The sequence below is a fragment of the Hippocampus zosterae genome, chromosome 8, assembly GCF_025434085.1.
Source record: "Hippocampus zosterae strain Florida chromosome 8, ASM2543408v3, whole genome shotgun sequence".
Lineage (NCBI taxonomy): Eukaryota > Metazoa > Chordata > Actinopteri > Syngnathiformes > Syngnathidae > Hippocampus > Hippocampus zosterae.
The window spans coordinates 11143600-11287778 of record NC_067458.1 but is presented as its reverse complement, the minus strand read 5'-3'; the positions used below and the strand labels follow the sequence as shown (position 1 = coordinate 11287778).

Genomic DNA, 144179 nt, shown 5'->3' with positions numbered 1-144179 from the left:
CAAAATGTAGCACAATTAAATAATAGCCAACATGAGATGAGATGTGGCTCGAATTGAATGTGGGTCTTGTTCTCACATGTAACGTGAGCTCACAGGGCGGCCCCGAAAAATTTCTTCATTTCCTCTTTCCTTGTTTACACACTTTGAAGTCCATCATGCTGACACATCCTTTCTATCTTCAATGGGGTGTGTTTTTATTGGTTTTCACCTTTAAAAAAAAAAATCTCACCCATATATTTGCCCTAAATACTACTTGAACAAAAGGGGAATAATAATGTTTGAAAGTGGTCTATAGGAAAAATGTTTCGTTCACGCCTATATAAAATATTCAAGTAAAGATAATCAAGATAAAACAGTCTCAGTATTACTGCAACAATGTTGAGTTGGAATATTATGAATCAAAATTCCAATTTTATTGCTGTAGCTTTTTTTTTTACAAATTAGATTTAGGGCAAGCAGAGGTGCTCCTTTGTGAGGAGAGAAAATGAACTTTCAAACTACATGAACAAGTGAAAAAAATATTATACAAGGAATAATATGATGACAAATCATTATCAAAACAGAGACTGAGTGTTGTTCATAGTCTTACTATTCACGCCAATACGAGCTGAAGCTAATTTACAGAGTATCCTATTGAATATAATCGTTGGAGCTCACGTTTTGCTAAAGTGAGACAACAAAATAGATGCGTTTTTATAACCTATATTATATTTTAGTCATTGATGAATGATCATACCCATATAGAGGGGAATAAAAATTAGGAATTAGATTAGCATATTGTGTATGTGTAACAAGAGGGGAAAGCACACGGGACAGGTTTTGTTCCAACATCAACCTCGGCTACTGGTTAAACTAATTAGCACATCTGGGCCAGTCAGAGCCAATAGTAGGGGTGTTCACATGGCAACATTTGCTCGTTTGCGGGGCAGCACAGATGTAAAATGGTACATGTGAACGCTACAGGGTTAAATATTTGCTTTGGAGCAAATGCTCGTTTACGGGGGGAGTAGCCTCGCATGAAAAGAGTTGATTACATACGGCTAGAATGCGTTGCTTTCGTGCTCTGTTGTACTACTGTACCCTCATCTTTCCTTTTTTAGGAGACTGGACTGTCTCGGAGTTGTTTGTGTAGTTTGTTCCTCTGTTGTGTGTTCACACCCCCCCCCCCCCCCTAGAATTTATTTTGTGATTTCAGTTCAAGACATTGAAGTAGACTCAGAGATACAAAAGCAAAGCCGCTGGAAAGAAAATTGCATTTTAGTAGGAAATTAAACTCTTGCTTTTTACTTAGGTTTATCTGATCTTAAGTACAGTATGTGTGTGATGGGAATTGTTCTGGTGTGACAAAAACTGACAGAGGCACCCAGACACACCTCAAGGCTAGCCCGTATTGCACTGTGTCACCCTGGGCACCTCACTGACAAATTTCTGGCGATGCTCTTGGAAGGCACCTTACATTTTCAGGACTGGACCAATCCTGGTCACACTCATTTCCAACTTTTACACTCTGGCAGACGACTCAGGACAGGCAAAGTCAGAAGCACAAAGCAAATAAACAGTTTTCATGTGAAAGCTGAAATTGCACTCGACCCTGCCAAAATATAATAACCGCGTGTACGTTTACAAGGAATTTCACATTCCTCTCCCACTTTTCATACCACACCTTAACGCACTCTGTGACGCTTGATGTAAAACAAGCATTCTCTTTTGTTGCTTAATGTGTAAATTGTTATGATTATTATGCGACATGATATGACTCACGTTTTTATGTGCCACCTAAGGAAATGCAAGTTTGTTTTCAAGTTGGTTGTATCTATTCGACTGACAACATTATGGGTCATAATATGCAAGCATGACATTTATATTCATGTGTGCAGCAAAATATAAATGAAAAGGACTAAATCTGAAGGCATCAGCAAGTTTCTCACTCACAGCGAAACAGAATAATTAATAACAGAGATAATTTAATTTAATTATTGAGATGGCATGATGAAAAGACTTTACACGGCCGGCGGTATTCAATGCATTATTTGCATTGAACTCAGTGAATGAATGAATATATATCAGTATGTTGTGTTGCCCAGGTGCTATGTCGACCATTTCCTCCGTCCCTGCGTAGCCAAAAATCTTGAATGAAATTTGTCTTGCAGAAATATTGTAATTCTTTCAAACTTGTTTTGGTGAGTGGGAATCTGCAGGATATAGTCAAATTGATGAACATGTTGCATAACTGCCCCGAGCTTCTTTTTCTGACACACCTGTCTAATATGCGATATGATATTGGAAGAGACATGAAGGTTACATCAACAAATTGTATCCTTTTATGCAAACTTGCTCTTTTTCACCAATCGTTGTATATGCAGGACAAATGATCTGATGATATGAGAGGTATCTCTGCCAACCCATGCAAAACCATCGGTGTGTACAGTAGGATCTATTACGCACCACCCCAGATCCCTGATGCACAACTACAGAAACAGAAATTTGATCTGCCACCTTTCCCCACTCCGCAGATTTATGCACATAAATCATTTCCTACGCTGTGTTTGGGGGGATTTATAGCAATAATAGGCCATCTTTGCCATTCCCATCCTGTTCCCTCAGTGCAGTCCTTGGGAAAAACCTCGCAGGTCTTAACATTTGGTCACATCTGGGTTTCAGTTGCACTGTTACCTTTTCTTAACCTCGGCAATGCTAAACCTAATCATGTGTTTCCATGGAGTTACCTGCCCAATCTAATCTTGTAGAGCTTTGAAACAGCGTCAGGCTGATGCGTAACAATGTTTTGGAACATGTCTCTCCTCTGTTTGATCATGTTTCTGTTACAGGGTGGGTTCACTGGTAAAACATCAAGAGTGCTTGTCCAATAATATTACCGCTGTCGCATTTAGTAGATATCAGGAGTCGCTGTGTGTCATATTATGTGCATCGGTAAATGCAAATTGGTAAAATGCTTCTAGGCTTTCCTCTCAGCCCTGTAAAACTTCAACCGAAGCCCCTCTCACTTTGTCTTTCAGCAAAATTGGTGCAATTGAGACAACACTTAACAGCCAGTGGCTTTCAGACAAAACTCACTCATTCACATTCATCTCATTAACTCCTGGTCATTTGTGTCCATCGCTTCATCCATTTTCAACTCTTGCCCTCCTTAGGTATCTATGTTGAAAAAGAACAACATCTTAGACATCGTACATCAAGCAATGTCGTTTTAATAATAGCAACACGCATTTTGAGAGAAGCAAATAATGTTTATTGAAGCCGAGTGTAAAATTGGCGCTCCTCTGTGGAAGCCTGTTGATGGCAGCAGTAGCATAGAGAAGGCATCATCATCATCATCATCATGTCAGGTCGTGCCGCCACTTCCTACTTGCAGATCCTGCATTGTGCAAAGGGTACAATTCACCATGGGGATGTGGGAGGGTGGGGGGAGCGGGCGGCACATTTTGCGCAAGAGGATGTAAAGCCAGCATTTATATTTTGCCGTGTATGACTTATTGCCACCCAACCATCCATTTTCCGAACCGCTTGATCCTCAATAGGGTCGCGGGGCGTGCTGGAGCCTATCCCAGCTGTCTTCGGACAGTAGGCGGGGGACACCCTGAATCGGTTGCCAGCCAATCGCAGGGCACACAGAGACGAACAACCATCCACGATCACACTCACACCAAGGGACAATTTAGAGTGTTCAATCAGCCTGCCATGCATGTTTTTTGGAATGTGGGAGGAAACCGGAGTACCCGGAGAAAACCCGTGCAGACCCCGGGAGAACATGCAAACTCCACACAGGGAGGCCGGAGCTAGAATTGAACCCGGTACCTCTGCACTGTGAAGTCGACGTGCCAACCACTGGACTACCGGGCCGCCATGACTTATTGCAACCGGGGGAAATCAGGTGCAAACTGCACTCAGCTGTCAAACTCTGTGTGTGTGTGCAAGTATAACATTGGCACAATATCCATTGTGAATATGATGTGTTTTTGTCACTGTGCATTAAATTATCTTGAATTATGCTGCATTGTCATTGTGTTTTAACTCATGGCTGTGCACTTATTATGAATACATTTTCCCAAGGTAAAAATGCTCGAGAGAAGAGATATGACAAAGGATTTATTTTTTAAATTTTGTAATCACAGTATAGATGAAACATGGACACAAAAGGAATACTTTTGGCCATGAAATAGACATTGTGGGCAAGCAAAATAGTAATTTACGGGCAACGTCTTATGAACAACTTTCACAGCTGGGTTAACAAATGGCTTGCAGCTTTACTGGAAAGTGGTGTCCTTCAAGGCAAGTGTCTTTCAATATTCTGTGCTCACCACTTGTCTACAATGTACTTTGAGAATGCCTTTGTAGTTCGATCTCAGCCTAAAAGAAAATGTTGTCTCACTACAGTGCCCCCCTCCATCATCTAAGTGCCGGCCTCTGCACCTCTACTGTTTGCCGTTTCCATAAAAGGAGCTCCATCCATTCAGAATCAGAATCAGAATTAGAATCATCTTTATTGGCCAAGTATGTAGAACACACAAGGAATTTGTCTCCGGTATAACACGCTGCACTAGTATCATCGTAAACAACAAAATCATTGAACCATTTTAGAATATACCAGAAGTTTTGTAGCACCATTTTGTGGTGCAAGAAGAGTGACTACGTCAGTGACTGTTTAAGGAGTTAATGGCTAGAGGGAAGAAGCTGTTTAAGTGTCTACTGGATTTGGTGCGCATGGATCTGTAGCGTCTGTCTGAGGGGAGTGGCTGAAAAAGGTGGTGGGCAGGGTGCGGGGGATCCAGGAGGATTTTCCGTGCCCTTGTCTTGATTCTTGCAGTGTGCAAGTCCTCATTATTTGAGGACTTGAGCAATTCATTATTTGAACTGCTTATCCTCACAAGAAGATCACCCTGAGCTGGTCACCAGCCAATTGCAGGGCACACTAGACCAACAACCATTCACACTCACAATCACACGTTGGGACAATTTCGAGTGTTCAACTAACCTACCATATATGTTTTTTTTATAATTTAAATGATGTAGGAAACCGCAGTATCTGGAGAAAAACCCCGACCTCTGCACTGTGAGGCAGATGTGCGAACCAATCATTGACCATGCCACCCAAGCAGACTAATGTTCCATTATATTCACCAACAGTGGAGTTTCTTCTTTTTCTCTCCGTGAGAGCAACTTCCTGCTGTGTCTTAAGTGTCGAATTGTGTTAAAGCTGCAAGAATGAGGCAAAACAGAAGAGTTGTGCCAGACAGAGAATCAATAGACCCAATTCTGCTATTCGGATCAAGTGCACCTGCTGAGTTGGAAAGTACTTTGCTGCAGGTTCACCACCGCAGCATGCGTAATCCTTAACATTGCATATTTTAAAAATGAATAATAGTTCAGTAAAACGTTCACAACCTTACAGGTAAGATACAAAACGAGTCTCAGCAATGTCTTCATGGCAGCCAATTTTGTATTTTTATGCCCTGCGGAGAAATCACATTTCTATTTCAGCCTACAACTTTCAGACTAAATTCTTGGCCTCTGACTATCGTCTCTCTGTGACTTAGTCAGCCATGTTGTATATTCCCACTGGTCTGAGATGTCAAACTTAGATTTTGTTCTTCAACACAAATGTTGCCTGAACAGTAAACTCCATCTGTGTGACCTGTATACACTAGATGTGCTCATCATTCCTACTCTGCGGACATGCAAAGATTGAGAATAAGCAGTGGCTGGTTTATTACGAGGTTTAAGAGGAGCAGCAGCAACTGGGATTACAATTTACCATACAAGAAAAAAAACCCAATGGGAGTATTTAGACAACAACAATACTAATTTTATTTTATAGTCTCGCAAGGACAGACCAAACAAATTGCATAGGCAGCGCAAATTACACCACAGCTTGTTCAAAATAAACCGAACCTATGTGGACGCAGTCTAAAAAGCAAAAACAGCATAATGAAGGATACAAGACCTTAAATTTGTCACGTTCCGTGCCTGCCTGCAGGGGGCGGGCTTTCTCCCCGCCGACTGCACACCTGTTGTTCATTTCGGGATGATTATGCTTCCTTTATTAGGTGACTCCGGCAGTTTACTCACTGCCGGAGAATTCCACGCCGTGCCATATTGCTCTCGCGCTCGATTTCGCTATTTGTCATTTGACCAGTTGCCTTTTTGCCTTACGGCCGATACTCTTGTTAGTCGCGTTTAGCTTCTAGATTTTGTATTATTCGTATTTCCGCCAATTCAGGCCCTCCTCGCGTCGTTTTGTTTTCAGCGAGCGTTTTCAGTTGTAGTTTCCTTCTTTGTTATTCCTGGTCCTTATGCGACCAGCGTTTTGTGTTACCGTTTTTTCCCTGTCGGGCTCTTTCTGTTTTTGTCATTAAAGACACTCTTTTTTTCGTTGTCTGTTCTCCGGGGATCCAACCCTTTATTTCCTTGTTCTGCACGGAGCGATCGTTATCGCTTCGGGCAGAACGTGACAAAATTCATTCATTTGCTTTAATTTCACAGGAGTTTCTTTTCATTCTCGAACTCTGTTTGACCTGCTCACATTCGTGCTTTCAGCTTCAGCCACATTGTGGAGAAGTCCACGAGTGTTCAAGCTCAGAGTCTGAGACTCTTCTTCGATGTGGTCATTGATGAACTCATTGACATCACGAAAGAGCAAACGTGAAGCCCTCATGCAGTGAAGCTCATCAGTATTCCTTCCTCTTTATGGCCATCGTAAAAGGCTAGGGAGTGCTCATCTCAATTGAAGCACGAGCAGCGACTTTCATTCGAGAACAGGTTTGCTGAGCACACGTACGTGTTTTCAACACTTCAACTATGGTGCACTGCCAGAAACTAAAATCAGGGCTATTCAGCTTTATGCAAAATAGGTGGATAATGCAGTGTGTCGCATTTCGTATCAGTGTACCATACAGTACGTATAAGTAGTCAATCATTTACTCTCTCTGTACCGCTTATCCTCAACTGCGTCACGGGTACGCTGGAGCCTATCCCAGCTGATCTTGGGCGAGAGGCAGGGTAGAATCTACTCTGGTCATCAGCCAATCACAGGGCACATAGACAAACAACCATTCAAACCTGCGGACAATTCAGAGTCTTCGGTTAACCTACCGTGCATGTTTTTGGAATGTTGGAGGAAACTGGAGTGCCAAGAGAAAAACCACACAGGTACGTGCAAACTCTGCACAGGAGCCTGGATTTAAACCCACACCCTCTGAACGGCGGGGCAAATGTACTAACTAGTCAACCTATATGCCAATGTTCTTGGAATCCCTTTTTGTGTTTTTGTCTTACTACAGTAATGTCATATCTTTCCAGCTCCTGCTCCACGTTGAATCAAATTAGACATTGCTGCGTCCTTCTGAAGTGAGAAACCATCACCAAAGTAGTCCGAGAGACGTTTTGGTGACATCATCAAGGAGGGCACCCTCATTAGCAAAAGGGAGGTAGAGCAATTAGCTGGTGCAATTAACCTTTGAAAGGCTGCTCATCTGGAATGAGCACGGATGAATAATAGTCAAGCCCTCCCGTATAAATCCAAGGCATTGCTGTCCAGAGATCCTCCCCAGAGACAACTGATGTAAATGACTGCAAGGGCAGTGGGTGTTGAAGAGTGTGGTGAGTCAGAAATATGAGAGCTTGCTAACTCACACTTTGGCACTGAAGGAAAACACGACAGGCTTGCAAAGAATATTTGGAGCTTGTTGGGCAGGGAGATCCCAAATGATGTGAGGTAAAATTTACTGCCGGGTTAGACGGTCAGTTGTCTGTAAAATGAACCAATACATTAACAGCATAGTGGAGAAAACTTTCCACAGGGTAAGGAGATTCTGGGCCAAATCTTGCCTTTAGCACTCCCCTCTCAGTGTGCTTGCACGGGTTCAATCCGAGTAGTACGGTTTCCTTTCATAGTCTCAAGACATTCATGTCAGGCTAATTGAATACTCTAACTTGCCTTTAGCTGTGAATATGAATGAGTATGTTACTATACTTGCCAGTGTGATTGGCAAGCAGTCCCGCGTATATCCTGCATTTCATAGTCAACTGGGATAGGCACCAGCTCCCCTATGGCCCAGAATTCAAGTCAAGTTTATTTTTACAGCCCTTAATTACAACAGAGTCTCAGGGTGTTTCACAGGTCCGCAGTATACAAATATTAATGACATCTCGTTGCCCAAACACCGGGTGACCACAGATGGAGATGGCGGGGGAGCTTTTGTATTCCCCTTCAAAGATAACCAGACTGCAACAAATGCAGAATGGGCAACATTTAACATATAATATGATGTCATAAAATGTTAACTACAAAAGCATTCAGTCCAGGGATTGCTTTTGATGAAGCGCTGCAGGAAGAACCCTTCTGAGAAATGCATGTTCCTCCTCAAAACATGGCGGATGCAAGAATCTCCATATGGACGCCTACGGTCGGCTGGTGCCGAACCTGATACAGGTTCGGCACCAGCCGACCGTAGGATTTGGTCATCATCACCTAGCCCCCCCCCCCTCCCCGCCCCTCTCCAAACACGGAGGAGATGAAGCAGTTGTAAAACAGGCCTGCGTGTAGTGTAACTCAATGCATGAGTATAAAAATATGACTCTGGGTCACCAAAGGACCAGCATGTATGAATTAAATAATCTGTTCCAGGTTTCTTATTCCTGATTGGATAAGACAAAAGTCGCAACAAGTAGTGACTATTAACTTATGGTGAAACAATTCCAAAAACATGTATGACAGGTTAATGGAACACTCTAAATTGTCCCTCGGTGTGAGTGTGAGCGCAGATGGTTGTTTGTCTGTGTGTGCCCTGCGATTGACTGACAACCGATTCAGGGTAACCCCCGCCTACTTCCCGAAGACAGCTGGGATAGGCTCCAGCACCCACCATGACGCTTGTGAGGATAAAGCTGATCAGAAAATGGATGGATGGATGGATTCCTTGTTCTGAAAGTTATATCCAAAACACATTTACTCCTAAGAGTTGTTTCAACAATTAAAAATGATAAAAACAGTATGGATACCTGCACAATCAAAACCTATTTTGAGTATTTGACTCCTGCAGTGCATATCTAGACAACTACAAACTACACCCTCAATGATAAAAGCATTGTTAAAAAAAAGTAAAAATCACACAATAAACTTTGTGTTGTAATTGTGAATTGCTTTTTTTTAAACATTACTGTGGGAGAAAATCCAAAGCTTTGCACACTTTGGATGGTCCGACTGAAGCATAAGAAAAGATATTTCCCCCTGAGATCATACATCATGCCCACAATGCCATTCAATGACATCTAGGACAGTGGGATGCCGTCACAGTGACGTCTGTGGCTGCTGCTGCTGCTGCTACTGCTGCGAGAACGGTGCTTGTGTGTGTTTTTGTATGATAAGGGTCAGTGTGCAATTCAGGTCATTGTTATTTGCATTAACCTCACACACACACAATCAGCTCCGACCACCCACGTGCTTCATTTCCAAGGAAAAGAATAGAAACATTTAAATTTGAGGCAATGAGTAATTTTTTTTCACTTTTGAACAAAACCCAGTAAAATGCAAAAAATGTTGATAAACATTTTGTAGGAAAACCAACGGAATGCTGCAGCAGAAACATAATTAAAGTATAAGAAACTAAGAAAATGACAGGAAAAATTCATATGAGAAAGTCAATAGCTTGTTTCTCCTCCTGCACAATGGTGAGTATTGTATGCAATGTGCAAAGTTATCATGTACAGAAGGGAAGACTTTATTGAGCTGTGTGCATGTCCCATGTTCATTTTTTTTTCTCATCCGCTTATCCTCACAAGGGTCGCAATCATGCTGGAGCCTACTGCAGCTGTCTTCCTGCAATTGGCGGGGTACACGCTGAACTGGTTGCTAGCCAAACATCTGTTGTTAAATGTATCATAAATGACAATACCATGGATGAGCAATAACCAAAACGCATCCCTGCTAGATGCCTCACACCTCCATCCAATGACAGGCTGCCTCAGTTCATCCCCAGCAGACGCAAGGAGAGCCCTGCCAATGATTAAAACCCACAAAAATTGCAGGCCCAGACATTATCGCAGGGTGTGCACTGAGGGACAGTGCTCACCAGCTGACTGAGGTGCTAACAGACATTTTCAACACCTCGCTCCAATTAGCACCTATCTCAAACTGCCGGAAGACTGCCCAAGACCCGAGATCAGCCATTATCCCTCACTTTGATGTTCATGAAGTGCTTTTGAGGAGCTGATCATGGTGCAGGTCAAAAACTCCATCAACATCACTTTCAATACTCACCAGTTTGCCTTTTGGGGGAACCGCTCCTCTGATGATACCGTCTCATCAGTGGTTCACACAGAGCCCTAAAGGCCCACCTGATCTTACTGGATTTCTCCTACACCTTAAACACCATCAGCCCACTGAATCTGTTGCAAAAGCTGAATATTCATGGCCCCAGTCCATCACTACGGAATCGGGTTCTGGACTTCCTGACCAAAAGACCACAGGCTGTCAGGATCAACAACACTGTCTCCTCAATTACCCTCTGCTTTCGCTCCCCCCAAGGGCTGTGTGCCGAGCAGTGTTGCCACAGTTACCTTGAAAAAGCAACTCTGTTTCTTTATTGATTACATGACTTTAAAAGTAACTTTTTTTTACCACGTTACTTTTTGAAACATCACAGCTATAGTGGTTACATTCAACAGATGTCGACAATCCGCAAAACATGAAATTGACATCACTAATCCAGACCGGAATGCTCAAACGTGAAATCTCAGAATGCGTCACTTCAACTTGGAAACACTTAAGTTCCTCTTTGTTATGTATTCTACAATGTGCAGTTATATTTGCTGTTTGTCTTGAGCCCGGATGAAAATGGTGTTGTTTTTTCTTTTTTTTCAGGAGGGGCATCCGCTGACGGAACTGTGCCAAACAAATCACGCGAGTCTCGCTTTACAGTATAGCAACCCCTGATGGGTCAAGCCGAAGTCACTTTCTGTGGTATTATTATTATTAATATTATTTTTTTAAATTGTTATTATTACTCTTATTATTAGCCTGGTGGTCTAGTGGTCAGCGCATTGATCTCACAGTGCAGAGGTACCAGGTTCAATTCCAGCTCTGGCCTTCCTGTGTGGAGTTCGCATGTTTTCCCCGTGCCTGTGTGGGTTTTGTCCGGGTACTCCGGTTTCCTCCCACATTCCAAAAACATGCATGGCAGGCTGATTGAACACTCTAAATTGACCCTGCGAATGGTGGTTTTCCTACTTGTGCCCTATGATTGGCTGGCAACCGGTTCAGGGTGTCCCCCGCCTACTGCCCGAGGACAGCTGGGAAAAGCATATTAGAAAAAGGATGTATGGATGGATTATTATTTTTGGAAAAGATTCCACTGCTTTAAAAAGAAGTGAAAAAAGTGAGAGTATTGTAGTGTTTATAGTATAGCCCAAGCATTTTTCATTTAATATTGTCACTGTGCATATTGGTGTTGTGCTACGTGTGTTTATGTCCGCACTCCTCATCCAACATGTTTTTAGAAACACCAACTCAGCGAGACGAGATGCGGGATAAGGCACGTACCCTAATCTTATCAAGCAGAACATTAAACTTACAGTTGCAGTGTTATAGAAATAATTACAGACATTATCTTTACCGCCAGTGAGTATGAAATCATGATCGAGGAGAATGTGACCCCACTGAATTGGCCACATTGACTACAGTTTGCCAGTTTCTGTCAAGCCTGTGGTCATTATTGAATAAATGCTCAATAGATAGATACTATATTCCTTCACTGGCTGTATAACTTAAGCTGCTGACATTAGCAGATGATTTTTGCCAGTTTTGAAGTCTGGGCTCAACAGATGTGAGCCATTACTGCACTCATTAGCCTTTCGTCTCACACACAGACACACACACGTAGACACACACGCATTGGAGATACATTGGAGATAAGTTATGGGGACAACCTAGTGTACTTTGCAGGAAAACTAAAGTGTTTATTTAGTTGTGCAGTTAATAGTGTTTTGTAGGAGTAAGCAGTAAGCATAGGTGACTATTATTTCACTCTGAGGAAAAAATGAATTGCCTTCCATGGAATAAATCTATTCATTGTGGTGCTTTAATCACGTTTCTCTGAATTATTTGACCGCCTAATATGTGATATTTCTTGAACTCCCCGTGAGGTCATGTGCCATTTATTATATTGTGGCTTGTACCAGAAAGCCCATTGATGTCAAGTTTTGGTCACATTATTATTTGGAAGAATTTGCCACAGCCATTGTAAATGGTTAAAAAAAATCTCTGTATGTGCATTGATCTCTAGATAAAAAAAAAACAAATGTCAGAGATTGCAACGTTCTGATGCAAAAGGATTTGGGGCCCTTTGGTCAACAGGTGGCCATGTGCTCGGCGTATGAACGTGTGCAACTTCATTTTCGTGCCACGGCAAGTGTAGTCCGGCGTGTTTGGAACAGTGAGATCCCATTCCACGGATGCACCTGACAATTTGGTGACAAAAAGTAGATTCTCCCTGTGTAAAAACAGATGCATACTCATTTTCATGCTGAAAGCAAGTCAATTGTAGGTTTTTTGTGAATTTGATAGGTTGAGACAACAATTTAGACTACCTAAAAGCAGGTCTAAGTGGGGGCACAGGAGGCATAACACGGTTTTGGTGGATTTGATCGAGGTGCAGGAAAACAGATTCTGGGCTCCGCGCGCATGCGTGGTGGATGTCATTGTATTTCATCCTCAAACCTACCTCCAAATTATTATTATTTTTTGCATCTGTCATTGTCAGCATGGTACCAAGTGCCCCAGGCTGTGGACCATTTTTTGGGGACCAGTGCTCATGAGTGTTGAATTGCCTGCAAACCCTTTTAAAATATTTTTTTTGGTTTGTTTTAAGTTGAACTCACAATTGGAAAATTGAGTGCCAGTATCATGAACGTCAGTAAACGATACTGCCGATTTCTTCCTTGTGTGCTGTTTCACACTAGAATAAGTCGGCTTGTGTCCTCACTGACTTTGGGGTGACTGAGGGTGAAAACGGTATTTTGCAATTGTGGCGAGAGATGAAGCAAATAAAAGAGGTGCGCACGGATGGAGCTAGCAAGAGTACACCAGTGACCCTTGGCTGAGCTCTCCCACCCACAACTTTACACCGGGCGGAAATGGGGGAGGCTGTAGGAGCACTCAACAAAGACAGAGGGAACACTGATGAGAACAGTGCAAGACATAGGGGCATGGGGGAGTTCAGGCGAGGGGATGGTCGGAAAATGACAAGACAAGACAGATGGCACAAGAACAATTAGTGTTTCTGGGTTTACCAAAAAATGACACAAGCAATTAACGGAGTACACTCCCTCACAAGGGTATTAAGAAGAGGGCTGGAGAGTGCTTCCTGAAGGCACACTCACATGTAGCTACTATAAATCATTTTTAAATCACTGCATCCGATTGGCTTATTTCATATTTCAGGTGCCACAACTGACTTGATAAAAATGGTCCAATGTTTGGGAGCAGGGCTGTGAGGGAGGAACTTTGGAAAGTATGAGATCATCATCCAAAAGTATATCCCGAAATGTTCCTTTTCCTTAGTCATTTACTCTCCATGACCTGCAGTGAGAGAAACTGAGATTGAGTCAAATTTTATCTTGACTTCCTGAAGATCTTTGGCTTTTTTGCTCTTCCAGCAAGGGTTACGTGTTTTATTTTTATTTGGTATGTTCACCGCATGCATCACATACGTACACATATCTGCACACTGCTTGTCAAGTGCATGAAGTGCAAAAACACAATGAACGGCAAAAGTGAGAATCAGCACTTTAACTTTTAATCAACACATCTCTTCATTCCCTCACTGTCTGCAAAAATTTTAAACATCACAGTCATCAAATTAATGTTTTTAAGTTCTTGGAATGGAAGCCAGGTTGGCAAGCATCAGCACTGGCATCACAAATATCTGACCTTTGTCAAGCAGACCGTGGGTGGTTGAGTTTGGGATGGTACTTTCAAATTGCCTTGGAAAAGGTTTTCGCTCATCAATGGGCGTGCACTTTTGTAAAGTTATTCTGACATCATGCAATCTAAAGGCAGCCGCCATCTCGCCAATCACCTTCAAAGAGCTACTCACACAATTTCTTTTGTCACTGTATTCACATGCACATGCAATTTATTGAAATTGAAATGGAATCACTCATAGGTACTGTATGGTTTCTTTTCGGCGATGCTCATTATTCGTTGTCAGTTTAAACAATATTTCTACCAGATGCTTCATTGGTGATGTGTGAGATGAGGAACTGGGATTTCCTAGTCCTTGTCACCTTCTTCCATACCTTACAGTTTCCTTCTTCAGTAAGTTGTAAAATTAAATTGAACAAATCTCTGTTCCTGTTAGTCATTTAATTAATCGACAATGGTTTGTTATAGGACCCTTAGTTAGCAATGAAACTTAATGCTCCATCTTCTGAAGATATTTTGGATAGTTGTGATTCCAACTTGGTCGGGTCATTGTTGCTTTTTGCTGCTGTCATGTTTGTTTGTTTGCTGTTGGCTTTTGTCATGTTTCAGTCATGTTTAGTTCATTGTTATGTTTTAGCTTCAGTCATGTTTTTGTTATTGAGAGTTTTTAGTTTCCGCCATGGTGTTTGTTTGTTACTTTGGATTAATTTTGTTTTCATGACTTTGTTTTGGATTTAGTTTTCTGTGTTTTATCAATACACTTCTTCCAAGTTCATCCTGCTCCTTCGTCCTGCCTGCTTTTTTGGGGTTGTCCACCACCTCGCAAACGTGACAATATCAATCGCTGTTTGATTAGCTTCCCAAGTGTGCCTAATCAAAGCAAAACTTGCGAGCCATCGCTTGGTCTTTTGCTAGCCCAACATGGAGTTATTGCACGGTCACCGGCACAGCAGCTCCTATACAGGCAACAACGTCCGACAAAGGAAGGATTCTTCCTGGTGCACGCTGCAAGTTTGGCCAGTATTGAGTACAAACTCAAGAAGGAAGTCAGAGAGGGAATCGCAGTGAGGGAAGAGGCGGCGGCGGCGGAGGCACGGCACGGCACGCTCGACCACCGAGGCAGCGCGAGCAAGCGACAGCCGGCCGGCGTGGTTGGGCGAGAGGACGCTTCGGGACTCCGGTGGCGGCGGCGCCGGCAGCCAGAGCTACCACCACTTGAGACCAGCCTGCTGAACGGCTAATCCGGCAGCAGCGGCGGAAAACTTCGAACACTGCGGCGCTGCCGTCAGGGGAGGCCACAGGCTCACTGCCACGTCACCAACTTCCGGGTTGGCAGAAAGATCACAGCACACCTCATCAACTAGCTGACAGCCGACCAGCAACAAAACCCGAAAAATGCCGTCCAAACGAGGACAAGATATTAAACAAGACGAAGAATTCATGACCCTTACGCAAGTCAACGAACTACTCACGCAACAAAAAAACTGTTCACAGCACTTATTCAGCAACAACAGGATCACTTCAAAGGATTTGTAAAGATGATACTGGATTCAACAAACACACGACTCGACAATTTTTCCAGGGAAGTTCAAGAACTGAAAACAAGTCTTAATTTTACCCAAAAGGAGGTTGATGACATTAAAAAACAACAAACGAATGGAACTGACCATTGCAAAGCCATGCAAACTGAAATATATAAAGTATGTGACAGTATGCTGGTTTTAACTGACAAGATGGACTACTTAGAGGGACAATCTAAAAGAAATAACTTGATAATCGATGGAATTGAAGAAAGGCAAGGAGAAACGTGGACCGAAACGGAGGAAAAAGTGCAGAAAATCTTCAAGGACCAACTGCAATTAAAGGAGACAATCGAGGTGGAAAGAGTCCACCACAAGACCAGTCGTGGTGAAGTTTGAAAAATATAAGGACAAAACAATGATACTACAGAGAGCAAAATACTTAAAAGGCACCAAAATTTACATTAATGAAGATTATACAGATACTGTACGTCAAAAAAGAAAAGAATCGCTTCCAAAACTAAAAGCGGCATGTGAAAGAGGGGAAATTGCCTACTTGAGGCACAACAAACTCATCGTCCACCCCGCACCAGTACTCCAATTCAAAGGGCTCCACTTCAACATGCTGAGAGTTGATTACCACCAAACGAAACTTAATGACTAAATACATATAGGAAACAAACAACACAAACATGAACTTTAAAATCTTTGATTACGCTGAACATAAGACATTCGATCCAGAGAACAACTTGGATCCAGACAATAATTTCTTCAATCATAATCACAGCATCACAAACTCAAAGTATTATACTGATGAACAATTCAACTCAAATGTAGAACTGAAAAATACATTTTCAGTGATGCATATAAATAGTAGAAGTCTATACAAAAATTTCACCAAAATCGAAGAATATTTAACCACATGTAATAAATTTACAATTATTGCCATATCAGAAACTTGGCTTGATGATGAAAAAACAAGTGAAATGAAAATTGATGGATATGAAATGTATGCAACTCATAGGGAAGACAAAAAAGGAGGGGGAGTTGCAATATATGTAGATAAAACACTGAAATGCTGCAAAATTGAGAGCTTGACAAACACAACTGAGAATCTAATGGAATGTCTAACTTTGGAAATACACATGAAAAATGCATCAAATGTTATTTTAAGTTGCGTTTATAGGACACCAGGATCTTGTCTAGACACATTTAATAAAAAACTGACAGATATGCTCAGTTGTTCTAATGACAAGAAAACACGAATAATATGTGGCGATTTTAACATCAACTTATTAAACCCAAATGGACACAAAAAAACAACAGATTTCATAAATACAATGTATAGCAACGGTCTATTCCCAGTCATTCTGAGACCCAGCAGAATAACAGTGACATATCAATATCAAAACATTCCATTGCAGCTTTCAAGCTCGACCTAGACAAGCAAATTTGGTCTGAGGTCTACACAAATGATGATCCAAACACTGCGTTTGAAGCATTTCAGTCAACCATAACTTCCTTATACGATAAACATTTCCCAGTAATTAAAGTCACCAGAAAGTTCAATGGACAAAGTAAGCCATGGATAACAAAAGGCATAGAAAATGCATGTAAAAAGAAAAACAATCTATACAAATCGTTTCTAAAATCCAGAACTAATGAAGCTGAAACAAAATATAAGACTTATAAAAACAAATTAGTAAATATTATAAGAGCTAGTAAGAGAGACCATTTTCATGCATTATTAGAGCAAAATAAAAGCAACACTCAAGAAATCTGGAAAATCTTAAATCATGTAATTAGAAATAACTCTAATAAAGTAGATTATCCGGAGTACTTTATGAAAGACAAAAATACCATTATTGAGGAAACGGCAGAAATAGCAAATGAATTTAATGAATATTTTGTTAATATCGGCAGTAACTTAGCAAAACAAATTCCCGATCCAACAAACTCTTTAGAAATAGATAAACACATAGAAAAAAATCCTTCCACAATGTTTCTTACTGCTGTGAATCAAAATGAAATATTAAATATTGTAAAAACATATCAAAGTAAAAAGTCAACCGACTGTTTTGATATTGATATGTCAATAGTAAAACATATTATAGAACTTGTAGTGCGACCCTTTACATATATATGCAACCTGTCATTTAAAGTCGGTATTTTTCCATCAAAAATGAAAACAGCTAAAGTTATTCCAATTTTTAAAAATGGTGAAAGACAATTCATAACAAATTATAGACCTATATCACTGTTACCACAAATTTCAAAAATATTAGAAAAATTATTTTCTCGCAGACTCGATAACTTCATTGATAAACACATGCTATTAAGTGAAAATCAATATGGCTTCAGAGAAAAACGGACCACCTTATTGGCAGCAATGGAGTGGAAGCAATAGCCACTAATATAGATAATAAAGAATACACGGTCGGGATTTTTCTAGATCTAAAAAAAGCTTTTGATACTATAGACCATGCTATATTATTGAAAAAATTAGAGAGATATGGTATCAGAGGCACAGCACATAAATGGATTGAAAGTTATTTAGAAAACAGATATCAGTATGTGCAGTTCAAAAACAAAAAATCCAACCTACTGAAGATTATCCATGGAGTGCCTCAGGGGTCAGTGATTGGACCAAAACTGTTCATTTTATATATTAATGATATCTGTAGTGTGTCAAAACAATTCAAATGCGTCCTTTTCGCTGATGATACAACCTTTTACTGCTCTGGAAAAAATATGAAACAACTCCTGAAAATTGTAGAAAACGAATTGACAAAATTAAAAAACTGGTTCGACAAAAACAAATTATCTTTAAATTTAACAAAAACTAAGCTAGTTGTTTTTGGCACAAGACCAATTAAAGACCAAATTAAAATAAAGATAAATTCAATTGAAATAGAACGAGTCTATGAATATAAGTTTTTTGGACTAGTAATAGATACCAAACTATCCTGGAAGCCACACATAGATAACTTAAAAAGAAAAGTATCCAAAACTATCGGGATACTCCCCAAAACGAAGGATGTGTTGAATAAGAGCTCCTTGTATACATTATATTACTCATTATTACTCCCATATCTGACCTACTGCGTAGAAATATGGGGAAAAGCCTGTAAAACGAACACACTCCCTGTTTTAAAATCACAAAAAAAAGCAATCAGAATAATCAACAGGTCGAAATATATAGAACCCACAAATCCAATATTCATCAAATTAAACACAATGAAATTCTACGACCTGGTTTACTACAAAATTACTCAATTAATGTATAAAGCACATAACAACCTCCTTTGCCAAAATATCCAGCAGCTTTTTGAAATTGGAGAGAGCTGGTATCATCTAAGGGGCACTAAGGGGCACCTCCGGGCGGCTCATCAGCTAGTTCCTGCGGAAGGCTGGTAAGGTGGTGGTTCGCCGCCCTCCGGGCGGCTCATCAGCTAGTTCCTGCGGAAGGCTGGTAAGGTGGGCCTTCGGCCCACAAAAGTGTTGTTGCTTGGTTCAACTTTTTGTTCGTCTTCATTGCTTATCGCGAAAATAAAGAGATGTTTAGCTCTACTAAATAACTAACAATTTCATTGCAATGCTTGTGGGTAGACAACATTTTTTCACTAAGATGCCCGCGCGATCGTAGTGAGCCACTGCCTGAGCGGCGCAGTGGCGGCGCGGTGAAGTAGGTACGTTTTAAAAAGGGACAGACGGAAGGACAGACCGCGTGCGGGACGACGCGCAATATATATATATATATATATATATATATATATATATATATATATATATATATATTATATATATGTAGATATCAGAAAATTGAAATACAAAAGAAGAAAGAATAACTATATATATACAAATCAAAAGGTGTAGAAATAGAATAGCATCGTATACACAAGGGTAAAAATATTTAATGAGATGTAGTTTTTCATTTCTTTGTTTTGAAAAATGAACAATTCAGTTACATAATAAGGGGTAGGACTAGATAATTTTATTTACTTCTTCCTACTCCTTTGAGCATATAACTGTGATGTGTGTTTTTTTTTCTCTTTTAACTATTTCTAATTTTCCTTTTATAATTTTGTTTGACCTTTGTCAACCTGTTATTGTGTGTACTATATATGCTCAATAAAACAAACAAACAAACAAACTTTCATGTTTTTTTTTATTTTTTTTTTTAGGGAAGAGTCCCTTTCAATACCACATTAATACTTGGAGTAGTGTTATCATTAAATATGTGCAGTACTTTGGGCAATGTTTACTGTATTTTAAATCCATCCATTATCTAAACAGCTTATCCTCGTTGACTTTAGAGGTGGTTGTAAATGAAACAACTGAAGCCCCTTTTTTCATGAACAGTGCAAGTCTAGCACAAAGTGCAGTCCAATTGCGTGTCTGGGTTAAGTTTTCTTTGTTTTGGTATATTCATAGACGGGCGCAGCTAGTTTGCACCATAGTGGGGGTCAACACGCCGTGCTTCTTTCCCAGCCGATGCAAGTGACTCCCCTCATTTTAAATTCAGTGCGGGAGAGTCGCACAGTTGGAAGGACTCGCAGGAGTCCATGCCGGAGATATTCACAGGTCCGTGTGTGTGGGTGGATGGAGGGGGGGGGGGCACTCCCCCCAACCCATAGTTGTGCTGCGGTCCGAATGGTGCTTTTAAAAATATTAACAAATTTGACCTCCACTTTGTAATATTTCATTCCAGGTTCACACTTTTCCCTGAATAACTGAATAAAAACTGTGAGTATAAAAAAGAAATTGTGTTTGGAAATTGTGATGTAATGTTAAATATAAGATAGTTGAGGGAGTTTTATACACAGGTGCTAAACTGTCTTGAGTTATCATGCACACTATAGTAAAAATTATTAAATGGTCACAAGCAGTGTATTAAACATTGAAATGTGATTATGTCATTGAGCCACTCTTGGTTGTATTCTATGTTTTGATTTCTTTTTTTTCCTGGGAGAAGTGAAGGGGTTTTCTAACAGCTTCACTATAAACAAAAGGCTCCCGCGAGTGAGAAGCGAGAGTGCAAGACAAGAGGAGGGAAAAGGGGCCTTTGAATCTGTGATCGATGAGGTGGCTTTATTTGACTTCAAAGTCCTCTGGAGCTGTTCAGGCCAAGTTTTGGCCTTCCAATGGCTCTTTCAGGGGTTTAAGTGAAGCACATGATATGTCTTAGACCTTGCTGGAAGCCTCCCCTTGCTGTTGCTAACAAAAAAGATCCAAACAATGATACTTTCTCTAAGACCGGCGCAATATGTCAATGGCTATTTCCCCCCATTTGTTGCATTTTCCCTCTTTTCCTTCTTTTTTGGCATTCATTTTTAATGGCCCACCCACCACCCCAGTGGTCCCCGGCAAATCCAGAAAGCTGCAATCCCCCCCTGCCGCCCTTTTTTTTTGTGATAGGATGCGTGCTAGGAATTTATATCGCTACTCATATCAGACTTTGTAAGAGTAGTTGTCTTTTGCGTCATTTGAACGATGTGAAACATTTTGACTTAATCATGCAGAAACTAATGAAAACAAGGAGCCAGATTGTGGTTGTGTTCCCAAGAGGTAACACAGTAGTGGAGTGAGGAAAAAGTAGCAGATCGAGATATGCCTTCAACACACCTTATGTATCATACTGCCGTCAACCTTTTGACTTCTTTTGAAAGCTGTTGCAACACTTCACGAACAGAGAGGTGTCAGCAAAGCACATGGCTGACAACGCCCTATTGAATCCTGCTTCGGTATTTTCAAGCATGCCACCAATTGCCAAATGCCGACCTCACTTGCACACCTTCTCAGCACCCTTACAAGCTGATGATGACTGATGGCTAAAGTAGTTTGCTATTTGAACAATTTGGAATCAAATCACATCATTCTCAGAAAGTCCTTTCCTCGATGACCTGCCTTTTCAAGAGTGAAGATACTTAATATGAATTATAGTGCACTGTTAATTGACAACTTGGGCTTGTGTTTGTGCAAATAGCAACCAAAACAGACTTCAGTAAACTGATGTTGTTCCAACGTTTACTGTAAGTCAGTCTCGCAGACAGGTGTTACCATAAAGGCTTGTCTGCACATGTGGTAAGGAACACTAACACCTTGATCTCTCACTTCCTCTTATTTGTTTAAATCGGTTTAGTCACTTAAGGGGATCTGTGTCTCTGTTTGCAGTTGGATGATTCACCCACTTTAACAAGCACCATTCAGCTCTCACCAAGTCTCCAATAAGGGCGACCAATATAACAAGGTAATTATTTACAGTGACTAGTGTCTTGAGTGATGCATTGCCATTGTAAAACCCTTCTTCTTGTGTTTTCAAATTGTTAAGGACACACGCACATCAATCTTTTCAGCCTTTAACTGAGATAAAAGTCACATGTACTTACTTAGAGCGTGTTTACGTGTGTGTGTATATGTGTGTGTGCGTATACATGAGAATGTCTGTGCACGTGTGCACGCATGTGTGCCCTCTTCAGATGACATCATCTCGGGTGCTTTCGGGGGCATATTTCACACCAAACGAATTTACAGGGAGAATGCTAATTTCCTTGGCAATCTGAGCCACCGGGAAGTGGCGCTGCCATCTCATAAGCTACTGACTCAAAGAACGTACTGTTGCTGGCCTCCAAAATAGAAATGATCTGTGATTATATGATTTTACTGTGACTGCACCAAAAACATGTAAACAAAAAAAAAACAAAATGGAAATATTTCACTCCAGTTTGAACATGCTATCAGTAACTAATAAGAAATTAATACTATAATTAATACTATGCAGGTATGTATTATTTATTAATATAGGAATATTTTGACCTTTTCAATTTTCTTACATAAATCAAGGCTGTGGTTTAATGGGAAAAAAGGAACTCGTTCTGAATGTGGCTTGTATTTTATTTTATTGATCTAATTTGAAGGTAAACAATCCAAATGTGTGATGACAAGTGGAATACAGTCAAACCTTGGTTTTCAAACGTCTCTGCTCTCATCCAAATCGGTTTTCGACCATAAAATTCGAGTTTTTTTTATCCCTCGGATTACGACCGAAAATTGGTTCTCGACCAAACTGAGTGCACTTTAATGCACCACTTGACTCCTCTCGCCTTTCTTACACGATGAAGTGACGCTTCCTCATGTAACGTTCCATTGTGAGCAGACGTGTTCAAGAAAGATTTTTTTAAAATAAAGAGTGTGGCTTCGGTTTTAGAACAAATCGGTTTTCGAACAGCCTTCTGGAACGGATTATGGTCGAAAACCGAGGTATGACTGTCAATGTAGTCTGCTTTTTTCAATGCGATAGTTTCACTGGTCTACCATGGACACAGTGAAAACATATTTGATATATTAGTCAATTTCAATGTTACGTTTACATTTTACAAAGTGGGAAACCATGACAACACTCTCCATTCCCATTGCAATAAACAGCAGTGGTAGAATAATGTGTCTGTGTGAACTTGGCATTGCCAAGGAAGGTGTGATCACAACTGTCCGAGGCATCGTCCATCTGTAAACTGATCTCCGCTAATCAATTTCTTACAACTACTGCTGATGTTTACGAGCCACTTCATCTCACTCCTTTTGAAGCAGCCCGACTTGGAGTCCTTCCAGATGAGTAGCTCCTCCACTCTGAGAAACTCTAAAATTGAAGTCAAACTCCAAACCCAGACGGCACAATTGACTTTTCTTATTCTAATTTTCATCCCAGCAACTTCACATGCAACTGAAGCCTGCCCCAGCAACACTGAAAGTTGCTAAATGTTGAAGCCATCAGGACCACATTGTCTACTTATAAGGTAGACGACATATTCGGGCCACCAAATTCAATAAATAAATAAATAACCCCTCCTAACCCCCAAACGATAGAAACCATTGTCATACGTTCAGCTTCTTGTTGACTTTGAAACTTAGCTTGTAGCCGACGTGTGCACATTTTGAGCATGACGTCTCTGATCCACTGGTTAAAGGACACTTTGATTCTCTCCTCTTTCATCTCAAACCGCTTCAAACAACAAAGCGTGTGACGGAAAAGTGGTTAGGACTGCACGACTGTCCGTATTTTATGTTATGTGTTGTGTTTATTATTTTACTTTATGTTAACTGTTTTGTAAAGCGCTTTGTTACAGCTGCCGCTGTTGTGAAAGCGCTATATAAATCAGCATGTATTGTAAGAAAGGATTGTACGATCAAATCATCAATATCTCTGATGCGTTGTGCTGTTAACGATAACAGGGAGAACCTCAGGAAAGTTGTGCTCTATGAAGGGGCTTCCCATTATTTGGGAAGTATAAAAGATGACATGTCATCTCTCATTTCTGGTTGGCATCCGTCTCAAACAGGTCAATGAAGCCTCAGTCAACAACCCAAAGTCCATTTTAAAATGCATAGTTCACCTTAGTTCACCTTACTTCTTTTTTTCTGTTTTTTGGTCAGATCATTATTTGCTTGGTCATAAATTTACTTTGCTTTATTGGAGTTCCTGGACCAAACGGGCCTGTAATAAATCATCAGACCCGGGCACCGTGGTCCTGTACAGACATATTGAAGAGTCATTTGTCTTCTCATTCTTAACCCATATTGGGATTTATATTCAAACATGGGTGAGATGTTAATTTGAGAGTGCTAAAGGTAGGATAGCATTTTGACATAGTCAATAGTTTCTTGGTAACCGCAGGGAGAATTCAGTATTATAAGTGGTCAATGAATCTGTGCGAGGGTGATCCTGTATAACTGCACCCAACGTGAGCTATGGTATGATGTCACTGATTACACAGAGGGATTTCGCAAGGGCATCTGTGTCATTTCCGTAGCAAAATGGAAATCCTGTTAATCTTGGTAGTCCAAGGCTATACAGTTAACAATGCAGATTTTAAGTAAGGGACCCCAAGTTTGATCCCATCGAAATTGAGGCAGGACGCTCTCCTGTCAGTGTGATGTGTTAATTGCAAATTTAATCATCATTTTACTTCACTGTGTCATGATTTTCCAGACATATGACATCATCCAATGTGGAGGTAGCTGGGTTGTTGGTCCAAATAAAACAATATTGCTTGACAACCCAAAAGGAATGGACATGCCATCTAAGTGCATAACCTTCTGCTCAGGAACATGTTCAATTAGCTTGTGAAACATAGCCAGACATACAGTTTGACTTTTGTAATGGTACGGACTTGTAATTTTGGACCGTTGCCCGGATTTAGGAACTCGATACGCAACATTTAAAATTTAAGTGCTCCTTCTCTGAAATAAAGACGAGACAAATGTGCATTTGTTTTTCCAGGTATACAATGTAATTTTTGCCAAGATACAAATATTGACAACTAAATTTCTGATTTAAAATGAAACGTAAAAGTACATACAGTAGCTTTCCAGTAGATACAAGTCAGAGCAAATAGTCTTCTCATGTTGTCATGTGGACAGCGAGGGAGCTGTTCTTCAGCACCCGTGTCTTATGCAATAGATTTAATTTCTCATATTTATTAGTGTTTCTGTTATTTTTCAATAAAATCGATCTGTCATCCAAGAAGGCAGAGTGGCCACTTATTAGGATCAGTGAAAATGTATTCATTTCCTCTTTTATGTTTTCCTTTAATTCGTAAGTCGATATAAGTATACAAATAAACTCATGTTGTATTTTAAACACATCCCTTGACCATATCAACCCTTAAATTCTGATGTCCATCTAGCTACAATATGAATTAGTGAGTCACAATTTACTAAAATAAGGCTTAGTTGTCTTTGTTTTGAAAGGGCAGCTCCCAAATAACATCAAAGTCCGTCTGGGTGGGATTCAGACGTTAAGAGGAATTTCCTCTTTCTTCACTCTGAGTCAATAATGGGTGTGTCGGAAAGATTTGAGGATCATATTTACCTATGGATGAGAAGACGTACGGTAAATGACTGCTGCTTTATGTATTTTGCCTCCTAATGTCGGCGGCTCCTGCAGTAAGGTACCAGTACACGTCCAAGCAAAGTGATCGCTGGAAATAAAGCTTGGTGACTAAGATCTTCTTTATCTGACTTTATCTCACCTCCGTTGCTCTGCTCTTTGAATTCTCTCATTGAACATGAACATTTTTACCCTAGTGGACAGTCAGAAACATTTGTCGGTTTGTCAGTAAAGAAACCAACTCATGCTGGCTTTCAATTTGACTCAGCATGAAGAAACAATTCCCTCACTCAAATGCTTTGAAATCTACTTCAATGTCTCAAACGGGTGTTCCCACACTAAAACGTTTAATCTTTTGTTTTGAATAGCCAACTTGAAAGTCTTTTCATGTATAACTTGGCGCTGGCTCCTTCAGATAAAACTGTTGCCGTAGTCAAAATAGTGACATCATCAATCTAAGATAGTTGAAATTGATTTTTGGGAGATGGGAATAAGGAAAAAGCTCAAGGGTGACTGCTTTCGTTTCCAATTACTGCTTTTAATGCCTCAAAAGATGAAGCGACATTACACATGTATTTAGATTGACGCTCGCCCCAAAACAGAATTCACTTATGGTGTTGCTGTTTTGGGAGGGCGGTTATCATTCATCCTGTGACCTTGAACGTACAATGCGTCATAGAAATGGAGTTATCAATCAGTGCGCTTCAGATGGCAAAAAGCAGACCCCCCCCCAAAAAAGGACCACGAGCTGATTGTGTCAAAATTCGATCCTACACATGATAAAGGATGGCGACACGGTACTCGACTGGTTAGCGTGTCTGCTTCACAATGCAGAGGTGCAGGGTTCGATTCCGGCATTCCTGTGCGGAGTTGGCATGTTCTCCCCGTGCCTGGGTGGCTTTTCTCTGGGTGCTCCGGTTTCCTTCCACGTTCCCAAAACATGCTTGGCAGGCTAGTAATACTCTACATTGTCCCTCGGTGTGATTGTAAGCGCAAATGCTTGTTTGTTTATGATTGTTGTGTGCCCTGCGACTGGTTGGCAACCAGCTCAGGGTGTCCCCCACCGAATGCCCAAAGTATAGGCACCAGCACACCCTTGTAAGGATAAGCGGATCAGAAAATAGACGAATGGATGGATGGATGGAAACCATCCCATAGCTGCCACATATCTCCTCAGAGGACAGTTATTATTTTTTTTTCTGACCAGCCACAATTTTAATCATATAAGATGGATTTGTTCTATGTTCCGTATTGTCGTGAATGCAGACTGAGTGGTAAGCACCTTCTCATCAGTTTATGAAGTTAGAAGTTCAAATGCACGCTCAGGCCATCCTATGTTGAGTTTGCATGTTCTTCCCTTGCTTTGCGTTTTTTTTCTGCAAGTACTTTGGCTTCCTTCCACTTTCCAAAAACATGTATGTAAGTGAAGATTCTAAATTGTCGGTAGGTGTAAAGGTGATTGCCAACAACTACTATATAACTGCTGACCAGCCCAGTGTACAGTATTTCCCACCTTTCAGCGAGGTTAGGCTTCAGCTCACCCCTGACCTTCGTGAGGATAAGGTGTCGACAAAAAGTATGGAAGGACATAAATGCAGCTTGGTTAAAATCATAAAATACTGAGTTCATGTACAGAATCAAATCAGAAACATCGAGAAGATAAGTCTTTTTTTTCAAAAGAAAGCAAAGCACCACTGAACTTGCAGTATGTAACAGTCCAAATAAATTACAATTGCAAAGTTGGCAAGAATCACTTTCCCAGGGTGAGAAAAGCAGCTTGCATTTGGAGTAAGGGCATAACTCTAATCTCCCACTGATATCATCACTCTCAACCTGCACATGGAACCGCATGACCCAGGCCGCCACCAATCTCCAGCCCAGATCAATCAGAGCTCTTCAACACCAGCCCATTCAGCACTGAGACCACCTTGGCTTGCTATGATGCTTTATGTACCCACCGCACAGACATAACCCTAAGAGAAACAGTGGGCTACCCTTAAAAAAAATACAATCAGAAAAAGCAATAAATCATAGCCAGCAGATAGTACTGTACCACGATCAATAGGACTCAAATGAAGGAAAATACATTTCCCAACAATCTCCAACACCTTTGCAGCTGTTGAATGCACGAGGTTGGAATAATCTTCAAAGTCAGTCCTTGCAGAAAAGCAGTGTTCTCCAATCTCTTAAATGAAAGTATTCATCATTAAAGATTGCCCTTTTTTACTTAATTACATTTCTCCATCTGTAACTTCGATATCCTGATGGGTTTGGAGATTGTTACATTTGACTCTCTTTTTTCCCCAAAGTAATATGTTGTTCTTGTTTATGAGCAAAAATTGGATGTCTTCCTCAATACCAAGCTTTGACACTTATACTGCCATCATGCACGACGGTCAGTAAGCTGACAACAGGCATGCTGGAGCCTACCCCGACTGTCTTCGGGCAGTAGGTGGGGTACAACCCAAACCGGTTGCCACGCTCACACTCACACCTAGGGACAATTTTGAGTGTTCCATTAGCCTGTCATTCGTATATTTGGAATGTAGGAGGAAACTGGAGTACCCACAGTTAACCCACGCAGGCACGGGGTGAACATGAAAACTCCATACAGGAAGTCCGGAGCCGGAATCGAACCCTGCAACTCTGCACTGTGAGGCGAACATGCCAACCAGTTGACACGGTGCCACCCCAACAAGGACAACTGCAGGCATAAGAACAAAAGAAAAGCGGTTGCAGAAGAAAGATTCTACACTAGGTCAAGGCTCACTTAACACAATGTAACCTGTTGATTAAGTTGAGCAAGACTTGATTGTTTTTATGTTTGGCAACTGTAAAAGAGTATGCGTTTTGTAATAGCTGATTTAGCCTACTTTGAATTTTGAAAAAAAAAATATTCAAATGAAGGCCTATGAGTTAGCATAGTTGTGTTGTGCTTTTGTGCAGTTCAAATGTCAATTGTTTTTACTTTCCGTGGGTTTCGAACCTGGAATTTGAGGTTCATGCAGAGAAATAATCCTTCTATCACCTTCATCTTGCCATCAGTCTCATTCGCACCATCAGCCCTCGTCCCACGTTTGCACTCCTTCTTTTATTCTTTGGCAGTGTTTCATGCTCTCCTTTTCTCACTCTTCCTCACCTTTCACCATATGCTGCAGGCGTGGTTTTAGCTATAGCCAAGAGGGAATGACTGAGAAAACATCTCTGGTTACCTCCGTCTCAGTGGTTATACTCCTTACCAATTTTTACAACTGCTGTTTGAAGTCATGAATGAAAAATAACAACATTCTCACTTTGACCCACAAAAACAAGTTGGAATCATTCAATGGTTTCAGAATCAAGCATCGGTGTTGGGTGATGCTTCCTTTTTCTGAAGACCAAAATGCTAGGTGATCTTACGATGTAAAATTCAGGTCTCTTTCTTTTCACATTTTTATACACAGGAGCTGTTCAGTTAGCAAAAGCTTGATGTACTGTAAATCGCAGAAAATCTAAGTCATACCCTATACAGTGGAACATCAATTTAAGGGACCCAGAACCCAAAGAACTCTGGATTTAACAGACAGAAAACATCCTTTTGGACAGTCGTTGTGTTACTTCCAGAATTGGCGGCGCAATTGGCAGACAGAGGCGGCTTTTAGTATTTGCGGGTTCTAAGACTGTCTTCACAGAATACGCAGCAGACTACGTGCTACCTATTTTATAAAAGGAGTGGTTGAAGTCCCTAAAGCTGAGGATAAAACATTTGCCTCCTTGATGAGAAACAATTGGTGCCAAACCAAACTGTTCTTTGTTGTTTTCCTTAGACAAAAAAAAAGCATAGAATTTTTTCATTAGTTGGCAGAACATTAACTGCATTGATGTACACAATTCAAAGCCAAGCTTGCGGGAGTGATTAACGAACTTATCTTAAAGTGTAAAATATTGCATTAAACACACACCTACACATTATTCCTACACCTTAATGGGCTTTGCCCCCCCCCCCTGTTCTCCATGCTTGTAAAGCCAGTTCATTAAAAAAAAAAAAATGTGTGGTCCCAAAGGAAAAGAAAATAGGATGCAGGGTAAAATGCCTTGTTTGCACGTAAACGAAAAAAAATTGAACAGTTGAATAACTGGACCATACAATCGTAAAACAGAAAAGATGGTGATGTGCTCTAAATGTGGTGTGGTCATAACTACTTTTTTACATGAGTAATGTGTTCTGACAATAGTCATACAGAAGTACTGAATATTTATGGAACTGATAATAACCAGCTTCAAACTCACATATTATTCTGGCTACAATTTCATAAAGGTAAGTAACCTATATTATTACGATGACCAAAAAAAAAAGATATGTGTGTTGAGCCCGCTCCAGAAGCTCTAAAGACTCATTATACATGTCTAATGTCTAAAATAAACACACCAAGGATGAGATTAAGTTTCGGTGATTCTGTAAAAGTGTGACTGTGACAACAACTTTAGTCAAGCTATGTGACAATACTCCTGAGATCAAATTTGTGCAGTGTGCTCATCAGATGGCCTTGAATGAGGCACTTAACTCTCCAACTGAGAGAAAAGCGTTACTAAGAAGAGGCATTGTGATCAGAGGGTTCCTAGGTTTGTATCCATCCACCAGCTGGTACACTCTTTGGGCAAAATGAGCAATATGAAGACCTTTTTCCATCAACAGAAAAAAGGGGTTTGGTATGGCTGGGGGAATAAGGGAAACAAGGCTTATGGTGATGTCAGCGAGTGAAAAATAACTTGATTCGGTTTCAACTATCTTTTGCCGCTTGATGATTTTCACAAACAAAAGGACAGAATCCTCTCATTGGTCAAAAAATGCACAACTCCTCGATAATACATAGAAGTGGAAAGAGCATCAGAGAAAATAATAGTCACGAGATGAGATCATGACACTATTTGTCCTCGAAGCCCGTCAGATGATGGAAACGTAATAAAAATATTTTAGCAGAAGTTGTAACTGTTTTTGGTGGTGCTGAAGGTACACTTTTTTTTCTTGGCGCAGTTAAGTTGTCAGAAAACTTCACCAACTGAATGCCAGCTTCTGGACTTGCTCGAGATTTTGGCTGAATGTCATAAATGAAGGCAATACGTTTTGAAGCTGCTTTGGATACATCACAACATCCGCTGTCTCTTGGATCACTGACTATACTTATCAAGCAGACTCCAATTGGAGGAGCACTGTGTCAGCTCTTGTGGGCAGTAATTTTGGAGCTCCTATCATCATCAAGATACATACTTTTACAGAGTTTTTCAATTGGCTCTAATGTGATTGTGCCTAATATTCTGACAGCCTGTTAGTTTCCAACACGTCCACAATGTTACATTTGCCACTACAGTATATAAAACATGGCAAAAAAATCTAAATAAGACAAAACTAATTTCAAAAGAAAGGTCTCCATCATGGCCAACTGATGTTTATTCCTCATCTCTGCAATAAATGAGGTCAGTAGTGGTCATACAGAATATGATCCAATAAGACCCTGTTTAAATTCCCCCGTGTGAGGCACCCAGTCAGGGTGTTTTTGTTTAATTGCGCATTATAGAAACAAGCTGCAGTCTGAAAGAGAAACTTGTAGGAACTAGGTCTGCTCAAACAAAACTCCAGCAACCCAAAAGAATATCCCTCGCCCCGTTTGGCCCCTTATTATCTTTCCTTGTGGGTTTTGGGAGTATGTTGAACACACTTCCTGTGAAGCTGTGTGGTATTTATTACACTCTTTTTTTCTATGACTTGAGACATATGGACTACAGTCTATTTATCCTAGAGCAGGGGTGTCAAACTCATTTTTGTCGTGGGCCATATTTTAGTGACCGTTTCCCTTGGAGGGCCATTACGACTGAAACCAAACAAAAAAATCTATAATAACAATGTATTATTTGTTACTTGTAATGAGGGGTTTGGTTATAAGACAATGCTTACAATATGTCTCCTATTTATTACATGTGAGAATTTCAAGATTTTAGCGAGCATCATGCACGTTGACGTGCTTGATTTGTATCCGCGGGCCACATAGAATGATGTGGCGGTCCGGATCTGGACCCCGGGCCTTGAGTTTGACACCAGCGTCCCACTGCTGCTGTGTTTCTAAGGGCCAGAATAGGAAGACTGAAATGAAATTTAAGATGTAGAACCTAAATTAGTGGCAAATGTATCGTCTCCAACAGGCACTTGTCCTGTCTTCAAGGACACCTTTGAAACAGGATTTCAGTAGTGCTTGCAGGCACACAAGTGAGCTGCCAAACATCAAAGTGTGTCCAATATTTGGATCATGCTTTTCTGGGTCTTGGAGGTTTCACATGTAAAACATCAATTATTGGGACAAGGTGTGCAATTTCAATAGGAAAGTGATCCATAAAATATAAACGTGTCTCATAATACTTCATAAAAAGTGATCATGAAGTGATCCATGAATTCTGCTTTGTGACCCTCAAGTGGCTTAGAGTGTATGATGTGGCCAGGAGAAAGAGTCCAAACAATTCTGATGGTCTGTTGCTGTACCTGAGCTGGCAATATATCTATTTTTTTATTTAATTTTGTCATGAATTCTGACTTGAGGATAGAATTGGTTCCCACTCAGTGATGATGTGGATGTGGGTGTGAATGGTCGTTTGTGCCCTCCGAGTGACTGGCGACCAGATCAGGGTATAGTCCAGCCTTTCGTCCAAACTCAGCTGGGATAGGCTCCAGCACCCTCCCCGCAACCCTGCCCAGGATAAGTGGTTTTTAAAAAGGATGGATGGATGGATGAATTTTAACTTCACTGTCCATGCAGTGTCAGGTAAAGTATCAGGTAAAGGTGTGCACCAAAAGCTAGAAATATTTGTTCCTTTGTGTATCCGTTGGATCACAATTCTAAAATGTCTTTGTCTTTTGCACCATTTTGAAAATCAGTTGAGATTTGAAAAATCTTTACATGCACAAGGCCTTACATATGTTAAGTGTCTCATGAATCTGTGACTACTACCGGTAATTCATCGAGTATTTTATATACTTATTTGTTTCAAATATTCATGACACCAACTCTGTGAAGTTGGAAACTTCATAATGGCCCAGATGGTGGGAGAACATGAAATGAAGCCAAAGTAGAAGTGCCTATGTGCAGCCACACTGAGCAAAACATATGCTGTTTGTGCAACAACAACTAGTTCCCCTCAGCCCATTGGCTTTTATTGAGCCTTTTGGGCTACACGGGAAAGCAGAGAGCAAATGTGACTCTATGGAGCCATTTGCATGAAAAAGAGATTTTCAAAGTCTCTTTGAAGAGAATTTAACTGCAGCAGTGCAGTCAGTGATTGAGTCTCCATGCAAACATCTTTGGTGCATTCATGTCAAACTGAGACCTAATGGGGTTTTTGTTTGTTTGTTTAGAGTTTTTTTTGGGCAAATGGCTGACCTCAACGACTGAATGGTGGATGCATTAACATAAGGTGCAGATTCCAATATGATTGTATGTTTTCAAGTTGCTCAGCAGCAAATTTGTGGACACCATACCCACAAGAGTCTTGATCCAATAATGCATCCGATACAAAACTGGAACCAGTACAAATATCTTTTGGTGCAAATCTTCGCACGGTAGACCTTAACTGAGACTGCACGGACATTGAACCCTCCCCCTTCTGTTACCATTATTTTTTTCTAATAGGTCATTTTAAGTGCCACATCTTTTACGATTTTTAAAAAGCCTTTGCAGGTTCTTCTGAAATTTGGTGCTAACAGTATTGGCGACAGTTTTTGGGTTCCTTGCCAAGAGATCGTCACAGTAAAGTGTTTATTCAACAGCCCTTTAAATTGATTCATGGGCAGTGAGTGTAAATGTGTTCAAACTGTCATAAACCAAAATATTATGGCTTAATGCGTATCTGTTCCTTGAACACAGTGTACATATTGGCTTGAGGTCCATGTGCACTTGATACGCACGTGCTGATCACATTACTCCCACTTGTAACATTTAATGCGATAAGCTAAGAAAACGTTTGTGTCACAATGGAGAAATTCCCAATTTACAGCAGCAAAGTTATGAAAGGAAGATGTAGAAGAACAAAAGTATACAGTGTATATACACATATACATAGATACATGTATATATAAAGTATATATACATATACACACACATATATCAAGTATATATGTATATACATACATACATATATATGTAAATACATATATATACACACACACACTGTATATAAGAATTAAAAGAAATTAAGATTGATGTTTGACACGCGTGCCACGGCCATCAAGTATTCTCAATCAGCAACATGAGCTTTAACAACAAATGGATGATTGACTTTATGCATATTATACCAAACAAGTGGGTCTTCTTTTATTGGAATGCAGTTTGAATGAAGATTTAAACGAGGTGTGCCAGCAAATGCTGTTCCAAGCGTGACCACGAGGCGGACTGCCGCACTTAATTTCCCCCCTCAAGGCTCCCTAAACACCTTATAAAAATACATGTATTGTGTAAAATACACTCTTGAGAAGAATGTTCGAGAACCCTCCTTTGAGAAAAGAGGGCGCAGTGTCATGACAGTGATACAGAAAACCCTGTTTTTATGGGTTTACTGTGTTGCACACTATAAGCGACAGAAACTATGAGCTCTCTCACATCAGCAATGTGCGACGGGTGAAAACTGCATAATTGCATGTTGCTGCCATCTACCGCCCAAATTGTTCCTATGCGCAATATATTGTATTGTTATTAAGACAATGACAGGTACTGACTTTTTTTCTTTGTAAAAAGGCTGTACAAATGATCATTTAGTGGGGATTCAGAATACGGTAGCTGATTTTAAATGAAGTGTAATTTTTGTCCATAAAATGTGAACGATATTCAGATTCAAACACGGAGACCCTTCCCATTATCAGCTCAAAAAGCAGGGATGTGTGTATATTTGGTTTTCCCACTTCAATGACTTAACACAGCAACACTGGCAATAACTATCACAAATATCCAAATGATTTTGGACATTTGAGATTAACTATTCAACTACTGGTTACACTGACAAATAAGTAAACACGTTGTTTGATTATTGAGTATTGATGTGAGGTATTGTAAAGAAACAACATCAAACGTATGATCTCGACCATCGGATAACCTTGTTTGATAGTTTGGGAAAAAAAGCTACAGTTGAAGCTAATTGAGGGGCATTGCGTCCAACTTTTCTGCAGATTCTTTTATGGCTTACACCTTTTCTAAATAACCCAAAACATTTCCACGATTAAAACTGTAAAACGGCCGCCAGTTCTTCTTGTGTAGCTCTCCCCCTTTTTCTTCCCACATTTCATTTTACCAATTCCCCTTTTGAGTTATGTCAACAAAATTTAATGGAATGGAAAAAAAAATGATACGGTAATTTAAAAAAAGGACCCCTGAACATAGTTCAGTCACTGTCTGATTCACTCGAGCTGGAGGAGGAAGAGGAGCTTTCCTGTTTCTTCTTCCGGTGTCTCTTTTTTTGCTTTCCATGATCCCGTTTGTTCTTCTTACTTTTCTTCTTGTGGCTTTTCAGTTTCTTTTTCTTCCGTCGCTCTTCATCATCAGACGTGGAAAGAGACCTGCTACGTTTCTTTTTCTTCCTGGTAGTTTCTTCGTCACTTGATGGTGAAGAATGTCTAAGAAGAAAACAAGACAATTCAATGAAACGCAGACTTTGGAAAAGTCAAAATAGTAATTCCAGTGATTTTTCCTTTATATGTCAAGTGCCTATTACGTTTTTATAACTAAGAGAAAACAAGTAGTGTACAAGAAAAGTCATTTCTTGAGTTCTTTGAGATAAAACTAAAAAAAAAACACCTAAATGTCAGTCTATTGTTGTTGTTACATATAGTTTTCACAATTTTCCAATATATTGCACTCCGGTTCTGTAAGTGGCAGTAATGCCGCCACAAAAAGTTTGACTGGAATGAAACAAAAAGAAGCCATGATCCCTGCCTTCAGTGACATTTTTTTTGTATTAAAAACAAACAAATTAAAAAGAAAACTGCAGAATAATCTTCATCTGGATGGCCCATGCCACACCGCTCCATATTTTGGGGAAACATTATCAATGAGCAATTTTGGGAAATCACCATGTAAAATGACCAATTGTTGTTCACCACTCAATTGAAATAACATACCTCTTTCTTGATTTTCTTTCTTTGTTCTTCTGCTTGTGCTTTTCTTTTCTGTGGTCATCATCTGAAGAGTTGGACATGTGTAAAGTCAGTCAGAAGCACCATTATTAATCTTGCAGGGATGCACCAATCTCTGATACCAGCATCGGTGCCAATACTGTTAAGTGTGTACTCCTGTTCTGACTTGGAAGACTACTACAACCGCGATATCACTTGACCAGCCTGACATGTACCCTCCGGGCAGATGGAGCCTTATTAGCTGTGTGAAGGTACCAGTATTTTAAGGTTAACACGGATGACAACACTTTGTTAGCCAACACGAATGACAATCCTTTATTCACCAACTGTCGACTGAGACAGCAACCCACATGCAGTGCAGCAAGCAGCGTCTTTCTCCAGCCCCAGCGCCTATTGGATACTGTTTGGCTCAGTCCGAGCTATGCCATCACGAAGCCCTGCGGGCAACGTGTGGCGGTGAATAAAAGTAGTTAGCAATGATGTCAAGTATCACTGCAGGTGTCCTGTCATAGTGGTATTCTCAAGTCGCAAGAACCAGTCTCGTATTTCTTTAGTCACTTTTTTTTAATTTAACGCACAAAGGTAACAATAATCATATTCTGACTAGTGTAACAACCAAATTTTACTTCTTTTTTCTTCTTTGTCCCTTTTCTATTACTTTTGCATACGGTACATATAACTGAAACATTTTGTGTTACAGGCTACAATTACCCGAAGTGAAATGGCAATACTACGAGAAAAGCATGCAGATGAATGTTAAAATATTTCAATTAATGATTTGCGTTTGGTGAAACGTCTGCCATTTCAGGGGCCAGAGCTGGGCTATTAATTTAAATGGAAATGTGATATGGCTGTTCATGATTAAAAAAAAAAAAAACTGTAACCGAAGAAAAACAATTAATGTGGCGAACAGTGCCGTGTTTTTAGATTCCTATGTGGTAAATGGGCACTGAATGCACCATGTTATTTGCAGCAAATGTGTGAGGTATGTTATCTTGTCTTCCTGGAATATAAAATAACACAAAAGCAACCAACCATATAACCACCCAATCATTACCATGTTTACTAGACCAGATGTTGTTTGGTGTTAGTATGTTCTTTTTAATATGACGTCTTACCTCGACGACCTTGTCCACTTCGACCCAGGACTTCTTCTTCACTCTCCTCAGTGCTGGTGCTACTTACATCCAGAACAATGTCTTTTTGGGGGTCAACTCTCACAAAGTTTCTGCACTCAAAAGTCAAATGGCCCGCTGAAACAAACAAACAAAAGACATGTGTTGATTGGACAATAATTGTAAAAAAAACAAACAAATTAAAAAAAAACAGCACGAGTATGTTATGCACAACAATTGTATGCCGAGAAAATAAAATATGGACAATTTCCGGGTTGAGACAACGGCAAAGTCATTGTTTGAACTCTTTTGACTTAAATCCCAAACAGACTGGGCTAAATACATTCTGCAATGACCGTGGAACCTTAGTTCAAGTGGACTTACGATATCCGCATTTCTTGCATCCAGCTCTGATGTTGTCCTTATTCGGACCTGTTTAATGAAAAAGGATAGGACGATCTTAGTGTGTTTCAAACAATTCTGCGCATCGAGGACGCAAAACAAATTTAAAATACAATCTCATTATAAAATAGACCCGATAAATATGAAGAATAAATGAGGAGGGTTTCAGTAGCTTCACTACATTACTTCAGTGGATGTTTCGGCTAGTAAAAGTTAGCAACTCCGCGGAAGGTAACCCACTTCCGCAGTATAATGTAACAATATGTATACTTAGAAACATAAAGTCACTACACTGATGCGTACCCGGGACCGCCATGGTCGTTGTGTCGATGAGGCCGATTTAATTGCTGAAGCGCGAAAACGACCACACGAATTGTCAGGGTTCTCACCCAAAATACGACCGACTGGAGTTGGTAGTTCCGGATTCTAATTTGTTCCTTCCCATTTCGTGTTTCCATTCTTTCCTTCCTGGGCGAGGAAAATGAATGAATGAATGAATGAATGAATGAATGTAATGATAATAAATAATATATGAACAAAATTAGTAATAAAATGTAAAAAAAAACGTCTGGATGAGCACGGAAATCATTCTTGTTGTTGCCAACTCAATTTCTGTTTTGCATATTTCATATTTATCATTATAAATTTTACAGCATGTCACATGTATTGCTGATCACGTCATGAATCGTACAAATAAAATCTTCTAGAAATACGATTGTTCCGAGAAAGCAGACGCTGGAAAGCAAAAGGCCAAGCACTATTTCTTACCACTAAGTGGCGCACTTTCAGCACTTTCTAATCAAGTTTTGCTGGAGGGTACAATTGAGTCAACTGTGGGTACAGATTTGCAAATTTGGCGATCAGATCAGCAAATATAGCGGGTGATTAAACCTGGTTCTCATAAATGAGATCTATGTCACTAACATATTAAGCAGACCCAGATGTGAGTAACAGCGTGTAATTGTGACTGTATATTGTGTCGAGCAGGGATCACCAGCGTGGTACCCGTCGGTGCCATAGCCCTTAAAGACCAAATGAGTCGCCCTTAGGCCTCTTCTAAATATAGCTCAACAGTGAACAGTGATGGGACATACAGTATGTGAAGATACCATTTGAAAATATAAACACTGCCAGTGATTTTTAAAACTCAACTCAACTCAACTCAACTCAACTCAACTCAACTCAACTCAACTGTATTTATAGAGCACTTTCAAAGTACCGGGATTGTATTGAGTATTAACCTTGACGTGCTTCCTAATGTAAAAAAAATAATTACCATGATCAGTGTCTTGCCAAAACTGAAGACCATGTACTGTAGTAACATTATTAGGTAATTTCAGCAGTTATTTCAGAAGTGTGCAAACTGGAAGCCATTTGCATTAATCCATAACCAAGACGTTTGGGGGTTTGGGGTTCAGTGGTTGAGTGGTAGAGTAGGGAGGTTAACCCAGAGGTTAGGGTAGTCAATCGCTGGCCATCGCAACCTTGTCGAAATGTCCTTGAGCACGACACTGAACGCCCCCCCCCCGCCCCCCGCGTTGCTTCTTGTGCTGTGTTATCAGTAAGTAAATGAGGAAACTGTGTAAACTGCTTTAAGTACCAAAGGTTGTAAGGTGCTTTGAGTAACAAAGGTTGAAAAGTACGATGTGAGTGACAGCACATTTACCATTTAGAAAGTAGTTCTCAGTTTGAAAAAAAAAGACACCTGATGTAGAGGTAAGTTAAAATGACTCCAGCCCAGTTGTTTATGGATTTTTAAATAAAATATTTTTTCACGGCATTGCTTTATTTTAAAGTCATAGACTACTTATAGAAATGTGTATTTTTATTAAAACCACATTTTACTCAGAGTCTCGCTGGGGGGCAACAACTTCTCTACTTATGTCTTTCTGGCCCTGGATCCAGGTGGTGGATATAAAGTACTTTTAAAATGGATTCCTTTCTACTTCAAGACAGTAGGCCACAAAGCCATCTGGATAAACGATTTTTTACGCAGGATCTGTGTGAAATGGTTGCTTTGAGAATGTGGAACTGTTGGGTCAAAATGTTTAAATAGAAAATATATGCCATAAAATGTGTTTTAGATATACACCTTACTGTTTCCAATCTTTTGGGGTTTCAAATAGGCTGCAGTGTCTCAGAGGCACATGGGTAGAATACTCTCTGACAGCGTCACCTTCTCTCCCTTATATTAGAACAAATGTTGTAAGGGCTCTGTTTTAATATTTTAGAACTCTCTATTTTGGTGTGTAGTAGTTTAGTGCATTTTCATACATGATGTTTTCAGAAATAATATTTGCCCTGTATACCTGATTGCTATTCCAGTTTAGTCTGTTGTGGTTTCCAAAGAGGTTAATTCAAGGCAACCAGGAAGAGTCACACTGACAAATGGAAAATGTCAGAACAAGCTGCCCACCACACACACACACACACACACACACACACACACACACACACACACACACGTTTTGATTGCATCATAAAGCTAAAATATAAAACCAACCGACATTAGTTATATGAGGTCCAACCACAGACTCAAAATGGAGCTTAATCCACAACAACTCTGTGTTTTTTTCCTGGACAGTCATTCAGAGCTCAGGTTTAAAAAAAGAGAACCCCCTCCTTCCATCATATCACCCCCATCCTCCGACAGCTCCACTGGCTTCCTGTCAAACTTAGAATCAACTTCAAAATACTTCTCTATACATTCAAAGCCATCCATAACCTTGCGCCCCCCTATCTGTCAGATCTTCTTCAAATCTCCATTCCCTCTCGCTCACTCAGGTCCTCATCCTCCCTCCACCTTTTTCTACCCTCTGCCCGTCTCAGTACAATGGGGTGCAGAGCCTTCAGTCGCTCTGCCCCCAAACTCTGGAACTCACTTCCTCCCAACATTCGTAATATTGACTCTCTTTCCTTATTCAAAACCCAGCTCAAAACCCACCTATTCAGACTTGCCTACCCGCCTTAAATCTTTCTTTCTTTATTTATTATTTTATCTGTGTTTTACTATTGGTCTTGGCTGTACAGTGTCCTTGAGTGTTGTGAAAGGCGCTTACAAATGTGATGTATTATTATTATTATTAAAACTAGCAACTTACTCATACTGACTGAACTAAGACATGGAATGAAGAACTTTTTCTCAACACGAACAGTTTCTTTCATGCTCATTATTTGAAATCATCCCCTCGCTAAAGTGTAGAGCCCTAAAAATGATGCGCTCATAAATATGAATTAGCAGCTGCAGACAGACTTGTTCAGAGAAGTGTTGACATCTCTGCCAATGATATGACATTCCGTTGTGTCTTACTGTCGCTTCTTTCCTTTCATGCTTGTCTCAGCTTCATTGCAATATCATCGGTTAAAATTAAGTGCAACTGACAGTTGTGTGTGCGTGTGTTTGAACGTTTGACAACTCCGGCCTACTTTGACAGATATAATTGCAATTCAACCATCCATTTTCAACACCACTTATTCTGAATATCTCTGAATCTCTGAATAATCTCGCGCCACCTTACCTCTCTGAGCTCATACGCCCCTACACCCCTGCCCGGCGCCTCAGGCCTGTGGACCAGTCTTTGCTAGACGTACCAAGAACTAAACTGAGGCTCAGAGGGGATCGAGCCTTTTCTGTTGCTGGTCCATCTCTCTGGAATGACCTCCCACTGAACATTCGGCAAGCCTCCTCGCTGCCCATCTTTAAAGCCCTCCTCAAAACTCACTTGTATTCTTTGGCGTTTGACTCAGCATGACTTAGATTTGCTCTTGATTTTACTGCTTGGTGCTTTCTACCGCCTTATTACTTATTACTTATTACTGATTCGTCTTACTGTTTATTGTATATGTTAAATCGCTCCATGTACAGCACTTTGTATGCAGCGATGGCTGTTTGAAAGTGCTCTATAAATACTGTTGACTTGACTTGACTTGACTTGAATATGGTTGCGGACGGTGCTGCAGCCTATCCTTGCTGACTTCGGGCGGACTACTCCCTGAACTGGTCGCCAGTCAGTCACAGGGCACATATAGAGATAAACATCCATTCACACCCACATCATCAATAAACTACTACACTATCCTAGGACAGGATGTACTTCGTTGAAATTGGCAACCATCTCAAACCAAACGAGGACGTGCCATGCATTCACCTTGAAACTCACTCTTGAAAACTTTCGAATAAGATAAGATATCCTTTATTTGTCCCACACTGGGGACATTTACAGCCTCCAGCAGCAAGAATGTAGGTAGAAAGAAGACATAAGAAAAAAAAACAACAAACACAGTTCAATTAAGTGCAATATAAACACAAAATGGATAAATCGCAGTGCTATTTACAATTGTCTTTCACATCATTTAATTATTATTATTATTTTTATTAAAATTCCAAACCTTAGGAGTAATATTGGACTCAGACCTGAATTTTAACATCCACGTTATATTGGCAACATCACCAACCTTTTCATTCATTCATTCATCTTCCGAGCCGCTTGATCCTCACTAGGGTCGCGGGGGGTGCTGGAGCCTATCCCAGCCGTCTCCGGGCAGTAGGCGGGGGACACCCTGAATCGGTTGCCAGCCAATCGCAGGGCACACAGAAACGAACAACCATCCGTACTCACACTCACACCTAGGGACAATTTAGAGCGTCCAATCAGCCTGGCACGCATGTTTTTGGAATGTGGGAGGAAACCGGAGCACCCGGAGAAAACCCACGCAGGCCCGGGGAGAACATGCAAACTCCACACAGGGAGGCCGGAGCTGGAATCGAACCCGGTACCTCTGCACTGTGAAGCCGACGTGCTAACCACTGGACTACCGGGCCGCCCTCACCAACCTTTTATCATCTCAAAATAGGGGCAAAATCAGAGGACTTGTTTTCAAATCTGATTGAGAGAGCCTTATCCATGTCCATGTGTTTGTCCCTCATAGGTTAGACTACTGCTGAATGAGCTCCCTAAGAAATGCTACACACAGACAGATTATTAATTTATTAATGATCTGTGACAGACCCCACACAAATTAAAGAAAATCAGGCATTTAGTAGTTTCTGTCTTATTTTGGGTGTGGTCTGCCCCAGTATTCTTGACACAGGACACCATACCTAAGAAGATTCTGTTTCACTTCCAGTGTAGAAACCAGTCCTTCAGGGCAGAGCTCTCGCATGATCACATGTGATCTCACAAAAAGATGAAAGGCTTTGAGAGAATGGAGACTAGGTGAAATTTGACAGGGCATGCCCTACTTTAAAGGTTGCTACCCAAAAAGTGTGTACATTCCATGACAGTGCTTCGGTGTCACAATTAAATCTGTGGAACCCAAAAAGTACACAGCTGTGTGCCTTTATGATCTTAAGTACATGGGAGAGAGAATATGTCGCTACGAGCACACCGTTGGAGGGGCAGGTTGTCAATGTTAAAAAAAGGGGGCATGTTTTTTTTTGTCATTATTGTGGAAACAATGTAACGTGTACTCAAAATACAAATTTGTAGTTCCTTACTGGACAGTGAGGAAATGGTAGAGTGGTAACCCTAGCGGTTAAAGGCAATGCACAGACATATAGCAGAATTTTGTTTTGGGAAGAACCTACAAAGAAATTTTCAAAGTGTTTCTTTGCAGGCTATTGCCAAGAATAGAATATTAAATGACACTTGCTTTTAAGGGCTGCTGCCATTGCAGTTTGCTGCAAAGATGCACGCCAAGTGCTTACCAAGATGTTAAACTTGTACATGGGGATTTAACCCACAAATTCCTCTTGTTCCTCTGCAAAAGCAAACACGTGATCTGTGTGCTCAAAGCAAGGCCCCTGATGATAAATCCCATTTCTATATAGATAGCACTACAGTACAATACAAAACACGGGTGGTCTCGTGTAGCTCAAAAAGTATTGTACCGTATATGTACTGCATATTTGTTCGGTTTCTGCTTTATTGACAAGCTACAAGATAGTTTGTGACCTCATGCTAACTGAAATCATCTCACAGTTCAGCACCAGGGGCACACCGTGGACATGGTGGAGGATGTTTTTGGACCTAGGCCCACCAGGCTTCAGTGAGGCTCCACCGTGTAAATAAACCTATGTCTGACCTCAAGCGCCAGAGGGTGCAGTCTCCTGACCATTTAACAAAATTTTCCTCCCACAACAAGGATTGTCAAGACTGGGTGGCCATGCAGGAAAAGGAAACTCGCTCTGGCGTGGATTCAGTAGAGTAAACACAAGTCCTGTCGAACTGACACCCGGAGTCCAAATTTACACCTGGCAAATGATTGGACATCTTGATTTATTAACATTTTTTCACTTGGCTTTCGTTTATTTGGACTTAGACTGAGATTTAAAAAAAAGTCAATTCTATTTAAAAAAAAGTCAATTTTCTAAATCGCTTCAGTCGTCATGTTCATTATTTCACAGTTTTCCTCATAGTAGGTTAAGGCATTTTTATGTTTGGCACTCTTCTTGTCATGACATGTGGTGGTGGAGGACCCCAAAAAGCAGGTAGGAAGGAGGAGCAGGGTGAACTAGAACCATGACAGTACCTCTCCCTCAAGGGACGGATACCAGACGTCCCAAAGTCACCCATAGGCTTGCCTCGCCGGGGAACAGGAACGGAGGGCGACGGCAACCCTTGCCTCACCGGGAACAGGAGGGAAGGGCGACAGCAAGCCATGCCTCACCGGGGAACTAGAACGGAGGGCGATGGTTATCCTATGGCAGGGCTCGGCCTGATGTGGATGCGGCTCGACGTGACGCGGAACATAGTACAGCCACATAACATGTGCCTCCTGAAGGGAAAAGGGTGTCGGCCGCAGATGTGCTCCACCAGGCGCAGGGTGGAACTGAAACCTGTCCTACAGACAGCCATGCCTCGCCGGGGAACAAGAACGGAGGGCAATGGCTACCCTATGGAAGGGCTTGGCCTGACGTGGGTGCGGCTCGACGTTACGGGGAACACAGGACAGCCACATAACTTGTGCCGCCTGAAGGGAAAAGGGCCGCAGACGTGCTGGCGCAGGGTGGAACTGGAACCTGTCCTTTATACCTGCAGGGTCCGTAGTTGGTCGGGTCATTCTGTCACGAAATGTGGTGGTCGAGGACGCCAAAAAGTAGGCAGGAAGGAGGGAGCAGGAAGAACTAGAACCATGACACCTCTCCAGTAGCCTGGATAGGTCATATGGACGGAGGCTGTGGAGTGTGATCCCCGTAGTTAGAACACGCTGGGTCCCCTTCTTAAAAAGGGGGGGCCACTACCATGGTCTGCGAACCCAGAGGCACAGTTCCCAATGTCTACATGATTTTGCAGACATGTGGTCAACTCAGGCAACACCCCACCCCCCTTCCCCCTTCCAGAGCCTTTAGTAACTGGAGCTGCATTTTGAAGTAGAAGTCAATTTAAAAATGTATTTCCAGTATATACAACATCTTCTATGTTGCCACCCAGGGCTAAACATATTTTTTCTGATTAATATTGCATTTGCGTGATAAAAGTTGGACAGATTAATGCTGCTAATTGCTATTGCCTGAAATTAATGTCAAAGTGCCCATCAGATGGAATTACGAATGTCACGTGATGTAAACCCTCCAAAACAGGTGAGCATAATAGAGGTCACATAAATGCTGGTAGAGTGATTTTGTCTTGTCACATTTTGTCACAAAAACCTGCCATGTGAACAATGCCGTGTAGACTTTTTTATACAGTACTGTATATAAGAAAAGTGCAGTTCCTCTACATTCCCCCAAAGAATCGCCACCTACTTGTTTCCCTCCAGGCTTCCTCATTCCTTCCAGAGTTTTTCTGTAAATGTGAAAGGTCCGTAATGAGGGGCTTTGATGTGGAGGGGATCGAGGCTAAGCATGGAGCTTAGTAGTGAGGGAAGGAGTCGAAGAATATGAGGTAGTAAAATACAACACGGATGTGCATGTTGATTAAGATTCTCCTTTATTCTGTCGCAATTCAATCCTTGATTCAAATGTGCTGTTCTTTTTTTGGGTTTATTTTGCTGCATAAACCCACTTTGCAAGCTAACATTTAACATATTAGTATGTGTTTACCTTCAAACACCCTCCTCTGTAAAGTACATGTCCTTGTTTATGTCTTCACTCCTTTTCCCTACTTTAACTACTCAGAAACCCACTATTATTTTTCCGTCCCCAAAATTAAGAGGGTTACACTCTAAGGAAGAAGAAATCAATTTGTCATTCTGAAGTGTCTTGTTGCAAGAGTGCAGAAGAATTTAAATTTTTCACGGCAAGGCAGACCTATTCCATCAAGTTCACCTGAATTTTGCAAGACACATCAAATTATGCATTGAAAATATTATTCATCAACATTACAATTGAAAAATATTGTTTTGTTTTGTTTTAAAAATCAAGGTTTTTCTTTTGGAGTTCTTTTTTGTACCTGGAAAGGAAAGGCAAAACAAACCAAGATGTGCTTTAACTGCAAACGCTCAGTTTTAATGTGAGTGTATTTCCATTCAAAATTAGATTGAACAGTTGTAGGAAATATAACAATTATATATCCCTCTCACTATTCAGGCTAAGGGGTCGGCTAACTGCATACTTGCATCACGCGTGTTCAAGTTAAGACACGTTTCTGTGATCCGTACAAATGGCAAAGCGGTCACGAACAATTTCCAGTGAGTTTTAGTCCCTCCAACACAAGATCTCTGGTGCGTAATACAGATGACTTGGAATTTTGTTTTATGTGTCACAGATCTTGCATTGGAAACTTTATATCTTTGTTGTCTGGCTCCCAAACGGGTATCCAGTGCTGGTCGCCCATATCTTCAAGGTCCTGATGGGCATAGCAAACATTCAGAGAAATAATTAGTGTATAAACATTCTAGGAAATAGTACAAAAACAGCAAAGGAAAAAAAAGCATTGGAGAGGAGTGCCGTGAACAACTGTGGCATGATTCCCACTTTACCTCTCTCGTCAATGCACTACACGTCACTACAACACACTCAGAAAAGGCTAAATGGTATCAGCTATGCTGCAAGAGTGTTCCTAAATTCTATCGTGGCACACCACGGGAGAGTGTTAATCAAGGCACTTCATCCATGCCTGCTAAATATCCGATATATGACAAATTTTATCCATCCATCCATTTTCTAATGTGTTTATACTCACAAGGGTCGTGGGTGTGCTAGTTGTCAGCCAATGGCAGGGCACGCATAGACGAACAGCTATTCACTCTCACAATCATACGTATGGACAATTTAGAGTGTTCCATTAGCCTGCCATGCATGCTTTTGGAATGGAGGAGAAAACCGAAGTACCTGGAGAAAACCTACACAGGAACGGAGAGAACATGCAAAACTCTACACTGGAACGATACACCTCTGCACTGTGAATCAGACATACTAACTAGTTACCCACCGCACCGCGCCTGAACCAACAACACCTCATATGAAATGTATTCTCAATGCAAGAGCAATGACTTAGAGTGGAACCGAATGTAGGAAGAGCAACGGGTTAACTATGTACACTGCTGGCATAGATGAACAAAAATACATTTGTTTTGAAAACATTTGGACAAATTAAGTTGAAATGGGATAATTGGCCCTGGCAGCCTTGCTGATCTCTCCCGGCACACGGGTATGCCACAGCACCCTGGCTGGCAATCACTGGCTTAACATATCTCCCTCTGAGTCAAAGACTCGAGGTTCGAAAGCTAGCTTTTAGTATGCTGTTTGCATGTTCTCCCCGTGCTTGGTTTTTCTCTGGGTGCTCCATCTGCTTCCAAAATTCAAAAAAAAAAAAATCAGCTTAACGGAACACTCTTAATAGCCTTTAGCCCCTAGGTAAAAATGAGAGTGTAAATGGTTGTTTGTCTGGGTGGATCTGTTTGAGTTCAAAACAAAGAAATCACATTATTATGTTTTGGATGCTAGAAAAGCACCACCAAAAAAAAATTCTCTGCGTTTACTGCCACACTACAAGTCCTGACAAGTCCTGCAAAAATAAGTGGTTGTATTGCACATTTGCCTGGATGGATGAGCCACAGCGGAAACAGCCCACAGCTATTTACACTGACGATTTGGACTTTCTCTCAAGGGCCAAACCATGACGAATGGACAGAGGAGCATGCCTTTACAAGTTACTGTATCATGTTGATGCATGTCGCCTGTGGTATTCCCAGTTCATACGCTGTTGGCTTTTTCAACCAGAACGCAGCTCTACAGTACAATTTAACCGCAGTTTTGATTAAGCACTTGACTAACCATAAAGCCTTGTTGGCAACGGTTGAGCGACTGGCAGAAAGGAGAGATGCTGTAATGAGGTTCACGAGGTGAGAGTCGCTCGCCTGAAATGTGATTCCTCTGGCCGTGTTGAACAAGAGTCGGCTCGAATCACCTCATTTCACACGTTAGCTCTTGTGCTTGCGCTGGAGTTAAGCATTTCCATCCTGCCGGCACTCTGCTAACTCACAGCAGAAAAATGCTCAACACGAGGGGGGGGGGGGGGGTGAAGCCAAGTTGATTTGGTGGGAGGGGAAATATTGGCCTGTTTTAAATGCAAAGCTAGAGAACGGAGGTGGAAATGGAAATGCAACCATTTTCCACTCATATGAAACAGAGCCAATCATGCACACGGCAAGAATAGCATGAGCTTTCTTTTCAAAGGGAAGGGGGTAGAGATGGAAAGAGAAATGGTTATGATTTGTCATGTGTTGGATGCCAAGAAAAATAGTGTAGCAGTTTTCCCTCCTACTCATTTTACTCCCATATTTAACCGGGCCGCATGCTGCTGGTAGACATTTACCACATCAAGGGCCCATTCAAGTTTCTATCACTCACAAGGGGGGAAAAGGGGAGGACTGCATTAAAGTGAACCCTTTAAAACAATAAAAAGCGGGCAGAGAGGGGCTGTGATGCTACATTACTCCTGTGTGGCCTCTAGTTCTCCCCCCCCCCCCCCCCCCCCACCCACACACTCCACTCTCTTTCCCCCTTTCTCTCTCTCTCTCTCTCTCTCCCTGGTTCCTCCCTCTCTCACATTCTCTCCAAGCCTATGAGCTGGTGAGGGCCCTTCTTACTACACACCCAGCGGGCCTTTAAAAAGCCAGGTCTCACTCTCCAATGCGCTTCTGCCGTTTTGGTTTTGGTGTTTTCTTCCGAAAACCGGTTGTGTCCAGCATCTTCAGCCTCCAGGTCACATCACACCAGGGATGCAGACGCCACATCGCTGGCTCCGGAATCTCCCACTCATTCTTCTGGGAACTGTGTTGCTGGCAGAAGATTGGGCTGCTGTGGAAAGCCAAGGTGAGCAGTCAACATGAATACGCGTGGTCCCTGTGGTTAGGCTATTTCTAGCACTGTGTGTGCAGATGCAGGTAAACTCAACATGTTAATGTGTGCGAGGACAAACTGTCCCTCACAGCAGAATCCACAAACTCAGGTGTGTAAGCAGAGAGAGAAGTCAGCAATCCTGCACATGGATAAAAGTGGTGTGGAGCACATTCTTCCCCTCGTCTACCAATTTATGGACAGTGGAGGGATGTCTTAATGGACAGAAAACATTGAAGCTTCATGATTGAATAGTGTGATTGTATTCAAGTTGAAGGTGGGTTGGTTAAATATAGCTCGACCAGTCGATGCGTTAAATAGTAAAATAGACTACACAGGAAAAGCAAAATCTTCTGATATTGTGTTGCTATCTATTCACATGTTTAATAAAAGCATGTATCACATTCTTGGTCATCTTCACAGTCCTGTACGAACATGAAAGAGAACCAGCCTACTGGGATGCCCAGGCCAAGTCGACACTGGATGCTGCGTTGAAACTCCGCCCTCGGGAGCACCAGGCCAAAAATATAATCTTGTTCATCGGAGATGGTATACTTTTGTCATTATTTTCCGAATGTATTCTATCAAAAAAAGCGAATGCAGTCTAGGTCAAGGATCAATTCAAAATACAGTATGACAAACTAAAAAAGTAGAGTTCACTTTTGAATGCAGGACAATGTGTTTGTGTGGGTAGTCGAGAAGTACTCCTTTCCGTTGGACTGAGTGGATTTGTATGGAATAAGAGGGCCATGTGTGTTTGTTCAACAGAAAAATTACTGCCTGGACCAACCACTTGGAACAGATTGAATGAATCTGAGTGAGGTTCATCCCAGTACCGCTGATTAATTTCAATAAATATGGCTCTGTGTGGAGTGAATGAAATGGTAATGATCAAAGCATGACAACACATGGCCAATGTACCAACCAAAAAAAAACGGTTATGGATTTCTCCTATGGTCAGATAGACTGTACGTTTCAGTTCTGTGAAAATATCACTAATATCTAAATATCTAATAACAATATCTAAAACATCAGCCAAAATGAGTATTTCTCAGGTCAGATGTCACTGATGAGCGACACAAGAGCCTGGCTCACATTCAGTGTTGTAGTAAATTCCATATGTATTTGATGGAGTTGAGGCTCAGGGCTTTCAAGTTCTTCCACATTTAACTCATCCAAGCATGTCTTTATGGACCTTGCCTTTTGCACCGGGGAACTGTCATGCTTGACCAGAAAAAGCTTTTTCCCAAAATGATATTTAATCAGGGGTTGAAGAGGTTCTCAATATTCCTTTAACCTGGAAAGTCGAGTTCACAGTCCCGTTCTTCAAATAAATATAGTTAAATATTCACCCCTATAGTAGCCCGTTATATATCTACCAGAATAACCAGCAGTTTGTTAAAAAAAAAAAAAAGGAAAAGGTTGTGGTTATGTTGAGCCTAAACGCTAAACTAAACCTTGATATCCAGGAATATTTTTATCAGGGGGGCGGGACAGTGTAAATGCATAATGACATTGTGTGACATTTTACCCATTATATAAATCAGGGATGAGGACTTCTTTGCAGCAAAGATGTAGGATGTGGAGTGACAATTCAGGTGGCAATGCCGATTTGTGCAGTGATGGTTGTCAGATTAGGTCTGCAAGATTGGGGAAAAAAGTTCCATCAAAAATGAGAAAATTTTATTTACTGTAGGATTAACCCCCCCCCCCCCCACCCCACGAACACACACACACACACTAGGACTTTATATCGCACTTTCACAACAGCTGCAGCAGAAACAAATTGCATTACAGAACATTCATTCATTCATCTTCCGTACCGCTTGATCCTCACTAGGGTCGCGGGGGGTGCTGGAGCCCATCCCAGCCGTCTCCGGGCAGTAGGCGGGGGACACCCTGAATCGGTTGCCAGCCAATCGCAGGGCACACAGAGACGAACAACCATTCGCACTCACACTCACACCTAGGGACAATTTAGAGTGTTCAATCAGCCTGCCATGCATATTTTTGGAATGTGGGAGGAAACCGGAGCACCCGGAGAAAACCCACGCAGGCCCGGGGAGAACATGCAAACTCCACACAGGGAGGCCGGAGCTGGAATCGAACCCGGTACCTCTGCACTGTGAAGCCGACGTGCTAACCACTGGACTACCGGGCCGCCACATTACAGAACATTTAGCATAAAATTAAAAAAAAATAACATTACAAAATACACAACATAAGACAAGGACAGTCATGCAGTCACAACCAATATTTCTCCCTACACGTAGCGCTTGAAGCAGTTATAGATGTAAGAGAAGAGAATCAAAGTGTCCTCCCACCAGTGGATCAGACATTCCACATGTCTGCTATGAGGCAAGATTGAAAGTAAACTAGAAGCTGTAGTGTCCATTGACGAAAAAAGAGATTGGTTCACTTCTCCCATCCCATGTAAAATCCACTTCAATTCCAAGCGCCCGACTCTCAGTTCCAAATACACATCCGCCGCCACATCTTTCGTTCCACCAGCCATCTATCCAGCTGCAACAACCACAGGCTGTACAAAAGGGCCAATAGTTGACCTAAAAGACAACTAAAACAAACACCGTTTCCGACAATTTACATATGGATCAGATACAAAACTGGGAGATGGACCTTTTTTTTCCTGACAAAAGACCAACGTTTCGGTGAGTAGGTCTTGGAAAATACTGGATGCAAACCTTTGCAACAACTGCATTGAGTCATAATATTTTTGCATTCTCCTTTTGTGTCGCTTTTCCAGACTTCCACTGTAACCTGCAACAGTTGTTTGCTTCCCTTCAGTCGTTTCTTTCTTTTTGTCTTTGTCTTGCATCATTTGCTCTTTACTTTACTTCATGAGGTCTTATACAAACTGTACATTGTGATACCTTCCTTCCTGCTTTCTGTCGGTTATTGTTGATGTCACGAACAGATGTTAGCGTCTTTCTTTTCAGCCCTCACAATGTTTCTACCATAACGTACCATAGCAACATCTGTTACTTTGTACATCAACTTTGTACTTTTTCCATCCTTCAACAGCTCTAGCTTTTTTGTTTTCTTGTTGGTTCCACCTCTATCAAGTATAAATGTTTGCTTTGTCTTTGTCCAGTCTTGTAGGCAAAACCTGAATGCAAACGTGAGCATGGACATTGTTTGAGTAATCACTGTAATTCTACTGTATACAAATGGACAAGAAACCAAACCTGTCAGTCATATGAAAATAGGTGGAGTTAAAGACTTTTTTTTAATCCTACCCAGCTGTAAATACTTGAAAATAGAAGTTAAAATGTTGATCTCTCATCTCAGATTATTTTTGTTATTATTATTATTATTATATATTTTTTTAATGTCAAACCCAAATGTCTTCAGGCTACAGCAAAATTAAAATAATTAGCTTCAGCATTCTACTACATTTGAAGGTGAATGTTTTAATAACATAAAATTTCCATATCCACGACCCAGTACAGTGAATATATGGATGGATGGAATACTGAAATTGTTTCAGAAGAAATAGCTTCAACTAGCAAACACAATCTTTACATAAAGTAACAGTTTGCTGCTAACCTATGCTGGACAGTAAGTTCTGTGATGTTGCACAGCAGTAACTTTGCAAATGTTGACACATGAATTATTCTTTCAACAGTGGTCTTAATACTTGCAAAGCACTGCTCTGTCTCTGAAAACCACTGACTTAAATGTGAAGGTCCATTTACACTTTTAGTTGATGTTAATGGCAATGACTTTGTTTACTTGGAAGATGGTCAAATCCTCTTTTTACCTCAATTTGACAGGAATAGTCCTTCTCCAAACAAACATTTTTTTTTCCTTTTCAAACAAGGACAAAAATGTCCGGTTTGGATTTTGGATGCTTGATAATTGAGAGACCTTTGGAAACTTTCAAGGGTCATGAATTGACAAGAATATACGAAAGAATAATAACCCTACCATGATTCTGTCTTTCACAAAGTCTTCAAAGTGTTTCATCAATAAATGTAAATAATACCCGTAAGGGGTATGCTCAAAATGATTATTTGATCATACAGTATTTGCTATTTTAATAACTATTTTATAATACACTGCAAAATGTTATTTTTAAACAGAGAAGATGAAGCTTGGACTTTGATTTGCCTGCTTCCTCACAAACCACATTTTCCTGTTTGTGATCTTTGATTCTTTTAGCTTGTTTGCATCATTCAAATATCCTCAGATGCATTATCTAAGTTGTTGTGCCTCTGTTTTTGTTGTTGTTGTTGTTGTTGTTGTTGTTTTCTTAATACACAGTATACACAGTGTTTTTTTATTTTTATTTTTTTAATTTACCCACATCGTTACAAGTGGACATTCAGTTAGGGAAGTTCAACAAAATTAAACTGCAAATAACCTGTCAGTCACTGTCTTCCAGGGATGGGTGTGTCCACTGTGTCAGCAGCTCGAATTCTGGAAGGTCAAATGCAGGGCAATGCAGGGGAGGAGACAGTACTGGCCATGGACACCTTTCCATATGTGGCACTTTCTAAGGTGACAACACGTTAACACTACATACTTAATAGATATTATCAGAATAATATTTTCCCCCTGTCATATACTGAATTTAATTTCATTCATACCTAGTGACACTGTAAACTAAACATTCTTTTTTTATTAAGACAGCTCTTGAATTGGATTACATGACATTTAGTTGGTGACCACTTCATTTTCTGTTTACCTGTAATCACAATGTGGGAGACGCGCGTCCAATATTCAGTATACAGTACATACACCACAGGAAGCTCAGTTGTTAGTGCAGGTGTCACCAACATTTTTGAGGGTGAGAGCAACTTCATGTGTACCGATTGTGTGAAGGGCTACCAAATTGATACACGTCTGAAATAACATATTTGTCCAAAATACCTTCAATAATATGAGGATGTGTTATTTTTAATACTTGATGATTTAAATTGTCAGACTTTGATCGTGTTTCGAAATGTCTCACAGTACTGCCAATGTTTGCATTTTTAAATCATAATTTCTACTAGCAAATCACAATGTCCAGGCACTGGCGGGCTACTCAAGTGGTCTTCACGGGCTACCTGGTGCCCGCGGGCACCATGTTGGTGACCACTGTGTTAGTGTGTCTGTGTGTAACCTTTTTAAATGGCTTAATCTCTTTACGTGATGCCTTCTCACTAAGACTTTTGGCCCTAATCCTTGGAAGTCAATGGTTTAAGTCAAAATGCTGTCATTGTGGCAAAACAAGAAAAAAAAAGGCTTAAGGTGGGATCAAAGTTGAATCCAACATCTCTTTAATTATGATAATTAGAGAGAGAAGGAAAGTTTAAAGCTGTACGCTCGACGTTAAATACAGTCTTTTTTTCATGTGCTAGGTCTAGTCTGTCTTTCTCAGAAATATTCTCTACATCTTTTGAAACGGGGAAATAACACCAAGATCATTTCAAAGCAAGAGTACATTGTATGTGCCAGCACTAATACAGCCATAGTATGCTTACTCGCAGTTCGGCACCCGCAAATTCACCTATTCGCCATTTATTTCTTTCGTTTCTATGGGGGAGTGAGGGGTGTCAATCATATTTTTTCGTGGAGAACGCTTTTTGGCGGTATGTCCCCACTTAGTCAAGTTTTTAGGAGGGTTAATTAAAATAAAAAAATATCTAATAGAATTCAATGGCTGTCAATTATTTGGGGATTTTCACTATTTTCGCACCGACCCGGTTCCTATCCCCAGTGAATAGTGGCCGTCCAATGCACTTTGATCAATATTACATTTGTGAATTAAGAATTAAACAGAATAGTTCACCAATTAAGTGCCGCACCTTGTTGGGCATGATCATTTTCATCTGCAGAATGTAGGTAAGCGCACAAAGCACCTTCCCTGCTAATATCGCGGGCTATTGAATTGTGTCGGCCGAAAGATCATTGAGACCAATGGACTTAACGCTCCTGCTGCGTTTGTTTGTCCGGAAATGCAATTGCGTTACAGTACTAGGTTCATTTGACCCATTATTTAAAGTGTATCACACAAATAATAAAAAAGTGCCTAATTATGACCTCCATTAGTCACCATTCATTAATGTTTGTAGTTCATTGAGCTTCTGCACTTATGACTGAAAAAAAATATTTTTCAGCAGGTCAGTTTGACCTGCAACCTAACAGGACAGTTAAATATTTGATCCTGTATACACCATGTCTGAGATAGAAAAAAGGTAGTAAAAGAGTAAAAGAACAGTACATCAACTTCTGATCGACAAAAAGAAATCCAGATTGGCTCACAACTCAGTACATGTGGGTGAGGATGGTTATGATCATGGTTTGTGACATAGATTTTGTATTTGTAATGAAATCAATTGTGTAGCTTAAAATGGTTGAATATTTACAAACTTTGTTCATTTTTTTAGTCATTATTAGCAACAGCGATTGGTGAACATGTCAGATTCTCCCAACCGTGCATATATATATATATATATATATATATATATATATATATATATATATATAAATATATATATATATGCATGGTTGAAACATAGAAGAAAATTTGACATCTTGGTTACTTTAGTTCACCTTAAAAAAAGGAACGCAAGATAGGGTTACTTTTAAGTTTTGTAGCAAAAAAAATAAAAATAAAAAGTTGGAAAGGTGACAGGCATCTGTCCTACCCTTATACCTTCACATAACATTCTGAGATTCTGTCTTTACAAAGTAAATCTCACCTCTCTTAGCATTCTTATCATTTGCTACATTGACAAGTGTCAGTGTTATACTGTTTATATTTATTTATTTTTTCCATTTTTAGCAAATGTTTTTCTTCTCACCAGACCTACAGTGTAGACAAGCAAGTGGCAGACAGTGCTAGCACAGCTACGGCCTACCACTGTGGAGTGAAAGCTAATGCCAAAACCGTTGGACTTAGTGGCAATGCAGTGGCCTATGAATGCAACACCACCTTCGGCAATGAGGTCTACTCCGTGCTGCGACGTGCAAAAGCCAAAGGTAAAATGGTCAGCAAATTCAAGTGGTCCTTATCTGTATAATAAGATTTATAAAACAATCATCTGATAAGCATGTTACTGGACTAACAATGGTTATAGTTCAAAGTTCAGAATGGGCCCAAAAGATCCTTTTGCATTGCTTGGCAAAGGTTTGCAGGGCTAATAAACATATGTTTTCATGATATGATGAATGATGCTGAAAGAAATTGCTTCAGATCAAACGTATTCACCATTTGTTAATTATGGTTGCATTTCTATTTAAAAGTAGAACATTTATGCACAGGATGCAGTAGGAACAATTTCAAAGATATAAATTGGTCTTCACTTCGATCAAAGAAACGAGGATATGCTTCTGTGTGAGTGTAAAACTTGACTTTGTCCTTGTGGTCCTATGCAAGACTTAAACCGGTGTTATCGGTGCTAATTTTAGCGATCAGATGTGGGAAATTCCCCATTCAACAATTTGAAAGATAAAATTGCCTTCAAATGCAATAAAGTAGAATGTTGCAGTTGTTAATAAAGATTTTTTTAAAAACGTAAAATGTGTGGCAACCTTGCAGGTCATGTTATCAGTAGTCTGATGGTAAATATTGTTTTACAATTTTTGAATGTTAATAAATCATGACTGCCTTCACTGTCCAGGTAAATCCGTTGGTATCGTGACCACCACTCGAGTTCAGCACGCATCACCAGCTGCCGCCTATGCCCACTCAGTCAGCCGTAGCTGGTATAGTGATGCAGATCTTCCCAGTAGCGCACGCCATCAAGGGTGTGTGGATATCGCCACCCAACTAGTGACCAACGTTGACATTGATGTGAGATTATTTCTGTTATTTTATTTTATTTTTTTAATACTGATGAAGATTGTACCATTTTGGGGGTTTTTTGCTTTTTTTGATAAGCCATTGTTTTGAATTTGTGGAATTGCATCGGAGGAACGTAGGCATCTGCCCCAGAGTAAAAATGATTGGCTTGTAACCATTCCAGGGTGTACCCCATCTTTTGCCCAAAGTCAGTTGAACATAATTTGCTGTGGACAATTGATAGAATGATGGAGGCACGAACATAATTACTCTTTCCCGATATACAGTATGTTGATTTTTCATCACTTTCACCTTGTAGAAAAGAGTTTGGATCAAATATTCTGCTTGGCGGCATGGGTGAATCTTTATTATTTTATGGCTGGATTTTCCCACTGTGTCATGAGTGTGTAAGGACTTTGCTATGGTTAAACGATCAAAAATACTGACAGAATAGATGTGCAGAAACATATCGCATTGTCATAATGACGTATGAACAGGTAGTTTAATGTTGAGCATAGGTTCGGGTTGTTATTAAACTCTTAGGTTGTTGGTACTCTTGACATAATAGGATTTTTGAGCAGTCTTCAGGCATCTTACATGCTCAGTTGACAGCTTTGTCTAGCAGCTGATCTAAAGCCAGTGTATAACAGCTGCTTAGTGATCTTTTTCCCCTCAAGGCATCCAGTTGGCTCAGCTGACCCCTTCAATATACTACTTTGACCAACATCATCCAGGATGCCTTAGTCAAGGGCCACCAGCGTGCCAATTCCCATGTCTTTCTTGACAAATTACAAGCCACTTTTTGGTGTTGCTTTCTTTGCCGTTGGTTTTCCAAGCATGAGCGGACAGTTGAAAAGCAAGAAGTAATGTTGCCAAATAGCAAACATACTGTTTAACGTTTCTTTTTTTGAGTTTGGCTAGGGTTGACATCCAACGGCTGTCATTCGCATCTTTTAAGCAGAGTTTGTGTAATAGTGCCATAAACATGAAGCTGACATCATTCTGCCTCATTCATTTATGCAGGTTATCCACGAACACAAGAAAAATAGCATCCCTGTATATTATTTTATGGAGCATTTTGTGATGAGGAAATAACAGCATCAGTCGTCTTAACACGTTATTTTTTAATTAAACAAACAATGGTGAAGCGCTATGACGGTGTAAAGAGGCAATATAACTATTGAACCAATGTAGCACATACCGGTAATATAATGACTCTTGGTGTCCCTTTAAGGTGATCTTGGGAGGAGGGAGGATGTACATGACACCAAAAGGCACTTCAGACCCTGAGTATCCAACCTCCAATTCTCGCAAGGGGGACCGCCAAGACCGGAGGAACCTTATAGATGTCTGGTTGAAGGCTAAACCAGTAGGGTCATTTAAAATGGCTTTTAAAAAACACAACTAGTCCTTTGTATGGCACTTAAGGACATGACACAAGGTAGATAATGTCAATGCTTTGTCTTATGTGTACACTAATGTGTCTTTCAGACCAAGAATTCACACTATGTTTGGCACAGGAAGGAGTTTGATGAAATAAACGTTGAATCTACTGATCGGCTCATGGGTGGGTAACCTTTAACTTGCAATCCAAATAAGGCAGGCAAGCAGGCAAAAAGCTTGAAAAGTTGACCTTCTACACTCCAATATTTGCATATCTGTTCCCAGGCTACCTAGTTATTGAGAGACAGAACTCCCATCTTATCTTATGTTGTGAACCTTTGCAGGGTTCAGAAACAACACGTCAACTTTCATCGTAACAGCTATATGGAATCATCAAAGTGTGACATCGTAAATTGATAGCTGTGTGTCATTAAGTCCTGACAACGGCGATAGGAACCCAGGGCACGTTTCTTGTTTTGCCAATGCACCGTGCGTCATGTTGTCGCCTTCTGTTTGGCCAAATGAACAAACGTCTTAACTACTTTGAAAGCGTTTTCACGATGACATTGATGAAAACGCTAAGTATTCATTTATTGTTTATTAAAGTGTAAAGTATTAAAGTCAGTCATTACAAAGGTCTGGAACATCATGTTTGCCATGTTGTTAGATCACCATTTCTGGTAACTCCACTCTGTACTTTGCATTTGTACATGCACTTATCCACCACTATTTATAGATGCATTGGTTGTTGGCGCTCAGTGCAGGTCGCAAGTCCTTCAGTGTTCATTTCCAGCCATTTCAGATTCTAGAACTCTATGGGGAATACCATAAGCCAAATGTTTTCTTATTTCCAGTGTGTTTTGCTACCAGTTCAGCGTGAACCCCGCCTAATGTCTGAAGTCAGCTGGGATAGGCTCCAGCACGCCTGCAACCCTCTTGAAGATTAAGCGGTTCAGATAAAATGGCTGGATGGATCTTCCTATTTCCATCATAGTGCTACACAATGCAATTAAAAGTCTCACCTTCCTTGCCTGTGAACAACTTGGCATTAGCAGCCAACACTGCCAAAGTCATCTGTGAACAATTAGGTTTACAACATGTTTTCCAAGCAGTCTCTCTAGTTTCTCAAACTTTTGTTTCACCTACCACAACTTTTTGGGTATTGAAAAAAAATGTTTATGGTATATATATATATATATATATATATATATATATATATATATATATATATATGTATATATATGTGTGTATGTGTGTGTGCGTTTTTAATCAAAGATCTGTGTATTCCATTTGGAATTCTGCTTATTTTTGTTGTATCATTCTTTTATTCTTGTATAATGTGCGCATATAAATACTACTCCAAATAGCTTCTCTAATCTCACCTTTTTGCTTCCAGGTTTGTTTGAGCCAAAGGACATGAGATTTGAAGTTTTCCGAAACACTACCCGGGATCCCTCTATTGTGGAGATGACGGAGAAAGCCATTCAAATCCTGAGCAAGAATCCAAAAGGCTATTTTCTTTTTGTCGAAGATGAGTACTTGATATGAGCAGTAGAAAAAGGAAGTGGCATGATAATAAATTTGTAACTTTTGGTACTGAAATGCCTGTATAGATAAATAGAATGCATAGTGCTACCCATAAGTCCTGAGAAATACCTAATCAACTCATGAATAGACTAAATGGAGTCTGGGCTCGAACTCTAAAGTTCCCTCTGAATCTTACTTTTTCATCTTACCAATTTTGGAGCATTCTTTGCTTCCCAATTGGGAGAAGTTTATGTTTATCACCATAGCATGGAGTCAGACAGAATCCTTGTATGTCCAAAATCCTTACTTTTCAGGAGACCCACAGAACGGGATGTACATTAACTATTGAAAAAAAAATTATATATATATATATATATATATTCATTCATTCATCTTCCGAGCCGCTTGATCCTCACTAGGGTCGCGGGGGGGTGCTGGAGCCTATCCCAGCTGTCTTCGGGCAGTAGGCGGGGGACACCCTGAATCGGTTGCCAGCCAATCGCAGGGCACACAGAAACGAACAACCATTCGCACTCACACTCATACCTAGGGACAATTTAGAGTGTTCAATCAGCCTGCCACGCATATATATATATATATATATATATATATATATATATATATATATATATATATATATATATATATATATATATATATATATATATATATATATATATATTTCTTCTCTTGTTTCTCATTACGAGGAAGAATTGATCACGGACACCACGATGGCATCGCCAAACTTGCACTGACAGAGGCTGTGATGTTTGACCGAGCAATTGATCGCGCTTCGCAGCTCACCAGAGAATCTGATACATTGACCGTCGTCACAGCTGATCACTCTCACGTCTTCACTTTTGGTGGCAATACACCCCGAGGAAATCCAATCTTTGGTATGTCATTTAAATTCATGTTCTGTTTGACAAGTATATTATTATTGTTATTCATCACATTTTTGTTTTATAATTTGCAACCCAGGTCTCGCACCAAAAAAAGCAGATGACCAAATGCCTTTCACAAGCATCCTGTACGCCAACGGCCCTGGTTATGTGCACATAAATGGAACCAGAGGGAACATCACGATGGTGGATTACTGTAAGGACATGATCATAACTTTCAGATGCCAAACGTGTCTGAGTTTGGGTGTATTGATTTAATTATAGCTTACTTTTAATCACCAGGAAGCAAAACTTCAACTCAGAGCCCTGCTTTGTTTGGTTTTAAACTCTTCTGTGTAAATGTACAGTATGTGTATCTAGAGAAAAAAACTATTTGTATTTCTTTGTGGAACACTGTACACGCACTGAGGCAGTTCTTCCTTCTTCTTTTCCGCACCATTTGACTCAGTCATTGCATTACATACTGTACTTGGTGTGCGTTACTCTTGCTTGGGATGAATTCGTTTTATAAGCCCTCAATGGAATAGTTGTTAAAACCTTCTGTCTTAACACATCTGGTACCTTAGTGAATGTGTCAAGACAATTGAGGGATTCATTCATTCATTCATTCATCTTCCGAGCCGCTTGATCCTCACTAGGGTCGCGGGGGGTGCTGGAGCCTATCCCAGCTGTCTTCGGGCAGTAGGCGGGGGACACCCTGAGTCGGTTGCCAGCCAATAGGTAGTATTTGTCTTGAGAACCCTCATATTCATGCTGTTTATTCTCATAAAAGTACGATTTTTATTACATATTATAATTTGACATGTTAGCCCTATGAAAAAACTTTTTTCCTGCTGATTGGATTGATTTTGGTTCTGCAGTCCACACATGCAAAGACAGCTGTTCATGGGTGTCAAAATATAGACCCAGTGTCCAAAAGGCCCCAAGTTAGTTTTTGCGGACTGGCATTCCGATAAGGACTTGTGTAGCGAATGAGTCAAACGAGACTCGTAATTACGGTCCAAAACTTAAACAGTTAATTATCTTATTGGCAAAAGCAAGATTGCAACCCAATGCCTGAGGATTTATGCTGTTTCTGCGTGTGCTTTGTGGTTTCATCTCCACTCATTTTGATTTGCAGATGACGAGGAGTACATGCAGCAGGCCGCTGTCCCTCTTGATGCTGAGACACATGGTGGCGAGGACGTGGCCATTTACGCTAAAGGCCCCATGGCTCACCTCTTCCATGGGGTCAAAGAACAGAACTATGTGGCTCATGTTATGGCCTACGCAGCCTGTTTGGAACCCTACACAGACTGTCCCCCTCCACCTCATTCCCACACGTCCACTGCATGTGCGAACACACCCTCAAACCTAATATTTGGACTAATTGGCCTCATCTGGTTCTCCAGATGACAGCCACACACAAACTATACACATGCGGCAATTCACACAGCTATAATAATGCAAGTATATAGCATCCTGGCAGCAGGGAATACTTAAAGTAAATGTGTTTTGAGCCATCTCATTTTGAGATATAAGCACCATTTAGACATTTTGAAAATATGCAAACAAGAACAAGTCAATCGTTGGAATATGTAAAGCCTAGTATTTTTTTTTTTAAACAATATTCTCATAATACGTGCTGGTAAAGTTTCTGTCCTATTCTCATTAAGATTATTTACACATGAATCTGAAGCGGACACACAAATAATAACTTGAAGGCAACAAGGAGGCTGAAGGATCATTGAACAGTTTTGGTGATGCACATGTTGACGCTGAATGAAGGGCTGGACTCTGAACCAGAGGCTATCTTGCTGTGCCAAGCTGTAATACCGGTAGACCTTAAGAATTTATAATGGTACTGTAGGTTTTTCCAGCTTTTAAGGATTTTTTTTAAAGCAATGGCGTCAAATATGGATTTCATGGGCACCAGTTTTTTTTCCTTTGTCTGAGTTGACGTCACCAATCTGTTTTAATTGTCCGTGAATGTATTTTACATGCAAAATGTATTTTTATACACTGTTTTTGCTGAATGTCTGATATAAGAAATAAATAACATTAATGCTACCTTAATGACAGTATTCAATTTATTCTTTGAGTTTGTATCTTCTTTTATCATTGTTCTTTCACATTTGACATTAAAGTTGTATTCAATTCAAATCAAAATTCATAATATTCAAGTACAGTATTTGAGTACCGGTATATGTTATTGAAGGAATTGACTTTCAGCTTTCCACTGCTAGTAATATAAATTTTAAGTGATGTCAGATCATGTTTTAATTGGTTGATTGTTTATAATATATGCATATAAATAAATGCATTTTGAAAAATTGTACCTGATGTAGCGGATTTGGTTGAGACTTCTTCGGACTCCAAAAATATACACATACCTTTGGTCACACCGTAAGTAATTTCTCATGGCCAATGTTCATTCTGTCTGCAGGCCACCAAGTTTAAAGTCCCTGCCAAATGACAATAAAAATGTCTTGTAAATTTCACACACCACAAAGAAGAGTGTCATCAGTAACACTGGCACATTTCAATTACTACACTTTTTTTTTTTAATCAGCAAATGCATGGAAAGTTGTGAAAAATCGTACGGCAACTGTCACCAAAAGTATTTGTCGAGGCCTGGAAATAAGACTGGCCGTCCGGGAAGCTCCCCATATTTCCCAATATTCACCACAACCATGGCTGAGTGTCTACAGGGGGAATGGTCTTCAACCACTGTCCCAAAGGCAGAAAGTGACAATCTTTGCCACTTGTCCGCAGTTGTCCAATGATCTTGGGGGGGCGGAGCATCTCTTGCTGGACAAGCAATTTTCCTGCTATCGTGGCCACGCCCTTTCCCCAAAAATCAGGACAACTGAAATGGTGAAAATGAGTGAATCCTCACAATGTTTTTCTCAGTCTATGCAACTGTTTTCAACAATGATCTTGCATCTTACATGTATCATGTATTTACTTTGTGAAAACAAATTCACTTTACAGTATCTTTAATTAAATGTAGAGCATTTTTCTTGCCCACTCCAGTAAACGGGCCATAAAATAATCTACTGGAGATTTAAAACTCTACTCACTGCTATAAACATCATGAGTATACAATATAATGATTGACAGTGTAAATAAGATAAATAAGATAATAGACTACTGGAACGCCATTAACACACCCAATGTCAAGTGTTACTGTACTCACGCAACTGATTGTATTTGCATGTGGAGGGCATAAATATCACATATCAGTAAGCATCAAAAACATCTGTTGTATTCTATTTACATTTTTCTGGGCAGGAAGCTGCAGTAATATAAAACCAATGTGAATTATAACCGATGAAAGGACAAGTACCTCACTGATTTAGTGCCCCTACAACAGGTCCTTGTGTAGGCGTTCTTTATTTGCCTGTTGTAAAAGGTATGTGCCCTTTGTTCCTTAACTGCCACTATAAATGCATAAAGGTGTGTTTTCCCCCTGTGCATTATTTTCAAACTCAGCTCAGTCAAGAGAATGGCCAGGAAGCGCATGTATGTTTTGTTTGGATTACTGATTTTCATTTCAATCCAGAGGACTGTCTCCGTTTACGGTAAACTTTTATCACATATTTTATGATAATACATGACAGGTGACTATTTCTATCTACAGGACGTTATAAAGACTTTCCAGTCAAAGAGTTGGCACAAAATTATTCTTCATTGTTTTTAATTATTGGAATCTTCCAAGTCCACATCTGGATGATACTCACTCACTGTTTCTTTCCTCTGTAAAGAGGAAGAGCTCCATGCCAGTTACTGGAACAACAAAGGGAAGCAAGCTCTTCACACTGCTCTCAACATTCATCCTAATCTCCACCAAGCCAAGAACACCATCCTCTTCCTCGGGGACGGTGAGTTGAGGGAAGACATTATCTTCCTAATTAAACAGCCTCTTTAAATTAGTAAGGTAATTATACGCCACTGGTTCATGGCAGTGAAAGTTTAATCACTGTGGTAGTAAAGCTCTCAAACGAAGTGATCAAATTCGTGAACTAAATGGCAAAAGGAAGGTATTATGGCCGAGGTTATGACTTCTGACTTGTTAGTCAAACTGCCGCGAGGGGGAAAAAATGTTCACAAATATTTTGACAGCAAAGGTGTTTTCTGTCTTAGACGGCACACATTTTGTATGAGTGTGTTCTGATGGCCTTGTACAGAACAGAAACATTGGGGTCAGTGTTATCAGTACTCCATATAAATCTGGCAGGATCTATAAAATGTATTGTCCCTATTCTATCCACTTGGGTCTCCATTAAGGGGCAATTAGAGGTTAAATGCTTATCCTACTTCTTCTTCCTATCGAATCTCAAATTGTATAAAGTATAAAGTATACGTGACTCTTACTGTTCATCCCTATCTGTATATTCGATGAGCCAAAGTCAGATTTATTGAAGAGTTCATGTGTGTTCATTTAGAACATAGCATCAGATTTACACATACATGCTGAGAGACACTATTTGCATTTTTATCAGTGGCTGTTGATAACATTGAACCATTCGATGAGAGTCGTATTCTTGAAAACAAGCATGGGAATAAATCCAACAAGTCCAACAATACTGCCCCATAGAAGGCACAAATATTTTGGAGCTTCGTGGGATTACTAAAGCGCTATGGCGATCTTGTGGTGTGGTTGTCGATGTTACTGAACCGACATTCAGGTTTCCCATCCAATTCTAGGTATGGGAGTAACAACAGTTACTGCTGCCCGCATTCTCAAAGGCCAAAATGCAGGACGGTCTGGCGAAGAGACCAGTCTGGTCATGGATACCTTCCCTCACCTGGCATTGTCTAAGGTCAGCAAATTCATTGTAACTCAAATTACAAATCACTACGCTGTTAATTTGGAGCAGATGTATTTATATTCAGGTGTAATTTTCACAAAGAGACACAAATAAACAAATTAATATTTTTTTTGCATGAAGCAGACCAACAGTCTTTGCACAAGCAAACAGAAATCAGAAGCAACAAAATAAGTCATAAAAATGAAAGACTGCATTCAAATTGAAAGAACAATATGTCACTCAATCCAGAGACAAAGAATGAATTTTAGGGAGGTAAATATAAATGTATGGAGTTTGCATGTTCTCCTCAGGCCTGTGTGGGTTTTCTCCGGGTACTGCGGCTTCCTCCCACAATCCAAAAACATGCATGGCAGGCTGGTTGAACACTCAAAATTGTCCCTAGGTGTGAGTGTGGGCGTGGACGGTTGTTCGTCTTTGTGTGCTCTGCGATTCGCTTGCAACCGGTTCGGGGTGTCCGCCAAGACAGCTGAGATACGCTCCAGCACCTCCCGTGACCCTTGTGAGGATAAGCGGATCAGAAAATTGAGATTCAGATCCAGATTTGACCTATAGCAGGCTGTGCATTTTTCATGCAAATGATGTGGTAACATTTTTCACTTAATGTAACATTGTTGAAACACTTTAGTCCTTATCTATTGCATGCCTGATACTTGTTGTTGCTCACCATCAGAAACTGATCAAGTCTCCGTGACCTGACTTTGTGATTAGACAACATTGCAATCTAATTAAGCTGACAGTTAAGAGATATTTGCGTTTGATTTGATATGTGAACGAAAACATGATTACTCTGACAGAAGAAAGCCTACAAGATGTGAATGTGTGTTTGTGTGTGTGTGTGTGCGCGTGTGTGTGTACGTAATACATAATGGTTAGTGTCGTAATTCTTAGCTGCAGCAACATTAGTGGTAAAGGTCAGGAGCAGAAGGGTTATTGAGGGAATGGTGACCCTCTTCATGGCTAGGTCGATGAGGAGGTAGTGCTGGTCTTGAAGGAGGAGGAGGAAGATGCGGTGGCCTTGGGGGGGGGGGGGGGGGTTGTATTATAAATAATGATGAGACCTAAAATCGCTCTCACCGCTCATTTATTAGTATTCCATCAGGGGAAACAAAAAAATATTCGGCCTTCGGTTGCACACACCTGCGGTCTCTCCATCTTAAATTCTTGTGCTGAATTTCGGGCTTTATTTCATTATCTACTGCAAATACTGTACTAAAGTTGAAGTACTATGGATAGATTTTTTTTAGAGATGTGAAAATATCATACAAGATACCATTTTAAACGTCAGTACCGGTTGAACTTGCTTTGCAAAAGCAACATGACGATGTGATGATTTTGTTGTTACGTTCTACCTTGCAGACATACAATGTAGACCAACAAATGCCAGATAGTGCTGGTACAGCCACTGCATACCTATGTGGAGTGAAAGCCAACTATGGCACGCTTGGAGTCACTGCTGCCACTCCAAGGTACAATTGCAGTGCCACCTATGGGAATGAAGTCAAATCTGTGCTTTATCGAGCCAAGCAAGCAGGTAACATTAATTTCTAATTCAAATGCACCAAACTGCACTAAATCCCTTCACTGCAAGTTTCATATTGGAAATTTAGAACCATGCTCCGAAACATTATGATACACAATATATTTATGACATAACACAGATGGCAGTGACGGGCTATTCATTTTGTACCTCGGCCTTCACTGGGGACTTAGCCGACTTAATCCACCCCTTAACACCACCACTGTCACGGAGCGATTGTAAAAACCATCAATATGTAAAAATGCAATCTAACAGCCCACAAGTGTCTCACATAATCATCTCATAAATGTTTATGTTAACGTGACATAAACACATAAACCACCAGATGTAAAGGTCATTAAATGTATTCAACTGTACAAATTGCAAAAGGTGTGTTTTGCTTAAAAAAAACTTGACTTACTGTGACCAACCAATCGGAGAATGGAAAAATGCTCACTTTATTGTGTTGAGGGCAAATTTTAAATCAGATTAGTTTAAATCTATTTGCCCCCGCCCCCCCCCCCCCCCCACCAAAAAAAAATCTAAAATCCGTATACATTAGCTAGGGTAAGCAGTCCAGCCGAGAGTTATGCTAAAAAAGGAAGAAAATGCACTTTTGGGAATATAATTAAAAGATCATGGAAATCAGGTTGTAAATGTAGGTTGGTGCTTCTGACGTATTTTGGCCCAGTGCAGAAGGCATTGCTGGCTACAATAACCCACCACTGCCAAACGGGTTAGTGGTGTACTGTACTTGCATGAATTAGGTGCACAAGGCGTGGGTGCAGTTCCCAATCAGTGACTGTTTCAAATGTCTAGTGTTCCAGTTTTGTTACTACCATTGATTTAAAAGTATTCAACTATCGTTTTCATCTGGCATCCGCTGTGCGGCATATCAGCAAACCATAAAAGAAAGGGAAGACGAAGAAAACAACACCACATTTACTCTATGTGTGGTCGTGTTTCAGTTTTTATGAGGCGGCAGATGGAAACTCAAACCAATATAATTACCCTGTATGCAGAAAACGCAAGAAAATAATTGCTGCACAGGCAACACGTCAGATCTTTTGAATCATCGCGCCACCCAAAATTGCACACACATGCAAGGCTGTTGGATATAGACGTGCTGTAAAGTTAAATGTCACTGTTATCTTAGTTGCATTTTGTGGGGGTGTTGCTTACATACTGTAGAATATATTTTTGCGTCTCTCTCTCTCTCTCTCTCTCTCTCTCTCTCTCTCTCTCTCTCTCTCTCTCTCTCTCTCTCTCTCTCTCTCTCTCTTTCTCTCTAGATAGATAGATAGATAGATAGATAGATAGATAGATAGATAGATAGATAGATAGATAGATAGATAGATAGATAGATAGATAGATAGATAGATAGATAGATAGATAGATAGATAGATAGATAGATAGATAGATAGATAGATAGTATTCAAAATAAAGCTTGCTGGTGTGATAATTTGGGTTGTTTAATTTTGATTATCATCCTGAAACAGTAATACTTTCCATCTTGCAGGTGATTGACTTGTGTAAAAAATTCAAATGAGTGCTTCTAATATTGTACTGTGATGCAGGAGACACAAACTAAAAATGGCTGGGGGAGGGAGGGTGTGTGTGTGTGTGGGGGGGGAGGGGGGGGGGGGTGACGGTGCACTGTGCAGTAAAAGGAGGATGTGGCAGCTAACAGGGCCCGGGCCCATTCATAACAGTGGCACCTTGTGGCAAATGCTGTCAACTTAGACTTTGTGATTCTCTCTTTTTTGACAAGGGGCTCCATATAACGGAATCAACAGCAGAGTACTACATCTTGATGTGACATGCAATGCAACACAACAATCAACTAATGCTAGGGGCTACTGCTATTAATAATCCTCTATTTGCCATGCTCAATGTAAGTTGGTTATTTGATTGACATATCAGACGGAATGGTGTATCAGAGGGGGGAAAAAAAGGCTAGAGAGGCCGATATTGTCTTATTGAGTATGCGCAGCTACATCTTCACATGACCACAACTTTTTTTTTTTCGTTTCAGGGAAATCCGTTGGGATTGTGACTACCACCCGAGTTCAGCATGCCTCTCCAGGCGCATCATACGCTCACACCGCCAACCGAGGTTGGTACGCTGACTCGGATCTCTCCCCCGAGGCTGTTGCGAACGGCTGTCGAGACATTGCATACCAGCTTGTTCACAACGTTGAGATCGATGTAAGTTTTCCAGCAGAGAACTTAGATTATTTCACTTTGAGGGTCTCTGGTATTTACCACTGCACCTTATTCATCATCATTTAGCTCAAGAGAACACTAATGCTGTTAAAACTGCTTATGTGTCATTTCAAGGTCATACTTGGTGGTGGTCGAGAGTACATGGTTCCCAGAGACATGCAAGACCCAGAATATCCCAGCGTTAAAGGAGATCGAAATGATGGACAAAACCTTATTGTGGAGTGGCTCAAGAATAAAAAGGTGAGGGGAGTATTTCACAAGTGTGTACACTTGAATAATCCGGTGCAACGCCCATGGCAAGTAAAATGTCTTAACATTATTTACCAGACAATCCGCCACTTCTGTAATGGGTTTATTTGTGTACTTTTCATGGTCAACAGAAGGCTAAGTATGTTTGGAACAAAAAACAATTTGATGATGTCAATCCTGCCAAAACAGACTTCCTAATGGGTAAGAATGGTTCCAAAACATCAAGCTTTCATTGTGCACTTTTGCCGACGATTCATTTATTACTCCATTCAAACTTGCCATTGAAACAGCTGCCGCCTTGCTTTAAGTAGTACTACTCTCACTGTCTTTAGGTCTTTTCGAGCCCAAGGACTGTAGATACGAGATAGAGCGCAACCCGTTAAGCGACCCATCCTTAACTGAGATGACCGAAAAAGCCATCAAGATTCTCAGCAGAAATCCAAAGGGATATTTCCTTTTCGTGGAAGATAAGTAGACTTTCTTTGACATCAGATATAACCACAAACTTTACATTCAATACATATCAAGGTTATATATGGGACACATTTGATATTTGTAAACATATTATGCCAGAAAGCTTTTTACAACCTGACCATTTACCGGTATTTGTTTTATTTCTTTTTTCAAGAAAAAATGGTAGAAACGTCACATAATTAGATTTTTCAGGCTCAAGATTGCTCACTTTTTATCACTGAATTTTTTTTTTAACACGTACTTTGTGTTATATTTTTCATCTGTAAGTTGGTTATCAACAGCTAGTTACATTTTGTCTCAGGACAATTATGATTTATCCAACAAGGGCATTGAGTTTGTATTTTGTGCATGCATTATTTGAAATGTCATTTATAATTTGTCATTTGTCATTTGTCATTTGAAAAGTAATTTGCCTTTGAAATTCAAGGGGGAGAATAGATCACGGCCACCATGCCGGCAGGGCCATAAGATCTCTCACTGAAGCTATTGAATTTGACCGAGCCATCGGGCGAGCAGCCGAACTTACAAATGAGCTGGACACGCTGACTATAGTCACTGCAGACCACTCACACGTTTTCACATTTGGTGGACATTCAGCCAGAGGAAACCCTGTTTTAGGTGATGCTTTTGCACCGTACAGTTCTTGAGTGGGAGAAACATCTTTCTGATACTTGTTTATCATGTGATCTACAGGGGTGTCGCGCGGAATCGCTGATGACAAAAAGCACTTTACTATCGCTGGATATGCAAATGGGCCAGGATACCAGTTTTTCAATGGAACTCGTCCAGATGTAAATGAGACCACTGCAAGTAAGTGGACTGCCAGCAGATCTTTTAGAGAGGACAAAGTGATATAGTAGCTCCATCTTGTGGAGTAACATGTGGCTCACTGGATCAGTGTTTCCCAACTTTTATTGAGCCAAAGCGCCTATTTCAAATGATAAACATCTCACAGCGCACCACCAAACCAATTGTCACAAAAAGTATCAATTGTGCATGGAACAATTATGATCGATCAACTTACAGGAAGCCATGGCTTATTCTGTTCATAAGGTCATACGTGGGGGCTCAAATGTATACATAGAGAATTTACACACGACTGAAGTGGTATGCACCATTCCTCCTTTCCTCTGAATTAAATTCAAATCTGCAAACACATCTATTCTTTTGTACTTCAATTGTGTCCTTGGTGCATGATATGCCATCAGTCCAATGTACGTGTATATTGTGATTTATCATTGAGGTTGAGACTAAAAGGTCTCTAAGAAACATCTGGAGACCAGTCAATCTAATCCACTATTTGTTTCTTCTTCAGTGGGTAAAGAGTACCGTCAACAGGCTACAGTCCCTCTGGATTCAGAGACTCACAGCATCGAGGATGTGGCTATATATGCCAAAGGTCCAATGTCCCACCTCTTCCATGGGGTCCAGGAACAGAACTACATTGCCCATGTAATAGCTTACGCAGCTTGTCTGCCGCCTTACGAGGACTGCAAACTCGACCATCCTAACCATGCTGCATCCGTCTACCCTAGCCTGCTACTCCTCCTCATTGGCCTAACTATTTTCTCCATCTCCTCATCATAATTGGGCCTGACATCACTTGTTGTTCCAAAAATATTATGGTTGGGCTACTTCCGAGTGGCAAAATCCACTAGCACAGGCATTTAAGTAATTTTATTTATTGACCTTAAAATTATTGTTTGTTGCAGATTCAAATTTGATGTTCAATGTGGCCTAACGCCATTGCCTTCAGTACATTGTTTTCAAGCAATGTTGTAATAACTTCTTAACATATTTTTAATATATATTAAAATATCTTATATTCATCCATTCATCCATTATACCGGAGGTGACTTTGGGCACGAGGTAGGTACACTCTGGACTGAAACCAGTCGAAGGCAACATGTCGAGAAACAACCATTTGACTCAAATTCACACCAAAGGGCAGTTTAAAACAGGGGTTAACAACCTTTTGAAACTGAGAGCTACTTCTTTGTCACTGCTTAATTGATTACTTAATTTTATACACACTTTTGAAATGAACAGATTTGCTAAAATTACCTTTAATTCTTATGAATAATTAATGATATTCATCTATTTATGTACGTGTGTGTGCATGTGTGTGTGTGTGTGTGCATGTGCATGTGTGTGTGTGTGCGTGCGTGCGTGTGTGTGTGTGTGCGTGTGTGTGTGTGTGTGTTTATGACTTCTCACAATAATTGTCAACAAGGATTTAAGGTACAAACCAGGTAAATAGAAATATGCAGCACTGGAGAAAACCCACACAAGTTAGTGGAGAACATCCCAAATTCCCCATGTAGCCCAGATTCAAACCCCCAACCACAGAAGTGGGAGATGGAAGTGTTAACCACTTGACCGCCGTGCTGCCATTTCAGACTCTTGTAAATGGCATGCCATTCAGGGCGCTTACGAGCAGGGGGCGGGGGGGGGGGGGGGGGATCAGAATGAAGGCGGAGGATAAAAATGACTGGAGTTCATAAATAGAGACCACCACACCACTGCCATTATAGTTTTAACAGTTTTAGCGGCTGCTGATTGATGTACTACTACTGATGTACTATTTGGTAAGTGTTTGGCAGAGTTGTCAAAATGAAAAAAAAAAGTTGAATGAGGACTCTGGCGAGCATTATTTCATTATTCATTTAAAGGAAACAAGATTAATGAGTAGAATATTGCGTGTGTGAGTGTTAATGTACTAAAAACAAACAAAATAAGATGTAACGTTGCAACCTCCAGTCCGGGAGGTGGCGGTAATGCGATTAAACGTTGGTAGGCGGAGCGTGCCATTCGAAACGTCATCAAAAGGGAGGGTCCTTTACCTTTGGAGGGAAGTTTTGTATCCACTGTAGTCGAAAATAATAGACAAAAAGTTGCCGTGTAATCGACTTCAAAGGTGTAAGACAAACCGCATTAAATTTGATCGAGGTGCATCGCAATATTGAACTGCTGAATGCTTTTGCCGATCACCGTGTTGCATTATGCCGATCACTGTGTTGCATTATGCACACATCACACCCAAACGCAACTCTTTAGGTTTCTGGGTTAGCATGTTCGCTGCAGTCGTATTACCTCGATCGTGTTGCTGCAAGGATGTAAATAATCCAACCGTGCAGACCCGACTAAAGGAGAACCGATTTATGTTTTGAACGAATGTGGCCATGGATGAGAAGAGAAGATTGGAAAGTCAGCTCTGTGCAGCAGTGAACAAGGGAGAACCTCGGTGATGTATATGATTCTTTTGTTGACACAATGCTTGTGTGGCTCGACTTCGATTCGGACAAATATTTTGTACGTCATATTGCTGATTTTTACGTATCCGTCGCCTTCGTCAAAATGCACTTTTGGGTGACGTTTCATAAGGTTAAATGGAAGGTATGTCGGCAGGATACTTATTCAATTGGAATTTCTGTTGGAGGAAAATGTATCGTGTTGGCTGTGCTGCTACAATGTGCATGTCAAAAATGATTCGACTTCCATCATCCTGTCCGAAAAAGCAAAACAACACAGCACGTGACATGATGTGGAGTATTTGTCGGTAAGAGCGTAATCACAATCTTGCTTCGCTGTGCATTTTAATCTGATAGAAATGCTGCATTGTCGTTTGACGAAATGTGGGCGTTTAATGTTGTTAATGTTACGAAGAGTTCATTTTTTTGTAGATGATGAAGCTCATGGTTGCCACACCAGTTTTAAAAAAAGGTCGTTATTTAAAGTTTCACGAAATGACGTGATAACATTGCCTTCTGCATTCAGCATGACAAAATTAATTAATTAATTTCTACCGGTTCAGGTGACTGGTGGTCACACATAGACCTGTATTATACACTCTACCTAATATACATGGTTCCAGAAATGTGAAGCCAATTACCTGGAGAAAACGGTTGTAGTACATCTCCATGGAGATGCAAAACATGAATATCCATCCATCCATCAATTTTCCGATCCGCTTATTCTCACAAGGGACGCAGAGGGTGCTGGAGCCTATCCCAGCCGTAGGCAGTAGACGGGGGACACCCTGAACTGGTTGCCACACTCACACTCACACCTAGGGACAATTTGGAGTGTTGAATCAGCTTGCCATGCATGTTTTCGGAAATTGGGAGGAAACCGGAATACCCAGAGAAAACCCACACAGGCCCCGGGGAGAACATGCAAACTCCGCACAAGGAGGCCGGAGGTGGAAGTGAACCCGGTACCTCTGCACTGGACTCACGCTAACCACTGGACCACCAGGCCGCCCAGAGCATTAATAGCAAAGCATAATTTAACTTGTAGTCAGTTTTATTCATTTATTATTACATTAATTTGGTTATTCGAAATAACTTCACGTCACACAACGTGATACCCGCTGACTGTGTGGTGAAATCAATGAAATGCATTGAATAGAAGATGTTCCCTTATTTATATAAATGAAAAAAATCATGAGGAAGGTTTGCTGGAGGTCAAAATGTCTTGTGATGCACCACCACCACCACAACAACAAGTGGCTCGAAATCAGCAATCTTTGTTGTTTACACTCACCTCGAACGCTTGGAGGCCGAATCTGGCACAGTCTGAGTGGCATAAATCCGAATTTCTACCTTCCTCGAATGCTGCAATAAAGGTTGCATCCAGGAACATTTCCTAAGCATTTGTAGAGTCCGAACGAGGGGCGCCGCGTGGCACTCCTGGCGACACCAGGAAAGAAGCGCATAACCCGCTCTACGTTCCTCACTGATCACTGTAGTACTGGATTGGTCTCGCCAATCTTCATTAAAAAAAAAAATCCTGAGTATGCACTGTCAGAGACAGTAAAAATGCCTTCGATTCCGAGGCGGGACAGAGACCTTTAAAAAGTGATCTCGAGACCAATCTTGAAATATAGTATTTAAATTATAATACAATATATAATATATATATATATATATATATATATATATATATATATATATATATCGAGCGGCTGGATAGCTCAGTTGATAAGGCATCGGTTTGGCATACGGGAGACGGTGGTTCGAATCCCGCTTGGGGCAAAAATGAGCACATAACACCATCCAGTGTGGGTCCTTGGGCAAGATCCTTCACGCTAATGCCTACCTCATACAATGATGAGAGACAATAAAACGAATGACATGCCGGCTCAGACGTCGCCCGGCCAAACAAGGTCTGCGTCAGGTGCTGGGGAACCAGAGCACCTTGATGAAAAATGGGCTACTGGAACAAAGCGGAGATGGGCGAGAGGCGATAACATGGCTCTGTTGGAATGCTACTACTCAAGCAACCCTAGTCAGAGGGGTTACATGCAGAGAATGTGGGCTGAATGGTTACTTCGAAACCCACAGTCACGGTTGACCGCGAAACAACTAGTAGCTCAGTGTTCCAACATCCACAAACGGCAACTGCTGTCACAACTTGAGATTGATGAGGTACAACGCAGGTTCCATGGTGAAGGGCCCCAGGCTGCCAGATCAGAGGAGGAGGTCATACAAGAGATTGGGAGGCAAGCCCCAATGAATGCAGATGATGAGATTGGGTGGCCAGCCCCAATGAATGAAATGCTGAGCGAGGCAGCAACTGACCTGAAAGCTAAGATCATGGCGAGAATGAAAGCTGGGCAACCTAGAAACCGATTACAACGGCTATGTGAAGTACCATCTGAAAGTCTCATAGAAAGTGTGAATGCAGCACTGAGGGCGATCCCTACCGTAACGATCACAGAAACCAATGAGCTTATATACGCTTCAGCATCAGTGATCCTGGAGACTCTGGGCTATAAGAGCAACCATGGAAGCCATGAGATACGTTACCCACCATGGAAAAGACGGTTGGAGGCTAAGATCAAGGCGGCCCGGAAAGATGTGAGTCAATTGACGGAGGCCCAGAGAGGTGTGATGAAAAGGCCGATACCCGAGAGGTACATCCAGATGACCATACCTGAAGCACTCGAAACTGCCAAACAAAGGCTCCAAGCCTTGTCCAGTCGCCTAAAGCGGTACACGAAAGAGAATGAGGCCAGACGAATAAACAGGCTGTTCGCAACACAACCTGCGAAAGTGTACGCTCAGTGGCAGGGTCCTAACAACAGAGCCGACCCACCAAGACTGGAAACTGAAAGGTACTGGAAAGGCATATGGGAGAAGGAGGTTGCACATAACAGCAGTGCACAATGGCTGGTGACCCTGAGAGAGGAGCACAGCAACCTCCCTGAACAGAACCCAGTTACCATAACAGTGGCAGACATACAGGAAAGAGTCTCAGATATGAAGAACTGGACAGCACCAGGCCCGGACATGGTCCACACCTACTGGCTAAAGAAACTCACAGCACTCCATGAGCGCCTAGCAGTACAAATGAACCAGCTGCTGAGGGATGGGACTCACCCAGAATGGCTAACCGAAGGGCGAACGATCCTGATCATGAAGGATCCCTCGAAGGGTGCAGTTCCATCCAACTATCGGCCAATAACCTGTCTCTCCACAACATGGAAGCTCATGTCAGGCATCATTGCGGCTAAGATAAGTGGACACATGGATCAATACATGAGCGAAGCACAGAAGGGCATTGGTCGAGATACTAGAGGAGCCAAACATCAACTCCTGGTTGACAGAACAGTCGCACACAACTGCAGGTCCCGACGTACCAACCTGTGCACAGCTTGGATTGATTACAAGAAAGCCTATGACTCGATGCCACATACATGGATCACTGAATGCTTGGAGTTGTATAAGGTGAACAGGACCCTAAGAGCCTTCGTTGCGAACTCGATGAGGATGTGGAAAACCACACTTGAAGCCAAGGGCAAGCCACTTACCCAAGTGTCCATCAAATGTGGCATATACCAAGGTGATGCACTCTCCCCACTGCTGTTCTGCATAGGACTGAACCCCCTAAGCCAAGTAATCACCAAGACAGGCTATGGATACCGCCTCAGAAATGGAGCTACAATCAGTCACCTCCTCTACATGGATGACATAAAGCTGTATGCTAAGAGCGAAAGGGACATAGATTCCCTGATCCACACAACCAGGATCTACAGCAGCGACATCGGGATGTCATTCGGGCTTGAGAAATGTAGTCGGATGGTGACTCAGAGAGGAAAGGTAGTCCGCACTGAAGGGGTCTCACTCCCAGAAGGAACAATAGCAGACATTGAGGACAGCTACAAGTACCTTGGTATACCACAAGCCAATGGCAACCTCGAACTGGCAACAAGGAAAGCGGCTACGGCCAAATACCTCCAGCGAGTGAGGCAAGTCCTAAGAAGCCAGCTCAATGGCAAGAATAAGACCCGGGCAATAAACAGTTATGCCCTGCCAGTGATCAGATACCCTGCAGGAATAATAAGGTGGCCAAAGGAAGAGATTCAGACCACGGACGTTAAGACCCGAAAGCTCCTAACCATGCATGGAGGGTTCCATCCCAAATCCAGCACCCTGAGACTGTACGCAAGCCGAAAGGAAGGAGGCCGGGGACTAGTGAGTGTGAGAGCCACTGTCCAGGATGAAACATCCAAGCTCCATGAATACATCAAGGAGAAGGCTCCAACAGATGACGTACTCAGAGAATGTCTCAAACAATGGGGAACAGAAGATGAGGCGCTGGAAGAGGGACCATCATGGGAGGACAAGCCCCTACACGGGATGTACCACCGGACCATAACTGAAGTGGCTGATCTCAAGAAGTCCTATCAGTGGCTAGAGAGGGCTGTGGCCTGAAGGACAGCACAGAGGCACTCATCCTGGCTGCTCAGGAACAGGCCTTGAGCACCAGAGCCATCGAGGCCCAGATATTCCACACCAGACAAGACCCAAGGTGTAGGTTGTGCAAAGAGGCACCTGAGACGATCCAACACATAACTGCAGGGTGTAAGATGCTGGCAGGGAAAGCCTACATGGAACGCCATAACCAGGTGGCTGGCATAGTCTACCGAAACATCTGTGCGGAGTATGGACTGGAAACCCCAAGGTCAAAATGGGAAACACCTCCGAAGGTGGTGGAGAATGACAGAGCGAAGATCCTGTGGGACTTCCAGATCCAGACTGACAAGATGGTAATGGCGAACCAACCAGATATCGTGATCATAGATAAAGGGCAGAGGAAAGCCGTTGTAGTGGATGTAGCGGTCCCAAGTGATGGAAACATCAGGAAGAAGGAACATGAGAAACTCGAGAAATACCAAGGGCTCAGAGAGGAGCTAGAGAGAACCTGGAAGGTAAAGGTGACAGTCGTGCCTGTGGTGGTCGGAGCACTCGGGGCAGTGACCCCCAAACTAGATGAGTGGTTGCAACAGATCCCTGGAACAACATCGGACATCTCAGTCCAGAAATGTGCAGTGCTGGGAACAGCAAGGATACTGCGCAGAACCCTCAAGCTTCCTGGCCTCTGGTAGAGGACCCGAGCTGAATGAGGGACGGACACCACCCGAGGGGTGAGATGAGGATTTTTTTTTTTATATAATTATAATATTAATTTAAATATAAGTTTGATGAAATGTCAACAGCAAATTAACAGGCATGAAGTCTTCTAGCTATAGGCTGCGCTTCACTCCATTTGTTTTGGGAGTAAACATGTAATTACAGCATGAGACATTTACACTTTCTATTCTACAAAACCTGAGGCAATCATTTTAATTATAATTTTGTGCTCAAGCCCAACTTCATGAATTACAGATAGTTAAAGGCGAAAAAAAAAGATTTGTGTCTCAGGAAATGTGCGTGGGACAAGAATGTCACTGTGTTACTACAGGCCCTAATGCGCATCTGGATGTATCACCCAAAACAATTAGTTAATTTTGATATGGTTGAGTTGCGTCCTCTCTGACTAAGTCTGAGAAATTGTCTCTTCCTCCACAGATCTGTGCAGCTACTTCTCTCCCAGGGTGCAATCCCTGACCTTGTGGGGAAAAAGGGGGTGGCTGCCATACATTTGGCTGTCGGCAAAGAAACCGAAAAGAACATGCGTTGCTTGAAACTGCTATTGCAAAATGGTGCTGATCCGAATGTTAGGTGAGTGACACATGCCGCTTGTATGTTGGGGCCCACCTTTTGCGATTTTTGAACATAGTCAAATTTATGTATAGGAAAGAAAGTCATGCAAAAGAGAAACTGTAGATTTGACAATAAACACTTTTCTTGATGAATTGATTGAACATAAATGTGTCATTTGACACTATTTTGTTCAGTGATGATAATTCATGGCAATATTTGACAAACATTTCGTATCTATAATTGCTATGTATAGCAATTGAATTGTTAATGTCTGAACACTTCCACAGTGGATATTAAAATGTGAATTCCATGATAGATTGACACTTCATACATACGCTGCGGTAATATGTTTCAGGTCATCACAGAGTGTTCCCTCCTCCCTTGTTTCCCACTCAGGACGGAATTGAAGCATTTAACGAAGCAGAGGGAAAATTAAAGCTTTCCCGAGAGGAGTCCACTCTGATGATTCCCCCCCCCCCCCCTTTCCTTAAATATCTGGAACAGTCAGTATTACGGGCATATTGAGTTAGCATTCAGTGATATCCATAACATTTAGACATAAATGGGCCATTCGCTTGTTTGCCTTTAAATATGTTGTACTGAAGCACAACATGCTACGATTGCCTCATAAATTACAAATCTACTTATTCCAAGCCTTGAAAGAAAAAAAAAGTTTTGCTGTCTTTCTCCTAGATCATCAGAGGGCCTAACTCCCCTTCACGTCGCTGCAATTTGGGGATGCTATCAAAATCTGAAGTTGCTTTTGATGAATGGTGGGAACCCCAACATTAAAGATAACGTAAGGTCTACCGAATGTATATTTGGCCACAGAATGTACCCGCAGTTTATCTTAAAACACTTCTTCATTCATGCAGGAAGGAAATACACCAGTGCGCCTTGCAGAACTGGAGGACAACAGAAGGTGTGCTCAGCTTTTACAAGAGTATGTATACAGTTGTGCGGGCACGGGAGAGGAGGACCTGCCTCAATTCAAATACTGTAAGATCTTTTTGGAAAATGGAAACTTACCAAAAATACAGTCTGTTTGTTCACCACTCTACTACAGTGCATTACACTATCAAGCAGTGATTCGCAAATGGTAGGTCACACATCCGTTTTAGGTGGGTCATGGACAGCTGCAAAAATGTTTTAATCTATTCTCATTTTGATTCTGCTGGTAACGTGCAGAATCGAAATGTAACATGTTAGGTAAGTAATTATTATTTAGTAAACAAATACAGTGCAGCTCAGCCTCTGGCTCGACGCTCCCATGGCCAACAATATGCATTTGGTGGTAGACTATAATTCTTTGAAACAGTGCGTGTGCGCATTCATGTACGAGCAAATACGGGCAAACTGACAGGCACGAGCGTGAGGTTGGTAAACCAACACTGACACACATTGAACATGGGCGACAAGTCAATGTTTATCATACCATTCAGAGTCAGGGTTTGATGAAATAAAATGCACACGAACCAATCTTGGCCAAAACCCTCATATTACAAGCAGGAACAAAAAGTAAGAAACAACATTTAGGTGAAGTTGATTTCCTCAATAATGCCTCTTTCTTTGCCGCGTGTTTGCATTTGTCAACTGCATCTTTTGTACTGATTCTCTATCCAGTAACCAATTACAATGATCACTTGTCACAGATGGACGATGTCAATTTACGGTTTGAATCTGGCAAAAACTGCTCGCTGGTCGACAGCTCATTTTTACAAGTCGTATCGCACAATGACTCCAAAAAGATATGACAGTCTTTTGTTCTCCACCAAACTGGTCACCTTTATCGAAAAGCAATTGCTAAAAAGATGTTTTTATGACAGAACTTTACTCAAAAACACAAAATACATTAAAAACATGTCTTCATTATCATTATTTATTTTGTAAGGAACACAGTTTGCCATTAGATAACAGCAGCAATAAGCACAAAACACAGCACCAACAAAGTCTCATTAGATTGTTAAAAAAGGAGCTCTGCTGTGATATTTATCAGTTTTCTCTTCATCTTGTATCTCCTCTTAGCGGTATATTCCGACTGCACGGACACATCTTGCTTCCCTGACCGTGGCTACAGCTTCACTTCCCAGTCATCTCTGATAAGTGACCTTGGTGAAGTCCCTTTAAGCAGCACAAGGCGGTCTTCATTTTTTAACCGTTCAAACATAAATGGAAGGACATCTTGCAAAGCAATCAGGTGTAACAGAGTCTTGGATGGAGACACTGAAATGCAAGATAATCCAAACTCCGGCACCTTACACTGGCCGTCTGAAGAGGCCTCCTTTTTATCAAGCACAAGGGTGTCCACAGCGGGACCCACAATACCATTTCCAAAGGGAAATGATCTGTTTGCTGATAAGGATGTGCTCTTGTCAGAGGGAGCTGTACTCAATATACCCACAGCAGATGGACAAATTGCTACTGCCAAAATCAACTTGCCTCCCAGATTTCTCTCTAGACGAGCAAACGGTAAAAGTGTCAGCTTCTGTGATGTTGATGAATATTTTCCTGTTTTCACTTCTGAATCTCCGAAAAAGACGGCGGCCGTTGAGGATACGCAGGGTGATGGCAGCATGTCTTTCAACCTTTCGGAGTATTCTGGCTTTCTAGATCCAGAACGTTTGGCAACAGTTCTCCCGCAACAGGGCATAGATGTCACCTCACCAGACCATGTCTTTGTTTTTTGCCGGGAAAGTAGTGAAAGTAGAGGCGACGACTTGGAGAAAACAGTCATCAGTCACTGTGCTTCGGAAGACGACGATAAAAAGGGGGATGAGTTTGTAAATGAAGCTCTACGGAAGGTCAAAGAACAGCCGGCACATCCAAGTAAGCCCAGCAGTAGCAGCGGAGGCAGCAGTAGTTACGGTAGTTGTGAGAGTGACCATTACGCCAGCGCGCTGGATATTTCCGTGCCCCCCAAACGGCTTTCTTTTTCTGAACAAACTACCAAACGCCCCGAAGGAGACGTCCCACAAGCTCAAAGTGAACCCCTGGTTGATGTTTTTGAACTTGATAAACCCAAGCTGACTGAGGATAATTATCAAAGGACTAATGTGGTTAAGGCTCGCACTGATCCTGATGTAATTACTTTAAGTGAGGAAAACTACCTGTTTGAGGACATTCAAGCAGATAATCCACCAGAAGGCAAAGAAACATTTACACCTAGTCCATTCGTCACAGGCCGGACAGAGTCGAGGCTTAGCCGCTGCTCACTTAGAAATAGCACAACCCCTGAGAGCCTCTTTCGCACTTCTTGCCTGTTTGAGGAGACGCTTCCTAAACCGGTGCGAACTCGGCACACAACTCCCAGATCTCAGAAAAACAACTACAGTTCGCCACGTTCTCTATGTTTCATACCGTCCAATTCAGATAATGGCACAGCACCTGATTCGTTGTGCGGAGATTATTCAGCCACTCAGTCCAGCACCCTCGGAGCAGGTTCATGTGTGAGATCGAGCCAAGCTGATACCCTCATCCTTCCCAAAAGCATCTGTAGCACATTTGCTGAGTCACAGACTCTTTGTGATACTGTTATCTTAGAGGAAAATCACGAATCCTCAATGGATTCCTACGAAAGAAATCTTGCAGAGGTCATCCAGGCTCTACAAGGACAAGAGGTCGGACTTTCTGAAGGTAAGGATTTTTTGACAGATGACGTGACAAGTACAGATGAGGCAACAAAGAAGGCAAACAATTTTCCCGAAGTAGCTTGCCAACAGCAAGATGACGTCTGGATCACAGGGGACACTAGCTCGCATACAGAATCTGTCTCGTCTTCATCCAGCTCCAGCTATTTTTCCCCAAGGAAGTCAAGGGAAAGCTCAGATCTTCCATGCACGCCAGGTACCGGATGCACTCCTAGATACAGCATGAGTCTGCTATCGGCTCACCGCAAGTCACAGCACCTGGCCAACCTGTCTTACACTCCTGGGGGGCGTCCGCACATTGAGAATTCAGATGAACCGGTGGAGTACCTTTACACTGATACGGAGCAGGGTCACAAACTGATTGAGGCCCACATTCCACCTACCGCTAATACCTCGCACAGCTCCAACATCAGTACCACGAGCAGGGAGGAGACCATCCTCTATGACTGGCGCTCCATGCAGACCAATACTGCAGACTGCAAAGAAAACCAGAAGCCACTAGAAGGCCCCAATGACAAGAAAGCCAATGAGGTTAAGTCTAAGTTGTTGCTGGAGACGGAAGGGATGACCGACAAGGAGCTCAGACGGAGGCTCATAGAGATGGGAGAAAGTCCAGGAGCCATTAGTCGTCGAACCAGGCCAGTCTACATTCAAAGGCTGCGCCGCTTGTTGCATGGGTCTAACTCGAAACCATCACAGCACCAAGATGAAGTAGAACAGCCACAAACAGGTATCAGAAGTGTCAGACTTAAAGATATTCAGTTTCATTTATTTGAGCTATCCTAATCATCTTGTTTTTGGATCCCTCTTTCCATGTGCAGGATGTGGAGGTTATAGCGCAGAGCTGAATTTGGCCCTGCGAATGTTCAAGCTGCCCGACTGTCAGGATGATGAGCAGGCCTTGTGCAAACAATTTGATCAACCAGATCAGAACAGAAAATGGAGAGAGGGCAATATCAAGTCCAGCTTCAATTACCTGCTGCTCGATCCAAGGTGATATTCAAGATTCATGTTCTAAAGCCAGACTGCAATTTTTACCATGTGCTAAAAGGCAAGACATCGTGTGTGATCAGATTTTTTTTTCCTTCCATGTGCAACCTCTTTTGCCATTTTACCTGAATTTATTGAAGTAACAAAATGGCACTGATTTATTTAATTTTGAACAGCTTTTTTTTTCTCTCCCTCTGTCAGAGTGACCAAAAATCTTCCGTGTCGTAGTCACGCCATGACCCCACAGGACTGTTTCCAGACATTTGTCAATGGCATTTTTTATGTGGGCAAAGGAAAACGCTCACGTCCTTACAGTCATCTTTACGAGGCCTTGGAGTACTACAAAGGCGATAAGACTTCAAAGGTGAAGTTTAACAATTACTCCGATGCGTATAATTGCATATTGAATCATTTCACTAATCTAAAATGTTGAGTACATTATATGCAGGAGTTAAAAGGTGGCTGACACTTTCATTGCTATTCGAAATATAAATAAAATACAACATGGATTTAACTTTTTTTTTTTTTGGCAACTATATGATAGAAACTCTGCTCCAAAGTGCAGCAAATACTTCAGATATGGAACGCTGAGCAGGGGGTCATCTCACTGCATTGCTTCCAGAACGTCATTCCTGTGGAGGCCTACACAAGAGAGGCCTGCATGGTAGAGGCCATTGGTAAGTGAAAGAAGAAACTGTTTTCTGTTTAATGTGTGACATAATCAAGATTTCCATTGTATGTCCTTTGCTGATAATTCTTAAGAGGTTCTTGGTGTCGGGTAGTGTCCGTTAGGATGGGGATTTGTGAAATCACCGAAGGTACTACGGAAGTGACTAGAATGTAGCTGTCGTTTTGGTGGGGAAAAAAGTCAAGGTTACTCTCACGTCATATGCAAATCATACCGCATCAAGCAGTTATGAAATCCAGTTTGTCAACCCCCCTCCTTTCCTAACGCTATTCGTATCACAGGATTGAAGATGCTCACCAACCTGAAGCGCGGAGATTTCTATGGTGTGGTGTCCAATTGGCAGCTGAAGAAAAAGCGCGAGCTGGGTGTCCATCTGCTCTACAGGGCCATGCAGATATTCCTGGCTGAGGGTGAGCGACAGCTCAGACCAGCAGACATAAGACAGTGAGGAATGAAGAGAAAACATCTTGATACAAACTCAAACTCAACAATTTGCGATTGCGTTTCATCCTGATGGTTCCTGAACAAGAGCTGGAATTACTTACAGCGCGGGTACCACTCTGCAGAGTGCAGACCGTGATTTGTGATCAAGTGTGACTGCAAAAATGTCAGGAAAAGCCTCATCGAACATCTGAACGTTATTTGGGCTTAATTAGAATTCCTTTTCTGGAAGTAGGTGCAGGTGTGGGCTGACTCACATGAAAACATGACTTTGAATGTAATTGGTGAAACATAGCCACATTTCCAGTTATTTAGAGGGCATGTACGTGCAACCACATTATCTCAGTTGTTTATTCTTCCTCTCTGAGAAAGGTTTCATTTCTCTTCACGTGGGTGGTACAGTTCATAGATCACATTCATGGTCGGGAAAAAAAGTTTTCAAATGAGATATCTTTGTTCCCATTTAGTTTTATGTCACAAACATGGCGTTTGCTCAGGAGTGTGAGTAGCTTTTTAAAATCATGTGTATCATAGTTTAAAATCATGTGTATCATACTTTCCTCCCAGTGGGATAGGTCTAGCATTACTATTGACACTTGCTTCTTTATTATTTCATACTAAAGTAGTTGCAAGGGTGGGGCAACATTTCTCTTTGTCTTTTAGCAGGTGAGTAAAATGGTTGTAAAAAAATATTAATTTTGTTAAATTTGCTGAAAATTACAAATGTAATTGTTTTATTACAATAAGGTTTGCATCAACCACTTGTTTTTCATAATATTGATTGAAATGCAGAATTCCACCTTTGGGGGAAACAGAAATGACAACCATGGTCTAACTTTAATAGTCAAACTGCCCATATTATCACGGTGGCTTACTGTAATATTAAACAAAGCTTTTCAAAATACAACCTCGGCCATGAACACGTATCTTTAGTACACTACCATATTTTAATGTTGGTATTTTTGGTGGTACTTGGGAGAGACATGTTTTTCTTTTCGAGGGCACTTGGGATAAAAACCCACCACTGAGATAGTGTATCAACACAAAGTTACGAATTGATTTTACCTGTACGTAGATTGAACAAGCTTAAGTCCGCATAGCCTTTTCAACATATTTATTGAAACATATTTGCAGAGTTCGGCTTATGTGAATCTCAGTCATAGCGCATCATCACTCGGACTTAAGTCTTGATTCCATTCCCACAATTAACCCTCCAAGGATATAGACACACACTCATGTACTGGTTCGCTGGTTAGAATGCTGCATGATCTTCCAACCATTTCAGTAATTATGTTACATGGGCAAAGTTTTTTTTCTCTCCAATATTAGAGTAGATTTCATCGTCTTATTCACACAGCATGAATTCATTACATAAAAGTTAACTAAGCTAAAAGCGATGATAGCCAGTCCCTCCCACCCCCTCCAGCCCGCCCTGACAGCACTTGGTAGCTCCTTCAACCAGAGACTGTTACACCCGCGCTGCAAGAAGGAGAGATACCGACGCTCGTTCCTACCGACTGCTGTCAGCCTGCTGAATAAAAATAACAACAATAATAATAATAATCATTAAATGATGTGAAAGAGAATTGTAAATAGCACTGCGATTTATCCATTTTGTGTTTATATTGCACTTAATTGAATGGTGTTTGTTGTTGTTTTTCTTCTTTCTACCTACATTCTTGCTACTGGAGGCTGTAATTTTCCACAGTGTGGGACAAATAAAGGATATCTTATCTTAAATCACTAGTTATATCAGGGTTATTACAGAAACACTGTCATTTGCTTGAATCGCTAACAAGCTCCATCAACCTGAGGGGGAAAAAAAAGTAAAATTATGTTTCCATTCAATGACAGCAATACAACTTGACCGTATAATCATCTTACAAACAAGAGTTTTGGATAGTTGTAGACGTATTGGTTGAAGTGTAAAATGATTTGTTTCATGATCTGACTTTGATTTGTATGTTGTGCCACTGTATTTTTGGGGTAAGCGCTCACCATGTAGAAACATCGCGGTCCTTGAAAAATGTTTTACTACTATGTATTCAATATGACACATTGGCACAGATGGCAATAGGAGTGTTTATTTAGATAAGATTGTTGAACTGATATAACAGTCTTCAACCCTACTGATTGTATTGTTTAATAATTTGAATAGTGTGATGTCATGCATAATAAAGACATACTGTACTGTCAGTACTTCATGGTTTTTTTTTTTGCCATGACGAGGATTGTAAAGAAGCATTCTTTTCATTATGATTACCAATTGCATTCCGTCCATCATGATTTTGGACTTTAAGCTTCAATATTTTAATTAGCATTTTTTTATTTATATATACTGTATATATAAAAAAAAAGCAAAACAGGACCCCAACTGTGAGTGATTTTCTTGTGCAAACATTTTATCATTTTTACCTTGAACCCATAGCAGGTATCACATTACAGGCAGGTGTACTGTATATCACATCATCATGTACTACTATAAATACAATTTTCATTGATATTAACGAGCCTTAGTATGGGTGTTTATAACATGACATTTTTATATGCACAAAAGTGTCATACCTTGTCATTTAAAATATTTAATATAATGTTGACCTTGTTTGCTAGCCATTCACATGGAGTGTTCTCCCTTGAACTAATGCAGGGACAAATCAAATAATTGATTTTATTGTATGATCAAGATCAACTATCGCAAGTTATTTTTTTAATGCATTGTACTGTAAAATGTCTTGACTTACATCAACTTACATACAAATAAAGGTTATCTTATCACAATAGTGTCATTTTAAATAGAATCTCACGCAACTGTACACATGATTTTTCAACAACAATTTAAGGTATTACTGTGATTGCAAATTTTAAAACACCTAGTGAAAAAAAAAACAATGGCGTGAATTTGACTTATGTTATCTTTTTGTGGAACGACTAATGACTTCAGTGGACACAGATAAACAAGCTTTGATGACACTGTAAAGCACACATTTCCAATTATGATGTTCTTAACTGTAGATGTACAGTATATTTGAATTTTTTTCTTCAAGATGACTGAAGATTAACTTTCAGGAGTCAGAGAAAGCATTTTATTCTGGTCAGCTTAGTAAATATGTAATTCTTTAAAACAAATGAAACTGCAATTTAGTATTTTTTTATTATCAATTTTTTTTATTTGTTTTGCAATGAGTAGTGATTGGCACACCTGTCCCACAGTCTAGAGGTGCCAGGCTTAAATCTCTGCCGAGACACTCCTTTGGCCTGCATCTCAAAACCATGCATGTTGGTTTATCTGCAAATTTTTAATTTTCCGTAAGTGAAAATATGAGTGGCCTAAGTGGTTGTGTGTGTCGTGACCAGTTGTGTACCCCACCTTTTGTCCAAAGTCACCCGGGATGCTTCAATTCACCCAGCTTTGAGGGCAAGTGGTTGACAAAATAGATGGATGGATGGAAAACTTGAGGAAAAAAAAATTGTCTGACACATTCCAATGGAAATTATTTAATTGAATGCAAGGATTATAACAAACAGTGGTGTTTTAATAAACAGGAATAGGAAAAGAAAATCTTGATTCTGTTCAGGTTCACCTTCATTAAAAAATTAGCTCATTAGAAAACACTTTAAAAAGAATCTTGTCGAATGCATAAGGGCATCTAGGGTATACTTATTTGCTTGCTTGCTTCACTTAATATTTTCAGTCATATATCAAATGTAAATGCAATTTTATTTTAAAGGTCATCTCCCCCCAAATATCTCTGCATCTTCAACCGGCATCCCAACCACCCCTTCCTGCTTTGCCTTTGCTGCTCGACTTGAACCCCTCCAGCACACCCGGTGTGATCGAGATGCAATCTGAACTTCCTGTCAGTTCGTACAAGCCGTGTTGGCCTGTTATTGGTGGAAGGCTTGGAGCAGGGCAGGCTACATATAAACAAGAGCATCATCAGCATATCGTGACATTATTCGATGTGAGGGTCAGCTGAAATCTGGGACACAGTTGCATTCATCGGTCAGTGAGCTCTTCCATACAGTTAAACCCACCGACAGCAATGAATGTTGATTGTGACCTTTGTAGGTTTTTTGGGGGGAGTGAGTTGGAGGCGTGGGGGTAAAAATAAATAAATACATCAAATTTGTCATTTTACTTGTGGAAAAGGCTCAATGGTTCGTTGTTAATGCCCGTGTGCAGGATCTGCCCGTTTTGCTTCAATTCAGAGTAATGGCCTACAACAGGGTACAATCAACGGTCGATGGTTCTTCAATTTAGCCAAACTCACCGACAGCGTTGAATGTTCACTGGGGCAAGCACAAACCTGATGGACATGGCTTCAATGTTTCAATCTCACCAAATGCTCTTGTGGGCTTTCCATAATTTGATGGCATCTTCTTGAGATTGTAAAAATGCCTATCCAATACTAATTTTAAACACAAATCCCATTAGTAAGCTACCTGGACACAAACATATATTTGTATGCCTATCCCCACTTGACATGTTCACCAAGTAGTACCAAGCCTGAGAATTACAGTGGAAAAGTTTTAAAATAGACGAACCGTTATGTTGAAATGAATCTAAAAAGAAAGGTATTATTAGAGCCCACTGTGCACTCCCTGGTCTCCACTAACAAGGCCCTTGCAAAAAGAACTGGCTTTGCCTCACTCATTGTTCGATGCCAGCAATGTTAACACTAGCCTGTTATGAACTGTCACCTAGTGTTATATGTATGCAACTCCTTTAACACGTTCTCATTATGACACTAAGGATAGTGTCAGTGTTACAAGAGGGCCTAATTTCCTTGAAAATAGCAGTCGAGAGAGCAGGATGTCATCTTGAAACAGCTGAGTCATGGCAGTTTTTAGGTGTGGCGTGCTCTCTTACAGGGCCACTGTCACGCAAGAGCCTCTTGCAGTGAGCAAGATGAAAATGTTGACTCACCGAAATTAAAAAATCAGTTTCGCTGTGGCGTAAACCTTCCTTTTCGGAGACCAGAACTGCCGCACACTTGCATAGAATGTTTTTTCTGAACAGTGCGGCGTTGTTGCTATTTGAGGCAGCGTCGATATTCGGCTTATTAGAAACTGTACATCAGAGGCCAAGTGTCAAGATGGCACCGGCAGAAAACATATGCAAGTGGGAAGCTTTTAAGGAACAGACGATCGCTCAGTTGATTAGGAAATGTGAAACAAAATGCCATGCCGACACAACCAAAGAGCATTAAGTACTTCAGAAATGAAATATTATTATTATTGTTATTATTATCCGAGCATTTTCATATTCTGCCTCTATGTGCGTGTGCACACACACACACCCACACACAAACACACCCACACACCCACACACACACACACACACACACACACACACACACACACACAGCACACGCACGCACGCACGCACACATACACGCACACTAAAAATCCCAATTATAAAATGGTGTTTGCTTTTTACTGCAAGCGATTCCTTTGCTCCCTCACAAAACAGGATTTGAATGACAGTGTTGGAATTGGCAGAAGTGGATGTTGCTTGATAAGGTCTTCTCTGGCTGCAGGAGGGGGGGGTGACAGCAAGAAAGATCTGGGCCAGGAAGAGAGAGAGAGAGAGAGATGGGAAGAAGCAGAGAGGGAAGGGCCCTGAGCGGACAATGTTGCTCTAATGTGAATGACAAGGTCTGCGCACACATCAGCCCTCAAACCAGCCTGGATGTGTGGGAGATGGATGATGGCGGATGGAGGCAAAGTCAGAGTGGGAGTGAGAAGAATACGAAGAGACAGGGGGAAGTGAGGGTGGGGTTTCAGGGTGTCCGGCCTTCAAAGGCGATGGCCTTAATGGCATGGACAGCTCTGACATTTAGCTCCTGAGTCATCTGTAGACGGGCAGAGGTGGGTTTCGTCAGGAAATTATAAACGATCAGGAGGCGCTTGCCAGTGAAATTAATATGAAGAGGATAGTATGCAAATCTGCTCAGAAGGGAATTGTTTGCACTCCTAATTTGGTCCCCCCTAAAGTGGTTCCCTGCACTTGGTTCTGCATGGAGACCAGCGAAATTCTATCGTCGCTGCAGGTCGAAATTCGTCAAAGATTCACCCAAAACACAACACCGACGGTTCCCAGTGGAGTTCCCACAACAGCAAGCTCACAGTCTTACTAACTGATATCGTCAAAGTTTCCCCAATTGCTGCTGGTTACGTGTTGGAACATCTTTGTCAATCCAGAAGGACAAATTCATACAGCGTGGATCAAATTACTCCCAAGTAACAAAGGAAGTGCCTGTGGTCAATATCTGAGTCGCATGTGAATGTCTCCTCAAATCTAACTTCAAAAGATAGCCTTTCCTTTCTTAGCTCGGGTTGCGCTTTAAAGCCAAGTCCAGGAGGGAAGGGTACAGTAGATCAGTTTTATATGAGAATTGTGGGTCTTATTCTTTTGTTTTATCTTGGTAATGACCACCAATAGCAGGCCAGGGTGTTGCCATGGCAGCCAGTGAACAACCAGTGGTTTGGAGCTTTATTTTAAGCTAAAATTACAGTGTTACTTTAAACGGCTGTTTCTGATTGGTTCCCAATAACTAAAACGACAGATTTGCTGTTTTCAGTTTTTTTTGTTAGTTTTTTTTTTCAAATCTTTGTGTGGTCAATTGCTCACACAAAAATAACATTTGATTTCAGCACAGATCAACAAATGTTTTTTTTTCTTTTCTTTACTTCTGTGTCAAGTCGACCTTATTTCTTCAGCCCTAAATTACAGCAACGTCTCAAAGGGCTTCCCATCCCCACAGTCTGTGCCACATCTGCATTAAGTCTTCAAGAAATTATGTAAGAATCTAAATCACAAAATTCAGGCGGAGGTACCAGAAGATGTTGCTGAAATTTGGATTGTGATCATTTGGTTTCTGATTTTTCGTGAACATTGTTGTAGTTTTGCTTTTCGAAACACAAATCAAATTTGTGATGATTACTCTCTATTTGGAGACCAGTTTCAGCCAGTGGTGTTGTTGTGGAGGAAAGCCCTCCTCAGTTTACATTGAATTGTGTCTCACAAGTAGGAGGACATTCCTGGTGAGGGTGCTACTGACTGCCCGCAGGTATAGACCGGCCGCCTCTGTCTGTCTGCTGATATCAAACCGCGACGATCTGTTTAGTTGCCTGACTTAATGCTCACCTGCTCACGCGCCTCTGGCTGTGTGTGTGTGTGTGTGTGTGTGTGTGTATGTTAGACTTGACTTCCTCTGTCTCGTCACAGCTGGAATGTTGTCTCTTTCTGGTGCCCTGCAATTACAGACATACAGACACACACAGGAAATTACAGATGGATCCCTGCTGGGAGGACGAAAGCCTAAACTGGACACATCCCTGTCTAAATCTTGGGCACGGGTGTTTGGGCAATAATTGTTCACTGGATTTGGTGGCACCTGCACAACATTCCGAAATTCAAGATACACTACATATAGTTGTTTATACTGATTGTTATAAAGTGGGACCTCAAATCACAAACTCATTCCGTGATCCCGTTCGTCACTCGTAATGTTCATAAATCGAGGGTAACGTTTCCAGGGAAATGAATGGAGGCTCACCACTTGTTCACCGTGCTGCCGTAAATACAGGAATAATTATCACTAAAAATCCTTGTATTTATTTTACGTAATTTACAAACGTTACAAATATTATTTCATGGTTTTTCATTTCATGTGGGCTTAATCTTGAATTTGTTCCTTCAAATATATTTCCATTTTTAGGGACAAAAAAACAGGAACAATGTTGATTGTTTTTGCTTATTAATTACATTTTCTATTGCTCTCAGTTGTTCCTTAATGAGGACCAAAGACAATAAATTCCATTCTTGTTTAATAAATAGCATTTATTATTGTGTCATGTTCTTTTATATTACTGGTACCTAAAATATCAACATAGGTTTTCACTGTTGCGGCGAGTATATGAGAAAGTCTACACGGACTGGCAGTGAATAATGTCATGGGAGAGGAGCGAACCAGGGAAGAAGCGGGATAAGTGAATAATAGCCACTCGGCTGCAGGAAGAGTAAGAGTACCTCGCTCTCACTTTACCCCTCCTTCCTTCTGACACACACACACACACACACACACACACACACACACACACACACACACACACACACACACACACACACACACACACACACACACACACACACACACACCTAAAATGCATGAGATACTCCTCAGGGCACCAAATAACAACGTTCTTTGTCATTATCGTCACCCAGCCGAAGCACCCTCCAGTCTCCCGCACAATCCATGACGTGTCATTTACATTGTGTGGTAAAATGGATGCATCAATAGACTCACCCAAAAGCAGAGCAAAGTCCCTTCCTCTCTGATTTTTGAGTGCTTTAATAGCCGGCAATCACACTCTTGAGTTGCGCCTCGTCAGAACCGAGAAGCAAATGAGCGACATTCAGCCAAAACCCAACTGACGAAACTGAGTACTATCACGACGGCAAATGCTTGCCTTGAAAGAAGTCGTTTTTTTAAATGCAACAGATGTGCGTTTTCTGACTGGATTAAAAAAAAAAAACACCAACTCGTATTCAACTGTAGAGGCGAACAAACTGGAGGGAGGCTGCAGGATGCTGAGGTTTGGGAGGAGCACTGGTTGGGTTGAGGAGTGTGAAGGGGTTTGTGGGATATGTGGTGCAGCTGTTAAACTTGAGGAGATTGCTGAAAATAGACGGGATGTATTACTTTACACTTAAGGGGCTTTTGCGCGCATATTTACTTAAAGGGCCGTATTTCATTGCAAATCGACATACGGGGTCAGTACTAATCGACACCATGACTGTTTGGTTTCATTAAATTACACAATTTTGCATTTGTTTAATTATTAGACAGAAATTCGAGCAAAAGAAAAAGGCAATGTGTTTCTATATGCAATTCGTTAGAATAACAACATGGGATAATGAGCAAGCTACATCACAGGCACAGCGTTGCTGTCATCTTTTTACTCGATGGTCTCATACCGTAAAAGGCAAGGGTGTGCGTGGCATGCGGCAACAAACGCTGGGCTGGTGGGGGTGGTGTGCTGGTGTTAGACTGCAGACAGACCCGAGGTGCCGTCGTATGTGTGTGTGCACCTCCATCATGTCTAGACCTGGGCAGAAAAAGAATAAAACACACACACACAAGGATAATTTTAGGTGGTGGTTTGCATTACACGCGATTAAATGTAATTGAAGCCTTGATGCAGTAGACTCAAGAGAAATATAGGATTTTCCTTTCAGATCATTTTATAAGACATTTGTAGTGGGGCAATGTGTTTAGAGAATAATGAGTAGCATAATTAAATGGAATAACTCTTTAAAAAGTGCCCTTCATTGCATGTTTTTTTTTTTTATGTGTACAACAAGCCCACTCACAACCTATAAACACTGTAGGTGGTCTTGAGAAACAAAGATGAAGAGCCCACTTGGGCGTACATTTGCACGAGATTCTCTCTCTTTCGCTCTCTTTTTTTTAACCCTTAAAGTAGTACTGTACATCAGTTAAGTTTCAGTGAGCTCAGTATATTGGCCAGCGTATCTCAAATTACATTTTCGGCTGCTTTGTTCTGCAGCGTATACACAGCCTGTCACGGAGTGCCTGCAAAAAGCGTAATAATGTTCAGAAGTTGTGTTGAAATGTTCACAAACAAAATACTGACAGAGCACGAGAGAGAAAAAGAGAGCTTTTGAAACAACCCACCCATAATGAAAGGCGTGTCTGCTGAGAAAGATCCAAACTTGTCTCCAATTGTAAATGCGTTCTGGGCTCCTTTGTGGCTGCTGAGCCCATTGAAAATTCCGGGTGAATATCATATCTTTAAAAGTATTTTGAGCCACTTTGAACACAATACTTTGGAGAGGTTTTTCAGAGAGATGTTCCCACCCTATCCTTTGCCGTACGCAGCATTTGCTTCTTGGCAAACATTCGACAGAGGTCATGATTTCGTGCGGTGAGCGCAAGGGCTTCTTTCTAAAAATATCCAAAAGTGTACCGTGCTAGGTTTCAGCATTTTTAGTTTGCGTACACAACAGCCCCCCCCACCCCCCGCCCCAGATCTTAAAGTACAAATTTGCATGCAGATGCTACGGCCGATTTCAAGGATCTCTTTTTCCCCCCTTATGGCTACCCCATTTTTCTTTACAGGCGCTCAGTCTTTTGTTATTTAAAGCAGTCTACACAAAGCTCTGTTGAAACCTGTGTTGCACACAAACGCCATTGTCATAAATTAACTTGATAATTCAAAGAAATTATGGTGACAATCTGTAAACGCAGTTGCTAAAGAAAGCAGAAATCTCCCCCAAAAGTGGCTGAAAGGTGGCTCGCTACAAAGAAACTTGTCAGGGAAATATATTTCTTCAGAGTTCCTCCGCCACGGATCACGGAGAAGGAACAATGGCTGACCTTGGCTGGATGAAAAATTGCCGCAATTGTTCAAATTTAGCTTTGATGTTAAAATAAAGTGAGACCGCGCTCAGCACAGGAAGCATGCCACAGGAGAAATTGCATCTTTTGTGCTCTTAGAACTGATCTCATTTTTTGTTCTTAAAGCTGCAGTTAGGAATGATTTTCTTCTCTTTGCTCTCAGGCTCACCCTATACAGTTTCAGGTCTATACCCTTCAGTGATTAAAATTCAAAAGAAGTAAATATAGTGGAAGACGAGCTGACCAAAGTATTGCTAAAAACTTCGTCTGTACTCGAGCAGACATTTGCTTGACACCTCAGCAAAAAGAGGCTATTTTGTCACGTGTATCGACACTCCACACAGATACCACAACCCTTGATATAGTTTGCATATTAGCGTTGCATCTACTAATAAATCTCTTGGTAGCTGGTTAGCTGATGCTTCATAGCAATTATTGGACTGGAGTCAATTTGAAGGAAAGCAATCAGAGGGTGAAGAAAGCAACACGGGTACGTGCTAGCTAAACAAATAAAATAGCTATTGCAAATTGTCATGGTCGATAAGTATTATAAAACACCCAAGGATTACCATGGCGAGTTAAAATGGTGTGTGTTTCCTCCAGGATGATTTTGCAGCTGTTTTTGTGGAACTAAAACTTTTGTAGTACCTCCTATTTTGCATACATAACCGTGTGCAGACCACACTTTCCATTTTGATCACAGTCAAATGTGGGCATTTGTAACAGTACTCGAAGTTGTGAGTGCCAAACAATAAGCGGTTTTGTCTAAACTGACCTTATCATTGAACCCTGATTGTTTTGTTGAACAACCCTTGCACATCATAAAGAAATCATCGAGCTACTGGGTGGGATATGTTTAGTGCCTGACTTGCAATCTACAAGTTCCTATGTTGCAAAGACGTTTTCCTTTCTTTAAAATTCCTCATTTTTTTTGCTCACTACATGGGTACAAACAATGGGACAAGCTGCATTTTTTTTGGCTTGGTTCAAACCAAATGTGCTGCCAGCTAAATGAGCCATTTTATAAATGAACAGACGTTTGAACGTTTCTTAACACATGTGGTGTTAATCATTAAAAAAAGAAACAACGCTGATAATCAGGACTAACTGCTTCAATCTCCTGCTTTGGGCTTTGACGATTGTCATCTTTTTCAATAGAGTACAAGTAATCTTGTTTGAATCGCAGTTTGTTTCTGTCTTGACCATCCTTTGGTGGTCACTTGGTTTGGGTTTGCGTGACTTTGCCAGCGCTCAAGTTGCACAACACAATTCACAGGATGCTGAAAGATTATTTTAGACGGTCCCATAGCAATGTTTTTCTCCTATGACAGCAGGGTCTGGCAGGCAATAACCCTTCTTGAAATCATCAATAAACTTTTTAATCACAGGGCTGACAAATGATCAAGGGCGGGAATGAGCTAAGGATAACAAACATAATAAGAGTTAGCAGTCCAATTCTCACCAGATAACTGAGAACTCTTGTTGAAAGCTTGATGGATTGATGCTTTCTGTGGAAACTAACCACTTCCTGGGCTTGAAATATCATTTAACAACAGACATAAAATTCAGACACATAGATAGAAATACCACATGAGTTGGTTCTTCTTGTCAGAACTAAGTCAGAACCCAATAAAAGTCTGCATAATGGGCTGTTACTACTGTTAGTTGGTATTAATTTTGGTTGGGAGGACCAAGATTTTTTTTTCCCCCAAGTATCATAACATGTTTATTAAGAGTCATAATTAAATGTATGCATCCGGCCAGTTTTCATTCTGAACCCCATAAGGTGTTTTTTATTGTTTATTATTTTTAAACAATATCGTGATAGAGGCCCGAAGACCACACAGAACAGCAAACTCGCCAAACCTACAAAATCGTCACAAGTCTTGATATATATATACAGTCATTCATCATTCATTCATCTTCCGAGCCACTTGATCCTCACTAGGGTCGCGGAGGGTGCTGGAGCCTATCCCAGCTGTCTTCGGGCAGTCGGCGGGGGACACCCTGAATCGGTTGCCAGCCAATCGCAGGGCACACAGAAACGAACAACCATTCGCACTCACACTCACACCTAGGGACAATTTCGAGTGTTCAATCAGCCTGCCACGCATGTTTTTGGAATGTGGGAGGAAACCGGAGCACCCGGAGAAAACCCACGCAGGCCCGGGGAGAACATGCAACTCCACACAGGGAGCCCGGAGCTGGAATCGAACCCGGTACCTCTGCACTGTGAAGCCGACGTGCTAACCACTGGACTACCGGGCCGCCCATATATATATACACTTTTTTATTATTATTATTTGTTGGATGGGTGTATTATTGCTGGAAAGAAAGAAATTATTCACGATATCGCATCAACAGTCATTAGTTTAGTTTAGGGGTTTTTTTTACCCCCAAAATATAAAGTGTTCTTTATTTTGGTTAATTACAACACTATAAATTATTTAAATTCATACCAGAGTCAAACAAATGTATCTCTTCAAATAAACAAAACAAAACAACAACAGCACTTCAAAATGACAACTCATTTTCTTTAAAATCGCTTGCCACTTTCTTGATGGCAGAAGATACACTGTTCAACACCGAATAACATATCTTTTCAGGTCAAGACGAGCCTGCTATTGCATCCATGGAAACTACACGGCTGCAGAGCTCATTCAAAAGAAATGCCCCGAGTTACTCAAAGATAGATGGCAATAAAAACTCACATGCTGGGTGGCACTTTGCCATCATTGAGATATTCTATACGTAAACGTTAAGGCAGCTCTATGGTGGTCTTATTTTTACGATAATGCCGCTCATGCTCGGTGTAAATGAGGCAATAAAGACATGAAGACGAGGAGTTAGTGTTGGCTCAGAGCTTTGATCCTATGCCCACTTGTCCCCGGGATTGCTGTTTTTGAAGTGAAAAGCATTTGGAATCCGAGGCCTAAAAATGAGGACACCCAGAAGCAACTGATAATCGGTGCAGCAACACGGGCTCACAGCGTCTGACTCGCAATGGAAATGACCACCAACAATAAATGTCCATTATCCCTGTTCACTCCTTCCCTCATGTTTCCAATGTGTTATCCGCCACGGATCAATGGCTTAATCGTGCTCCCGTTGTATTTTGGCCGCGATGCTATTGAAAGCTATTTGCACCAAGTAGGGAGGCTAATGACCCAGCGCTGATGCTCTGTGTTTGGCCGGGAGCTCCGATCAAGCGAAGGTAAGTAAACTCATATATTCTCCAGGGGCCATACTAATGAGAGGGAATGAGAGCACAAGGTACGGTTCATCATCTGTTTAGGAACTTGGAAATTTGACCCGCTAGTCCAAAAATGATTGCAGCATTTAAATACTTGCAATATTTAAACACACCAATGACGATAATCGGTACGAGACACGTATGACGCTTTGCCATAGTCCAATTGACAATAACATACGAGTACTTTTGTTTTTATTCTTTCCTATATTAGATTGATAATGACTTGCTTTGTTGAATATTGACATCACATTGCTGTAAACCGACCGACACTGATGCAAAGTGGCATGAGGTGGAAGGAGGAGGTAATCTCATCTGCCTCTTTGATTCAGATCAAATCTGGCGACCTCTTACTACTACGGCTCATGTAGAAATATTTAAACTTGTGAATGTAGAAAAAAATAGGGAAACAAAAAGACTGTCTTCAAGAATAGGAACCCAATAGCACTGTGTATTTGTGTGTGCATAAGCGTTTTCGTGTGTGTTGGTAATCCCACCACCGGCAGACTAATGATAGGTCTTATCGACACCCTGCAGTCAATGTGAGCCTTTGTCTCCTCTCAGGAGGCTTGACGGAAAGCCTTGGGGGCTCCTGCCTCTCAGCCTTTTCATTCGTTCAGCCGCTGATAAAAATGAACACTAAAATGGCCACTGTTTTAATGCTTCATAGGCACAAAACATCATGAAAAAAATCTTCACTTCGGGTGGTTCATGGACTAAAAAGCTAAAAGATTTGCTGAAAGTCTGTCAAGGTTGAGATGTTCAGACAATGTATTTGCGTGAGTGTGTGTGTGTCTATAATTTTAATAGATTCATATCTGTGGCGAGAACCAGACGCTATTAGGTGAGTCCAAAGTTAGCTGAAAGCTAACAATTTGACTGGGCCCCTATCGCTGCTAGTTTTACTAGATTCCGATCAGCGGTGAGAAACAAGGGAAGTCGCACAAAGTAAAGCTTCATTGGCAGAATAATATGTCCATCCATGCGCAGAAGAGTCGCGTGCAAAGGACAACTTTATCTATCATAGAGTAATAAACGCCATCACACTGCAGTGTGCTGTTATAAAGTCAGTGTCATAATTATACTTGCTGGAATACGCCAAACGACCATGGCTCGGAGAAACTGACATGATGGCGAGTGACATTTTTAATCATATGCTTTTATATTGGTCCTTGAAAGTACTGTATGTCTTCAAATGAAAATGCTTTTATTTAAAAACATATATATATATATATATTGCATGTCGGGCCGTGCGTCTTTGTGTTCAGTGTGCATTTATTAATTGGTCCAGATATCATGGAGCTTAGTATATGATGATAGCCATTAATGCAGTTGTACTACTAATAATTAATAATAGTTATGCATGATGCTGTGTTTCTGTAGATTGCACATTCCCTGCTAAAGCAGGTATTGGCTTGCTCAGAATGGAAACAAAATTAAAGCAAATCCCTGTGTAGGAAGAGCAGTTCAGAAAATTGATGGATAGATGAATTGCTATTTGAGCACAATAAATTCCATGTGCAGGAAAATAATTTTGTATTTAATTTCATAATCCTACATTCTCTCTTGTACATGGTTGATACCTACATTAAAGTAACAAATTATATTTATAGAGTAATGATGATGTTGTGTAATTGAATGCTTTGCAGATTTTTGAAAATCCTATTACAAAATATCCTGAGGTAACACGGTCCCGTGGTGATGTTCTTCACAAAAGGTTATTTTTATTTTATTTTTTGACAATTTTAGGGGTTAACCAAAAGGCTTTGGGGTAAGCATTTGTTTTCCAGCTGAGTTGTGAGCTCACCTTTCCCTTATGGTTAATGCTTCACTCACTGAGAACAAATGGGGGGGGGGGGGGGGGGGGGGGGACTGATTAGACTTAAAGTGTAGACATTATATACTCTTGAAATCGTCCCAACAGTCCTAACCTCGGAGGAGAAGTGATGTATTGGCCTTATGGGGGACATTTAGTGGATATTAGTGCCTGTCGAATAGAAATAACAACCTACATTTCCCGTGTGTCACTGTGTCGGTAGGAATAGGAACGTTTACAATGTACTCTTACATACTTGATGTACTCTTACTCTTTGCTTTGGCACATTCCTTCAACACCTCCCCAAGTTGTGGAATAAATCTCAACAGACTGACTGAATTAATTTTAAATACCTGCAATTCCAAGTCAGATATAATGTTGGTGAAAATGTCAATATATTATAATACATGTCATTAGCAGGTTTTATTAAGTCTTCTCCTTTCATGTACAATATCTTTATAATTAAGAGCGTTTAATGCCTCGTGGTGGTATTTGCACTCTTGTGCTCCCTTTGAAGGTTTTAAAATGAACCAAATACCAAAATCCACCCACCCCTTGAATAATTTTGAAGCTACGGCCATTTTGAAATATTTTTCCCTTTGTGTGGATGCAGGTTTAACACTACTTCTAACACTTGTCCATAAGGTTTATTCTTTGTTATCCATTTCAGCGTCATTTTCGAGCCCCTTGCCGATGTAAATTGCCGCCCATCTTCCGCTTGTCCTTTGGCTGCGAGCGTGAAAGGGATAATGACTCGTTCTGTCCCGGCGTGCTGCGGTGAATCAATCGGACTTGACTGAGTGACTCACTTGGCTGTCACTTCCCGTTTGCGTCTTTGAAATATGACACCATTTGACAATGTGTGGCGTTAGCTCTCTGCAAAAAGAAAACCACCCTACTTGTTTTCGTCCAGCAGGTTTAGAGAAACTTGGACACTCCTCAAAGAGCAGAGAGAAGACATTCGAGAGGAAATGAGTGGCGTGTGGGTGGTTTGAACATACTCTACTGTTTTCCTTTTTTTCTTCTTCTTCTTCCCTCCCTGGATTCAATCTGCCTCATTTTAGCAGTTCCTGAACCAATAGGCTGGTATGTAATTGTACATGTGACTCCATATGCTCTGGTATGTTCATATGCGGTGCATCCATCAATTCAGATGAAAGAGGTGGCACAAACCAAATTCTTGATGAGATGTGAGCATGTGTAAAAAACGTGCGAGCAGGCAGTCACTGGATCTTTGACCTCTTGTTTCCTGTTTTTCTTTTCTTTTTGAAAAGGCTGTCTTTGGTGGCCAATGTAGATGGAAGAAAAACCTGGACCACTGCAAAGGCAGTCTCTGCTGTCCAGGCGACAGGAACAATCATTTTCAAAACAGAAAGATGGCCTGCGTGTGTGAGTGTTTGTGGGCAACCAAAGAGAGGACATCGTGGAGCTGTGACTGCTAAAGAAAGAAGGAACAGAAGGGAGGTGTAACAGGGAAAAAGAGCAGCAGAAGACTGAAAATAAAGGTTGAACACAGCTTCCTTAATATAAAAAAATCATTACAAACTCAAATGAACATATTTAATATGTTCAACTGAGATTAAAGTGAATAGTGAGGTTATGGCATGTGGTCATTGTTCAGCCAGTTTTTAACAGTGTGTGGTCTTATCATTCTTGGCAAAATATGATTGTACCAGAACTAACCATGAACACAAAAACATTACAGTGCATGTGCTTATAATTTAATTTTAAAAAACAAAACTTAAATGTGAAAATTAGGATCATAAAATTGTGAGCACAGTGTTTAAATCAGTGCGCAAAACAATAAAAGCTTGGATAGTGAGCTCGTCATTCGAGCTGGTGACTAGAAGGGGGAAAAACATTTTCTTCGCCATTCACCTCTCCTCTTTAACTATTCCCCTCTCCATGCACGTCTTGCATGGGAGAAAATGATTTAGTGCTAAACAGAGAAAGAGAGAGAGAGAGAGAGAGAGCATTAATCAAATGGAGAGTGCTCATTTGGGGAGCTGCAGACAAAAAGGGTGGATGAAAAAAAAAATCTGGGTTGAAACAGCAGAATGTTTGTGAAAAATAAGGAAATGCCGGAGATGACAGAGAGGATGTAGCAGTTGAATTAGGCTGGTAGTTCAAGCCTTCACCTGGCAACTGTGACTCAACACCAGACTGACACACATGAAAATATACACAAAACAAAAAGATGAACGCAAACAGGAGCTCCCAGTTCTGAGACACAGCTGAAAGAGGCAAATGGTAGAAAAGGCAAGAGAAGACGCACATCGACCTGAGACAATGTGTAAGTAAGCCTTAGGCAAAGTGAGTTCTCTTACCTTTTTTTCCATTTCTTGTCGTGTTCTGCTGTGGGGTGTCCCTCCCTCCACCTCTGTGTTCGAGGCAATTGTTCTTGTTTTCTTCCTGTTATGGCAGCCCCAAACATGACCTGGACTGAATCAGAGCAAAGAAGGGAAACGCGGGATGAAGTGGCCCATGACAAAAACTTGTATGAAAAATTAAATATGTTTTATTTAATCTCCTGTGAGACTCGAGTTATTGCCACTTCTAGTCAATCTCACCACAGTGCGTTAAGAAAAATGTACGACCAAGATACGGTAAGCGCAGATGGCGGTAGTTCATGACCTACTGCAGAATTTGCTTCCATAAAAGCCAGCGTAAATATAATCTAATGTTTTGGATTGTATCCAAACTTTTAGTAACGTTTTTGAGAGGCAGAAGGCAAAGCTTAAAATCCCTTAGTGTGTTTAAAGATAAAGAAAACGTTTGCTCAGTGCAACAAGGAATGAGGTTCAACTTAAGGTCAGGTATGGCAGTCAAGACACGATACACCGTACAATTATTATAATTATTTTTTTAAATGAGACTGCCTCTTGACTTGCCTCTCCTTCCTATCATAGTTAATTAATTGTGCCACTGGGACGAGCATGTACATACAGTACGTGTTTAGGGTGTACACATAACATCTGATGAATTTGCTTACAGCTGTGACAGCTGCCACTATGAGCGCACACACACACACACACACACGCACACACACACAAGTGTGTTGTCTCATTTGTTTCATTCAGCTGCGCACATAATGCACAAAAGGTTAAGCAAATTGTGTATAATGGCCCGTAGACAATGTATCATTCGCATCCACGGTCAATCTCACTCACTCACACACACACACACGATCTGCAGCTTTGCCAGTGTGTGTTGGAAAAAACTGAAGAAGAAAAAATAAATAAATGACTTGCACTGTTGGTGCTCTTTATTCCAGTGAACAAAACAGACAGACTCGCTCCTCTCCTCATTCATTTTAATGATAAAACCTCCTCAGTCACACTCTTTTTTCCTGTTCCAGCACCCCCCCCCCCCCCCCCACTCCGACCAACCCAACCCGCACCACACCAGCCGGGTGGAGACCCTCCCAAAAAGCCACAGCCAGGCAGAAACAGTGATCCTTTGTTTAAAACCCCCAGACTCCCCAGTCCACCAACAGTACCCCCCCCCCCACTCCATTTCTTTTCTGCTAACCCCTTACCATGCTGCGGATGATGCTGTTCAGCAGTGACAAAGGCATGGTTCAACACAAGCACTATTATGAAGTGAGGGATGCAATAAAGGTATGGAAGGTGAGGATAGTGACGGTAAAACAAAACAACAACAAAAAAGATTGTCCTTTTTGCTATTGCAGTTTCCCTCACTTTCCGGGAATTCTGGCACGTCACTACGACATTAAAAGCCACCTTCCTGAATGAACAAAACGAACCTGGAAGCATCAAGTCACATGCTGAACAAATTTCAAGTTTTTACCACCAGTAATTTGAACCGCTAAGGCAACAATGTGAAAAGTAGAAACAAACCTGATACTCTTGTTTTATTTTTGCTCCATAAAGGGGAAAAAAAATTATATACACATAGCACCAAAATAGGTGGGTGATGTTCCACACAAGTAGACCATAAAAATAGTCCCCAAGTACACAGCTTCATTTTCTTCCAGAAAAAAAAAAATCCTAGGAGAGACAATTTTAGACTTTTCATTTTGGCACTGAACCCAATCATGTGAATACAACAGTTTCTTCTCTTCTAATTAGTCTCAGGGCAAGCATCATTTAAGGGGAATACAGTTTGACAACAGGGCCTAAAATTCCTTTTTTTTTTTGGTGTCAAAAACATACATAAACATTTCAGCTCGTATGGTATAACTGCTGAAAACATTTTTTGGGGGTTGGGTTGTTGTTTGCTTTAGCTTTTACAATGTGTGGCAGCATTATATGTATATGCACAACACGTCTCTCAAAATCTACACTTATGTGTCATTGCTACCTTCAATACAGGTGCCGACGAAGCACGAGAGACAACGTTGTGAACATGCCTGTGTGTGTGTGTGTGTGTGTGTGTGTGCGTGTGCGTGTGCGTAACTCCCAGTGATGCAGCTCAGCCTTGATCTAGACTCGCGCCTCCCTCAGACTCCCCCGCTGCGCCTTCTTCATTAATCAATAGGACAGATGAAGACAGACTTGTGCTGGGATGCAAGGCAAAACAATAGATGGCGTGTGTGAGTGTGAATGTAAAGGAGGCTGAATCGTCCTCGGGGAGAACCTGGCAGACATGATGCAAGGCTTCAAGGCTTCCTGCCCACACAAAGATCATTCAGACTGGATTTGCTTTCTTGTACCAGCCGAAAAAACAGACTCAATTTGATAGATGATTTGCATACATTATGTGTAGTGTGTGTGTTTGTGTGTGAGTGAAGGACCCAAACCTACAAAAAACGGCGTCACTCCAAAAGATGAGGGGGGAACCCCCCCCTCCCCTGAAAAAGCTGCTTTGATCAGTTGCGATTTTCACCCAAGTCCAAAAACTGTGCAAGCAGACAAAACAGTAATAACTTGTTCTGACTGATGTGCCAGTCTCCACTCTTAAACCGAAACCAACAACAATCAAACTCTTTAAATTAATTAATTAATTAAAAAAAAGGACAAATAGAAACGTCACAAATGACAAGCCAGTCATGAGACCGTCTGAAGATAAAAATAGCTGATCTTGTGTTTCATCTCAACAGAGCTACTTGGTGTATCTACTCGAGCGGGCCCTTGAGGGGAGCACGTTGCTAGCCGTGTTCAGTGAGGCAGGACAAGTGACATTTTTTATTATTATGATCATATGATCTCATTATGATATCATTTATACTTATTTCTCTCATCCCAGAAAGTCATGTCTAATTCAACTCGGGTAACGCTGAGACAGAATTACGAATCTGGTAATTGGTCACAAAATAATTTGTGATTAAATTACTTATAGGTGTCATTGTGTCTATGTCTTGGAAGCATGTAACAACACCCTTGACATGCATCGAAATCACTTTGACATTTGCATTATATTTTCCAGTGGAAGAATATTGGTTGGTCTATTACTTTTAATGTAGCCTTTTGATTTTAAACACATGGTTCAGAGTATTTAACATTTTCTTCATGACCTCAGTAAATCAATGTCAAGACTTTATGGAGGCAATCTTAAAACATGTGGGACATGGCTGTGTGGTTTCATTTGAGTTGTCTTTATAACGGAAGCGAACGTGGGCCATTTCCTGGTCTTCCAAACCAATCAAACCTTCTCACATATTATACAGCACTACAGTATGCAGGTACGTTTAAATAGTGTGTAAAGTTGGGTTATGACTACTATGTTTACACCGAGTTACACCATTCACCTCACTATTAAAGGACCTAATTGATTATTCGATCATTTAGAATGTTATTGAATTTCTCGAACTAATTGCTCATTAATAACAGCAAATAGCAAAAATGTGTGAATAATTGATACACAGTCACTTATAATGGAAAAAAAGTGAAAGTAACAACCCCCCTAAAAAAAAAAAATATTGAATAAGAGTTCATATACAGTTTCTTGATTTGCCACCTCTGCTGACATCCGACTCTCATTGAACGAGTCGAGGCAATCTGTCTGTTTACACCGTAGTTGGTGATATGGACTGTAACAATTTTTTTCTACATTTGGAAACCACTTGAATCTATTCTGACTATATATATTTTTTCAATTATCTTTCCGCTGCCATGATGCTTATCCAAACTGTACTATCTTTCAGACCAAAAAAAATCTAATTGTATTCCTTGATCCTTCAAGTGTAAATCCCCCCCGTTGAGAGAAACCATACGGAGAAAATGTTTAGGTTATCACAGAGATCAATTTAAGAAAATTACAAAAGTGTGATAAATATGGATGTTATAGCACTAACCCCAGTCTGTTGTAGATGTGTAGATTGCAACTCACAGTTCCCGAACAATTAAACCAATTTGATGAAAATGACAAACCCAGACACGAAATCCTGTGTTCGTTCCTCACCCGAGATGCCCTTATTGTTGAAGCACATTGTGTACTGTGACATTGTACCCAAGCCTGACACCCAGACAAAGGAACCAATGCGGGCCTCGAGGGGGCAGATGACAAACACTCCTAAACCATGGCCAGACATAATCCCCCACCCCCCCATCAAAGCCCACAACAAACGCACAGTGGAGGGGGGCCTATTCAGGGCATATTAGGGAGGTGAAGGAGGCCAGGCACTGGGGGACCCTCCCCACACGGCTCCCCTAATCATATGAGACAACTCCTCCAGAGGCAGACCGCCACCAAATCCTTTCCCGCCTCGGCAAGACCCCCCTTTTCATCCTCGCTGTACCCCGCCCAACATATGACCTAGACACATCCAGTGTTTACAAGGGTGGGCGGCCATGAATTGGATAGGCTGACCAAAATGAGCAGTCTCTTGGGAAATGTAGCATAATTGTCCGTCTTTTTGGGGGCCAAATTAAACAAACTTGACTGAATTCAAGTACCCATACGTCAACAACCCCCTTGTCATTTTAACAAACGGGCACGTTCCATAGAGCGCGCCACTGATGCAGAATGATGAGCGAGACACCATTGCCTCGTTATTTTGTCTTCAATTAGATAGGAGATGATGAGAGACAATGAGAGAAGCACTGGTAATCATGAGTCTTCCCGACTCACGCTGAGAAACAGAACTTCATTACGTCCGATGGCCCCTCATCGCCGATAAAGCCCCAAATGTGTACAGGTTCATTCATGGGAGGTTTTCAAGCATAGAAGGCTCAGAAAGTGGAAGAACCGAAAACTGAGAAACAGGCTAACTAAAGATACCTACCCAAGTAAATATGTGTCCTCTCTTCATGTTAAATGGCCTGACTTCTCAACTTGAAGCCCTGCAATTTTAGGTACAATTTTGTAGGTAAGCCGTAACATGCTAGTTTATGCTTGGCCCGCAAAAGCCACACAGTGGGACAACTCAAGACGGCATTGCCCGCTTTCCTTTGGTGCTATGACCACAAAAATGAACGAGAACATGGGCTGTGTCAAATAACTAAATTCATACGACAACTATAGCTCACTTTTGCCTCTTGAGGTATGAAGTGTTGCTGCACTAAAAACATTAATTTACAAACAGTACGAAGGCAAATTTGACAAGTAGGAGTCAGGGATATTATTAGAAACAAATACTTATGGTGGGTGACGAGACGAGAGCTCGAGTGAACTTCTTGGGAGGGATTGGCTGACAGGAAGTGAAGCGATGATGTCTTTTCATCTTCACCGCCGCATAAATGTTGTACAAGCTTAGTTCTGCGAGAAAAAGCTCAGACAGTGCCTATGTCAGCTCAAGAAAAGTTGGAAGCACAGGAGAGCGTTCATCTGAGAAATGACTCTAACCCGACATATTGCTGGTTTCAAGGCGAACCTCCTCATTTAAATCATATGAAGCTTTGCTCAGACCATCCAACAAATACACGATCACAAAAATGTGAACATTTTCTCTTTTCAACTTGGCAGACGAATTGTCCTACCCCAGCCCTTCCACCGCTAGCCTTTCACCTCTGATTACAGTAAAAAGAGCTGATCTGAGATGAACGCTCACACCGGCTCTGACGCTTTGTCATAAGTAAGAGAATTTTATTATTATTATTTTTAATCATTCAAGTGAAGAAAATGGTCCACTCCATTCCCGAGAGGCCAAAAGAAGGTTTGGAGAAATAGCTCCATTTATTTCTTCCCATGCATCCAACTGGGATTATGATGATCCCCCTTTCCCCACTCACCCCCCTCAGATGTTCTTGGAAAAAGATGCTGCTTACTTTTGCTTTTGTACATTTGCAAACCAGTGGGCTAAAAAGGGGTGGTCGTCAAGTCAAGCTGCCCCGGGGGCTCAATAACCGCCCCATTTAGGCTCCGCTTTTCAATCAGATTCCACCAAGTAGGGTGCGATCATGGCAACGTTTGTTTTGTTTTCAACGATATCCCCGTTTTCATTCATCGGAGGAAGTCCTCATTGCTCTCTTACAATTAGTGCGCGCACCAAGAATATATCATTTCTACTTATGAGTACACATCAATCACCTTTTTATGTTCTGTATGATCATCTGCAATGATGTGTCCGCAAATGTACTAACAATAACAAATGTGAATTAGGCTGAAGGTTTTCGAATATAGGACGTTTTTTCTTGGTGGAAGATGACTGTCATGTAAATTGTGATTGTGATGTGTTCATCATGAATTTATGTGTAGATGCTATGGTAACAAATTATTTATATATATATATATATATATATATAGAGAGAGAGAGAGAGAGAGAGAGAGAGAGAGAGATGACCAAACATAATTTAGCTCTAAAATTTAAAAAAGGTTTTGAAAAATGTACTCAGGCACTGTCTTGTTATTAATGTGTGGTTAACATTTGAAATAAATGATATCAATATGGAAGTTGGGATAACCATACGCAAATCAATACTCGGGGAAAAAAAAGACCAAAGGGAAATCATGCACTGCAGACATCACAAATCATAAAAAAATATGAATAAACATATAATCTAAGCAAAATGCTATTTTTTTCTTGTGCATGTCCAAGTCAATACCTTATGGCATTATGGGAAAAAAACATTTGTATTTGGACGACAAGTACAGCCAAATGTATGTGAAAGTATATTGAAAGAAACTTGCAAATACATCCAAACGTATGTGCCAGTCAAAGATGTTGACTCCACAGACACTTCCGGAGTTAACATCGAGGGAGATGAATGCCTTAACCAGAGGCCAAATGTTAAATGTGTTCATTAAGCTAGATGGCGCTGCCATGTTACTCCATGTATGCTGCAGCAGTGTAGGGCAGCCAGCATCTGCCTTGCCCCCCCCATTCCCCCCAGATGGTAGCAGCAAGTGTGAAGATTACTTCATTAACCTCGATGTGCTTTAACCAGTGGGCCATGCAGAGGGCTTGCTCCTTCTGCGTCTTCTTGAAATTTACTAACACTTATTAATAGCGCGAGGAAACTTTCATGAATGGCCTGAGGTGATTTGCGTTGCTGTTATCAAACACTGCAGTAATTCTACATGACATGCTTCTGATTAGCAACTCCTGCGATTATTGCACCATTTCAGGTCATCGTTTTTTTTCGCCCCCTTTTTGAAAGGTGTGGAATCAATTTTCCAGAGCAGGAAACATTTCAGAAGAAGGGGCAATTTTTGTATTTTTTTGGAATCATCTGTGGGTCTAACAGTGTGAAAAACGAACTTGTAATGGCTGTGTGGGAGCTGAAGGCAGTGAGGGCTTGCACCTGGAGCAAGGAGGAGTATGTGAGGGTCAAAGGTCATCTTGTGGGCTAAACAGGAATGAGGTGCTCTCTCTCCCTGCAAGTACCAGGCAACTCCTGCGGCGGCTTCACACAACGCGGTCCTTTCATACCACTTCCGTGCATTTCCGCCTCCACCTCTTTTTCTTTTGGAACTTGTGGAAATCCATAGGCGGCCCAATTATCCCCACACCCCACCACCAATCCCGTTCCAATCGTCCGTTTTCTCCCCACGGATGGAGATTCAAAAACAATTAACCTCTTTACGGCTGGGGACTTTTCCCAGGAAAGGGCACGGTGGTAATTGAATGACTCTGCACTGACCATGACTTCACCCCTTCACGCATAAATCTGGTTATTGAAAATCCTAATCTGTGTCTTTGTGATTGTCCAAAGTCATTAACATGGAGGTTGCACCATCACACAAGGAAAGCACCATTTCATTGCACGGAGGATTTAAGCGGACTGTTTACATTTGACCTACTGAAAGTGAGTGTTTGCATAATTTGCGTAGTCCTTTACAATTCTGTTACATTTTTCGTAACGAGACAGGGACCTTGATTTATTTATGTGTTTTTTATGTAGCAGTGCTGGTATATATTAGACTATTTCACACCAAGCGTCTATAAATTGTAAGAGCATCCCCCACATCCTTAGCCTTCAATAAAACGTTCTCTTTTCCCCCTTCGTTATGGAGGGGCCTCCTATTCATCTCCAGGTAGAAAGCCTCAAAGTGTAGGAGGGAAAAACAGCTTGTTGCACCCATTGAACTTTTTATTACTTCCCCCTTCAAAGGGTGGTGGCGGAGGAAGAGATATCCTCAATCTCCTTGAAGCCATGACACATGTCAGCTCTCAGCAAACACACAAACAAGTGCCAGGATTGCGACTGGACCCCTGTACACTGTGTGCATTTTTTTTACACTTGTCACATGTGACAAGATTACCCTTCTTTTGAAAGCGGAAGCTACAAATAATCCCCGAACAAACAGGTTTACCAAAACTGTCAATGTTTGGCTCAACAGCGTCAATGTTTTTTTTTTTGGTTTTTGTTTTTGTTTTTTTGGACAACTGCAAGAGCGAATAAATAACATGCATTTTCTTTTTCCAGGTTTATGGATCTCACTGACATAATATATATATGAATGAATGAATGAATTTTATATATATATATATATATATACACAGAACGAGAGAGAGAGAGAGAGAGACAGAGAGATCCAACTATCAATCGACAACGACAGTTTTCTATGAAATATTCTCATCACACAAACCCGGCAACATTTGGATGATGTAATCACCAACCAACACTTCAAGATGTCTGCCCTTCTCAAACGAAAAGATGCTCTTGAAGAAAAAGTAAAAAACAAATGCGTGCTATTGCATTTTTTACAAACGACCTCCTATAATTAGTGTTTCTTTCTGCTCGACTTCGGAAACAACTTTCAGCCTCCAGCTGGAAGCTTCCGAGTAAAGTGAAGATGCGCAGTCAGCAACTGAGGGTCTTGTCTTAAAAGAAAGAAAAGAAAAAAAGAAAGGAAGAAAATGGCGTCTAATCTTCAGTTCTAATTCAAGTGTAAAGTTAATTTTGGGGCATCCTACTGAGTACATATACAGTATGCATGAACATAGAAGACAATGCAATCCGGCCCTTATACAGTTTTTTCATCCCGTGAACAAAGAGAGAACAAAATAACTGCAGATTCCATGAAGCGGCATGTGTGATAAAACTAGCATTCACACACAGAGATGCACACACACACACTCACGCATTAAAGTCTTTGATGTTTCTTTGTGAATGTCTGCTGTAGCTGTGTGTGTCACCCATCCTCCAATCAAATATTTACGGTATGTACAGTGAACCCCCGCATATTCACGGTTCGGCGGTCCACAATTCATTTATTCACAGATGTCTTTTACTGGGAACTTATGGTCCGTTATACATGAATCGCAATTTACTGTACCGTGAATTGGCAAATACATAAATAAATAAATAACATTTGGAAAATTTTTTTTTAAGAATTATTCTTATCCGCATGGCAAAATATTGTCTGTTATTCATTCTCTAGTAGCATATCTTGAATGGAGAGAGCAATTTGTAATTGTCACGCCAAAAATTAATGTTAAACTAGTTGTCAAGCTCAACCAAACTTGGTGGACGGCAGAAGGTGGAAATTCCACGCACATGCTCCATTTCCAAGTGGGAGAGAATAGATAAGATGGCGTCACCCATGTTTTCCGTGGCTGATTTGCCTCACAAAACGATGGTCTTATGAGGACAAAACACGGCATGGAAACCAGTGGAATCCTTCATAACACTGAAGCGTGTTAATTCTACATCAGTCCGCGATGCAGCTGCACGTCCCACCAGCACAGGAGTGCTGTTGATGTAACTCCTACACGTTGCTGTCAAATGTTTATTGTTTTACGCCACACCACACTGCTACAGTCATTAATCATCATCATCATCATCGTCAGTTATTCACTGAAATGTACTTTTCGCGGTCGGGCTCAGTCACTATTAATATTGAATAGCAGGGGTCCACTGTCGTCTACAGAACAGCAGCAGTAAGAGTGGAAACTACACATACTTGCCACATGAGCAGTAACTCCGAAACAATATTGCGTGCCTTAAGTATAGACGAAGACGTGCAGACATAAAAAAATCATAGAATAAGGAAAAAAAATAAATAATATGAAAGATCCACGTGTGTTTCAGGCGTACTGGAACATCTCTTGATCATGATGTCTAGCCTCCAGGGGTCTGGTGGTTAGAGCGACCGTAGGTAGTGGTCAGGTTAACGGTGGCGCTGGCCGTGGAGGGTGGGAGATGCATGCCGACAAAGCAGAAATAAGAGTGTTGCCGACATACCACGAGCATCAAGGAAGGGAGGAGTTATGAGGGGTGCAGCGAAGGGAAAAAAGTAGGTTCATAAAAATTTGATAACATCTTCAGCTAAGTGACTTTCTGTGTCGCGTTCCTTTTTTTTTTTAATATATCAACTCCCCCTCTTTGTAGCTCCTCAGTGCCGCCTTAGAGAATAGGGCAGACACATTTTATAGGTCCTAATTAAAGCCATATGATGCCGTTCCGAACATCAAATGGCGCTGGTCCCACATGCCATTCCCTGTTACTGTGCAGAACAAACGCACAATCACAAGGAACCCATTTTTTCAGCTCGACTTTGAAATGTACATCATTTCGACACCCCCCCCCCCCCCAACACCCCCTTCACCGCACAGCGCTGTAACCCCACCAATTTTAAATCGACAAAGAGGTTCTGGGAGTGACATGAGATCTCTAGGGTGTGGTGGTGGGAACGGGGGTCAATGTTATGCGGCTGGGAAATGCACTGAAGTAGTATTTTTTTCAAGCGTCCACGTAAAAGTATATGTTTGAAATTGTATTTATTGATCGAATTATTTACTGAAGTCGTAGACCTTCGGGCCTGACAAACTTGGTTATGGACCGTCCACCCCTTAGGGGTGAAGTGAAGTGCTGTCCCGTTTATAGAGTCCTTTAAGAACTCATTTTTCCCCCCTCTGGCCACCCCAGCACCCCTCCCTAATTGTTCTCATTGAGCCTTGTGGAGCGGGTGCACAACCAGCCAGCCAGACAGCAAGGCTCGGGTCAGCGGGTTGACCGCGTGCTTTTTATCTATATTTCATGCTATGGCGCTGTGCAGACAGCTGCCCCCCCCGACCCTCATCCTACTCGCATGTATCACAAAGAAAAGAAATCATGTCGATGCACAAGGAGAGGTGACATGACAAGAAAACGTGCAACGTTTCACATTTCGTACAGCATTTCAGTATGTTTAATTCCTCTTTGAGCGCACGCGTTCGCGCATAAAAGTAGCACATTTAAAAGAACAAAGCTTGCGAATCCTTCTAAATGCCGACAGTGAAAACTGTTATTTGTAAAATGAATTTATTGATCGCAGCAATTACGAATAAAAGTGTATCAATATTTTCTACTTACGATTCATTTCAGCAACTTATGGGCGTTTATGTCTCGCCGCCGTGCGGCTCCGGTCGTCTGCTTGCAGAAAAAAAAGTGTGTCCTTCCTCGGCAGTGAGAGTCAGCATGTGCACATCTTCAGATGATATATTTTTTTTAAATATATTTTTTTGCTCTTTTTTTAAGCACACATTGTCATTGCACATACTGTAGATGCTGGACGCCCGATTTGTCCGGTGTAAGGTCTGCATTGATGCCTGGGCTGGTCGCTATTGAGCGCTGAGAGAGGAGCCAACATATAGAAAGGCGTCATGTGAGCAGGGAGGCGCGCGCCATTGGCCAGGCGCGCACACTGCGACCAAGCTGCGCCTTGTTCCATTGGCCCAGGACGCCAGCAAGAGGCACCTCCTCACTTGGCTGTGCACCACAATGGGAGTGCGCCTCTTCTGTTCATCATTTTCGCAGGGGGGGAGAGGGGCGGGGGGTTGAAGGTGTCTGGGTTGGACGAGTGTGTGCATTCATTTCAAAGAAAGTTAAAATATTTTGGGGGGGAAGCGCGTTTTAGCTGTTCTTCTTGACACCTCACCTCTAGCTGCCACCTTAATCATGGTGGTGATGAAATGTTTCAGGGGAATAATTGCAACTCTTTAAAAATCACATCATGCTGAAAGAATGAATAAGTGGGAACGGGGAAATTTTTATTTTTTATTTTTCTCCATGAACTGTATAGTCCTGTTGTATACGAATATGTCAGCATATTTGGAATTGATATGAACCTTGAGGACCCATTTTAACATGTGATCGAAATTTGACAGCAACATCTGCAGGAGGGGTCATCTACCATTGTCAATAGTATTTATTGCATATTTAACATATCCCCATGTGAATTGAAAAAAAAACTGCAATCACAATGGTGGCTGTTGAATTCAGTGAGACTAAGGCTGTTCCTCTTTTTCTTTGTGAAAACCGGTCACACCCAACACAAACCTTTATGTCCTGCATATCCTTTATTTCAATAAGTGTATTGTGTGTCGAATAGACCATAACCAAGTTTCCTAATCTACTGTATGCTTGATGCTAACGAGGGCTGAGGCCATTCATTATTTAGAAGGCAGGAAGCTAATTGAAAGGCACAAGCAATACGTTTGAATGTCAAGGAGATGCCTTGATGTTTTCTCCAGGTAATCATTATTTTACACGTACTATATATTTTGTTCTTATCCTACACTGGTTTTTACACCGCTGAACTTCACAATAGCCAATGAAAGAACATCATCATTGACTCCACTTGGTTCTGTGAGCGTGGAGGCCGAGAAACTCAAGGTTTTGACTCAGTAGGAAATAGAGCGCACGTAATCTGGAGCGCGCATCTTGCCACCCTCCCCTGCCCCGGATGCGGCATTAAATCAATATTCCGCAAAGCTTTCTCTTGTTTTCACATTCACTTGACTGCTGCCATGATGCGCCGCAAGGGTCGGCAGCCGCTCCCTGATTTTTGTGGCACTTGCATACGCCCACCACCATGACCTCTCCTATACCTCTTCCTTCTACTTTGTGGCAGACACCCTAACTACGATAGCTTCAAGGCAAGGCGCCCGTTCCACTTGTCTCCTGCCTTAACGGGAAGTGACAGGAATAAGGCAACATACTATCGTGACACAAAATATGTCAGTGACACCCCTCCACAGTTGTGAGACAACAGTTCATAACCGCTTGAGGAACATCTTCAGAGCAGTACCGGTATGTAAAATACCTTTCACTACGTACAACCTGACAATCTAACTCAAATTTATTGAGTCTTGTCAATATTCTGTTCTCAGCATTGAAGTTTCGTTACATGGAGAATGTCATTTTTCGAGCGAACGGGTAGTACAGACTTTTTTTTTTTTTACCAGACAGCAGCAGCTTAGCACATTTCAAGATTTAAAAAGCCTGCTGTGCTACATCCCCCTGTTGCAAGCTACTGGATATGCATTCATACACACATGCGCTCCTTCACACTCTATCGTTATGAAAGCAAAAGCCTGCCTCTGCAAAATGGGTCAAACACACCGCAGTCGCTCCATCTCAGCAAATGCATTGTGCCTGTGTAATTGTGCGAGTGGCGGCCATGCGCATGTGTGATTGCACATCAAAGGCAAAAAAAAAAATCAATATTAAAATACGCAGCGTTTTCTCCGAACGAAGAAAAAGCGTTTACTGTTGTCAAAGGAGAAGGTAGGGGGAGGGCGGGCTCTTTGCAAACCTGAACGACATGGTTCACCCCCAAAGCTAAAATGGCCGTCGATAATACCCCTAAACAGCCTCGAGGAAGATGTACATCTTGGGGAAGAAAAACCCTCCGGTGGCGTCATATTTAATGTACCGCATTGCGTCGCATGCCCTAGACATCCACCAGACATTTGAACGCACTGGATTTGCCCCAAACCCTGAACTGTTATTCACCCTTGTTTTTGTTTTTTTTCGGAGAAGATACACAGTAAGGCTCCTAGGTAGACGTCCACATACACACCCACATATATTTACTCACTGAATTCAATCCATGGGGTTCAAAGCTGTGCCAGTCAAAGCGGGAAGAAAGCTGCGTGCTGCCGTCTTCTAGACCCATCACTCTGTGGCGTTAATCTGTTTCATGTTCCATCCCTATATTTAGACTCGTGTTTTGTGAACACTTGGCTTAATTCTCTGAGACGAAATGAACCTTTCGTAGCTGTTAACTAGCTGCAAGACTCATCTGGAGGTTTTCAGCTGCGCATTCCAGCAAACACCTGTTCTTGCCTTTGTTAGGGCTAAGAAAAGCTTTTCATTTCAGAGAGGAAATTATTGTAAATGACGGAGATGATGCAATGAGTCCGTTCGAAGTGTTGTGATGAGCTGGTTGATTTCTTGAATGAAAGTTAACATCTTTTCAATTCATTCAAAAAATGGCATGACGCTTAAAAAATTGCCCTTTCCACCGTGCTCATCGCCATCTTTAAATCCCCCTAAGGATCTGCTGAAGAAAACAACACTTAATGGACTAAAGAATTGGCAGTGGTGACGCTTAATAAACCTAAAGATCAGTTAAAATGGGGATTTGTTCCTTTTTTTTGGAGCTAAAACTGCCCCCCCACCCCTTTTTTGGGTGCTGATATCAAAAAGAGCTTTGTCCAGACAGTTCTCAGAAGGTTAGAAGCATGCTATTGTCCAAAATGTCTTATAATTACCTTTAAGTCGTTATTGTGATCCATGACTGTTACTTCATACCTCATTAAATGAAGATGCAAGAGAAATAACTGTCTAGAATGCATCCTTTTATAAGTGCTGAGCTCATCCATGTGGGAAAAGCGATTGGGTCCTACTAAAAGCTGTTACCGTCATCCTCTGCACATTTGCACACGGACACAATGATGGACGATGAGGTTCAAAAGCTTGTCCTTTCTGCGTTAAATGCTACAAGCTTTGTCCACAGTAACAGTCCTCCCCGGGATCCTGCATGGCATCTGCCTCCCAGTTTCTGGAGCCAAGGCATGGGGCCAAGGGAGGGGGCCTGAAGCCCAGATAAGCTCTTCCTCCCCTGGTCACCGCTTCGCCACGGGGACCGGACGAGCCTGGAGACTCAGCTGAGTACAACTGATAATATCCACATGAGTATGAGTATGGGTGGTTGGGTGCATGGACGTGAGAACGTCGTTTCAAGTGTTGTGTGTCTGCCTTGGGTGTGCACGGATGCACAAGCTTGCATGTTGGTCTCATATTTAACAGCTAAGACAAAATTGCCTTCCTCAATCATAATAAATGTACCGTTTGGTGCCAAGAGAGTGTTCTTGTGGATTTCCTTACAAGACACCTTAATTTTATGATATACAGTATATATATATATATATATATATATATATATATATATGCTTTTATGAATAGGAATTTCAAGCACTTGTTTAGTAGGGGTGAAAATGCCAGTTGAACAAATCCATTCACCAATTTCATCGTAAGAGTAATTGGAGTATTGCTTGCAAATCATTTGAATGCCTTTGATTTTGCTCTAATTAATTGTTTAGTATAGTACTTTGGCAGAGGAAAAAAATAGCCCTTTTTTCGCAGCAGCTGTGACCTTATTATTTGAACTTGTCATGTTGGAACTCTGATTTATTCATCATCCCATAATAAGGCACTAAGCAAATTAATATTTTTTGAATGTAGACATTTCAAATCACAGTACGTTGAAAGAAAGATGAACAAATAATTTTTTAGTCTAATGTGCTCTCAGTGTTGACATTTAATTGGAAAGTTATGAATCTCTTTTATGGGAATGCCAGTTGTTAATACACAGAAATAGGAGGAACTCTTTGTTTTGCAATCGATGGTGGGACATGATCTGAATGTATGTCGTGTTCTGTGTTGATACAATACGACCAAAATGGAGTCACACAATTTCTATGCTCATGTGTGGCATCTGTTACAGAAAAAAAAAATCCTTGAAAACTTGTAAAATTCGTATGCATACAATACAATACAATACATGCTGATTTATATAGCGCTTTCACAACAGCGGCAGTTGTAACAAAGCGCTTAACAAAACAGTTAACATAAAGTAAAATAATAAACACAACACAACATAAAACACGGACAGTCGTGCAGTATGCATGGACCAGGCCTTAGATGCATTTTCTTGCATTGTATTTTCACTGCATGGGATGGTTTGGATGACAAAACAAAGTTTATCAGTTCGACTATTTCACAAACGGCAAGTTTAATAGTCATTGTGTTGCAGCCTCCACATTTGAAAAGCCACATTAAATCCCATGGCAAAAAGCAAACATAAAACGGAGGGAGCCGGAGAGAGAGAGAGAGAGAGAGAGAGAGAGCGAGAAAGAGAGAGAGAGAGAGAGAGAGAGAGAGAGAGAGAGAGAGAGAGAGAGAGAGATCCAAATATTCAGGTCAGCTTTAAGGCCTCAGCTGGAGTGGAGGCCTACACCTGTCAGCACCCGGGGGCCTCTCGCTCTCTGTCGTCTTTCTGTCCAGCTGGACGTGCAGAAGCCGCTCAAACCCCCACCCAGCCTTCACCTCCTCAATCCAGGCCAATTCAGCTCAGCCATGCATGACCATCTCAGGGAATTCATTCTGGATGCTTCTTGTTCATTGCATCGAGTCCTCTCACACTCCCGCTCTCTTGCTAGCTTGTCACTCTATCCCCACATCACATTTTGCGGGCTGTCCCATAAATCATATCTTATTTCCATTTTCTGACACATTGCTTTGTATTTCATTGTTACCACCGCCTTGTAGATATTATTTCAGGTGATTTACAGTATATAGTTGTGTTTGTATTTGTGTTGTGCAGGTATGATGACACACTATTTAGAAACCATAGTTTTAGCCATTGTCATCCCCTTTACACTTCCTGTAGGGGTAATTTAGGATGGATTAGGGTTTGTCATTATTTCTCCAAAAAGTAAACTGTTGGTGGAAACATAGTTTTAGACTGACAGTGTCTGACCTGGATCTTAAATCTTTTTTTTTCTCGTCTCTACAGGCTAAATCCTGCTTTATTGTTACTTGCTGTGTGCCAGATGGAAATACACATTTAGAGTTACTGTCAGAAAATGTCATGATATAAATACAGTTCTTTCTGAGACATAAATTCAAAAATTATACAATTCAACCAATTATCTTTCAACACAAAGCGATAATTATTTGGTGATATTTGAGTTAAAAATATTTACTGTAGTGTAGGTAAAATATGACAACAAGAGCTCTATATTTGTAGACCACTCAGCTGTGCACGTGCGTCAAAACTGCCGCATCTTTGGGAGACCAATCTACGCCATGGTGGGCATTCTGGCATACTGAAGGCGTTTCCTATATCCCTGGCGCATCTGAACATGTTGTGGCACAAAATCCCCTAAACTTTTCTAATGCAATTTCAGTGACTTTTGTTGAGGCAGAGACAGACAGAGTCAGAGGACTGCGAACATGTCTGGTGTCAAATTTTAATCAGCAAAAAAATTTAGAAATCAATTAATTGCTCACATCATTATTCATTAATTCGTTCATTCATTCTCCGATCCGCTTATCCTCACAAGGGTCACGGAGGGTGCTGGAGCCTATCCCAGCTGTCTTCGGACAGGAGGTGAGGGACACCCTGAACCAGTTGCCAGCCAGTCACAAAGCACACAGACATGAACAACCATCCGTGCTCACACTCACACCTCGAGACAATTTAGAGTGTTCAATTTGCCTGCCATGCATGTTTTTTGGAATGTGGGAGGAAACCGGAGTACCCGGAGAAAACCCGCGCAGACCCCGGGAGAACATGCAAACTCCACACAGGGAAGCCGGAGCTGGAATTGAACCCTGTACCTCTGCACTGTGATGTCAATGCACTAACCACTGGACCGCCGGGCCTATTCTTCTTATTATTATTATTAACATTATTCATCTTGTCATTTTGAACATGGCTTAACAGGAGAGGGTCACGAAAGGCGAATTAACCCCTTAACCGGTCACAGGGCACATAGGAACAACCATTCACACCGTATTATTATTATGTTGTTGTTGTTAATATGATGTTTTATGTTGTCTTGAGAGGGAATACATTTCATCTGTACTGTATGTTGCACATACAGCGCATGTTGCACAGACAGCACATTTGACAATAAAGTTGTACTTGACTTGACTTGATGATCTTTATTATCAATTTCTAAAATCATATCACTCGGCAGAGCACAGCTACAGGCATGTGGGTGGGAATCGCACACGGACAGAAATGATCTCCAAGTGCCAACATCACAGCTGAGTGGCCAACTTAACATCAGTCATCCGTGGAGGTCTGCTTGCAGTTCCTTATAATTGCGCATCAGTTTCTTTTTCCATCATGTATTTCGTAGATTATTATTGTACCCCTCACATGCAGCATTTCAAGGGAATGAGAAGTACTGCTTCAGCCCGGATGGAATACAGTCGGCTGTGTTGGTGCACACACTGTGCAGTTTTAGAAAATATAGTCCCAAGCCTTCATCACCGAGAGAACCGTACAGCTTTAAAATCACATGTTATCCAAAACTACTTGAGTAAACGATAAAAAAAAATGCCACATAGTAACACATGATTATTTTTGATTATTGAATGTGAACCTGCCACAATGTTCAACGTGCTGACTACATCTGGAAATGAAAAGTTGTCTGCCAAAAAACCCAAGGTATCAAATTATACAGTATAGAATTCACAATGGCTATCACTGATGACGTTTTTTCATGACACAGCCCTTTCACCCCGATACAAAGTTGAGTACATATGGGCTGTCCACTACCACTCCACCTTTTAGCGAGTGAACATTTGCCTTCACCACATAAACAATATCTATGGTGCATGTTTTGGAAAAAAACGTAGGAGCATATAACCAACAAAATTCTTCTGCTCAGGGGACAGTGTTACACTGTTAACCACTCCATCACTAACCCTTCTACTTTTACTTGTAAAATGCATGATGTTTGTGTCGAAATGTGATATTGCAAGAATCCCATAATCATTCTGGCCAAGACAAGACAAGAAATGGACAAATGTGAATTTCTGATTGGTTCGGCCATTCATCATAGATGGATGCAACAGGCAGAATCCAGTCACTTTTCAAAGATTTTCAGCCTCAGATTAAGAAAAGGATCCAAAGTGGCCCACAACTTGGTATTGGTTCACGCCCCTGTTTTTGGGACAACTGTTGTATACATTTCGCTGGTCCCACAGATTGCAATAGCATTACCCCGTACTGCTTTATTTTTCAATCACAACTGTGTGTGTGTGTGTGTGTGTGTGTGTGTGTGTGTGCTTTTTTCAAAACTTTATTTGTGTGTGATGCAGTAAGTTGTATATTTTTGACGCCAATCCTAAAATAGTGGTGACGAACTGTAATTCAGCGATCACAGGAGCGTGGTTAATAAAATAACAATGACAGAGTGATGATGGCAGACTGGCCGACGGTTCTAAAATAGCAGACAAAAACTGTAATTTAACATTGACGGAAGCACAATAATGGAGTGATGGACTGATGAAGAGAAATGTGGTTGGCTATGAAATAACAGTGGACTGACAATGATCGAGGGTGGGCCAGCCAATGGGGAATGACAGACCGGCAAAATTTACAGACTCTTCCACTTCTGTGAAATGGGTAAAAAAAAAATGTAATGTAATTTTGAGGATCCCCAAGTTAAAATAAAACCTCAGGACTTTTTTGTAAAAAAAGTCCCCCCTCAAATTTTGCTGCTGTAGACTACAAATTTCCCCAGTGTGGGACAAATAAAGGTTAGCTTATCTTCTAACTGAAATGATAAAATTAAATTTCTGTGTGCCCTGCGATTGGCTGGCAACCGATTCAGGGTGTCCCCCGCCTACTGCCCGAAGACAGCTGGGGTAGGCTCCAGCACCCCCCGCGACCCTAGTGAGGTCAAGCGGCTTGGAAGATGAATGAATGAATAAATTCATATACATTTAACCTAATGCCATAATTGACGGTAATTAATTTCTGGTTGGCTGTCCTGTTTGGCTGGCAACCGATTCAGGGTGTCCCCCGCCTACTGCCCGAAGACAGCTGGGATTGGCTCCAGCACCCCCCGCGACCCTAGTGAGGATCAAGCGGCTCGGAAGATGAATGAATGAATGGCAGTCCTGTCACACCAGTTATTGGATATAATTTTCTCCCCATACACTTACTAATTTTCCTGCTACACTGTATTGCTGTTCAAAGTTGGGTACGCTCTGCTTCTACACAGTTCCAGAAAGACTTCTGCGAAAAGTGTACTCGATCACCCAAGCATGTCAATATTAGCACAGCAATTAATATTCTGTATTCTGTTTACTTTATATCTCATCATCCCTTCCTGAAGATGATATTTGTCAGAAGCTCACTTTATTCGGTGCCATGGAGGTGATGATTACTTAGAAGCGACTCTGTTACGTATTTAGCCTCACCAGTCAGCTGAAGCTCGCTCGAGCTAGCTGGTGTGGCATAAATAGCACAGAGCTTGCCTCAAGTGTACCCAAACAGCAGAAAGCAGTGGCACTGGTGACTGTTCATCATGGACATACACACACACACACACACACACACACACACACACACACACACACACACACACACACACACACACACACACACACACACACACACACGCACCGTACCTGTAGCGTCTCGGTGGACTGGGTGACGTTGGACTGATGTATGCATCCAGACCAGTGAAGCTTGTTGCTTCCGTCTGCCTGGATCGGAAAATTTAGAAACTCTTTGATTCCCGGTTATGATTCTCATTGTGTTTAATGAGGTTACAAAATACAAAAGTTGACTTGCAAACTGCGATGGTAAACACTTATTTCAAGCCTTGTGCTTAAGTGCTAAAGTAAAATATCTATTTACAGGCACTTATATACAATAACCGTTTTGATAACTTGGCACAAGGAAACCGTAGTTACAGGGTATTATGCAGCATCTCAAATTTCTTGCATTGCGTTCTTATAAGAGAAGATGTGAAAAATGTAATTTTGAAAAAGGACAGAATTTAGTGCAAGTCCTTGTTATGGATGGGTTTGTACTAATTTTGGGATAAGTATCTTCCCGGTAGCATGTTGTTTTCTGTCACCTTCAAAATCAAATTTTGTCTTGCAGCAAAACGCCGGACAGAGTTGAATAAGAGCGAGCATATTCTCTCCAGCTGTACTCATGCTGCATCCTATCCGACTTGTTCACTGCTAAATTATTGAACTGTTTGTACATGTGAGGCAAGCAGGCCGTGTTAGGGGCTGCCCCAGTATGATCTATAATTAAATATAATGCAACATGAAAGTGCATAAATCATGAGAGTAGGCTTTGGACAAGTCACTCAGACTTCCTCCTTGTGATCCTTTTGGTCTCTGCGCTAACTCCAGCTGTTTTCCTTTCGAGTCTTTACCTCATAGAATTTTGCACCACCGTTTTTACGTCTGTTTGGTTACTTGCTGGTGTTCAATGTTTGCTATCAACAGTTGACTCTGGAGGCAAACGATATCATGTCATGTTTGATTATGCTATTATTGCCTCGCTGCTCTCTGAGTACACAGTATTACATCCAATAGGGCCCCTGTGTCTTCGAAAATGTTTGTCTTGTTCCTCCCAGCGGTTCAGTTCTAAATCCTGTCAAAGCGTGCTCATGGAAATAATCCTGGAGTACATTTTAAAATGATGGCCACCCCAAAACTATTTGGGAGCCATTTGAATGTCCCATTCAATCGTAGCCTACTCAGCATTCATTCAATGTACAAAATAGAAGAGCATCTTTCATGTTACAGTCACAATTAAGCAAAATCACTCAAGTCAGTTTCTGCCAAGTGTTGGAGTTCAGCTCGCCATGTTTCGGAATGCTCAAACCTTGAAATGGGCTGCATGTGCTACTTTGGCAGCATAACTTTTTTCATAATGGAATGATACCAAATAATACCAATTGTTACCGGTTTGAAGTTGCATTTTGGGGAATGAACATTCAATTAAAAATGAAGGGTAAGGTGATAACCTTACCTGTTGAACAGAAGTGTTGCGGATTTCACAATTTCTCTGAACCCTCTTAAGGGTTGTGTGGCCCCTAATTGACACCTTGCCAGTCATGCCTTTTGTATTTAGATGTTTTGTTTTGCACTCCTGTCAGGTCATACTGACAGTTTTAATAAAAATGACAATGTCATTTTGGAGGGGGAGTGGTGGGGGGTTGCAAATTCGACATCATAATTTCATTCACCCTGTGCATTCTTCCTCCTCCTCAAGTCCAAAATGTCAATGTGGAGTATTGAAATTGACAAGTCGACTACTTGAATGGTCCGATCAACCTCGACAACAGAGAATTACGGTTATGTTGGCTTGGTGAACAAACTCACAAAAAATTTTGACCACATAAAACAAGCCAATGCAAACTGCAAAGTTTTTTTTTTCTTGATAGACATTTTCAAAAAAGATAAACACCTTAAGCACACACACACACACACGCACACACACACCGCAGTGGGATCCATGCGTCCATCCAAATGTGAACGGTAATATCTCCACTTTGCAGGCGGCTGCGGGAGGAAAGGCTTAGCGGCTTGCTCACTTTCTTCCCTCACTGGCTGTGAAGTGGAGTCTGAGGTGTCAGTAGTTTTTTTCCCCCCCTCCAACCACCCCCGAACAATCTCCCTACATGTGAGTGTATCTCTCTGTCGTTTCACTGTAAAATATGTCACTAAGTCTGCTTTACAGGGAACGCTGTGACAGCCTGATAAGGAGCTAACAACACATATGGGCATCCTGTGTAAACACAGAGGACAGTAAAGAATGTTACTTGTAGAGTGTGATATAGAACCTGGCTAGCTACGTAAAATGGAGTCAAGTTGAGACTTCTGAGCATTTATTTGTAACGAACTGCAACATTTCTAATTGTGGATTCAACACGTTTCTTTGAACCTTGCATCGACGTCGTGCCGAAACCGATCAATACTTTTGCTGATCAAATGAAAATAAGAGCCTTAGTCCAATGTCAAGTCATGTTGTGTTGGGAGGTTTTAATGTATGCACCGAGTAGGAAAAGTTTTGAATGCTTTCCTTTCACAGAGCCAAGTCGTTACTTCTGGTTTGCTGACACCATGAATGCCAATACAACAATGTCTCTACTCTGTCTTTCGGACTCCCCCACAAGCTCACAGGCCCCACCTAACTCCCGACCCCCGCTCCCCGTGTTCCCTTTCCCATGTCCAAAGTTGGCTATGGTTGTCATGGCAATGGGAGCTGATAAATTCAACTCTTCATTCCTTGAAAATGATCAGGAAGATTTATTTTCCAAGAAGAGTACGAGGAACGGTACAGGGGTTAGGAGAGGGTAAAAGATTAGTTTGAGGGAGGACGAAACTGACGGAGGAAAGAAGCCCGTACCCCTTTTTCACTGCATGTCCCAGTGAAGCAGATGGCGTGACTCGATGGTCCGTGCCTTCGGAGCGATGCAGCCATAAGGAGGCAGGTGAGGAAGAGATTTGGAGTGGCAGACTTTGGCAAAGGCTACAAAGTAAGAAATGTGATGTGGGAGTCGAGATGTCGCTCTGTGCCTGAGGCTGACGCAAAGGTGAGCTGCTGTTATTTCTCTGTGATTTAAGGCCTTATGGTGCGAGTAGTGAACAGCATTTAGGTTTAGGGCTTCAACATGGTTATGTTGGAATGCGTAACTGAATTTCAAAGCCACATGACCTACAAGACGGGAATCAGTTGGAGGCTTTGATGCTAAAATCGTGACATAGTGCGTTGCAATTGTGTTGAAGAAGCACATAGGATATGGGAATTTTACTATTTTTTTTTCTTTATTAACAGCCTCAAAATGGTAAATCAGACTTGAAGTGTCTCAACTTTGGGTCACCGACTTTAGTGCCTTATGTTAGTGGACGAGCCTGTATAACAGGGGTGGGCAATTAATTTTGTGAAGGCCCCAGAAACCGGAATACTTGATGAGGGCCAAGCCAACAAACTAAAATTAACTTTGAGTTTGGATTTAGAAAAAGTATATTGTCTTATTTCAATAAATCGCTACATGTGTTGATATGGTACGGGCTGTTGTAATTGCATCAGTAAAATTACGTCTTCACACTTTACACAAAAATAATTTTGTGCACCAACCACCAACTCATATTAGCTGTTCTTATTCAGCACTCACAAATCTATAGATAAGTTGGAGGAATAAAATTAATGACAGGGACTAATAATTTATACAATGATGACTTATAATACATGCAATACCTCACAGGATCGGAAATTGTAGATGTGCCAACAGTATTTCAGTGGAACAGTCTGACGGTGCAGAAAATAAGAATATTGGTAACATTAGGACCTCTAATGTCATTTTTGCTCGTCTATTTTTGGAAAAATCGTTGCTAGAGGGGTCAGAAGAGTCGCAAAATATCACAAAAATGTTTGCAACACTTCATTCATAAATTGTAGCTCTTGTTGGCTAACTCAATTGTATGAGGGTCCACATGTCTGCACATAACATAAAAGTACAACTTTCAGAATGTTTTACTTTGACTTCATGGTCCCTGTAAGGGCCGGTCAGAGACTATGAGCAAGGTGGATGTGGCCCTCGGGCCGTATTTTTCCCAGGCCTGCTGTGGTGCATGTAAACATATAATATTATGTAAGAGCAATGGGACAAAAAAAATTAGAGGTTCACCAATCACAATTTTCTCAAAGATCATCGATCCCCGATCTTCAGACCAGCCAATGACAAGTTTTACTGATCCCAATTTTTTTTTCATAACCAGCTACATACACTGTCAATATTCCAAACTTGTTTCACTGAAAAACATTGACCAATACCTTTGAACGATAAAAACATTTATTTTCACCACACAAAGTAATTCTCCCAAATAAAAATGAAAATTCGAATCGTCCTCTCGCAACAGAAGAGGACAGTCGATGTCTTTTTCAAACCTTCTTAGGAGGGAGATAAAATTGATGGACAAGATTGGGTGAGCAGGAGCCTATCCAAGCTGACTTTGGGTGAGAGCTGTTTACGTAAGCCTAAATCAGAGCCGACTGTAGCTGATTGACTACCAGCTTGGGGTGTTAAAATCTTGTGCCCCAATTTGCATTGAGACTTTTAACGAGAGTCTAAGGGTAAAGATTTGTATGCTCCCAGAAAAGAAGTACCGGTACATCTCAACATCATCCAACAGAGATGAACAGAACAACTTTACTCATCATTAACTACATACACTTTATCTCGTTCATCTAAAAAGTGGAATAATGTACATTCAGAAAAAACAAAAAATCAAAATGTAGTTTTTGTTTTGTACTTGTATATTTAGCATACGGGTTGTTAGTGACTTACTTTTTCAAACTTCCACGGAAACTAAACTATTACATCATGAAATAGAATGTGTACATCAATGAGTATTCCGGCTTTTGTTGAGTTTACTATTCTCCACTTTGTATCATCATCATAACTATTTTTGTATTTGTGAAAAAGTGACAAAAAAATGTTCCCAAAATATTAAATATAGTACACTCACATTTTTGGGGGGTTGTTAAGAAACCCTACAAACTACCGGTAATGCATATTATAGTTTTATCAGCTAGTGACTTAATATATTTTGTGGGAAGTGGCAGGGACAGCTAATTAAGACCTTATATTTATCTTAACGTGCACCTAGTTTGTCTTTGTTGATCTTCAGTCATCCTGCATAGGGAGATGGACGGTCTGCCCCCGGTGAAAACATTGTGTACCGACCAGAGCATTGGCGGGTGGAGGATGAGGCTACAGGGTGGGTGGAGGCATTGGTTTGAATATGTGTGCGGGTCACAGAAGGGGTGCATAGGGTCATCTACCTGAATAGTCCTGCCCACATCCCGACATGCTTTCTCTGTAGGTCTCCTCCTCCCTCTCGCTGTCACATGCGCCAAACGCATGCACACAGTAGGCCTCAAAATGCATGGAACCCAGCTGCGCCCTTAGACTTCTGCACACAAAACAGACAGGGAGCCACACACATAAGCACACAGGCAAACTGCAACGCTTTAAAATCTATAAAACACACTCGGCTGAAGCCTTTGCAAGAGCTTACACGCACGTACATTCATTGGGACTTTCCAGCTAAACTTGTGCACTGTCTGCACCAGTAAACTCTTAAAAAGGTCCGGTACCCCCCCCCCCCCCCCTTTTTTTTTCCAATTCATGACCTGGAAGAATGGAGCCAGTGTGTGTGAGGAAGCCAGCAACGGCTGGGCCTTTTTATTTTTTTGCTTGGCCACATATATTGGGATGCAGAGGTTTGGGAAATATGGTCACGTTTTGTTTTGGGAGTGACCCTTAACTACATGTGACAGTAAATGGGGGTAGGGGGGGGGGGGGGTGACAATTCTAGACTCGCACACTTTGGAAGTCAGACAAAAGCAACCTTAGGGATCTGTCATCAGTTTCCCAAAGTATTCCATTTAAAGTTACAGTTGATTTTAAGGGCAAGCTAAATTAAATATTAAAAGAATGAATGTTTCCTTGCTAAATTTAGAAGCGTGTCATAAAGCAGTACTCAATGGATTTGCACATAAAAACACTTTTTTAAAGAAATACTGCATGCACAATGAAAATATCATTGTCTGTTCACCAATTTGTCAGCTGAACCTGCACCTAACATCACCAAAAAAAAATGAAGGCATCCAGATTATATATTCATGATCCTGACAGCTGTAGAGGATGAACCTTTTTTTTTTAAAATTGGATGTATCTATTCATTCCATGTATTCAATGACAATATTATTAGTACTTTTGAATCAGTCAGCCTTAATTTATGTGAAAATGTTGCTGATGTTTTAATTTATAATTTAGTTACTCGGGTAATTTTTCTTTTAACTTTTATGACATGCAGCTGACATTATAATCAGAAAGGATTTCAAGTGGAGTGAGCAGGTAAAACAATTACTGGTTATGTTGCAATTTCCTTATGTTTTCACTCCATGGTGTGTAGACTGGATGATGACAACTGCATCAGATCCCTACATAAGGTGAAATTGTAGGATTACCTCTGTATCACTGCAATTTGTTTCGTTTGCAAACAAGACAGTCCATAAAAGACAACTGTGGAGGAGATGTGACTTCTATTTGTTTGTTGCTGTTCAAACGTATGTAAAGTGCTACCGTTTTGATACCCATTCACTTGTCAATTATCTGAACCGCTTTACCCTCAATCAGCTATCTTCGGCCAGGAGGCGGGGGACACCCTGGAGTGGTTGCCAGTCAACTGCACGACACACATAGACAAACTACCATTCGTGCTCAAAATCACACCGCAGGACAATTTGGACTGCCCAATCAACCTGCCACGTATGTTTTTGTAATGTGGGAGGAAACCGTGGACTACCCAAAGAAAAACCACGGAGCGACGGTGGGGACAACATGCAAACCCCACCCAGGAAAGCCAGAGCCGAAATCAAACCCTGCACCGCTACACTGTGAGGCGGATGAGCCAACCAGACATCTTAAGTTAGCCTACTCATTTGACTACCTTTGAATACAGTATTAATATTTAGCATTCGATCTCAAGAGTGTGATTTTGAGAAAATTATCAAATACACGAGGCCCTTCTTGAAGCTTATTATTTAACAAGTAAAGCATCTCAACACCATTACACAACATTTACCCATTCCAACATTTTTATACTCATGTATTGCTGATGAGAAGCATCAGTAATGTCACTTTTCATGTATTTTGTATTATCAAATAGCAAATACTGAAGCCATAATTTACTCAACATTAAGATGATTAACCAATTCTTTCAAACTCAGGCTCATTTTATTCATGGTACACATCTCTATTCAATAATTTGCCTCTATTTTGATGTACCGGTAATAAAGTTATATTCAGTTCAATTCAATACAGTGGGTTTATTTTTTTTTGTATGTTTGTTTGTAACATACCTACATCGTGTAATAGAAGTTTGGCCATCATGTACATGTCTGATGTTGCTCACCGTGGTCCGATGAATGCTCGTGGAGTTTGTGTGAATGTTCAGACGCATGGAAAATTAAAGAGGGAACGTTGCCCACGACCCGCATTTACATATTAAAGACAATACAAAATGGAGAGAAGATGAAAATAAAACAATCAAAAATATACAATTCCCTTGACAATTAGAAGTTACCGGTAAGTACAACAGACACACATAGGACTGGAATAGCGTGTCCGATCATTCTCACTGTCAATGATTTTTTTCAGGGGACTTAATACAGTTGACTTGACCTAAGGCACACACGCCTGGTAGACGGCTACGGTTTCCTCAAAGCTGAAACGGCAAGGATTGTCTCAATGGCAACTCAATTTTGGAATTGTGTGTATCATCAGTCCCGTAGGGCATCTTACACTTCGTGTGTGTTTTCGCTTAAACACAAAAGTGTACAAATAAATAAGTAAAAGTAGAGTTCTGAGCTTTGCTGTTCTTGTGAGTATATAGTATGTTTCACGCGAATGCTTTTGACAGTATTAGGCTATTTTATTTCTTTTTTTTTCTTCTTTTTGTGTGTAGGAGCATTTCCTAAATGTAGCAACATTTCATAAATGTGAATACCCGTACATGAAAAAAAACCTAAAACAAAAAGATTTACCCACTGCATTTGTTCACTGCTCTTCAACACACAGACATTGTGGTGCAGAAACCTCATGTTTGGGCTGTTTCCTATTTTTTCCACAAATGACTGCTCCGGTTATTTTTTTAAATTATTTGTCAATGTATTTTTTATTTTTTTAACAATTATATTTTATGACTGAGTAATCCATGTGTTAAAAATGTCGCATTCTCTTTGATGTTGCAAGGTTAATGGTGCAACAAACATGCCGTTATTTTGGTTTCCTGAATAATGATCGTTTGGAGATCCAAGGATGCTGCCTGCCGACGGCGATATGCGTGCTCAGGTTCAAAGTGAAGTCTACATGGGACAAAGACAGATAACTTTAAATAGATTCAATTTGCCCATCTTTACCTTTCTCTCTTTTTTGGATATGGTGCAATGATAGAAGCGATGCAGGGCAAAAGGTAAAGGACAGTTGAATGGCTGATGAGCCAAGGATACAACGCTGCAAGTGTGAACCAAGATTGCTTACGGCATATTAGATGAAATGATTGGTAAGCTACATTACGAACAGATAAGCATCAAATGCCTCGGGACTAACTGAAACGTGGAAAGAAGGGTGGAAGGTCTATCTTTCAAGAAGAAGTCAAATAAAGATCCGTGAAAAGGTGCGCGTCTCTTGCATAATGCCAAGACTTCGAAAGGGTTCAGCATATTTGCCTCTGAGCCATCAGACGGGAAACATCAAACATTTGTAAAAAACGGCCTTTCCACCGTTACTGCGTGACTTCAACCTAAATATAGTTTGGTTGGCTCTCATTCTTGCTCAACATCTGCTCTAAACAGCATGCAAAAAAGACGACACACATATCGACAAGGACACTAAGTATGAACAAGAAGGTGGAAGTGGTGACAAACCGTTGAAGACGTGGTTTGCGGTTTGGCCTATGCGGCTGGTGTCGGAAATATTCGTTACAGAAAGGTGGAGATCTGTACATGACACAATGGAAAACGGTGATGAATAAATATAAAATACAGTATACTGTAAAAAAAAAAGGTGTGGGCTGAGTGAGTAAAACAAGGAAGGGCCTGACGTGTATTACTTACGATTTTCCATCAGGCAGAAGTCCGTTGGGATCAGGGTTGAGTGGTGTTTTTGTAAAACGTGTGTATTTCCCATCTCTCTATGCTATATCCTACTCACAGTAAGTTTGGTAGATTCAACTTTCACATGAAACTTTATGATGAAATCAACGATAACTACGCAGGGGAACCTTGACCTTGACTTTTGAACGCACATGTCCAACTGCCACTGCTTCAGTATTTTTTACAAAACTTGCTGCTTACAGGCACAATTCACAACAGGTGCTTGAACTGTCAATCGACCAATAGACTTAACTTGTTCATTAAGATTTGCAACAATCCTTTTCATCATGCTGTTCATGTTTTGACATTGTGAGACTAAAATGACACCTAACAATGAGACCAACAGTACTGTACCATGACAAGGTTTCAAACTGGATGTGGCCACTGAGCTTAGAGTGCAACAGACCATTATCAGCAGGTGGCAACAGAGAACTGGAAGAGTCACAGAAAGGCAGAGAAGTGGATGCGCTTGGACACATCGACAACACACCTGTGGTAAATTTCGCCATTCAGCTCCTTATTAGAGAACAGCCAGTCGCGCAAAATGTACTGAAACACTGAACTATTGGACATTTTGTAACCTTCAAAAGTTGAGAGGAGTAAAAAGTAAGTTTTTCCCCTGTGTAAGTTCTACTCTATTTTTGAGGTTATATCAATCAAAATCTGAATGTTACAGCTTTGTGTGAGTAGTGTCAGCAATATTTATCAGATTATTAGAGTCTGATCAAAGGAAATCCGATTCCATGTTGGGTTTTTTGTCTTTTGTCTGCCTAAAAAGACATCAGTGTATATTTTTTTAATTATGAAAGGTAGTTACAATGTTATTTTATTTATTTTATAATCTTTGATCTTTTATTGGGTTTGCGAGAATTTATACAAATTAATACATTACAAAAATATATAACATTATATAGGAGCAGCATGGTGTCAAGTGGTTATAGCGCGTCAGCCTCACAGCACTGGCCACCTTCAAATGTTTTCTGGCAAATTGCTTTACTGAATTTTTGTGTTATCTCAATTTTCTGGCTACTGTCTGATACTATCCCTATTTATTTCACTTCAACCAGATTTTGACACGTTGGTATTTTGTTTTTTAGACACTATGAAGAGGAGAAATTACATGCGAGAGGATGATCATTCGCTCACAAAAGTGCTATGAAACAGTTTGTCTCCCCATTTTCTGAAATTGTGGCAAATGTATTTTTAAATGGCTAAAAATGAACCAAACTGAGACTCTAAATACAATACAACCCACATTTTCATCATTTTAAGCAGCGTGCCACTGAGTCAGTGATTGCCATTGTAATCCTGCGGTGGATATTATTTGGTCGAGGTGTCGCCTTTCTGCCATGCTGTGACCTCAATAGATAGTCTGCAATCCTCCTTCTGTAAAGCACTCAATGTTCTCACATGGTTGGTATCCCCTTCGTTTCACTCTTGCAGGGACTGGAATGGCTTGAATATAGATGTGATGATGATGAACCTGATGATGAAGGATGGTTTGGTCTTCGTTGAGATAAGCGCTAATTGCATTTAGAAACCGTGACAACAGAGCTAGGTGTACATTTGGCTAGAGGCATATGCAGGGTTGGGGGATGAAGCATACTAATAAAAAGGTTTGTGTATGTATGTGTGTGCGAGTGTGTGTGTGTGTTCAATGCAACCTTTAAATTCTAAACCCAATTCAGATCTCTGTAGTGGGGGAGTTATTATGTAGGATCTTATCTGGACACACATAATCCCAAAATGTGGATTGATCTTTTGACTGCTCCCTTCTCGTTCAATTATTCGTCTTTCTTATTTCCATCCTTCTCAACTCAGACTAGAGTTTTCAGATTCCACCAAATGTTGCTTGACACTGACGAGGGAGTGGAATATGGAGCTATAATTAGCCCACATATGCCTATTCGTATTCAAATTTCATCTAATCTCACCATGGATTTAGAACAAGGAAATGGAATTGCTTGCCCAGTCACATCAAAGAATGTGATTTGTTGTATCACATTACTTACATTACCCGTCATTTTTTCATGATATGGGTTCATTAAAAAAAAAAAATATATATATATATATATATATATATACACAGTACCGGTATATTACATTCCTGTAAAATGTGCCATTGATGCATTACTATTCATTGGTAGCCTACTCTTGTCCATTTTTCATATTTACATTTTTAATTCACCACATTTTCAGTTGGAGTTCAGCATTTTTTTTCTGTGCTAACAGCGAGCGGTTGAGGAGTGGTTACTTGATTCATGAGAAGGAATATTTCTCCCGTTTAACAGACATACGTTTAAACAACTCAATAAATCCCCTCTATCATGCAATGTGTGCCTCCAGTTTTCTTGAACATATGTAAAGAGTGCCAAATGTGCCAATTGAGTGCCAATCCCACTCTACAAACACAAGTATAGGAACTAATCATGTGCTTTATGATCAGCTACTTTGAGAGATGCACTAAATAAATTCAAATAACAGAAATGAATAACTAATTGGAAAGGCAAGGCCGCACATACAGTATAACATTCTGGATCGTAATTTTATGCCCGGTGCAATCTGGCGTGAGGCTAGGTGTAAATGTGGACAGGGGCGGGCTAGACTAAGACTTGGTATTTTCATAGAACTGTGCAAGCCAGTGCAACATGACACATTTTATAAAACCTCTTTGATTGAAAAATTATGAATGATTAAAAAACATACTAAATGAAGAATAACACAGTGGTACCTCTAGTTACGAACGTCTCTTACAATAGTTTTATGTAAATGTGAATAACCAAGATAACGTGTTCACCAGTCGGGCGATCGCTCACTCTGCTGACGTTTGCCTTGGACATTTTCGAAGGATTGATAAAAGCCGACAAAATCGTACGTTCTAGGATGAGTTCTTTACAAAATGCCCGGCAAAAAACACTTTTGAGAGCGAACATGATCGAATTAGGTCAAAACATGACGAGGACGCAGTTAAAAGTTAAATCACATCATTTTTATTCTTTATTATTTGTTTTTTACACTATGCACAATGCTCATTTATTGTGCAATAATCTATTTCTAACATGTACTTGTTACATATTTTGATGCAGTTTTATGTTTTAGAAAAAATCTATGCCTGCACTTTGGAGGGGCCTTGGAATGGATTAGTGCATTTACATGCAAAATGCGTGTCTACGTACATTTTCTAGTTAAGCAATTTCTTCCCTAACCAATTAATTTTGGAACTAGAGGTGTTCAGTGAACTCATTTCTTCAACGATTCAGTGGATTAGATGCACACTGTTGTTGTATTCATGATTGAAATACTGTATGATGATGCCCACCACACATCAGTGGAATCGAATTTGCAAATTGATCAAATTAAACAAAATCATGTAACACACCCTTCACTAATACTTAGATCTGGGTCCAGTCGGCGTAAAGTTTAGTCTGCTTTAAGGCAGATGCGCTGTGTGTATGTCAAATGAAACATTCTCGGTACACCAGAACGCCCACTACGGCTCAGAGAGATGAACAAAATTCCTAAACAAGGTCATCAGGGTTTGCGTCGCCATAAAAGTCAGGTTTTGCCAGTTTTTATTCTCGAGCACAGCTATGCTCTCTATGACTATAGAGCCCTTTTGTTAATGAGTGTGTGTGTGTGTGTGTGTGTGTGTGTGTGTGTGTGTGTGTGTGTGTGTGTGTGTGTGTGTGTGAGTGTTCGACGATGTGAAACTTTAGAAATGACAACAATAACCCAAAGTACTATAACTCAATTTCTCAATGATGATACCAATGTTGGTAATGATATTGATCAATACACATGCTCCAAGATTGTCTCTCAGGTTTAGTGTGTAGTGACACTACAGAATATCGACAAATACTTCTTTGAACTCAAGGCTTTGAGAGTTTTTAGTTATTTGTAATTTATTGTGCCTTTTTAAAATGTACACAGGCAGAAAGGAAGTGGACCAAAAGGGATATTTTTAAAATACATTTTTGTGTCTTGGATTGAGTCTGATTTTTGATTGTTATTAACTTTGCTTTGGGGTGATACATTTGTATATTTTGTTTAGAAGAAGAAAACTCAGAGAAGAATTGCAATGAAATTGTATTTAACGTATTTATGTTTGTATTGCACCCATCCGTTTTCTGATCCTCAAAAAGGTCACAGGGCATGCTGGAGCCTATCCCAGCTGTTTTCGGGCAGTAGGCGGGGGACACCCTGAACTGGTTGCCAGCCAATCGCAGGGCACACAAATACGAACAAACATCCATGCTCACAGTCACACCAAGGGACAATTTAGAGCTTTCCAGCTGCCATGCATGTTTTTGGAATGTGGGAGGAAACCGGAGTAGACGGAGGAAACCCACGCAGGCACGGGGAGAACATGCAAACTCAACACAGGAAGGCCGGAACCGAACCCTGCACCTCTGCACTGTGAGGCAGACCTGCTAACCAGTTGTTAGATAGATAGATAGATAGATAGATAGATAGATAGATAGATAGATAGATAGATAGATAGATAGATAGATAGATAGATAGATAGATAGATAGATAGATAGATAGATAGATAGATAGATAGATAGATAGAAATGTTAATTAATTAATTAATTTTTACCATTTTTCAAAAAATACAACTTCTTCAGGCACCCTCTTGATTGATTCCGGTTCCTGATGACACGATGACTCGTATAAAACTTGCCCAACTTGATGGCAGCAGGATTTAAATCTTTCATGGTCAGATTATAAAATTTCATGGGGTTCAATCCTTGAAGTCAAACTATCTTTAGTATTTACCCAGATATGAATCCCCACTGTGATAAAAATTAAAGTGGTGAAGTTTGGATTATCCGTATGCTGTTCTCACGTCAGTTAAGAAATACTTTCCAGGTTGCATTACTATACATGAGAACTGTTATTAGGCAGTACTATGTCACTGCTGGCGTGTTTAAAAAAGGGCAGTCTGTGCCGTTGTGGGCGTCAACACAGCCAACTGGATTTACCACACATCTAAGCAGCTCCTCTCGTGCCCATTAAATGTGGCCTTTGAGAGGCACACTGATAGCATGGAAATGTATTTGCTCACGTGCAGTGTGAGGTTTGTAAGGAACTGCATGTAGACCTCCACAAACGAATAATGTAAAATTGTCAAAGGATATCACAGATTTCTCAAGTGGGCACTTGGAGATTACCTTCCACATCAATCGTTCGTGTCCGCGTGTGACCTAAATACAGATTAGGACTACAAAGTGGCACATTGCTCCCACGTAAAAATAAAATCATCACTATTCAACACGTCAAATTTTCATTAATGATTTGATTATTGATTATCAACTTTTACCATACTGCATGCAGATAATCCATTTTTATTCAGATTAGAAATTACTGAACTCTTCAGTAGGGGTTCTGTCACAAGAAGGCAGTGAAGCTTGCTTTATATGCGTGTGTTGGAAAAAATGAATACTCATCTCAGGGTGTGTGACGCATCCAATGGCGAGTGGCCTACATGTTCTCTCAAGCATAAAATGATATTCCCTTGGCCTCCCTAGTGATGCAACTCAAGAGTTTTTCATTTACTTTGCAAATGGATTTTCCCGATTGTGGTAAAAATACATTCATCATTTAAGCTGCCGTTGTATTTATTTGCCACCTTACATGTTGCCGTATTGATTTTATTAATAGATTGATTGTCATATACACTGTAACTTCATTCTAATCTCTTAACGAGTATAAATTGACCAAAATTAAACATTCAAATTAATAACAAACTTTAGAGCAAACAAATATGACTTATTTGGCTTGGGGGGGACATGTCGGTCACGATCATATTCAGGCTGTCACGATGTGACAAATATCATAGATTTGAACCATCATCCATCACAATGATCCACGTTTTCTCTTATTTGGAAGAGCACAATGACAAAATAGACAAAATCTCATAGGATGAAGTCACCTTTGACTTGGTCAGTGCCACCTTAGATTTGATTCAACCAGTGATTGACAGCAATAACATTTATGGCTGTGAGGCATTCTATGTGAATGCTTTGTCTCAAGCTTGACCTATTGCTGTGTCCTTCCCCGTCAGTTCTGTCTTCATAGTTTATGTCAGCAGTGGATATTGACTTGAGATGTTCTTTAGAAATGCTGTTCAACTGCCCAGGCTTGAATCAAAACTAGCACTTTTAGGTCAAGAGTACCACCAACCCATATCTTAGAGCTTTTAAAAATGCACAAAGTCAAAATGGGATAAAAGAAAGTGATCAAATACTTTATTTGAATAAGCAGTAAAATGTGCTCTTGAGATTTAATCTGTTGTGAGATGTTTTGGCCAAGGCTTTTCTTTTTGTGGCAATTGTAGAAACAGTACTGTCCTTAGTTAATGAATGAATGTCTAAATACATTATATGTTTGAAGGTAACTGCTGAAAAAGCAATGCAAAAGTAAAAGCAATTTGACATCCAGCTACCCGTGGCTACGGACTCGCGTGGCCACTTAAGGCTTCCTTGCTGTCACGGCATGGATAAGCCACTCAGCAGAATACGAGCCACCAGAAGCTTTGTATATTTGTTCTTGGACTTCTCCCTTTCATAATATTTGCTGTCTATATAAAGAGGGTATGATATGACATCATGGTTGTCATATCATGTTTTGTTTAAAAAAATTCCTATTGCTATAATAGGTACCACAATATAAATAAAAGTAGCATCAAATGTTAATCACTGTAAACTGCACTGATTATATTCCTGTAGATAAATTGACAAAACCAGAAAATACTGAATAATTCATAAGACAGACTAATGCTCTGTGTAACAAACTGATATTTATGCGGTGTTTATTTTCCTAAGCTTGTTTCATCCATTTGGTAGGTGACTTATGAACAGCACATGCATTCACGATGGATATTCAGATGTGGTAGGATGAAAAATGTGTATATTCATGTTTATTGCATTTTGACAAGGTGCAGGAATTAAACGAAAAACGTTTGGATACCAGGCAAAATCACATAAAAGGCGAAACAAAATGGTTTATTTGTAGAAAAACGCAAACCAAGAAAGTACAAACAAAAATCACTGGCAACAAAGAGCCAGGAAAAACACGGCATGAACAAAAGGCGCTTGCAAAAGGCAAGGTGATAGAGGTATCCAAAAATAAAGAAATCAAAATGGCAAGAGTCCAAAAATACACAAAATCAGTAGAAAAAACACTATCACTAAAAGTACTTACAAAACAAGGATCTATGAGAACAACAGCTCTACAAAACAACATTTAAAACAGCGGGCAAGGTCAATAATCTGAAAAAGGTATGTCAGAAATCCTTATATATTAGGCTTGATTATAACAAGGAACAGGTGCACTGCTGGAGGGAACACCTTCTACTCCAGCCGGAGCTGGAAAAAACAAACATACTCAAGATATGACACATTCACGATAATGAATAAAATGAGTCAGTAATCAATAAGTGTGACTGTGGTGAACATGCAGTAAGTAAGTAGTCAACAGATCAAGATCTACAGCACAAATTTTAAAAGAAAAGCCAAATAAACACAACATTAAATCATTCAACCATTTAACCGTGACAAAAATCATATCATGCGAGCCTCATCCCCCCCAAAAAAGTCATTTAACTGGGTTCAGTAGGTCTTCCATGATGTGATAGGGAAGCATCTGGTTTAATTACAGCAATGTTTGGGATGACCTGACGACATCTTGAGCTGTGGTGGCCAGCATGGTAATTACTGACAATTTAGTGACTGCTCTTGGCCTGTTGGACCACAGTTAATTGGGGCAGATAATAAAGTAAATGTCAGTGATCTATTTTCTGAGCTGAATTTTAATGTGGCATTTAGACCGCATTTGTGTAGAGTATTTAGTTTTTTTTCTCCGTGAGTTATCCGGCCAGTTTTTTTAGCTAAGCGTCTTGACGTGCCAGTGTCATCACATTTATGATTCACCCCGCCTGGTTCCTGATCACAGATTTATTTTCTAGGCCATTCGCCATACATTCTGTATATGGATCATGGGATAAGTGGGTAACAAAAGTTATTTTGATGTGATGCCCCTTCAGGAAACCGAAATACTCTCGCCATTATGGAGGTGATTTCTCCTTTTTTTGTGACAACATTAACATCAAACTATTTTAGTGTAGACATATAGAAGGCATGCTTTAAAGATTTTTGCATTAGCCTTTGATCAAGTGTTTTAATGGATTCTAGGAGTATTTTTAATGAACATTAGCAACCAGAAGGAGGCATGATGTCAACACTGAAATAAATGCCAAAACATCAATTGGGTTAGTTTCCAAATGTGACTTTGATAAACAGAATGCATGAAGTACAGTAATACAAGATATGAAGATTTCCGATGAAAACCTTCAGTCGGTATAAGAGGATACATCTTTCATCGGTTTCCTTCATGCTTTCAAAAATAGGCAGCCAATTCCTCTGTGCTTATCCAAAATATGTACAGTACATCTGTATTTGCACACAGTTGTGTCACAGATGTTTTTGCCAATGGCTGCGAATGTTATCGTACTTCGAGAAAAGTGATTCACATTAAAGTGCGGACATGGAAAATACCTCACTGTTACAGAAATATACATTGTTTTGTAAGCTCCGCCACTCTATATATTTGTGTATTGTGCACAAATGAAAATGGGTATACGCAGTTTGTAAAGCCCGTTGATCCTTGGTTTTAATGGAGTTCATCAGGTAATACTGGTAATTTGTTGCTGTCCTTGTTCATGTGCCGTATACTGCCTTCAACCTTGTTTTTTTTTTCATTTATTGTAATGTCTGGCTCCTCAGGACCTTATAGAACGCACACTTTCAGTTTATTTCGGTGTTGACTACTGCACTGAAAGAGAAGTAGTGCAGCACAGATGGCCGTCATCCCACACCAGTTAGCTGACTGAACATGGTCCATTCAAGGGATTAACAATGCATTTTCACAACAATAGCGAGACTTGTACTGAGATTTGCTTGGCATGCAAAACATCAGAATTTTTCAAAACACATCCATTTTCCTATTTTTCCGTGCCTTGTGTAAAAATGAGGCATCTTCGTATTAGGTAAAGAAAAGTGCACGTCACCCCTTCCCCAATCAGTGTATTTTGTTCATTTAAAAAAAATGCTAACAATAATAAACCAGCTACAGTGGACAGCAAGCAAAAAGAGCAGTTGAGTAAATTAATATTACAAATAGAACATGCATTCCTTCTTTAAAAAAAGATTTTACTTTACTTTTATTATTTGCAAAATATGTGGATATGTATCAGCACATGAAATATGTGAGTATTAATTTCTATTGTCTCAGGCTTGGCTTATCCTGTTTCAAACCTTTCTTGTTCAAGGCCTTGACAGCTGAAGGAACCTCCTGTTATGCATTAAGCTCCTGCCGTAGTTGTGTGTCGTCGTCACGGTATGTCCATCACTGTACACAGCACCAAAGATTTAGTCGCACATAGAATGCAGACAAATAGTGCTTATCTTCTATAAAGAAATGTGTGTACTAATGTACTCAGAAATAGCTGCAAGTGTACTTATGTGATCGTCAAAAACCTGCTCTACAGCTTGTCATCAAAAGTGAGAAACAGGCCTCAATATCCTGGCTAACCCAAGCCTTGTCATAAACTTTATGGAAAGAATTCTTGGAATTATTATAGGTTTAATCCGTAGCCAGCAGCTTTCCACTGATGGGGGAGGAGTGTCTTGTCTTTCCAGATGTTCGATTAATGTCCCATATGAAGTTTTTAATTTGAGTCGGCATCGTCAAACAGTGGAAGTGAATCAAGAAAAAAAAAATGCCTACGCACCAAGACCGTATCAGAGCAGTTGGAATGGATAGCAGGACGCCTGTGGGATGAGCTCAATTGGACGAAAGAATATTCTCTGAACTCTTGAAGACTAATTTCAGAGTTTAGTGTGGATTCGATATAGCAGATTTAAAAAGGGATGGACCAAAATCAGCGATCCATGGACAAAATAAAATGAACAGTGGATTTAGCCCAGCTTAACTCGGCCCATGTTAGACCCAAAGGAAAGAGTTCTGGGGATCCGTTGGGATGCTGGCCCAAACTACCTTTGTATCTTGTTGGCAGAGAGAATCTACCCTCTGGCTAAAAGGCAAAAACCACTGTCGCATGTTGTTGCTGTCGATTTTTGTGGAGAGAGAGCACGCTAGTGACTCAGGCAGACAGTTGTAATTACGGCCATTTTCTTCTCCTCTCTTGAACTGCAAGAGATAATATGTGGATGTGTACAAAATACTAATCCCATCTTGTTCTCTTTTTCTCTCTCAAACGCACGCACACACACACACACACACACACACACACACACACACACACACACACACACACACACACACACACACACACACGTGATGCACAGAGAGTACCTGAAAAGAAGATTTTAAAAAAATGCGTTGGAAAAATCTCACTAATGAATTGAACAAGTAGGACAGCACTCGTTTGAAATGCATTTGTGCACATGGATGGTTCAAAATTTTCAGCTTCACAAATTTTCTCTTAGTGCATATCCACAAAGCAATGTAAATGAGCAGTTTATCTAACTATTCCTAAATGAGGTCAAAGCACATTATCCGAACTCAACCATTTAAAAGCACAACCTAATTAAAAAATCAAACTTCACAAATTCCATATACCGGTAACTGTTTGTTATTTCACAATAGAACAAGCAATTCCATTCTCGAGGCCAGATTGTGCTATGTTTAAGCTGCCTTATTATCGCCATTGAATGGATGCTTCCTGTATTTTAGGGCTATAATCAAGCGACCAGAATACTCCTGAGCACTTGTCGCTTTTGTCAGCAGTATGGCACACTTCCCCCTGAGAGAGAAGGCAGCAGTGGGACAACAGAGCACATGCAAGCCTTTGCATAGAATCAAGTACAATCATGTTAACCAACCCTTGTCCCTCTGTCCTCCTTTGTGTTTTGGAAAGGCAGTTGACTGAGACTTCATTGCAATAAACTCCTCAGCATGTTTCAAACCCTTCAGGCAAGGCCTTCAATTGTCATGCTCTTGAGACACCTCTTTTCTAATTAAACACAAGCCTTCCTCCACGTGGCTCTCTTTAGCACATGAATAGTTCTACCAAAAAACGTATGAACTTGTGAGTTTCATGAGAATTGTGTTCAAACTCATAACTCTAAATATTGGCATATCAAATCAAGTTTCCCAATTGAAATGAATGGAAATGACACTAATCCGTTCCATTCCCAAATAAAACCACAACCGTTTTTAGGTCCATAATTTTAATAGATAAAAATAACACTGTTAATATAAAAAAATGTAAAAACTACAAATAGAAAAACATTCATAAAGAGAACGTTGTGAAACAAACTGGCTTCATGAAATTAAGCTTCCGGGCCGCCATATATATATATATATATATATATATATATATATATATATATATATATATATAGATATAGATATAGATATAGATATAGATATAGATATATTTTTTAATTTTATTTAATTCCACAGTTTGAAGATGGGGCGGCCCGGTAGTTAGCACGGCTTCACAGTGCAGAGGTACCGGGTTCAATTCCAGCTCCGGCCTCCCTGTGTGGAGTTTGCATGTTCTCCCCGGGCCTGCGTGGCTTTTCCCCGGGTGCTCCGGTTTCCTCCCACATTCCAAAAACATGCGTGGCAGGCTGCTTGAACACACTAAATTGTCCCTATGTGTGAGTGTGAGCGCGGATGGTTGTTCATCTCTGTGTGCCCTGCGATTGGCTGGCAACCGATTCAGGGTGTCCCCCGCCTACTGCCCGGAGACAGCTGGGATAGGCTCCAGCACCCCCCGCCACCCTCGTGAGGATCAAGCGGTACGGAAGATGAATGAATGAATGAGTTTGAAGATGCCAAATCAAATGAAAAACTTCAATATATAGCTCTTTTTTTCCAAATCCAAATTCTAAAACACCACACAACCCATATGGAAACAATAACTTTAAACAGAAATTCATATTTGTGTTTGGAATTGCCACACTGAAAAAAAAAAAAAGAAAATACTGCTATTGACAATGTGAATTTAGGAAATAAAAACAGTGAATTATACAAAAAAAAAAAATTTGTTATTATTTTTATGGTTTCATAAAACCTTTGCTTCAGGTCCTTGGGACCAACCTGCAAAACAATGCAATGAAGTCACTGATTAGCAAAACTGCTTACAGCATATAGGCACTTTATAAGCAGTCTGTGTAATGCTGCGTGTGATTGCAGCAATCCAAAGGCCAGTTGAAGTACTTGATTACCCCAAAGAAAAAAAAAGCTCTTCATTTACGTGATATTAAGTGTGTGTGCTCTCATCTCTCTCACCCTTTGTCTTGAACAATTCTGTAGTTTTGTCCCCAATAAAAGGTCTCACACTTAAAAAGGCCCTCTCAAGCATGACCCCTCATTATGTCCAGCCCCGCCTCTTACAACTGACAAGACCCCTCAGGGCATCAAGCATCAGCGGTAGATAAAACACATTTGCATGTGATTTGATTATCCTTCATGGTTGATTCATGGCCCTGTGAGCCTCTGTTAGGGGACTGTTTATGCAAGCCTGACACACTTATTTGTGCATGCTCTTTCTGTTTTTGGCATTGAAGATCTAAATATCTTTTTGAGATCTTTTTTTTCACAGTTCAATACATTTTTGGGCCTGAATGTGTCATCACTTATTTGTTTCATCATTTGGAGTCCACCATGGACATTCCAAATTGTCAGTTTTTGCAATGTTTAATGAAGAGACATTGAATTGAGAGAGTACATAATAATTTTAGTGAGATATATAAATTGAATCAGACAGAATTAACTACATATCCTGAGAGTAGACAGCTACAATGTATCACACTGGACATATTCTTTATTTTTCACAGCCCAAAAGATAAGTGGATTAAAGTAGAACTCTGACTGTTGTGAGACAGTAGT

The 144179-nt window shown here is 40.9% G+C and overlaps 4 protein-coding genes and 1 long non-coding RNA gene across 6 annotated transcripts; 3 read left to right on the top strand and 2 right to left on the bottom strand.

Moving 5' to 3' along the window:
• Positions 1–34247: 34247 nt before the first annotated feature.
• srek1ip1 (SREK1-interacting protein 1) lies at positions 34248–37432 on the bottom strand. Its single transcript, XM_052074655.1, has 5 exons — positions 37313–37432; positions 36992–37039; positions 36611–36745; positions 35478–35538; positions 34248–34973 (listed from the first exon to the last, which is right to left on the bottom strand). The coding sequence occupies exons 1-5, from the start codon at positions 37323–37325 to the stop codon at positions 34742–34744; spliced, it is 489 nt and encodes a 162-aa protein (XP_051930615.1). The 5' UTR covers positions 37326–37432; the 3' UTR covers positions 34248–34741.
• Positions 37433–47963: 10531 nt separating this feature from the next.
• alpi.1 (alkaline phosphatase, intestinal, tandem duplicate 1) lies at positions 47964–61952 on the top strand. The gene is made up of 11 exons (XM_052074674.1): positions 47964–48269; positions 48717–48842; positions 52699–52814; positions 55109–55283; positions 55925–56097; positions 57320–57454; positions 57577–57652; positions 58865–58999; positions 59700–59891; positions 59977–60093; positions 61018–61952. The coding sequence occupies exons 1-11, from the start codon at positions 48176–48178 to the stop codon at positions 61290–61292; spliced, it is 1614 nt and encodes a 537-aa protein (XP_051930634.1). The 5' UTR covers positions 47964–48175; the 3' UTR covers positions 61293–61952.
• A 1380-nt stretch (positions 61953–63332) lies between these two features.
• On the top strand, positions 63333–71242 carry LOC127606323 (alkaline phosphatase-like). Its single transcript, XM_052074569.1, has 11 exons — positions 63333–63460; positions 63644–63760; positions 64587–64702; positions 66068–66242; positions 68263–68435; positions 68568–68693; positions 68834–68903; positions 69035–69169; positions 69603–69794; positions 69870–69986; positions 70492–71242. Exons 1-11 carry the CDS (start codon positions 63385–63387, stop codon positions 70761–70763), a joined length of 1569 nt encoding a protein of 522 aa, XP_051930529.1. The 5' UTR covers positions 63333–63384; the 3' UTR covers positions 70764–71242.
• Positions 71243–72014: 772 nt separating this feature from the next.
• Positions 72015–86300, top strand: ankle1 (ankyrin repeat and LEM domain containing 1). Of its 2 annotated transcripts, none has more exons than XM_052074486.1 (9): positions 72015–72420; positions 78032–78184; positions 78860–78965; positions 79042–79165; positions 80192–82543; positions 82635–82806; positions 83005–83167; positions 83348–83480; positions 83773–86300. In XM_052074486.1, the coding sequence occupies exons 1-9, from the start codon at positions 72359–72361 to the stop codon at positions 83937–83939; spliced, it is 3432 nt and encodes a 1143-aa protein (XP_051930446.1). In that variant the 5' UTR covers positions 72015–72358; the 3' UTR covers positions 83940–86300. The 2 variants fall into 2 exon arrangements, with proteins under 2 accessions (XP_051930446.1, XP_051930445.1); XM_052074485.1 differs by lacking the exon at positions 72015–72420 and adding an exon at positions 72527–72735.
• Positions 86301–87076: 776 nt separating this feature from the next.
• Positions 87077–113379, bottom strand: LOC127606371 (uncharacterized). The gene is made up of 4 exons (XR_007963769.1): positions 113066–113379; positions 101753–101867; positions 92916–93046; positions 87077–91189 (listed from the first exon to the last, which is right to left on the bottom strand). It is a non-coding gene; the product is annotated as an uncharacterized LOC127606371 (long non-coding RNA).
• Positions 113380–144179: the final 30800 nt, after the last annotated feature.

Bases quoted from the DNA above. Each gene is read 5' to 3' on its own strand.
- srek1ip1 (XM_052074655.1), bottom strand. The intron at 35,539-36,610 runs GTAAGACGTCAT...CCAACTCTTCAG, and splicing joins AAGTGGACAAGGTCGTCGAG to ATGATGACCACAGAAAAGAA. The intron at 34,974-35,477 runs GTATGTTATTTC...TTTTCTTCTTAG, and splicing joins GAAAGAAAATCAAGAAAGAG to ACATTCTTCACCATCAAGTG.
- alpi.1 (XM_052074674.1), top strand. From the start codon at position 48,176: ATGCAGACGCCACATCGCTGGCTCCGGAATCTCCCACTCATTCTTCTG. The intron at 52,815-55,108 runs GTGACAACACGT...TCTTCTCACCAG, and splicing joins CATATGTGGCACTTTCTAAG to ACCTACAGTGTAGACAAGCA. The intron at 59,892-59,976 runs GTATGTCATTTA...TTTGCAACCCAG, and splicing joins CCGAGGAAATCCAATCTTTG to GTCTCGCACCAAAAAAAGCA.
- LOC127606323 (XM_052074569.1), top strand. From the start codon at position 63,385: ATGGCCAGGAAGCGCATGTATGTTTTGTTTGGATTACTGATTTTCATT. The intron at 63,761-64,586 runs GTGAGTTGAGGG...ATCCAATTCTAG, and splicing joins CATCCTCTTCCTCGGGGACG to GTATGGGAGTAACAACAGTT. The intron at 69,795-69,869 runs GTGATGCTTTTG...TGTGATCTACAG, and splicing joins CAGAGGAAACCCTGTTTTAG to GGGTGTCGCGCGGAATCGCT.
- ankle1 (XM_052074485.1), top strand. From the start codon at position 72,566: ATGGAAGGTATGTCGGCAGGATACTTATTCAATTGGAATTTCTGTTGG. The intron at 79,166-80,191 runs GTAAGATCTTTT...ATCTCCTCTTAG, and splicing joins CCTGCCTCAATTCAAATACT to CGGTATATTCCGACTGCACG. The intron at 83,481-83,772 runs GTAAGTGAAAGA...TTCGTATCACAG, and splicing joins CTGCATGGTAGAGGCCATTG to GATTGAAGATGCTCACCAAC.